This window comes from Fusarium oxysporum, chromosome VII (genome assembly GCF_013085055.1).
Source record: "Fusarium oxysporum Fo47 chromosome VII, complete sequence".
NCBI lineage: Eukaryota > Fungi > Ascomycota > Sordariomycetes > Hypocreales > Nectriaceae > Fusarium > Fusarium oxysporum.
In genome coordinates this window covers 2,490,840-2,595,466 of record NC_072846.1, presented here as the reverse complement: position 1 = coordinate 2,595,466, position 104,627 = coordinate 2,490,840, and the positions used below count along the sequence as shown (strand labels likewise).

Sequence of the window (104,627 nt, the reverse complement as noted above, 5' to 3'; positions counted from 1 at the left end):
TTTCCTTTTCATAGACTCAAAAGAGGCTGCTCGAGCGGCTTTGGAGCATATCGAAGACACCGATGAATCGGCTTTTGGCACTGATTTTTCTGAAAGGATCAAACCACAAAGGGCGCAAGGATGGCGGCGGCTTGGGCCTCTTGGAAAGGTGCACAGCATATCGATTCACATGCGCGAAAACGACTATCGATGGAATGAATTCAAGAAGCGCGCTGGAAGATCGCTGGGGCTCGACAACGATACACGGTGGAACTCATGGTTTCTCCTGCTGGACACCACTCTCAATCTTCAGAGCTATGTTGAGTGGTACCAGAAGAAGTATTACCAGGATTTGCGAGATGACTACATCACGCCTGATGAGTGGAGTGCTCTAGGGGAGACGCGCGCATTCCTTCAACCGTTCTGGAAGATCACTCAGCTTACAGAGGGTCGTTACGCCACTCTAGACCGTTCACTTTTTACAATGGATGTTCTTCACAAACATTATACACAAGCATTCCAGAAACACTCTGGCAACGCCACACTACGGAGCTGCGTTGCAGCTTCTTGGGCTGTATTCGATAAGTATTATCAGCTTACAGATGAGAGCCCTGCGTACGGTGCGGCAATAATACTTCATCCGTCACGACGTGTAGCCCATATAAAGAAGAACTGGCCAAAGTCCTGGCATAAACCAGTTCTTGACGGCGTGCGAAAGCATTGGAAAGACTACTACCACGAGCTCCCGCTCCCCACCACGACACCACAGCTGAGAGACGAAATACGGCGCCTTGATGAGTATGACCTACTCGCTCGGGAGCTTGACGTTGTTAGCCCATCTATGAGTGAGCTGGACGAATACGATGCTTTCACGACGCAACCGCCCATTGTCATTGACTGCTCTCCACTTTCTTGGTGGCTCAGAGAAGAACAACAACAGACATACCCTCGTCTCTCCCGAATGGCTGTTGATATCCTCTCGATACCAGCCATGTCTGCCGAGCCGGAGCGCGTCTTCTCCGGGGCGAGACGCACAATTTCATGGGACCGGGTGCCAATTAGGTAGTCGTACAATTGAAAGAGGCGAATGCATGAAGAGTTGGATCAAAAGCGGGATAACACAAGGTTATCCGGTAGATTTACTTGAAGCGGAAGGTATTGAGGACAACGTAGAGGGGTTAGATGATTCGGCTGGCTGGCAGAGCTCCAACCCAGATTCGGTTTAGTTGATAATGTAAATGACGTCATTTCTTAGTTTCCATATGTATGGATTAAGTTCCATATGGGTTGCATTCCATATTCCATATTCCATAAGGCGACGTATGGAGTATGGAGTATGGATAGAAAGCCTGCTCTGGGCTGTGGGCCCAGACACCCACGCAGTGTAGTCCTCAACAAATACGATGGCTCCGCCATTCCTTTCGATTTGGGTCTGCACTAGATCCGCATTGAAGAATAGAAACAATATCGGTGGCAAGGGCGATCCTTGCGGAAGTCCGGCTTGCGGTAGAGGCCTGCTCTCGGAACTTTGTCCATTAATCATGATGGTCGCGATTCGCTCGGAGCAAAATGCATCCTCCCAGCGTAAAATCACTTCAGGGATCCCTCTTGCTTTCATCCGCTGCAACAATCTCTCCTTACATACACCGTTATATGCGCCCTTCACATCGAAGCTGATGAGACTCACAACGTGACGTGAGTGCCATGTCGAGAAGATGTGCTCCTGTAGAAGTGCGAGTGCCTGCTCTGCCGACCGCTGCTTGCGCGCACCGAAATGATTGGTCGGAAGAAGTCCATGAGTCTCGACCGCATAGGAGATCCTCTCGGCAACAACCGACTCCAGCACCTTACCCAGCGTGGCGAGAAGCGAGATCGGTCTCCAGGCTTTCGCAATCATATAATCATCTTTGCCTGGCTTCTTGAGTGAGATAATTCGAGCATATCTCCACTATCTTGGTATAACGCCTTCTTTTAGTGATGTTTAAAAGATTTCGAGGACGTCGTGTTTGATCGATGGCCAGATCTGCTTCCGGACAATCGCTGGTAGTCCGTCTTCCCCTGGCGCCTTCCATGACTTTGTCGCCCATAGCTGACGCTCCACTTCCTCCAAAGTCAGGTCCGGCATCATTACAGGGGCTCTCCGATGCTGCAGCCCTTCGTCTTCGATGTTGTCTGGTAGTGGCGGGAAGAACTTGGCAAGAAGCTTTTCAGCTTGCTCTTGATGATTTGTCGTTTTTGTTCCATCCGCCCTACCGAGTTGGGGTACCTTCCCAAAAGCTGCATCGTCCCCAGACTTCATGTACTTGGCTGCTTTCCAGATATTGTCGTTATCCGCTAGAAACTCCTTCCAGTGGCTATTCTTGCGTTATAGGACGGCATCGTGGTACCGCTTTGCTGAAGCGTTTGCCGTGTTTTCGAGGACAGCAGAGCTCTGCCCGGCACGTCTTGCGGCTCGAGCACGGTTCCTCCAATACGTATAGACATGCCGCAGTTGTGTGGGGTCATTGGTCCACCATCGTTTCGCATATGGTGATGGTTTGGTTCTGGGTGTTAGAGCCTGTACCGCTTCCAGAACGGCCGTCATCAACCTATCCGTTTTCTGCTGCACTGTGTTTCCCCTCGGCTTATCCCTCAACGTGTCTACAATTTTCCCTTTGATCTCCTTCCAGGGGGTGTTCTTGAACAACAGTTTCTCTTCCTGTTTCGGTGCCGGGACCGAACTGTCGAATGTCGCCTTTATCGTGCGATGATCCGGCCCATGCTCCGTACCGTGTATTGCGCATCTGATGGTTGCGTCTGCAAGCTCTTCGGAGGCTAGAACCAAGTCGATGGTTGTTTCGTAATTTCTGCCCTGCCATGTCTTCGTGCCCCTGCGGAGGAGGCTCCTGAGCATAAAGTCGTTCATCAGGTCAATGATCGGATCGGCTTCGCCCTGTCTTGCCGGCGAAGTATCGTCCCCTCCCCACATCTGGCCGTGCCGGTTGAAGTCGCCGGTAATTACCACATCCACCGTTCTTCCTGACCTCCGCCTCACCTCCGTGATGGCCCTGCCAAGCTTACCGCACGTGTCCTGTAGAGCTTGGGCATCTCCCCCCGGTACGTATACAGACGCCGTGAAAACCAGACGATCTGGCAGTCGGATGACCGCTGCCGTCACATCTAGGGACTCTATTGGCACTTGCTCCGCTTCTACCTCTCTGATCACCCAAAGCATACTCCATATCACCCATCTACCTTCTCTCTCGGCCGTCGGTACCATTTTGACCCATCTGTGATGCCCCATCAGCGTGGTCAATAGTTTCCCCTGGACCCTTCGCGCGTGGGGTTCTTGGATGGCCAGCACGGTTGCATCTTGAATGTCTTTGTCGTTTATTAAGCTCTCATGTACCGGCCCTTGCTTCCCCACGTTCAGTTGCAACAGTCGACATACGCTATTCATGATGTGATGGATAGAGCTTCTGACAGCTTCTGCTGAACGTCCCATGAGGACCCCCACACGGGAAGCATCTCAGGATCGTTTCTGCGCATCTGCTATGGTGATGACCCTCTCGCGCACACCTGCGGCAAACTTGCGGTCGGTCGCACTGGTAGGCTTTATGGTTCGTGATCTGCTGGGAATTGTAGCACTGTTTTGGTCGGTCACGACGCTCAAACACTTTTGTGGTACCGAATTCCTCTCCAGCCACGAAAAACCCTTCGCTGATGAATCGCCTGGCTTCAGAACGTTTCTTAAGGTATACGACCATCGAGCCGTGCGCTTCGGGGACGTCTCTCCTGCTGAGCCATGCTATTTTCGCGACTTCGGTATCGTTCTCTCGACCTAAGGTCTGAGTTGCCTCTGCTCGAACTTCATTTCTCTCATCCAATACCGCAATACGACTAACGTTATCGACTCTGATGGGGTACAGGTCATCTCGCAGGATGCGGGCACCTAGCGCTAATTTCGCTTCCGTTACGCGTTTCACCACCTCGTGGTCGCTCTCGTTCCGACAGGTGATCCTAACACGATGGGTATTCTTTGGATCCTCGTCACCGCATGGCATCGCCACGTCGGATTATCTATCTCGAGGCGGACTTCATTCTCTACTGTCACTCGGATCGTCCCAGCCAAGGCCATAGCCTCATCTTCTATTCTCGAAGCGTTGATCGTGCAGTAGAGTACGTCTGCGGCGGTCGTAAGAGCGGGCACGGTTCTTGAATGGCTGTCGGTTAAGTGCGTGACAGTCATATGACGCCAGGGTACGACCGTTGGGGTTCTTCCGCTGCATTTGACACGATGGTCTCAATCTGCTCACGGACTCGTTGTAGTTTCTCAGCCATGTTTTTCTTAATCTTGACCATCTGCTTGCCCATCTCGTGCACTGTCAGTTCCTGTTTTGCAACGACTTCTGTGAGTTCCCTTGTCATCTCCATCTGTTCCTTCAGCGCTTCCTGCAACCGTTTGGTCTCTCTGCGAGACTCTACCAGGAAATCCAGCGCCTTCTGCAGCATTGCCCTTCCATTTCGCTACGTCCGCTGTCGTTTCCGCTACCGCTACTCCTTCGGGTTTCGGTCAGTCGGTCAATCTGTTCTTCGGTCGGTACACTTCGCATCGTCTGCCGGGTAAGCCCAGAACGCTTTGCTAGATGCCCGGCCCCAGTCCCGCTTCCTCTCCGGGTTTTTTGCTCTAAGAGCGAGGGTATAGACATTCCGTAACCAGAACGGGCGTCAACCAGACGGAGCGAGGAATGAAATGAGTTTTCAGGGCCTGCACGAGCCGGAGGTAGTGGTTGGTAAACGCATCAGCTCGATCTCAATATTAGCCCGAGTGCAAATTTCGCATCCCTGGACCCTACTTGATGCACCCTTCTATAGGAGTTTTAACGCAGCGCCCTCTTTCAATGCTTGTGCCCACACGTAGAGAATGTAAACGTATGCCCTCTCAATCTCCCCATGGCCTTGTCTCCGTTACATACTCCGCTCAGCTAGTATTGAGATTTGTTCGATCGACATCGATATCTTTTCGACGATATAAAGTAAATCGTACATAGCAACACTCTAAGGTCAGTAGAACTTGGTTGTCGGGAAACGCCTTGCATCCGACTTCCCAATTTCCCAACTGGCTTTTGCCTTGTACAGCCGCTCGATCCTCTCATCTAGAGCCTGGACTTGGACAGGGGGCGGTGACCCTACTAATCATGCATTGTGTAATGGCCACAGTCAAACTACTTTTGGCTGCTTTCAGTAAATTTAGATTGACAGCTCACTGGCGCTGAAGGTGCACCTCACTGTAAAATTTAGCTACCTCAATTTAACAGACCGTACTTTAGCTCTTGGAATAAGTTAATATCGTTAGCTCATATCCTCTTCTGACGATCCGGTGTTATCTCTATCTATAGACAGCTCGTTATATTCGCCAGACGTGGAATTATCAACGCTAACCGGCGGAAAGAACATAACAGGTGCTGGCAGTGGGACTGGCGTTAATCTCTTGATATGCCCCGACAGATACTTAATCTCGATAAATGGTGATTGCTCGGTTACCTTTGTTTCTGAGCCGCCAGGGATAGGATATGAGGTTAACGTCGCCGCCCTTTGATCAATCGTCTCTTCTATGCCTTCTTTGGGTCTCCTAATCTGAGGCTTAGAGGCCTGTGGGAGGATATCTTGTTTGGGCCGCTTTGTATCGACAACTACGATGAAGTGATCATCGGGGAGAACGCCGCCAAGTCCGCAGGCTTCTAAAGGCTGCTGTTGCGACACGTATTGCTGCTGATCGTCGTTCCAAATCAAATCCAGCTCGATGTCGCTGGCTTGTTCACAGTCATTGTTTATCAGACCCGAGTCTCTATGGTCACCCTCGTGCGTGGAAGAAGTCAGCTGACGTAGACCCTGGCCTCGATCTGTCAATGGCCTATAGCTGATGGAAGACCCAGATGTTGTTCGTCGATGCGGATGAACCGAGTCTAATGACTGCTGAGAATCTTTCCGGTTTTGGCTACTCAAGGGCGTGCGAATGGTTGGTGAAACATCAACTGGATCACCCGATAAATCAGTGCAGAAAGGTACATCGCTGTAGTATGTCATAGCACCTTCGCGGCGTTGCAATTTGCCAGCCGACCCTCCAGGGTAATTCAAGCCTAAGTCCGACTCGCCAGGATTATCGTCGTCCACAGCTATAGGCGAGTAAACCGACGCATCCTGTGAAGTGTTCGCATCTGATGATCCCTCCCGAACAAACAGTGGCTTGTAACGAAAACTTTCAACTCGAGCGTAAAATCGCGGGTCAAATGCAGACACATTCTTATTTAAGCCTCCGAATTGGGATTCATTGTTAATGAACGGGCTTGTGTTCTGATGCTCACATGTCTTTTCCGAACCATCGATATTATTGACCGGAGGACTTTTTGGCGAATCGTGGATAGCGATGTGGCTACTGTACTTGGTATCCTTAGATCCGCCTCGCCATCGGATTTTATGTCCGTCAGTAGATAGTTGAAACTTGGTGCTGATTTCTAGTACAGCGGAGCGAACGAAGTCAGGAGTCACGTTGATCAAGTGGAGCTGGGCCAAATTGTGTAGCAGGTTCAGAGACACCCAGCCTTCAGGGTCTAGGTGGATGTCCTGGATACTCTGCTGTCCAGGCAGTATGTCGGGAGACAGTAGGTTCAAATGTCGGATATAGTTCATATTCTCAGACGGAATCTGAGCACGATCAGGGTCCAGATCACAAGGTCGCGTTGCTTGCTGTTTTGGAAGAAGCTGGAATGGGGGAAACGGCTTGGTAGACGAGACCAAGCCTTTACCATTGCCTTCTGCCTCTATGGTGTCCTTTTCGGGATTAGAGGCCGATCCATGGTCACTTAAATGGCACTGATATTCCCAAGCGCGAGATTATTGTTCTAGAGGGAGGAATCTGGCTTCCCGGATAGGCTCAGTTTCATGAGTTGTTGGTTGGTAGGCAGATGAGCCCGCCACCTGTGTATCCGCTACAACGCGTGCCATGATGAAGCTGCCACCCGGGCGCAGAGGCGACAATTTTAAGACATCGGCACTGTTACTTCTGCCTGTGAAGAACTGTTCAAGGCGACGAACAACAAGACTCTTTCGCTCCTTGTCTGTCATGATTACATGCTGCGGGTATAGCCCGTCAGGAACATCTCGTAGATAATCCTCGACCTTGCCCTTTGATGATTTGGTTGAAGGCAGGATGGGGAGGTAAAACGGCGTTCTCGAAGACTCGCCACCGGCTGATATGGAGGCGTAGGCGGAGTCAGCCGGCCGGAGGCTGAAACCTGTAGAGGAGAGAGCAGGGCTGCGCTGAACTCTAGATTTGGAATATATGTGATCGCTATTGTGGGTGGATAACCTTTTCCTTTTTTGCGATGATGACCCCTTTGGAGACCCATCGTGATCCGCGGCAAGGTCTCTCAGTATGGTTTCGAGCTCTCTCTTTTTCTTTTGGGGCAGCCCATAAACCTTGATCTCAAACAGCTTGTCTTTATGGAGCAGGGCCGGACCTGGTTGCTTATAGCGCTTGAGCTCCTTCTTTAGTTGTTGAATCTCGAGCGTTAGGTCGTCGATGACGCTGCGGTAGTCATCAGAGCGACTGCTGTGCGCTGTGATAGGTCCAGGAGGGTCAACCTGATGCCGAGTGTGCAAGTGTAGCTTCTCTGTATCCAATAAATCAGATTCTTCTCGGGAGAAGGAGAGATTATCTACAGGTTCGCATTAGCCTCTTCTGGATTACTACAAGTTCCCTATAGGTAGTGCATACCATCTGCGGGATTGTTGTTGGTGGTCGCGTTGAGGCTTGAGTCATTATGCCATTCTGGTGGGTCGCTTAAGACCGTCTCACGACTGCCGTTGAAGGAATCGAGATGGAGAAAACAATCGGTTGGTTGTGGTGGGGTTCTCTCTGGATTGCTTTGATTTAAGGGCATCTTGGCCCCCGTAAGCAATGAAACGTGGAGCAAGACCCTAATAGGACTGCTCAATTGTCGATATCAAAAATTTCAAGTATGGGCTACATGAAAGGAAGACTTTGACGGTGCGACGATCGTGTAATCGGTCGGGAGACGTCTAGCAACAGTCGAGTGTCCTGTAGAGCAATAAGGTGGGGTTAGCAACATCGAAAAAATCCTCTTATAAATGAAACGCATAAGGATAGGAATCGAGCTGTCGCAAAGACATCGCAAATGGGATCATTGCATATGCAGTGGCGAGTCGAATGTGCCATGACAGCTATGGGGGAAAGCCCCAACAGCCATTGATATGCTTACCAAAACTAAATAAAGCTATAACCGGCGACAGCGAGTTGCATATAATTTCCAGATTATAAAAGTTGGCTTCATGTAGGGGTTGTAATAGTTGAGTCTTGTATGGTTCGTTGGTCTGACGAAATGTCTGGAACTATGCGGCCAGGAGATTGCAAAGTGAATCTGCTCTTCTGTGTGAAGGCTTGGCTGCTGAAAAGTGAATCACTTTTGGTGTAGTCGCCGGGAGGTGATCCAGCAAGAGATATGTTGGCGGCGATACGTTCTCAACAACCTGGCTTATTTAGCAGCCGATGAACTCAAATAGAAATTGGAAAATAGTGTCTTGCTGGATGCTTCCCTGCAACTTGCCAAGTCAATAGTCCGGCCCAGAAGCCGCTGAAGCTGTTGCAGTAGACAGTAAAAAGGTTGATATACCAGTGGTTGAACTCTGATAGTTGTATAGAAGCAATCAATCCTAAAAATGGTCGTGACCATGAGTCGGTGTATGGTAACCAGTGCCCTAAGGAACGTACGAGAACGGAAAGGATGTGAGATTGAGGGGACACCAGGACGAACATCGCCAGCAGAGCCAACGGGTACGTCACTTGTCACTTGTCAGCGTACTAGTGGAGGAAAAGTGGAGGACCCTAGTGACCCAAGAGCCCGGATCCCCGATGTGCCGCGGACCTATCATAGCGTTGAAGATACGTTCTGTACCTATCAAGTGCGCCGGAGCCCAACTCCGCCATCTTGAAGACTCCTCACGTAAAAGAGTGGAGTAGCTCATCTGATGAGACGTCCAAACCGTCGCTTGTCGTGTTGATATTTCCAGAGTACAAACCTGTATTTTAGTCGGTGGTAATTCTCGGTTGAGGCTGTCAACAAGCATTATCTTGTTTTTTCTCTTTTCACCTGATGCTTTGGGCTTCTGAAGGGTTTCGGGGACATATTGTAACCGAACATTTTTCTCAATAGATATTACCGAGCAATAACATAGTATTAATTGTTAATCTCAATGTTAGGGATAAGTTTTTAAACTATTTAAGGCTAATTCTTTATTACAGATCGAGATAAAAATAACCAGGCACTCCTTAACTGTTCTCATTCATCTACCGAGGTAATATCTGCAAGTCTTGCGCCTATATGATTAACTGCTTGACTCTCCTACTATGGAGTGCTGTCGCTTTCAACGACGCTGAAAAGTTGCGATAAACGGGATATATCCAAAAATGAGACGCATGCTCACTTGGCGCTTACAAGGCCCTACCTGCGAGCCCGCCTACGCGTTGGTTCCACAGTGCTTAATTTCTATGGCCGGCGGCGTCCTTGGGTTAGCCGCTGCGATAGTGAGCTTTCCTTCTTCAATGTTAACCATGATTTCCTGACAGCTCGAGGCAGCGCTGTGGGTGTCAAGCGAATGGTTCGCTCCGATTGGCTGGTTCCCATATCGTGTCCCTGGTTACTGGTGAAAACGGTTTCCAAAAGCAAGAACAATGTAAGTCATTTGGCTGTGTAGCGTACCAGCCAGTTGGTGGAGGTGTGGGGTAAGTCTGGAGAGCCTGGGGCTGGCTCAGCGTAGGGAGTGAGCAGCGTCAATATAGGTTAAATGGAAGTAGTTATTTGCTAGGATGTGGTTCTCCGTGTCCAGACGGCATTGCTCTAGTCCAAACACGGTTGTTTATGTGCAACATCCAAAGTGAGCTGGTGGAGAAACTTGACGCATAAAGATTGGGCCACCGAGTTGTATGAGACCTTAGCAACACAACAGAATTACCAGAAACGGGGTCCCTTTCCCTCTTTAGTTGTAAAGTACGGAACAATATTCATATATTTCCGACCCTTGTAGTCTACAAGCTCCTATTTTTGAATAGGTATGGCCCATGCTTCATACGCGGAGCCTGTCACAGGAGTAGTCTGATTGGTTATTTCCGAGTTACGCCGAGACTACGAAAATTGGTGCCCGTCTGTCTCATGCCATTGTCCACAGGCATCCCGGTTTGTAACGACGCGTTAGCTAGACAAAATGTGACATGCCCGTCGCCATTTCTACGGGTCTGATGTGCATTCTCGGTTCTCGACTTGAGACATCAATTTTTTAGAGTGCAGATCTCGTTGAAGCTAGTCTTAACCCCAGTTGGCCAAAATTGCGACAGATCGGCTAAGAACATGGAGGACATTACTTGTCTACCATTACCATGCAGGTGGCTTTATAAGTTTGGGAGAGAAGAGAAATACAATTTCACAAAGACAGAACAAAAAGAAATAGGATATTTAAGACCGCTGGCTCCGCCTGTTATCACTTTTAGTCGACTTTCTGCCTCTTCATACATAATGAATATGATACAATCATTAGCAAAAGAGCCCACAAAACCCAAGCGAAAGAGTAAGTTTCATCTTCTGTTTATTTGTTTTTCAGCCTGATGCTATGGATCTCAGATAGATTGTATTTACAGAAATCAAGCGAAGGGAAGCAGGATAGTTTATTATTATCATACTAATATAGCATTGGTTAGCAACCAGAAGGGTTTCTTCCCTTACTCCTGAACAGCTCGCTCGCAAGAGAGCCAACGATCGAGAGGCCCAGAGGGCGATACACATCCGCACAAGAGCATATAGAGCGACTAGAACGCGAGCTAGCGGAGCTGAAGAGCAACCAAAGCCGTGATCAGACCATCCAAGATTTATTACGCCGTAATACGGCTATAAAGATAGAATTGGTTCGACTCAAAGAGGTCATGGACGCGCCAAGGGCCTCGTTATCTTCCTATGAACCAGGCACAACTGCAGGACAACTTTTATTTCCTGACAAGTTCTCATCATCAACAATAACAGCAACAGTTTACGATGGCAACCTCAGAACTGGTAGCGATGCCATTCCTAGCACTCACAGAGCATCATTCTCGTTATCGACGAATGGACTGGTAGAAAAATGTGAGCTTGTCCATAGATCCGTATACATCTTGCGCCGGTCCTGGAATACATTAAACCGCCCATAAGCGATTCCGGGATTTCCGCTAGAAGCGCCAACATTCTGTAAGCTATCATTTCCACATGCTGATGTTCGAAGATGGTAAAATAAGACCCCTGGTCCCAAGTTGGGTTAAAGGTAGAATCAACGTAAGAGAGTAAGCCATCTAAAGCGTCTGTCAAAGAAAGATGGTGTGTTAATGTCACCAGATTTCAGCTCATCAAGGTTTGTGAGACAAGAGCAACGGCTCAACGTATGCGCTGAAGGGTGTCATTGCATATCAACACTCGAAAGAAAACTTACGCAAACGGTAAGGTGCCTCAGCGCCCAAGGACCGATGGTATCCGGATGAATTGAGATAATAGCGACTGCAGAACAACATTCTCTGATCAAGTATAACATCCCCAGCACGGCCCAAGCTTTTGAGGCCAAAACATCACCACTCCAAACAACTTACAGAATTTTACAAACACCACCAGCCTTGTGTATCAACTGCCTCCAATCATCATGAGCCTTCTGAACGCTTCCCGAGCTGCCATGAAAGCCATTTCTTTGCCTTCTGCCGCCTTCGTTCCTACCGCGGCCCGCAGCATGGCTACCGCAGCTACTCAGCCTCATCCTCAGGGCCTTGAAAAGGCCTCTGATGTTCCTCCTGGGCATCTTGCCACAACTGGAAAACTCCAGACCTTTATCTTGCCTGAGGAAGTCTCCGGCAGTGAAGAAGATAAGAAGCTTGGAAAAGCCATTGTCGATGCCTGGAAGAAAGATGGGATCTTGCAGATTGCCATGAAGCCAGAGCAGCAGGGCTTGTACAAGGCTGCTAACCTTGCCAGCAAGCGCTTTTTCAGCAAGCCGTATGCGCAGAAGGCTGCCTGTATTGACAGTCAGACTTACTCTGGATACATTGCCAGTGGTGAAGAGTTGACTGATGGTATTGCCGACTACAGTGAGATCTTCACTGTCACTAAGGATCTCGAACTTGATGAGCCTAGGGTGGTTGCAAAGTGGCCTTGCCACGGACGCTGCCCTTGGCCGGACTATGAGATGAAGAACCCCATGGAGCGCTACATGAATAGCCTTGGTGAAAGTGGCGAGATTCTCCTCAAACTCACTGAGCTGGGCCTCGGTGTGCCCGAGGGGTCTCTTACCGATTACACTAAAGATGGCTGGCATCACATGAGAATCCTTCGGTAAGTCCTGAATGACTGTCATGCATCTTGGCTCCATCACCCTCTGACGCAAGTTCTACAGCTTTCCGGCCATCAACAAGACCAATGAAAAGGGTAAGGAGGGTCGTGGAATTGGCTCTCACACTGATTACAGACTTCTGGTCCTTGCAGCGGCTGACGATGTGGGAGGTGAGTAACTGGAGAACAACGGAACTTTATCTACTGGTGGAATCTTGCTAACAACACGAAGCTTTGCTTGTTCGCCCTCCGCAACAAGGCGACAACTTTTCCAACTGGGAGAAGAGTGCAGCGGGCTTCAAAGAAGACGATGATGGATGGTTGTTTGTGCCTCCCGCAGAGAATGTGTTTACCGTCTTTCCAGGTAAGTCAACTTCATAAGCAAGATATCATGCGATGCTAATTCGTTGGTCTCTTACAGGTGACATGATACAGTATCTCACCAATTCGTTCCTTCCATCCACGCCCCACAAAGTTGGACTCAACATCCGGGAGAGGTTCGCCTTTGCTTACTTCCACGAACCGAGCTTCCAGGCTGTTATCAAACCCCTCCCTGGGTACAACGCTGGCCAGGAACCTAAAGAAGGAGTGCAATATGGCAAGCACTTTACTGATATGTTTGAGAAACTATCCTGAACGTATCACGACCCAAAGGCTGCTTGACGAGGGTCGCTATGATCTGTTGAAGCAGGAAAGTCTTCGTACTATGTCTCCTTAAAGGATTATAGGAGTTTCTATTGGTTCATGCATGTTACTCGCAATACTAGTCCATCTGGGAAAAAGCAGATTGCACAATTGAACCCCAATGTTTTAGCCCCATACTATTTGTGACGACGGCGAAGTTTATCTTGCAAAGCTATTCAGTCTCGAGACAAGGGAGCACTTCCGCAATATGATCCTGGTCTTGCGCTCCGAGGGGCTTTGTTATCGCGCCGGCTTCCACATGAATCCGAAAATCTGGGACAAGCCTTTCAGTAAAACGCCCCGGTCGACTACCGACCTGCGTACCACCTTAGTCTCCACGAACGCAAGGCTGGGGAGAGCCCGATTCGCATGTTCTGTGTAGCTTGATGTAGCTTGATTAATTTACTGACTAGGGGAGCTCTTGCGTAGCTCCGGATCAGGGAAGGGGGTAACCGGGGATCCGGGGATCCGGGTATCCGGATATGCGGGAATAGCAGGATGGGTCCTCAGTAAGTCAGCCAGTCATATCTCACTCCCCATTGACCAGCAAACAAGCGAGCGCTAGTAGCAACAAGGGTACTGCAAGAACATTACTCATCTAACGTACATGATAAGCAGAACTTATCGTGGGGTCGTTTTGCGGAGTAATTTCGGGAAATCGTATGTGATTACACAACTACCATCTGATAAGTGCCCGGCGCCGCGCACGTGAATATCTCGACGGTTAGGAGCCAAATCGATGCAATTCTAGGGCTGGAGGACTGCTATGCTCTGGCGGTCCGTTTGGTTCAAGAGCGACGCTGTATAGACGAGCGGGCGCTGAGATATTTGCGTGTGCAGCGGCTGGGGGGCCAGGCTTCACTGCAAGGACTACGACATAGCAATGCGCTGATCCTGCTGCTCCTTAATCTTCTCAAAAAAAAAAAAAAAAAAAAAAAAAAAAAAAAAAAAAAAAAAAAAAAAAAAAAAAAAAAAGAGATGAATAAAAAAATACGCCTTCTAGATAGATAGATAGATACGGACTAGTTACCGCTATAAATATATAAAGATACTACCTGACGGCCAGCTTACCGTCGACGAGGGGCGGTCCGCCTCCTCCCTAGCCGAGCCCAGCGCCCCCGATGGCCCTGGCCCCTAGTCGGCCTTGGTTCCGGGCCTGGGTCATCGGACACGGCCGGCCGACCTGCAATCCCTACCTCCCATTCCTTCCAGACATCCCGCACTGTAAAGACCTTGGCCAGGGCTGCAACGACGGGCACACCTGGTACTGGAGGCTCTGGAGCCGGAGCCGGAGCCGTATTGAAGTTCAAGGTAGGGGCTGTCGACGGCGCCGGCGCCGGCGCCAGCGACACTGCTGGCCCGGCTCCAAAGTGGCCGGTAAAGGTGACAGGGACCTTGCCTTGGAGGAGGGCATCGAGGCCGCCCTGAATTCCTTCTAGCCGGGCCTCTAGCCGGATGGCCAGCCGCTGGCTATTCTGTAAGACGGCCTCGCGTGTGCTCTCTAATACACCGCTAAGCTCTGGCAGCGCGCGTTGTACGAGCAGGCTTAACGGCTCCGTAGCCCCTACCGCGTCAGAGCGAACGGCGACGGCGAACTCATCCCATTCGGGCCCGTTAAAAGGGGCATAGGCAAAGAAGGGTAGCGACGGATAGCGAGGCTGCAATACAGCCAGGTCCTGTAACAGTACTATGCGCAGGCGCCGCATAAGCTTAAGGAAGCCGTCGGCGGCTAGGTCGTAGTCGTCGAGGCCACCTTCTGCCCAGCAATGCCGTCGCGCGCGAGCCTCAAAGCGAGGCTCCCACTCCTCGATCCACGGCCAGAGCTGCTTTTGTAAGACATACGGGGGCTCGTGGGCCGCACGCGCGAGGAAGTAGTCCCCGGGTGATGCCGAGAAGCCGGCGACAATACGCATGAACTGGCGCGGTAGATGCGTAAGATAGGCCTGGCAGAGCACGCTCTGGTTCCAGCGGCCGGCCTGCGAGATCTGGGCGAGCGACGTGCCGTGGGTCTCCGCGTCCTGGGCGCCTACCCTGCGCGGGAGGTGCGTCTTCTTTGACGCCATAAGGCCAGCAGCACCGAAGATACGCCAGGTCTCTTGTAGCTGCGTCGGGTACGAGAGCTCCTGCTCGCGGTCCGTCCGACAAGAACCTTGATCCGATACCAGTCCTGGCGGCGCCGGAAGGACGGGGACGGCTCGCCGGCGACGTGCCAGCGCCAGAAGAAGAGCTGTGCTAAGGCCCCTTGCGTACAGAACAAGGGGTCCTTGTGCCGGAGGGCACCCATGAACTCTTTCTTTGCCGTCTTGTTTAGCTTACCGTCTCGCAAAAGGGTAACGAGGCAGCCACAGGGGGTCGGGCCTTCTGAAGACGGATAGTCGAGTAGAGACAGGTCTGCAAGCTCCATCTTACGGCGGTTTTCCCCCCGTAAGAGGTAGTAGTGGCCGAATAGGAGGTCAACTCGCGTACGGAGGTTTTGCGGCATGTATGCGGCCCCGCTGAGAAGGAGATCCTGGACCCGGAGCCATTCGTCGGGTGAATAGCCGGCCTGGATCCCGTCAGTCCCGCGGTCTTTAAATGAGGCGCGGTCGTGCTTCCCCCGCTGCCGGCCGCGTTGCTCAAGGAAGCCTCGTACGGCGGCGCCCCGGGGGTTTTCCGTGTTTGCGTTGCCGTGGGCTACCTGGAGCCGCCAGAGCTCGATAACGGCCGCGATATAGGCGTCGATAGTGCCCCTCGTAAGCAGAGATCCTTCGGCTAGTCTGCTGCAGCCGGCGCAAGGGCCGTGGGTGGCACGTAGCCCTTGCGGTCGTCCGCAAGCAGCTCGGCGGCCTCGGCCAGGGGGATCTCTAGGGCTTCGGCTAGGCTTTCGGCCTCTGCCAGGGCCGCGGCCTCGAGCTGCTCCTGTTCAAGCTGCTGCCGTAACTGTACCGCCTTGCCTTTGCCCTTACCCTTACCCTTACCCCTACCCCGTGCCCGTGGCTTCTTCTGCGGCGGCGCTACGCGTCGTAAGAGGATATCCTCTTTGAGCCACGCCGCTAGCTTGTCCGGCGTTACGAGCTCGCCGTCGGGCCAGCTATAGAGTGAACCGTCTGCCGCAGGCCGGGGCGTACGGCACCAGGCCTATAGGTTTTCGTCTGTTAGCCGTCCATGGGGCTCCTGCGTAAAAAGAGGGAAGGGAAAGGGGGAAGAGAGGGGGGCGGCCGGGGAGGACGCGCCTTCCACTCCCGCTGCTTCGCAGCGTAACTCCGCGCCGTGTTCGCCGGCTGTTCGTCCTTCTTCGCCTGGAGGCACGCCCTCCGGGCGGCGCGGGCGCGCTCGTCTGCGGCCGTGTACGAGTCGTCTGCGGCCATCTCGGTCGATCGGGGCCTTTCTATGTGGTGTCGTATTTCCGTCCGGAGCGAGATAAGTTGCAGGGAACTTATCAAACGCACTTATCAGGCGTCGCGCACACGATTTCACGGGTCGCTTTTTGCGGGGATAAGTCGTCACGTGGTCTAAGCGAATTACGACGTAATTGCGGGCACCATCGATAAGCGAGTGTCTCAGACAAGCGAGTGTCTCACCTCACTTTACACCTAAAAAGCTGACTTTTCAAAGCTTATATAGAATTCAGGCTAAGTCTAAAAAAGCTAAAAGCTGTATAACTTACTTTTAACTATATAAAAAAGCTATATACTTTATAAAAGAATTATAGCTAAATTATTTATAGAGTTATTAAAGAAAATCTATTTATACTGTATTTTAGCAGGTTTTTTATATAATATAATATTAAAAAAAATCTAAAAAATAATATCTTAGTTTTAAAAGCTATACTACTTAAAACTATAGTTTTTACTATTTTCTATTATTTTATTTTAGCTAAAAAAGTGTTATAGGGTAAGCTGTTTTTAGGTAGCACAGTATAGTGAGACACTCGCTTGTCTGAGACACTCGCTTATCATGTACGTTATTACATAAACAAGGCATTATATAAAAGACCTTGAGTTATGCTTTTCCTCTTAATTTCTACATATTATACCTATATTAAACCTCAACCAGTAACTAAGCATAGTCTATAGCTATAGCTTCCTGGAGGTAAATAATTACTCTTCTTTCTTTAATACTAGCTCAATAAATCCTCTCTCTCTATCCCATGGTCCTCAGGGCATATGCAATAATACAAGCCGAGGAGTAACCGATAAGTCTGTCGAAAATGATGACCTAGTCAGTGAAGCTTTAAGGAACCAAAACTCAAAATAGCCTTCAATAAAAGGGTTACATCAAACATGCAGAATTGCCACAAGTGGAGAAAAGCGCAGTTACAAAAGGAAACACAGTCAAGCCACACTAAGTCCCCTCCAAGACGGCCGAACCTTGTACTAAACCGAAACGATCTAGGAAATGGTTCGGTCAAATAAAAGAGTCCCTTTTGTGGAAATTTATAAGAGCCACTCCTCCGGATAGCGGTACGACACAAAATGTATATACTCTCTGCGATGATTACAATATAGACAAAATACTACTTCGACACTATGAGAAAGAATAGGACAGCGGCATTTTCAGTTCAAATACGGACTGATTTGATTTCATTCTGGGTTCTCCTAACCTAAAGATAATGACCGTGATGTAAAAAAAGAGACCCTTAGTGTGTAACACGTTGACGAGGTTTGACGTCCATGGCTAGACAAACCTGGGATAACAAAGGAGTGCTTGGCCAGGGCTCTCCTGCCATCTTACGTCTGATGCCCTACCATTTCTTTTCCTTGCATTCCCCCTTGCTTTGATCAACACAGATCCAGTGGCACCACGGATGCTTGTTGCATTTATCCTCGTCGTCGGCTCTACCCCCCTTGGAACATTCTTTTCCCTGACCAGGCGCGTCATCTTTCTTCTTGCACTCATACTTGGGTTCCCAGTGGCAGCCATGTGTTTTGCCACAAGTGTCTCTCTCTTTGCAGCTTGAGCAGGACGTCTTGCCGCCCCGGGCTATGAGGTATTAGCTGCATACATAACTGATACTTGAGCGGGTAGATATACCGTTAAGATCAGGCTCAGGGAAGGCAGCGGCAATGCCAAGGAGGACGCATCCAACAGTTGCGAGGCTGAGCTTCATGGTGGCTAGGTGTGTTGCGGGTACGGGAAATTGTATTTGAGCAGAATATTGTGGTTGGCGATCAGGTAAATCTGAAGTTGGAACAGAAGATTGATGGTGCTGCCAGAAACCATGGAGGAAGAGAACGGGGATATTTATATTTGATGGTTATAGCCTGACCGGATCTCGCTCGCTCCCTGATCGGGCAATCGCCATGCCTCTGCATATGTGCATTGGCATGTGAGGTCAAAGCGGTACGATGGAGGGTGAGGCTAATAGTAGTTAACCATGGCTTGTAGCTTCTCGTATTCAGTTGTGTTCGTCTTGCCCTGGCATGGAAGCTTGAGATGTGCAGCAAATTACCTAACGTAGGTGGAGGTAAAAGGCGTTGCTATTGCCTAGTCTCTACGCCACTGACATATCTCTTTCGTTGTTTTTCTGCTGCATATATCTTTGTACTGCTCTTGCGTAGACAGTAGAAAGAGCTGGCCCACATGAGACAAATTAAACCTGAATATCACCGGCTGCTGTCTTGGGAAGCTCGCCACCTTCACGTGCGAATAAACAAGTAGCCTAACAGATTCCAGTTGGCGTCCTCCGCCCTATTCTACCTTAATCAAACTGTGACGCAGACCTTTAGAGAGTTTACCCTTGCCTTAGTCTACCTCTGCGAGTTCTGATGTAGATAGGGTTGAAAGGCTAAGGAAAGTACGAGGAACTTCGTATACCGGAAAGGCAATAAAAAACAAACTAAGCGGATGAAACAGCCGGCGATAGGTTTTTCGCCTTGTTACTGGACTCCCAGAAGTATTGCCAGTTTCCATTCTCGGGAATTCAATCCTAATTTAGCTTTCTTGTGCTATACTTTCCTTATTGGGTCTCGCTTTCAATAAATCGCCCTGGTTGTGGTCCTGTGGTATCTTCAGTCTGCTCAGGTTTCCGAGTTCATTGACCTCGGCCGATTGCAATAATCCCTGGCGCACGGTGCTTCTGCTCCGGGAGCTGGATGAGCAAAGGATGACGAACTTCAATTGCGAATGGCTTTGTGAGAGTCTAGGCTATACATATACTGGCGTTACTATTCTGCAGATCCAATGCAAACTGAAAATCTTGTTGGGTAATTGCGTATCCCTTGAGTTGTGTTGAGCCTCCCACCGGGTCACGGCAGGGGGTTACAGCCAATTAAAATGCATCAGTACAAAGGTACTTATTGCCCCCCCCTAATTTAGCCTATGATAAAAGTACCAGCAATCTCTCGAGTTACAAATCGCTACATCACACTGCTCACATCCCCAAATTGACTGACGCCTTCTTTTGTTATTGCTCACCGGCGCCAAAGGCCTCCTTGTACTTTTTGATCTTGACTGCCCTAATTGAAGTCCTTTACAAGCAAGGCAATCCGACTTTTTCCCTCTTCGGATGTGTTTATGTTGTGCCACGGGCGTAAATTCGTCTCCGGCTCGAAATGCCTGCCTTGGCCGGCTCTGTGGATGTAAGGCCTGAAAGACCGCGTTGTAGATGCTTTCCCTCCACTTCCTCTGACTCATATAACGGCTCCAAGCCGGCTGTCTGTGTAGCTGCAGGAGGAAGCTATTTATAAGGACTACATCCAATAAGAAGGTCCAAGCAATAGCCTGCCAAGCGCCTCGGCGGATAGGGTGATCATAGCCTAGATATGACCTCCTTTGGTCGCCTCGGTCAACATGATTCATTTCGTCGTTATAGGAAGCGGCAATGGTAGGGATAGATATAAGCTTGACCGGCTCGCCACTAAAAAAGCGTTGTATTGGCCGTGCCATTAGGGTCTTTGTTGACGGCCTCTTCCTCCAACGATCACATCTCTCTTCGCCAGTAAAGACAGTTGAAAGGAGCAATACGAGGGCATTATCCTTCCAAGCTATCTGATTGACCTAGGGAAGTAGAAGAAGATGAATTATTAGCCAAATTATAAGGAAGAATATTGAGTCTTCTTACTTGATTGTCGGCAGTTGGAATGACCTTGATCTCATTACATTGGAAACCTGACTTGCCAGCCTTGTCGGCCTTTTTAGCGTCTGCAAGACCTTTATAGATACCACAATTAGGCCGTGCTGTGCCGGTCGCGCCATGGCCATGCTAGCGAAGGGAGCGAAAGAGGTCTGGCGACGAAAATAGGTTATCCACAAAGACATGATATGTCAACTCCGGCAGCAGGTTGATGAGGGCAATAACAACGCTTTGAGTCGAGTTCAGCGCCATCATCTTATTCCCGGCTTCTGTGATGACGTGGATAACTTCCTTGATCTCGTCATCCTCATCAGCCTCGTATTATGTCCTCCGTCGGCTGCCTCGTCCCTTGCCTTTCCCTCTCCCTTTCTGCGATGCCGGCTTCTTCGCCGAAACACCAACTGGACCATATTTTGCCCCGGGCTGGTGCCAAATCCACCTCATAAAGAGGCCCAGCTGGGCAGCTATCCATACTTTGAGGACTGTGTCGATAGGCTTTATTGGGGACGTACGTAACTTGCTTATTCCTCCCGATATATCGGATCATGCCCTCATCCATGGTAAGTTTGAGCCTGGATCACAAAGCTTTGTTGTTGCAAGTTGAATATGCTGAGACCACCGCCGAACGCATTGGAAGACAATAGGAAAGTCATCATCGTCAGTGAATTTGGTGTGGTAAAAAAGCCGGAGGTGACGATGAAGGAGTTGGAATCGGTCATAAGTCATGAACTTTATTGTTGAATGTTCAGGTCGCTGGTCCTCTAGCTGAGGGGTCTTCCAATGGTCTTAGACCGTTGTTTCGCTGTGGACTCCTACATAAATAAAGATCCCAAGCCAGACATAAACCTCTGCGGCGGTAGTTGGCTTCCAGGGGCGAAGGCGTGATCTCTCTGTTATTTCGTGTTCTTGGCTATCAATAACGCCACTCTGAAGTAGGCTGTTAACCAAGTCATTGGTATATTTGACCTAGTTGCTGACTATTGAAACAGGCACGAAGTGTTAGAAAAATATCAGCGGGTTCTGGGGTAGCTCCTTAACGCGAAGCTCTCGTCGCGGCACCTCGAATGGTTGAAAATTGAAGCCTCGGTCCTCAGCAGTTGGGAAAGCTGGTCTCCGGGTGCTATCACCCTCATGCTCTTGATGGCTATTCTCTTCGTTGATGAAGCTACTATCATCATATGCGTTAAGCGCCTCCGCCGATATCTCTGTAGGTATTGATTGGGAAGTCATCAATTCATTCGAAATGATTTGTAGGGTAATAAAGGCGAAATTAATTAATGACGTATTACTATGTTCCCCTCATGTACCTCATGGCAAATGTGGGGATGTGGGGCTCGGTACGGCCGGGAGGCTCAACACAACTCAAGGGATACCTCCCTTATCCCTTTGAGTGCCACAGCCCTTAGGCGGGGTCACGACAGGGGTGTAAGACCAATTAAAATAACTGAAACTAACGGTACTTCTCCACACATACTAATTTGTATGATGGTAAAAGTCCCAGCAGTTTTGATTGTTACAAATAGCTACCTCACAGACTTTACAGCCATACAAGGTCTGTCTACCTGAGCCTCCTCGATGCCGACTTCGTGCATTGCCTGTTATTGGCTGCAAGAGGCTATTTTCAACCTTCCTTTTTTTTAAAGGGTCGGGGCTGCCCCTGCCTGAAGCCTTTGCAAGCAAGGCAATCTGAGAATATCCCCCTGTTGACATGATTGATATCTCTTTGCAGGTGATTTTGCCGTGATTGAGTATCGTTCAAGTCCTCCTCCTTCCCTGACCGAGATCTCTTTCTTGCGCCGCTTTCTTGGCCGAATTTGACGAATAGTGTGTCAGAAATGCACCTCTTCCAGCTCTCAAGGGTCTTGTAAGGCGGCCACTGGGGCTGTGAGGTCTTGAGCTGCAAAATGAAGCTATTCGCAAGTGCTACATCAAGAAGGAAGGACCAAAGGAGCGCCTGCCACGGGCCACGGCGAAATCGGTGCTCATAGCTTGTATAAGAGCGTATCTGCAGTGATGTAAATAGTGTGGCCGTAAATAAGACAATATCATATTCAATATCGTATTGGCTGCACGGTATAAAAATACCGTGCAGTGCAAGCAATACCGAAAACCGTGTAGTGCAGTGCAGGGACATTCAGATATCGTATAATATGATATTCATTCGGTGCAAATACAGTGCAATACGGGTAATACGAGACCTCTCGTTGTACGCATCAGCCTCGAGCTTCCCACCCTATTTGACGAGTACCATGTCACGGTCGGCTTCACGGTGAAGCTTCACAGTAACTGCTACCTGGGCTGCCGCGTGACTCAACGCTTGGGTTTTCGACACGTGTAACAGACAATATTACAGGTTTCCCTTCTTTCCTCTTCAGCTTAGTTGTTCGTAGTCAATCCACTGCATTTCCAGCGCTTCAGGCCTGTTGACTGTATCATACCGTTACATATCAGAACTATACCAACCCTAAGAATCGATGTTAACGATATATAAAATACTTAAAAAAATGAACCTGCAGAGTTTTATTATAATCGTTGCTTTTACTTCGTTCTTGTACGTAGGAAATACGAAACTTTAGTTCAGTAGTAATGCTGCCTACCTGTTTATACCCGTTAGCTCAACACAAGTGAGGTCCGGGAGAACGCCTTCTCAGGCGTTCTTATCATTTGGAAATAGTGTGCTGCTGTATGTTGGCCGTGAAAATTCTCTTCTTTGGTCGAGCAGGCTGTCTTAAACCTCAATCTTTACATAATTGGTTAGTTTTATACCGAGGTCATGTGGGTCTTTACACACCGTGCGATATGATACTACAATACGATATCGATCAAATACAGTGCAATACCGTATACCGTGCAGTGCAGCAAATTCTTAAACAATACAGTGCAGTGTGGAGTTGAAAAAATATCGTATACGGGATTTTGCACTATTTACTTCACTGGCTATCTATAACAACGAGATGAATGCCGTGGATCGAGGTGACCAAATGAGAGCTTATTGGGGCCTTGACCGTCGTGTGCGCCGAGGCGGCTGGCAAGCCCTGGCTTGGGACTTTCTCCTGGAAATTGCCCTTGTAAATAGCTTCATTTTGCAGCAGCGAGGGCAGCCGCAATGGAAGGCAGAGATTTCGCAAGGCAGTTGGCGGCAACGGCTTGTGAATGATCTTATGGAAGCGTATGCACCGAAGACGCAATCAAGAAAGAGATTTCGGACTGGAAACGAATTTACGCCTACATTACAGCACACTCGCGTTCGCAAAGGAAAATCTGAATGCCTTGCCTGTCAAGGCCTCCGGCTAGGTCAGCGTCGGTCTCGAAGATCAAGGGCAGTATTATTTGCGATTAGCAGTAACAGTCGAAGGGCGCCGCAGTCACGATAGGTGTCAAGAATGTAATGTAGCTTTATGTAGACTTGGCAATTGCTGAGACCTTTGGCACAACCAAAGTTAGGTGGGGATAAATGTACCTTTGATTTAATGCATTTTTATTGGCTAACCCCGCTGCTAGGTACGGAAGTGGAGGCTTACGACAGTCAAAGGGATACATTAGGTTACTTCAGTTTGTAACCGTTATGTAGTAGGCATAACTAAATGATTTTTCCGCTTAGATAAAAACGAAAATGCAGGGCGAACCGTGGTGTACTGTACATACTGCTGTGGCGAGTGGTGGATTTCTGCATCCAACGTCATCATTACGCAACAGTGTTATTTATCGGTGTTTTCGTTACATCCAGTCCATGTGGCTGACGAGCTGTCATGTCATGTGGCAAACGGTATTGGCCGCCAGAGAGTTGTTGTCGACAGATAAGCGTGTGGAATTTAGATTTAGAAGAAAGCAAGCCTGTTCTGACAAAACGCGGTGACAGGTCCTTTACGGAAGCCTTAAAGCGCCAGAGTATAATATTGTGTCATTGGCGGCTAACAGCCATAATTGAGGGTTATTTGCTCTATTCCCGCCTATTCAGGTATGAAGAGCTTAAATTGGTGTGCCAGGTAACACTACAATACAATACAATTTATTACGCCCGGCGGCTTATGTTGGCCTGGTAACATTAGAGTAGCTCCAAGAACACGCAACCAACAAGCCAATCCTGCATTATGACGCTTGAAAATCACAAGGAACACAGTGTAACTGCATCTACTACTCGTATAGATGGTTTCGTGCGCATTTGTAATCACATACTAAAATCATGATGGTCGCAATAATTTGGGTGGGTCAATGGTGAGAACAATGATTGGAAGAAACAATGAATGTCCCTAGATACAGATGTACTACAAAGAGAAGGCAATTGGTGGCCGCCAAGCTACAGGAGATGCAGGAAAGGCAAGTCTTGGAATACTCCACCGAACACAAACTGCATAAGCAGGCACTTCGCTCGTACCATGCACTTCCTACCGGAACACACCCGTCTTTCTCGAATCCTGTTCTCAACAGCGCCTTTAAGCCACGAGGGGCGCTCCGCGCTACAAGATCTCATCTCTCTTGGGAAAAGTCCCTGTCATCGCATATCAGAACATGCTACATCCAGTAGACGGCATCTGTGCAGTCCCTGGCTGTGGGCAGGACATGGAAAGGTAACAAATTCCTACCACTAGCGTATGACTGAAAATCTTGAAAACTTACACAATTTCCCTCTCATTCTAGTATTCCGCTTCGAAATCTGGCAAGAAGGAAGCATGCCTTTCATTGCTGGGAAGAACATCACAGCAAGCAAAGCCCCTTTGTCCAATTCTGTTCTATTTGCAATCGCTGGGTGAAGGGCGAATCGGAATGGACTATCCACTGCCAAGATCACATCGAAAACCAACAGTCGCCATTTCGATGTGATCTGATTATTTTGCGTAACGCAATTGCCTGTCCTGGCTATTGCCCTGTTCATCTAGGAAGCCATAAGTATCCCGCAAACCATAGCTTACAACAATTTTGGGACCAAAGCGGTTGGCAGCGACATGCTTCCGTTTGTGTTTCAGCGTTCACCAAATCTCAGCTTAACCACTCTCAGTTACAGTGTCCGCACCTGGATTGTCCGGTAGTATCAACGTCCCCTAAGGATCTGTGGCTACACTTAGCGGACATTCATAGCACTTCTGGGAAGCCCATAAAGAAGCACAAAACACTCGATGAAGACGGCCTAAGCGGTGACACGATGTCCCCGCCCTTCGAGCGACACTGTGCCCAATCCTCAATTGACAGACAGGTGAAGCCGGTATTCTACGGAAGTTGCAGTCACCTTACGTTTGTTAATTGGGTGTCATCTGAGAGTCTACCAAGAAGTGGCGGTCTCATGGGGGACGATTTTTCGTCTTTATCGGAACTTACCGAGAATGAGAAGATCGGGCATGAAAATGACGGGGGGTCTCGCTCAGATGTCCAATCCTCGCCGTCTTCAACCAGCTTTCCCTATATGCTCTCATCAATTCAAGGGAATGATAAAAGTCTACATCCTCACTTGCGGAGTAACCCGGCGATCAGTTCTGGTCAAGACAAAGAGGCAGGCCAACAACCACCTCAAGACATCACAGCCTTGTCAGGAACACATGATTTGGCTACATCATCTTCCACTGGGATTGAATCAGTTCCTCAAAGGGGCGGTACTTCATACCCTTCTCTGCTATCTCCTTATAGCATTGACGACATGGCCGACTCTAAGCATCTTAGTTCCAACGAGGCATCAGGCCTCCTGCAGCCTGCCTCGATTGTCAAAGCGGACACATCAAGAGCTCAACTTGACGAAAGCAATGACGATAACTTCGGCAATGCATACGAAGCAAGTAAAAGGCTTCAATTCATTCTGTCGACCTCAGAGAACTCAGATATCATCGATCCACAGCTTTACATTGACCAGAACTGCGAGGAAGATCTGAGGACTAAAGATGGATATGCGTCTTCATCGCGCCAGAACAGGGTCTCCGCTAGTGAGATGGGCCAACCTACAGCATTAGACCCCGATGGAGCTGTGTGGGAAGTGGATCGATTATTGGCTAAGTGCAAGCAAGGAAGGCGGATTCTGTATCTTGTGAAATGGAAAGGCTTTCCAGACGACGCAAATGCATGGGAGAAGAGAAAGGATATCAGCATTGATTTGGTCAGCCAGTTTGACAAAAGGTTTTCTGGCGATGGAGGAACTCATGAGGGGGGGTAGAGCTACTGAGTAAAAGGACGAGACGAAGGCAGGTCAAGTACCTGGTAAAATGGAAAGGCCGCTCAGAGGAAGAAAACTCTTGGGAAAAGGAGACAAAAATAAGTCGTCACAGAGTACAGGATTACAGGACTACAATAGGCTCTGCGGTTCTCTAGCTTAACCCCTGCCCTAACCCCAGTCATCGATGCATTGTAGCTGTCAGCGGCGTCAACTTGAAAGGTGGGGTAGGGTTGGGCACGCGTCGGGAGAAGTAAACAGGCTGCCAACGACGCGATCTATCGATGTGGGGGCGAAGAGGGGAAATATTAGGAAGCTACTTTCTCTTTGGGGGGTCTGGGAATGATGATGGGGGTAGCTCACTAATGGGTAGTATTGCGAAGACTCTGATTGGCCAGATCCACTCCCCAGGCATTGACCAGGTTCCGGGTAGGCTATAAAGGGCAGGTTAGATCCCCAATCTTATATCCTGTATCAAATATATCAAATGTTATTTCAAATCCGGTATTTTGCATTTGTTTGATTTGAAATAAGATTTTGGCACATTTGATTGATTTGTTTGGCAGTTTGTTTGATTGGATTGGATTTGTGGGCAGCGCTGCCGGAGCTTCGGCTTCTAGACGGACGAAGACATGGAGGTCTTGTCGGGGTGGGGCGGCGGTCGCCTGTTGTTGCCCCTGGCGATGAGGTGGATCTGTCCGTTGCTGTCCATGTTGTTGTTGTCGTTTGTTGTCGTTGTTGACGGTGAGCTAGACGGTCACGGCCGGTGGAAAGCGCGGTAGCGGCCGCGCTGCTGTATGTCGGCTTGGGAGTCGCCGGTCCAGCGCTGGATAGCTCTCGTTTCCAGGAGTCGAGGAAGCTGTCGGCAAAGTGTTGAGCAAAACGTCGATGCGGCTCGCTGGTGAATTGTTGAGCGGCTTCTTCAAATTTAGCGCAGAAGGCCTGAAAGACCTCTAGCTTTGCGTTATACTCTTCCACATGCTCACGTGCGAGCTCATTGGCTGACTCGATGATAGAAATTGGTTGCGTGCCAAAGATCGATGAGGGGCTGGCGTGTGCAGCTCCTTCCGTGGCTGCAGCAGCGGTGGCGGCGATAAGTGGTGAGGATGGTGTCTGGGCCATCCGCTCGGGAACGGGTGAAACACCAATGGTGCTGCTCACCGTCGCAGGGCTGTTCTGCAAAAGAGCTTCACGGGCACCTCGATTTAGATTAGCGGGCGTGTGGATCTCGCAACAGGCGGTATCCTCGAAGACGAAGCCATCGCCGTGGCTTGCGACTGCACAAAGCGCAGATTGAAAGGTTTTGTTGTGCAGTTGTTAAGGATTTGGGTGTAGACAAGGCCACTTTCTTAACAATAGGCGGATCCAGGAAGCCCCCCACCACCCCCCGCGACCGCGACCGCGGTTGCTACCGGGGCCTGTGCGCTGCTGAGGTATACCTGATCCAACTATTTGTTCACGTGACCATTTGACGCGTCAAGGCCTCAAGGGCCCGCATCGCGTCTCCGGTTGCGCACCGGCAACGTTGGCTATGCAATGACCTCATCTGTCCGACAATCTCGATTCAATTGACGGCCAGGTACCCTATCCCATATCCACATGCCATTCCAGGGGCCGTGCTTGTATGGTATCTAACGTCCATCAGTTTCCTCCCTCTCGCTGCTCTCGGTACTGCTCATGGGCCTCAGTACATGACGGTCACCACCGCCTCCAGTGGCCATGGCACAACCAACCCCCAGCCCCAGGATCCCCTCATTGTCTTTCGCCAAGGATGAAATCCATTTCTCACCACAAGCGCCCATCACGCCCGCGATTCCCTCCCCCCGCTCAAGCATGGCTGGCACCAAGAGGAAGCGACCGTATGGAGCCATCATGACACCGTCTCGTCCGCCGCCCGAGGCTATCATCGACATCTCATCCGACTCAGACTCAGACAGTGAGCCCACCCCCAAAGCGCAACGATCCCAGTTACCCGATCAGATTGAGCGTGATGACGATGGCTTCCTGTCAATCTCATCCTTCAGCGATGACGAGGAAGATGAGTCACCGTCTCAAGCAAAAACTCGCGTCCAAGGAATTTCGGCGACTCCCATGGACAAGCCGGATATCGAGCCGACGCTGTGCAAGGAGCAGCAAGATGTCGTCGACCTAATCCTGCGCGGCCGCAACGTGTTCTACACCGGCTCTGCCGGCTGCGGCAAATCCACCGTCCTCAAGGCCGTCGTCAAGAAGCTGGAAGACATGGGCAAGATCGTCAATATTGTTGCACCCACTGGAAGAGCCGCCCTGCAGGTCAACGGCATGTCGACGTGGTCGTACATGGGCTGGACACCCGATCACTTCAAGTACGACCTCAACAGGCTCATCAAGGAAGGCTTCCGCAAGCACATCAGGAAGCGCATCAAGGGCACGGACGTGCTCATCATTGACGAGATCAGCATGGTCGAGAACCACCACCTCGAGCGCATGGACCACTGCATCACGGCCGTTAGGTGCTGGAATGACTACGAGGACAGGATGGAGAGAGACCCGCCCCCGTTTGGAGGCCTGCAGTTGATCGTAACGGGCGACTTCTGCCAGCTACCGCCAGTGAAGCCGTTCCAGTTCTGCTACTTGTGCGGAGGAGAGATGCTCCCTAACGATGACGATACCCAGTTCAATTGCGACGAATGTCACGGCCCATTCGAAGAGACGGACAAATGGGCATTCAAAAGCATGGCCTGGAAGAAGGCCAAATTTGAGCACGTCCACCTCCGAGAGATCCATCGCCAGAAGGACCAGACCTTCATTCAAATGCTGCAGAAATGCCGACTTGGCATTCCCTTTTCACGAGACGAGACAAAGACCCTCATGGACCATCCCTGCAAGGTCGGCGGGGCAGCCCAACTGCTCTGCATGAAGCATGAGGTCAACAAGGTGAACCGGGAGAACTTTAACAAACTAAAGACGCCCACAGTCGACTACCAGGCGATAGACGAGTTCGAATGGAATCCAAAACACGAGCACCTATATCACTACAACAAGCGGAATTCGGACGGAACACTGGCCGCCTGCAGGGACCACCGGTTGCAACCAGAGGTCGTCCTGCGGGTGGGTATGCTGGTCGTGCTACAGGTCAACCTGAGCATCTCGGCAGGGCTGTGCAACGGGAGCCAGGGCATAATCTGCGGGTTTGAAGGCTACGATCCCAAAGTTTTGCCAAGGGCCAGACGCAAGGATGACATATCTCCGCCCTGGCAGATCATCAACGGGGAGCACGCGAAGCTCAGGGAAGTCCAGATCGCCAAGTTCAAGGCGACGAAATGGCCGGTGGTGAAATTTCAAAACGGCAAGACACGTACCATCTTTGCTAACTGCATGGTCAACTCATACGGCAGAGAGCCGTATTCTCTGCTTCACCGGACGCAGATTCCGCTTCTGCCGGGATGGGCTATCAGCGTTCACATGAGCCAGGGCATGACTCTGAACCGCGTCATCGTCAACTTATCTAGGGCTTTTGCCGAGGGTCAGGTCTACGTCGCCTTGTCGAGAGCTACGGGCCTTGAGGGCCTCAAGATTGATGGAGACGCGGAGGGGTTAGTGATAGGAAATGGAGGGAATGAAGATGTGCAGAAGTTTTTGTTGGAAAAGTTTGGCAAGGGACTGTTTGATTCTGCGTCATCCCAGCGCAGCCTAGATGCACCGTCACCGAGTAGTTGTTCAGTAGTTGAGCTAGATGACTGAGGCATTGGATGATGAAATGTATATTAAAACAAATAGAGTACATGTCTCTGGCCTTGTTAACCAGACGTCATGAAACCCTCTGAAATCTATCCTTTCTAAGTCCTTTCAACCCAAATCTGCGCAAAACCTTTGCGGACAGAACCAGTGCCCTATGCCCTATCCAAACTCCCAAGATCTAATTGCCAGTAACTCATGGTATCTTTTCACTTGCTGTAGTTGACTGGCTGCAAGTGCAAGGCAAAATGACAATATTTGATAGCATTACTTTGATCGTGTCTTAAGTCAGTCGACCATGTTCATGCTTAAGCGTCATCACACTCACGTGGAACTCCACCTAAGAACAACCTCATTCTCGATCTCTGTGATCCTAGAGCGACTCTGAACTAAGCTCGTGCTGACGAGTGGCGGTCGTTCCGGGCCCGTTGGAAGCTCATGTTGGCTACCCAGAAGGATAGAAACGCGATGAAGAGCGACGGAACGGTCGTGGCTAAAGCCACGATGACCTCCGGGACTGAGAAAGAGATATAGGCTGAAGAGAGTGGGATTTCGTCAATCGGTGTGCAGAGGGTTTTGGTGTGGAATGAAGAGGGAGGCAACAGATCAAGTAGGGGCGAAGACATGCTCATCTTGCACACGATGTTCGTACCGCGTCGTCATCTGGGTTTGGGCTCAAGCGTCGAAGCAATGAACGCGGAGTGCAAAGATTATGCGACATTGCGCTATTGGTCTTCCCTTTGTTGCCAGGGCTCCCAGGAACACTACCGAGGCCTGTCATTGCGGCGTTGCACCATTGGTCGCCAACCTTGGCTGTTATTGATGAGTTTACTCATCAATATGCTTCTGACGGCGAAGAAACAACCGCAATTAAGTACAAAGATGGGTCAGAAGGGTCTGGCAGCAAAGAAGCGGAAGAAAACTGACTCAAGCTGGCTTGGTTTTTCGTGTTGTGTAGGCGACAGTACCATCCACAACCCCTCTTTCGCCACCACCCCTCTTTCGCCAGGCAAAATAAAAAAGTTCCACCAAAACTGATCAACTTCACTTACACGAAAGTCAGCCTAAATATATAGCTACTCAAAAGAAATTACCTCTATTAATCATAAAAATGATTGGATGTGATGATTCTGACCTTATAAGGCTGTGCGGGGTACGTGATCTATGCATGCTGTGCTATGGAAATGCCGTTAGTTTGATCACCAAATTCCTCACCGCTCTTTGCCTTGTTTTTTGGTCTTTGTCTTTAACAACGACATAAAAATGCCTAGGCCAAGACTTCGATGGAAATACACAGAGGACGACATGGCAGAGGTCATATTGGATGTTACTGACAATGGCTTTTCACCCGCTCAAGCCGCTCATAGACGGGGAGTGCCCCGAAGGACTCTAATCGACAGACTTCACGGCCGCGGGGCCGTGAAAGAGCAAACCCACCCTCATCAACGCTTGTCCAAGAGCCAAGAGGATAGGCTGGCTCTCTGGATTCTCCGTCAGGAGTCCTTGGGCTATGCTCCGTCCCCAGGAAGAAGGCCTTCCTTAAAGGTTCCCAGTCCCGCACTTGGACTAGCTTTCTCGAAGCCGTGACTGCAACTGGCCGCCTTTTGAAACCGGGGATTATCTTTAAAGGCAAAGAACTTCAACAACAGTGGTTTATCGATGAGCTCAAGGAGGTGGCTGACTGGTATTATATCACGTCTGACAACGGCTGGACAGACAACCATATCGCAATCGAGTGGCTCAGAGAGGTCTATCTTCCCAAACACAGCCGGAAGATGAGTCCGATGCAAGGCTTATTATATTAGATGGTTATTGAAGCCATGTATCTGTGAGTATCTGCCTCTCCTGAACCTCCTGAACCGAAAGTGCTGCTGACCCTAAATCCAGGATGAATGGATGGCTACGCGCTTTTTGAATAACATCTATTGTTGTTACTTGCCAGCCCATTGCTCTCATGGCCTACAGACACTTGACAATGGCGTGTTCAATGCCTCCAAAGCTGCTTACCGCAAAGAACTCCAAAACCTAACAAGCATGACTGATTCTGTGCCGGTGGATAAGGTTAACTTCATTAAGGCTTATGCGAAAGCTAGGGAAGTGGGTATGATGAAGAAAAACATCCTTTCGGGCTGGAGAGTGACTGGAAACTGGCCGATTCCACGACGGAAAGCGCTTATGCATCCTGAGATTCAGCCAGACAAGAAGGAAACGACGCCTGCATCAGACGGCCATAGGGACGGGCAAGTCGACTCTGATCATACGCCAAAGACCAGCCGCCATATCAGGGATCTGGGGAAGAACAAGAGTCCTTCAACAAGAAGACGGTATTCTGTGGTATCAAAAGGATTTGAAGCGCAAGAGTTAAAGATCGCCTCCCTAAGCTCAAGAGTAGCCAGTTTAGAGGAGGAAGTCGGGCGGTTGAGCAGAGGCAAGAAGAGAAAGGCGATACCGAATCCCAACAGGAAGTTCATGACACTAGCCGAGGCCATAGTGGCTGGTGATGCTATTCCAGAGCCACATCAAGCAGCTGAAGAGACAGAGGCTGTTGAGGAAGTGATCGAGGTGGGAGGAGTGGAAGAGAATGAGGACTCAAATTCGAAGGCGGAAGAGTTACCTGTCGCACGCACGCGCGCAGGGCGAGCAGTTAAGAGACCAAAAGAATATTAAAATACATTCAATTTCGAACTGGAAAACAGCAATCAGCTTGTTATTCCTATTTTTGGTGACTCTTTGTGAGGGGGTTGAAAAATAGCAGTTTGTATGGGGAAACTGTTTTTTTGCTTGCCGGTAGGTGGGCACTGCATGGTACATCTTGGCAATTGTCAAGTCATTCTCCTTTCCTAGTGCCTTTGCCGCACCTGGCAGCACCTTGCCGGATAAATCCAGCACCGCAGTTCTATTTGCGCCATCGACCTTGACCGGGTACAACTAGTCTCGGAGGATTCTCGCACCCTTGGCTGTCAAGCAGCCAAGCGGCTACAGTACCCCCAAAAGCCCCGAAAAAGGCGACACAGGCAAGCCAACCTAGTCATGTTTATTCAAGATCCCATGCGGCGGCCCCCATGAGTCATACAGCAGAAGCTGCCGGAAGCTCTATCCATTACAACATGAATAGCATATTCCGACTGTTTCAACTGAATGTCAGAAAGCAAGGACCGGTACATGATAGTTTAATGAACGACAAGGACATTCAGGATGCAACCGTATTAGCCATCCAAGAACCCCAGGCACGGAGGATTCAGGGTAGGCTATTAACAATACCGATGGGGCACCACAAATGGGTCAAGATGGTACCTACGACAGAGAGGGAAGGTAGATGGGTGATTCGGAGTATATTATGGGTGAATAAGGATGTGGAAGCCGAGCAGGTGCCGATTGACTCTCCAGACGTGACGGCAGCGGCCGTTCGGCTGCCAGATCGTCTGGTCTTCACGGCGTCTGTCTACGTGCCGGGGGGAGACGGCCAAGCTCTACAGGACATATGCGCTAAGCTGCGTAGAGCTATTCAAGAGGTGAGACGGAGATTATGAAACGACTATCGACTTGGTCCTGGCCTCCGAAGAGCTCGCAGACGCAAACATCAAATGCGCGATACATGGCACAGAGCACGGATCAGATCATCGCACGATAGAGACGGTGTTCGACATTTCAGTCCCGGCGCCGAAACTGGAAGAAAGACTTCTGTTCAAGAACGCACCCTGGAAGGAGATCAATGGCAGGATCACAGACACGCTGGGGAGCAGGCCAGTGGGGAATACGGTGCAGCAGAAAACGGATAGATTGATGTCGGCCGTCTTGGATGCGGTCCAAGCATTAACGCCCAGAGCCAAACCGTCGCCATACGCAAAACGATGGTGGACCAATGACCTCACACAGCTGCGGCATGTATACACGTACTGGAGGAATCGAGCTCGAGCCGCAAGGCGTGCGGGACAGAACACTGCAAATCTCGAAGACACGGCAAAGGCTGCGGCGAAGCAATACCACGATGCTATCCGACAACGGAAGAACACGCACTGGAAGGAGTTTCTGGCAGACAATGACAACATCTGGAAAGCAGCCAAGTACATGAAGTCTGGGGATGAGGCAGCTTTTGGGAAGGTACTGCAGCTCGTCAAAGCAGACGGAGCAGCAACAACGAGCCATAAAGAGCAAGCCGAAGAACTACTGGCGAAGTTCTTCCCGCCATTGCCAGACAATATCGAAGATAAAGGACCGAAGCAACAGAGAAATCCAGTAACGATGCCGAACCTGACTCTAGAGGAAGTGGAACGTCAACTGTGGGCGACAAAGTCATGGAAGGTGCCAGGAGAAGATGGACTACCAGCGATCGTCTGGAAGCAGGTCTGGCCGTCAGTGAAACACGACGTCCTCGCCATTTTCCAAGCATCACTGGATGAAGGCGTGATACCAGACCAGTGGAGGCACGCTCGAATCATCCCACTCAAGAAGCCAGGGAAAGATGATTATACAGTCGCGAAAGCCTGGAGACCGATCTCGCTTCTCGCTACGCTGGGTAAAGTGTTAGAGTGGGTAGTTGCCGAGAGGATCTCCCACGCGGTAGAGACTCATGCACTTCTTCCGACCAACCATTTCGGTGCGCGGAAGCAGCGATCAGCAGAGCAAGCCCTCATACTCCTACAAGAACACATCTTCTCAGCTTGGCGCTCACGCCATGTTGTGAGTCTCATTAGTTTCGACGTTAAAGGGGCATACAGTGGCGTGTGCAAAGAGAGGTTGCTGCAGCGGATGAAGGCGAGAGGGATCCCCGAGGGTCTCTTGCGCTGGATTGATGCCTTTTGTTCAGAGCGAACTGCAACCATTGTAATTAATGTCCAAAGTTCCGAAAGCCGACCTCTACCACAAGCAGGACCCCCGCAGGGGTCGCCCTTGTCGCCGATACTGTTTCTGTTCTTCAACGCAGATCTAGTGCAGACTCAGATCGATAGGAATTGTGGTGCCATCGCCTTCGTCGACGACTACACGGCGTGGGTATCAGGACCGACAGCCCAGAGCAACCGGAGAGGGATACAAGCAATAATTGACAGAGCTCTTGACTGGGAGAGACGTAGCGGTGCGACGTTTGAGGCAGAAAAGACCGCGATCATACATTTCACCAGATGCACAGGCAGAATAGACTCGGAACCTTTCACCATCAAGGGCGAGAAAGTTGTCCCAACGGATCAGGTCAAGATTCTTGGGGTGGTCATGGACTCGCGCCTTCACTATAAGCAACATATCGCAAGGGCAGCAACAAAGGGCTTAGAAGCGGCGATGGAATTGAGACGATTGAAGGGAATGGCCCCCTCGACAACGAGAAAGCTTTTTACAGCTATGGTGGCTCCTGTGGTGGACTACGCCTCCAATGTCTGGATGCATGCGTGCAAGACGGCGTCGGCATATGCCGTTCATCGAGTTCAAAGGGTAGGGGCGCAGGCGATCATAGGGTCCTTCACAAGTGTGGCGACAGCAGTAGCTGAGGCGGAAGCTCACATAGCGACCATTTATGAACGGTTCTGGAGGCGAGCAAGCAAACTTTGGGTAGACATACACACCCTCCCACGGACAAATCCGGTGCGAAATCTCTTGCGAGGGATCAAAGCTTTCCGGAGATTCATATCTCCGCTTAGGCGCATCGCGGACGTATGCAGAGAGCTAGCGAGAGATACCATGGAGATCATCCAGCCGTTCGCCCTCGCCCCGTGGGAAGAACGCATGCAAGCCACGTTGGGCGGACAGGAAGGGGAAGGAGACGACAAGATCAAAGAGTTAGCCAAAGCAGGATGGGCAGTAAGAATAGCGACAAGCAGCTCGGCGAGAAACGATCTGGTCGGCATGGGAGGAACCGTTCGAATCCCCATATCCTTAGCGAGAGCCGGCAAGATCATCGAGACCTTCTCGGTCACGCTAGGGACGACGGAAGAACACAACCCGTACACCGCCGAACTAGCAGCCATCGCTCGTGGTCTCAAATATCTGCCAGAGATGAAGTATCGGGTTGTAGTGATTTTGACGAGTAACAGATCGGCGGCACAAGCTATAGGTAACCCTCGCCAGCAATCGGGCCAGGGACACATTCGGGAGATATACGATGCTATAGAAAAGCTCAAAGGAGACATGAATAGAGTTAGGCTCATCTGGCTACCATCTGACAGTGAGTTCAAAATCCAGAGGATAGCCAAGATGTCAGCCCGCCACGCAACAGAGCCGTACGTCACACCACGCATAGGAACAAGCAAAGCAAAGACGACAATTCTCAGTCGAACGAGAGCAGACTTGCGAAGGGAGAGGAAACTACCAGACGGAGTTGGCAGACATTCGAGAAAGGTCGACTCAGCTCTGCCTGGTAAACATACTCGGCTACTGTACGATCAGCTACCGTGGAAGGAAGCCAGCGTGCTGGCACAACTCAGAACCGGGATGGCACGACTGAACGGCTACCTGTATCAAATCGGAGCAGCAGTGACCGATGAATGCCCATGCGGGCAAGCAAAAGAAACAGTAGAGCACTTCCTCTTCCGATGTGTAAAATGGATGGCATAGCGCAAGGAGATGATGCTTCAATGTGTAGAGGAAAAGCGCGGCAACCTCTCCTTTCATTTGGGGGGGCAAAGCTGCATCAGACGGACAAAAGTGGACACCGAACATGGAAGCAGTACGAGCCACAATCCGTTTCGCGATCGCCACAGGTCGCCTGGAACAGAGATGACAACAACATCACTACTAACCTATCGACCATAAAATTATACCTACCGACAACCACTACCCTGGACAACCAGCAGTAGGCACCGCTTCAGCCGCCGAAGATAGGAAACTGAACACTTAGAGGAATTGGGCTTCAAGTTGACCTGCTATTACTAACAATTACGGGGATCAAGGAGACAAGCGATGGCCAGGCTGGAAAGGACAAGACAAGAACCACATGGGCTTGGCGAGATCAAGGCATCAACTAGCGAGATGTATGTATTTTTAACTCATAGAGCCCTCTGGGCAATGGCCTATCGGGCGTAATAGATTTGTGTGTGTGTGTGTGTGTGTGTGTGTAGGACTAGGCAATGGCTCGGACTCGCAAAACGAGGAGAGCCAGCCCCAGCAGAAAAGACAGCGAACACAACCTTCATCATCGAGCACAAACCCTCAACAGTGCGTATGTGGCATGTCTCACAAGTATGCTGACTGCTACTACCTAAATCCTTCGAAGGCACCAGAAGGATGGACACCAGCCATCCAAGTCCAATCGAAAGTCATCACTGCAGTCAAAGGGAGCAGGAGGCTTCGGACAAACATCGAAAAGAACTTCAGGAGAAACAAGATCAACCTACCTAAGTTCTGGCAGTCTGACAGTACAGAGAACCAACACAAGACTCCGACAGAAGACGAGACTTCAAACACTGCTGTCGCGTTACCACGCAAATCAAGAGCTGCATTTGTCACGTCAAAGTTCGCACTCAGCACAACCGCAAAAGACGAGTACGGCGACTGCTTTCGACTCGACAACTGCGCGGGTACGCATGTCTGCAATGACCTATATCGCTTCACTAAATACAAGCCTCTGGACAATGAAGTCATCGAGTTTGGCGACTCAGGCACATACATCACGGGTGTCGGCAATGTCACAGTCCATGTTGATACTCCATCGGGTCCAGGCTTAATCCAGATCGAGAATGTTGCCCATGTTCCCGGATTCCACTGGAACCTCATCAACACGCATTCCCTCGGACAACAAGGCCTCTATTTCAATACTAGGACCTGTTGGATGGAGTATTCGGATGGATCAAATGCCTTCAAGGCAACAAAGTATGGTGCTTTCCGAGTAGTCGAACCTTGCATGAAGGACGCTGTCTTCAAGGCAAAGTCGCACCAAGAGGCTGTGAAGTCATTTGCAATGGCGACCAAGTCGAGAACACCTCAAGTGGCAATAGCATCTATGGATATCTGGCACGCAAGGCTTGGCCATATCCGTAAGGAAGCTCTCGAACACGTGCCTCAAGTAGTCGAAGGAGTCGCACTTGGCACTCACGACTTTGAACGAAAATCTGAGCTTTGTCCCGAATGCCAACTCGGACAGGCGCACCAGCAAATCTCACGTATACCAACCTGGAGGGGAACCTACCCTTTCAAAAGGATACATCTCGACCTTGTCGATACGGAGGAAGCCTTCAACGCCGACTCCTGGGTCGCTCACTTTTATTGCGACCACTCGGTTTACCACGTGTCCTTCAATCTCCCGAACAAGGCTCAAGAGGAACTCCTGTCGGCTACGCAAGAGTTTCTCGCCATTACAAACGACAACTGGGGTTTCACTACGCGGTACATCCGATCAGATGGCGAGAAAGGTCTGGGTAAGAAATGGAAGCATTTCATTACAATGAAAGGAATCATCTTCAATCCATCTCCACCAGATACGCCAGATCAGAACGGTCCTGCCGAACGTTCTGGGGGGGTGATCATGACTGTCGCTCGCAAGCTTCGAATACAGGGAAATCTACCTCAGAAACTCTGGCCCTACATCGTTGCTCATGCTACCCGCCTCCTCAATCGCATCCCGGTTCAACGAAAACAATGGCGAACTCCGTTTGAGATAGTTCATGGCAGAAAGCCGAACCTCTCTCATCTTAAAATCATTGGCTCTCTCGCCTATGTATTGATCAAGAACAAGAAAGCTCGTCCGGCCAGGGCGAAACTACAAGAAAACGCGCTCACGGGATGGCTTGTCGGATTCGACGCAACTAATATCCACAAAGTTTGGATTCCACACCTCGATCGTGTTATTGTATCTCGTGATGTTCAAATTGACGAGAAAGTCATGTACGATCCACAGCTTGCCACAACTCGTCCTGAATCAGGACAGGCTCTCGCCATTACGGTCAACGAAGTTGATCTGGACGAAGAAGATGTTGAGCCATTGCCTATCACGGAGGATATAGCAACATCAGTTCCTGTTTCGATCCAAACAGAAGTAGAGCCACCTCCACTAGGGTTGCTTCTCACACCACAAAGCTCACCTGAACGAGCAACAGCAGGGGAAATACAGGTTGAACAGCCAGACGTGTTGCGGCCCCCGAATCAAGCAGCTCTCCATCAAGCATCATCGCATCCTCGGACAAATATGTCAGGAGAAGAGGCACCCAGAAAGGAAGGAACAACGGACGCCGAGGTGCTCCAGAACCTTCGGACAACTTCTGGGAGAAGCATCAAACTGTCTCTGAGAGGTCAGGATGCAATCAAAACACTCAAACCGCGCTCCACCCTACATCGAGTTCAGAAGCGAGCACGAAGACAGGCATACGCCCTACGACTGGAACGCGCGAAGCTGGGACATCAGATCGCCCACGCCTTCGCAGCTGCACCGTCAATCCGAATCCATCGGAGGGACCTGCTACCACCACCTGAATTCTGGCATCAACTAAAACGGCACCCTGAGAGAGAAGGCTTCAAACGAGCTGCAGGCGCCGAGATCAACTCACTCAAGGAGAAGAAATCCTTCCAACTAGTTGATTGTCCAGAAGGCAAACAGATACTGCCGCTCAAATGGGTCTTTACCTACAAACTAGATAATACAGGACATCTCATTCGTCACAAAGCCCGCATCTGTGTCAGAGGTGATCTTCAGCACCATTCTGGTGAAGATATCTACGCAGCAACCGGTGCTTATCGAAGCTTCCGGATTCTGATGGCTCTCGTCTGTGCGTTTGGGCTGATATGTCACCAAGTTGACTTCAAGAACGCCTTCGTCAACGCCGAAATGGACGAGGAGGTCTACACCACATGCCTACCGGGATATGGTCAATCAGGAAAGGTCTGGAGACTGCTCAAAGCGCTCTACGGTCTGCGTAAGTCACCAAAGCTCTGGTTCAATGAGCTTGCATCGTTTCTTAAAGATCTGGGGTTTCAACATTGCCCAGATGAACCCTGTATCCTCATTAATAATGAGACTCAACTCATTCTCTTTCTATACGTAGATGATCTTCTCATCATCGCGCAACCTGAATACCTTCAACAAGTCAACAATTTCAAAGCAGCAGTACACAGCAAATACGAGATCAAAGATTTGGGCGAAGCAATCTCCTTCCTCAACATCAGAATCGTCCGAGACGTCAATGCTAAGAAGCTTTGGATCTGCCAAGATGGATATATCAACAAACTCGGTGTCAAGTTCGGGATCGATCAGTCAATGAGAACGGCAACGCCTCTCACTTCATCCTATCATCCCCAATCTTTCGAAGGACAGGCCACTATACAACAGATCACAGAGATGCAAGAAAAGGTAGGATCGATTCTATACGCAGCAGTGGTATCAAGACCAGATATCTCTTATGCAGCTAGCCAGTTAAGCCAGCACGCAATGAACCCTTCACCTGAACACCTGCGGTATGCAAACCGAGTTCTCTCATATCTCCAGACCACACAGTACTATGCCATCGAGTTCTCGGGCTCTGTAGATAATGCTACAGCAGTAGAGACAGGCGATGATGAAGTACTACAGCAGTCAAGCGACGCATCGTTTGCGGATGATCCAGAGACTCGAAGATCCACCCAGGGCTATCTCACGAAGTTGTTTAGCGGGGCAATCATGTAGCAGTCTTCAAAACAGAAGACTGTAACCACGTCAACGACTGAAGCGGAACTGTTATCGCTGTCTCATACAGCGAGGGAGACAATAGCTCTATACCGACTGTTCGGTCAGATACAATTCGATCCAGAACACCAACCACGCATCCTCTGTGACAATCAACAAACAGTGGGACTGGTCCAGAAAGAGAGACCACAACTAACATCAAAGTTAAGACACGTCGACATCCACAATCTTTGGCTAAGACAGATCCATCGAGACGGCAAAATTACAGTTCAATGGGTTCCAACAACAGACATGCCTGCAGATGGCTTCACAAAACCTCTTTCAGCAGAAAAGCATTCTCACTTCGTGAAACAATTGAGTCTGGTTGATATCTCACTGCGGATTGATCCAGAACACGTTTCAGAGGAGGATATCGATCAGGATGATATGCAGATCTCATCTGATACAGACTGAAATCTGGGGGGGTGTGTCGCAGGCCGGGCATGGTCTCAATGATCCTCAGGAACAACAGCTCTTAGTAATCAAGCTGGGTGATTTAAAGTAAAACCTGTGGGATGGAATACCCCACACAGAAGATAGAACCAATCAACACATTTGCTGCTGCTCAACACATTTTACTTTAATCCTTTAAGCACGCTCAGTGCGACATGGGATCAGTCACGCAGTGCCCACCGTTCGAAGTGGATCTCTGATCCAGCCTGCCTCGGCTCGCTGGTGGGCCCCGGAATGACCATACCCGGAATGACTGTAGACACTGCCGACACCAGGTAGAGCGCAGGATTGATTACTATACATCCGGCGTCATGACACTATCGCTTACAGTGTTTAGTGATTATCCGCCTGGCCCTGAGTGCTTGGTCATCTCCCAGTGTCTATCCCTTGTTTACTCTGGCTTGAGCCGGCTAGATTAATAATAACGATGGTGCTTTTGACGGACCTTTACTGGACATCCATACCACCATTCAAACAAATCGTTTAGCGTTACGATTGACCTTAATCAAAGTGCAGGGCTTAGGGATATCTGGATGTGAAGGTTTAATATAAAAGGGTCGGGATATGAAGAGTACATTTTTACTCCTCATTATCTAGATTTCTTCATTATACACATACACATCACATCACTCATCATGGCTTCTTACCAAACAAAGTCTCGGGCGTTCAACCTCAAGGACAACTATGTCCAGATCATCAATGGCAAGAGTGCCCCAACCGAAAAGACCCATCGTGGCATAAACCCTGCCACTCTTGAGCAGAAGCTAGAGGTCCCCATCGCCACCCAGGAGAACGTCAACCAAGCAGTCGAGGCAGGCAAAATGGCTTTCAAGTCTTGGTCAAAGGTGCCATGGAACGAGCGCAAGAACAAATTGCTTGCGTTTGCAGATGCTTTCGGTGCTCAGATGAAGGAATTCGCAGACCTCCTCGTCTCTGAGCAGGGCAAGACTGTAAGACATTCTCATTGACACCCCAGACTTGATAAGGCGTGCTGACGACGGTAGATTGATCAAGCATTGTTTGAGACAGGTGGTGCTATCCACTGGATCAAGGGACAGGCTAACCTCGAACTACCTGAGGAAGCCATCGAAGACAGCGAGACCCGCAAAATCGTAACACGGTATACGCCTCTTGGTGTAGCCGCCGCCATTGTTCCTTGGAACTTTCCCCTCATGCTGGCAGCTGCAAAGATCGCCCCCGCAGTCCTCTCAGGAAACGTCATTATCTTGAAGCCCTCGTAAGACAACTCCGTCGCTAGGTGCGAGCATCGCTAACTGTTGAAAGCCCTTTTACTCCCTACTGTGGACTCAAGCTTGTTGAGTTGGCGCAGCAGTTCTTCCCTCCTGGTGTTGTGCAGTCGCTCAGTGGTGATGATAACCTAGGGCCTTGGATTACGAGCCACCCCGGCGTTGATAAGATTAGCTTTACTGGTTCAACACAAACTGGAAAGCTAGTTATGCAAAGTGCCAGTAAGACACTCAAGCGTGTGACACTCGAGCTGTAAGGGTTTCCATCCCCCATTGGAAGTCACAAGCTTATGTTCTATCAGCGGTGGTAACGATGCTGCGATCGTATTTCCCGATGTAGATATCGAGAAGGTGGCCCAGAAGGTATGTTCACCCTCGGATTTTCACAGTGAGCTATTCAATACTAACTGGCAGTAGGTCTCAACGCTTGCTTTCGCGAACTCGGGTCAGATCTGCGCCAGCATCAAGCGAGTCTACGTCCACGAGTCTATCTACGAAAAGTTCCGTGATGCTTTTGTCAAGCACGTGAAGACCTATAAGCTAGGCGATGGTTCAGTCAAGGGAATTACCCATGGTCCTATCCAAAACGAGATGCAGTACAATAGAGTCAAGACCTTCTTCGATGACATTGAGAAGGAGGGCTGGAAGGTCGCTACCGGAGGAAAGTTCGATTCTGCTCCTAAGAACGGATACTTTATCACACCTACTGTGATTGACAACCCTCCCGACAACTCACGAATCGTTGTCGAAGAACCCTTTGGTAGGCTTTCATCATGGAATTGAAGAAGTATAAGTGAAATAACAATATATCTAGGCCCCATCCTCCCGCTTCTCTCGTTCAAGGATGAAGAGGAAGTCATCCAGCGCGCCAATGACACGCCCATGGGCCTTGGCGGCTCAATTTGGTCGAGCAATCTCGAAACTGCTGAACGAGTGGCCAAGTCCCTTGAAGCCGGAACTGTCTGGCTTAACAACCACTTCGAGATTAGTCCAATGGCACCTTTTGCAGGACACAAGGAGTCCGGAATCGGGGCTGAGTGGGGTGTCCCTGGACTCAAGGGCTTTTGCAACCCTCAGACTATTGTCTTCCAGAAGGGTGCTATTTGAGTCAGAGGGACAATTCCAAAAAAAAAAGGGAATAAGGCACCTTTGATTGGATAGCGGTAAAGCGTCTTTTGTTTGAAATCCTTGGTATTGTGAAGGGAATCGAGGCACGTGGTTAGGCGTGACGAGGCCTTCTGGGTCAAAACATTCAGAGTATTTAATGTGATAACGTACATGATAAGCATGCGTCGCATCCAAGTATGCGTCGCACTTTTCCTAACCCTTTCACATGGAAATCACTAGAAAAACACGACAAACGCTGAATCAATTGAAACTAATCGCTTTGTTCTTCTTCAGATATTGCAACAACTATCTGACATGTTCTTGCGTTATGCCCGGTCCTGCCGCATCCTCCACAACGCCTTTCCTTCGTTTGCGCCGACCTTCCATGACCACCATTCCTTAACGATTCACCCTCTACCTGCCCATCAGCATTCATCTGATTAATTACCTGCCTTCCTTCCTCTACTGTCATTACCCCTCTTTTCTGTAGTCGGGTTCTTTTTGCCCTCCGCCGCCGGCTTAGTATCTCATTTGCCTGCCGAAGGTCTTGGTTCTCAGCCCTTAGTAAAGCATTCTCATGCATTATTGCCTTGGTTCCCTTAGCAAGAGACTTAAGAGCTCCTAGGATTGACTCTGGAGAGCTACTTTGGTGCCTCCTGATTCGTCTATCGAGGTATTCAGACTGAGATTGGGCCTCAAGCACCGTCTTTGGCGTCTTTGAGACCCAAGGTGTAGGGTGGCTAGCCTCCTCCTCAACCGGTGTTGGAGTCCGTAGCTGTACATCAAGCTTCGAGACCACACTTTCCGGGTCAAAAGGTACAAGCCCCGCTCCTCTAAAAGCCGCCTTGATATTTCTTTCTGTCGTAGTGGCCTGAAACGCGGCGTGAAAAGCCGGAAAGAACTCGGTCTTGGAAACGTGGGTTATCGAGCATCGGATCAGATGCTCAATTTCTCGACCATAAGCCTTCTTGAGCAGGCTAAAATACCCGACGTCAAGAGGCTGAAGCAGATGAGACGAATGAGGCGGCATGCAGAGTGTGATGATCTCCTTTTCTTTGCAATATCTCTCGAAATCGATAGAGTGGTGACTTTCGTGCCCATCGAGGATCAGAAGACGATAACGACCAGTTGATCGGTTGGCTGTACACCGGTCAAAGTGCTTGAGCCACTCGAGACCTATCTCGTTATCGGTCCAGCCATTTTGGGTCGTCGCAATGGCCCAATCGCCCGGGAGGTTGCTTTCTCGGTACCAGTTGGCAAGGTGATATTGACCTGCACCTATGATGAACGGCGGGATCGCCCAGCCTTCGGCATTGATCGCTTGAATGACGGTAATCCATTCCCGGTTTCCAGGCTGCACTGATTTCGGCCTTCCGCGCCTTTCTGTACCTGTGACGACCATTCCGCTTGCAATGAAGCCCATTATAAAGCCAGTCTCATCAAAGTTGTAGATATCGGCAAGGTCGATACCATATTTCGTGATTATATTCTCCACAAGCCTAAACCAGTTGCGAATAACGGTCGGATCTTCGCATTTGGCCCTCTGGTAGTCGTATCTACGAAAAAAACGCGTCTTGAGCTCTTTATGCCGCTTGACGAAGTTGGAAGTCCAGCGCTTGCCGACGGGTGACGCGTCGCGGTCGGCGAGCAATCGGTTGGCCATTTCTTCCACACCACGCAGTCGCGGGGGAAATCCTCGCGAATCTAGGTCGAGAATGAACTGAACTATGATTTTTTCCTCTAGATCAGAGAGTCGGCGTGACTTTGGAATCCAATCGCGTCGAGACTGAATGCCATTCTGCCGGCGACGTAGCCTATGCTCAGAGATCTTATAGAGCTTTGCAGCACGTCGGATGCTTAGCTTCGAATTATTTTGAAGAGCTTGAAGGGCAAGAAGAGTTCTAGCCTCAGTATTTGGGTCCGACATATTTCGTGGTTGAAGAATCAATTGGTCAAACGAAAAGTTAGGTGTAAGAGGGAAAAGTGCGACGCATACTTGGATGCGACGCATGCTTATCATGTACGTTAGCCGTTATCCAATATGAGTTTTGAGATACTTGTGTTTTGCGGAGCTTTGTCAAAAAGAAATTGAATGAGGTTGTCAGATCATGTATGATGGATGGACTGGTCCACGATTGAAAGGCATCTTTTTAGCAGTTTGATAGCTCTATAAAAATATGAAAAGGCTAACGTACGTGATACGCATGTGGATCAGACAAGCATGTGGATCAACAATCCCTCATACACATCACTTTCTATCTAATCAATTAATTCTCAACCACAAAACATGTCACAATCTAATAAAGAGTCACAAAGTATTCTTGCACTTCAGGCCTATCAGGAAGATCCTAAATTAGGTCTGCTACGCGCTGCAAAGGTCTATGAGGTCAACTACTCAACCCTCTATCGCCGGAATAGTGGCATGCAAGCTCGTTGCGATTACATCCCGAAATCACGGAAACTATCTGATCTGGAGGAACATATTATCCCTTTGACTGGCATAGCCCTTTTTCGTTGTACCCCGTCCCACAGCCCTCCCGTGACCACACAAGTACGGGCGGGGTACGAGAAGTTCAACAAGAGACGCATTTCCAAAACATGTCACGATGTAATATTTTAGGTAATGGGGCGTGATCGTTATAACAGTGATACTCCAGCTTGGCCGCAGTATAAAGATGTACAGGGGACTTGGAGCGGGGAAGCAACTCAACTCAGAACATACACACATCCAATGAGACACCCGGCAAAATCAGGGCTCGTAACAAATATAATAACGCATTAATCGCTTTAACTTATCCGTTGAGAAATATTGTTCGATTGTAGCTGTCCGAAAAGAATTCTTCCACATGGGCTGGCCTTACCTATATGTCAGAAAAATAAGCATACCTAGGTAGGGTATTTGTGATGACATATCTCACAACCATGTCCCGGAGATACTGTATCCGCATGCTAACAATAATGATTTTCTGTTGGAAGAAAAGCTAACTGCTTTGTGATTTGACATGACGGCCGAGAAATTCGATCTGCGCTTTGATGTTCTGCTTAAAATAATCCCCAACGTAGAGATCAAAATGTCCACATCCATCCAGGTAGAGCAGCTCTTTTGGTTCCCGAGCCTTGTCAAAGGCATCCATTTGGGATGCGGTTTTTACTAAGACGTCGTTGCTGGGAACAACAAATAAAAGTGGTGTTGGAGAGACTCTGTGAATCATAGACTGACCCTCAAAGCTGAGCATGTGTAGTTGGGTTTGCGAAGTGATGTAGTTCTCCCAGCGGCTGCCACAAGTCTTTTGGAGACTCATTATATCGTAGGCATCCTTTGTGGGAAACATGGCGTTTGTTTTGGCTGGATCAGCAGACTCTCGATCAGCAGCAACCAGCGGTACAGTCGGTGGCTCGGATCCGGAGGTGATCTGACGCCTGTCCTCCAGCAAAGTCGGAATGCGATCTTTGAACGCAAGTGATCTAGTCTCGCCTGAAACGGCTGGGCACTGAATAATAGCAGCTTTGATCCGCTTATCGATCGCTGCAGCGTAGATGACGTTCCCACCAGAGAAGCTGCTACCCCAGTACACTATCTTATCCTTATCAACACAAGGAATAGTGGCTGCGTAGTTGAATGCATCACAGTAGTCTGCTTGCTGTAACGGTGGGTTGGACCCCTGTCGAGGCAAGCCATCACTGTCTCCCCAATTACGGTTGTCATATAATAGTACCACGTATCCTGCGTCGTGAAAAGCCGACGCAAAATTCGGCAGCAGGAAGTGGCGGGTGCCACCAAGCTAGATGAACATCGTATATTAGCGATCCTATAACCTAAAATGCGATCTGGAGCGGAGGCTGTATAATACTAACACCGTGGGTCATGATAATACATGGCGAGGTCTCCTGTTGGGGGTATAGCCAGCCACGTAGTATGATACCATCGCAAGCTCGAAATTCGACGTCTTGTCGTGGGAGTCCCATGTTTGTAATCGCTTGTGGTACGTGTGTCGAGGCCGTGAATGAAGGAGAAAATAAGCCAGTTCGTTAAGTACAAACGACAGATACACTATCCTTCCTTGACCGTAGACTGCACCCACTCTCATATAGTCACTGAAAGTATGGAATGGCGGGGTGCGCGGCATTCACCAAAAGGCAAAAAGTTCCAAACTGCGTCTTTAGGTACGATGCAGTCTAAACCTTTCTCAGAAGTCCGAACGCTGGATCTGCCAAGTATGACGGATTAATAATCCATAAAGGTCTCATTGTATTTATTAACAACCCGCGCCGGCCTTATGTGTCAGCTTTCCCGACGGCCGCTACACTATGCTGTTCGGATGGGATCATGTTAGCTATCGCACATGATGCTCTTTGACCAAAAAGACCGCGTACTAGCTTCCCGTCGACCCTTGCCACCGGCTAGCACTTTGATTTGCGGATCTTCCCAAGCCTGTGCGGAATACTGGACAACGCTAACCTCCACCTCGGTTGTTCAGAGAGGATGAACTCGGCATTTGCGGGGCGAGTGTTGCAGACTCCAGTTATATCATGGGGGTGGGGTGGTATAATGACAAATCCACCTCGTCCATTCAATAACCTTGAGAGGCAGTACGATGACTTATCGCTGCGTTGCGGGCGCTTTACTTGACCTCGCTGATGTCACTGCATAGGCGACTTAGACGACTACTCGTGGGTTTGACTATAAAGGAACCCCACTCATAGAGTGGGCGGCAAAATTCTGGGACAAGGGCAAAATTCTGGGACAGCTGATGGGTTAGAAATAGGTGGGGAAATCAGGTTATCTCTGGCTTACACTTCTAATTTTATCGCAATCTATTCGAAATTTCTGCTGTGACTCAATTGAAAAGTATTGAAGCTGTCGCCAAAATTATTTTATCATGCGAGGCATATTTGCGGTGGTGTTGCGGCCGAAATTGTGAACCTTGACTGCGGGCCAGTCCAGCCCCGTTTCCTCGCCCCACGATGCCTTCAGCTCTGCCTCTGATCTGGCCGCCAACAGCACAAGGGATGTCGATCTATTATTATGTGTGCCTTTGGGGGTGTAATGTATTCATGATTCTGTGATAAGTGGAAGAAAAATTGGTCTCGAAGCTGGGTAAAGGATCAGGAAGAGGCGGCAACTCGGGCTCCTCGATATCCTGTGACAGATCAACAAAATCAGGGCCTTCTTCATCGATTTCTGAGTCATCAGAATCCCCAAAAGTGAGGCTATCACGAACAGGATCTCTCTGTGAGTTGCCGACCATAATCTCAACACCATCGCTCGAAGGAAGGGCAGGCATATCCTGAAGAGGACTTCGATAAAAGCCAGCAGCGCTGGCATCACGAAGTCGCTCGTGGAAGCGTTTCTGCTGTGCTGAACCGCTTGTATCATAAAAGAAGCCTTCTTGGGGAGTTGGTGAAGCTTCTCGCGATGGAGGAGGAATAACGAGAATCTCGTCAACTATATCTAATTGCTTCCACTTCTTCCAACGTGAAAAGCTGATATGAACAGGTTTCCCGTTGTTGTTTATATCATACTTGTAACTCTTCTCATATTCCTCTCGTAGGCGGTTATCTTCTTCTTTTTGTAATTGCTTTAAGCTGCGGCATTGGCGGCGAAGCTCCTCTTGTTGCTCGTTCTTCGTTGAAGCGTTGAGACTTTCTCGCACCTGCTTAACTGTAACGCTGTTAATATATAATCCTGATGGCATTACCTTCTTCCTCTTATTCCTCTTGTTGTTTACAGAGGCAATACGATCAAGTCGGGTCTTTATGTGCTCTTCTGCGAAGCTGTTCAGAACTACAGCCTCACATACGACATCTTCCAAAACGCCGAAGGAATGACGAGTAGGTGAACTGAAGCCATCGCGATAGTTGCGTTTGAGATGACGAGTAACTTCGCGAGCATCTTTAAAGCGCGCTTCTTTTGGAAGAAGTGACGGTAGAGCAGGATTTGTAACAGCGAGAAGAGACTTCTTCTTCTCCCTGACTTTGTGAATGACTGCCGACCCATTTACAGGGAAAATTCCGCTCTTCTCGAAGCCGTTCATGATGTTGTGAACTGAGAAGCCTTCTTTAATTATCTCGCTTAGCTTGCTGACGAAGTCGGAGCGCTTGAAATTGAGATAACCTTGGCGGATGTGATGCCGCAGACGTTTTTGGTGAGAATTTTTCAGCAGCTGAAATACTCCAACATCTAGAGGTTGTGTATGATGTGTTGAATGGGGAGGAAGAATGAAGATCTCGATATCGAAGCGAACACAATAATCCATGAGCTCCAAGGAGGTCTTGCCGGTAAAGCCGTCGATAACGAGGAATCGCCAAATCCGCTCCTTTTCAGGCCGCTCAAAATACGGCTGATGCCAAATGAAGTCAGGCATATCGATATCTCTCATATACTCATCACAGCCAAACCAGTCAGTAAAAGTGATGCCTCTAGACTGTGCCTTTGCTGTGCATTCGAAGGAATTGCGATTAAAATGACGGATCCAATCCATCGAGATCTCTGCGTTGGAAAAGCCGCTCTCAGAGCGAGCGAATCGAATACTTTCATCCAGAGCGTTAACATCCCAAGATTCCGTTGGCCAAGTCTTAAACACCATTAATGGAGGTATCATGACTAAAGATATGTCAGAATAAGGGCAGAAGTCCAGAGAATACTCACATCCAGCTGCATTTGCGCATCCAAGCATCGTGGTTGATTCTCTGTTGGTGAAAGAAACAACATCGTGTTTGGCGTTGAGCATCTTCTTCACGATAATTACCTCAAGCCTCTCGCGAAGGGCACCAATCCGTATGCCGCATTCATCGGCGTTGAACATCTGTGAGGCCTCGATATCTCGATTTCTAACAGCTACACCAAGGTCAGTATAGAATTGCTGAAGATCTTCAATATCTCCAGCTTCAAATCCTGCCCTTTCTCGGTCGAAAGCTCGAACTAACTTCTTCTTCTGCAGCTGCGGATTATTGCGAAGAAACCGCCTGTACCAGCCATCGCCGACAGGCCCTGCTGGAGGCGTTCGTGATGCCCTCAAATCATTTGCTGCCTCTTCAATAAGTAGCTGATTACAGGGAAAACCTGCTCTCTCGAGCCAAACGATATACGCGATCACGGCACGCTCCTCAGCCTCATCGAGATTCCTCGGCCGGCCGCGGCTGTTATCACTGAAGTCAGGTTTTCCGTACAGCTTCATTGACTTCAGATGACGACCAACAGCGCTCTTGGAGGCGCTGAATCTATCCGCAGCTTCTCTCACGGTGAGAGGTTTCCCTTCCTTAGTGTTGCGGTGGCGGCGTTGTGAGAGCAAAATCGCACGTGCAGCCGCAACGGCAGGGTTGGGTTGATAAAGATCAGTCATAGTGACGGTCTAGATGAAAAGTCAAATTGAGATACAAGATATGACCGAATGATACTTAGAAATGTCTTTCAAAAGTTGGGTTTTTGGTGGTGAAATCAAGCAAATTCGGACTGAGCGGGGTATTCGGCTGTCCCAGAATTTTGCCCTTGTCCCAGAATTTTGCCGCCCACTCTATGAGTGGGGTTCCTTTATAGTCAAACCCACGAGTAAGAACTTAAAAATATCACTCACAGTAGCGGGGCCGGAACTGGAGAAAGTGGAGATGCCGCGGCTTGAAGGTGGATCTCATCGGCTGGTCCACTTATTCCCCACAGGGCAGGAACTGTGGGTCTCTAGGAGAGACACTGACTAGCGACCATCGTGTCGCTCAGATGGTCGAGCCAGTTAGAACATGCACCCTAAAGGTACTTTAAGATTGGCCTTAAACCAAGCTCAACTTGAAGACTGTTGTAGCCGATCAATTATCTAGCTTGCTAGGTTGGCTCGCCTACGCCGAAGTCCCACATGAGGCAACAGATGGTAAACAGGTTTAATAATCAAAAGGCGAGTCATTACTCCTCTTTACTCTGGATGAGACGGAAAGGGCGGAAATACCTCGGATTCAAACCCCATGCCATCGGTGCAACTAACATAGCTGGAAGCCCAGGTGTTGCCAATATCCTAATAAAATCAAAAGCACCACCTCATACCTACAGAGCAATCCATTTTCTACGCATCTCGAGATCATTCAATCTTTATAACATCAAAGACCAGCATTCTGCACCTCAGTTCGCAATGGCTACCATGAAAGCAGTTGGCGTGGCCGAATACGGCCCTGTTGATAACTTCGAATCACGTGACGTTCCGCGACCAGGTAAACCGACTGGCCGTGATGTTCTGGTCAAGTGAGTTGTCCCTGGTAAAAGTCTCACCATCTGGGTCTAACCAGACCGTCAGAGTCCAGGCGTGTTCTGTCAATCCAATCGATGTCAAAATCCGGTCTGGAATCTATGACGATGCTCCAGGTAGAGTCAATCCTGAACTTCATACCCTCTGCCTTAGGTTGCATACTAACTGAGAGAAAGACTACTACAAGCATGCCCCAAAGGGCTTCCATATCATCGGATATGACGGTGCTGGAACTGTCTTAGAGGTTGGCCCTGAGTGCAAGTTCTTCAAGCCCGGTGACGAGATCTCGTATGTTGGTGCTTCAACGCGTCAAGGCAGCTATGCGGAGTACCAGCTAGTCAGCGAATTTCATTGTGCTTCCAAGCCCAAGTCTCTGGACTTTGTGCAGGCTGCAAGCTTTGGCTTGACCTTTGGAACGGCCTACCAGTCTTTGCACCACCGGCTGGAGATCAAGCCCAGCGAGAACGTGGGCATTCTGATCGTGAGTTGGACTTCTTCCCAATCACCCCGTGTGTCATCTTTCACCCTGACTGACATCTTACGCACCGATGTAGATCAATGGTGCTGGAGGAGTTGGAAGTGCTGCTATCCAGCTGGCGCGCAATGTCTTGAATCTACCCATAGTTGTTGCTACTGCGTCTCGGCCGGAAACAATGGACTTTTGCAAGAAGAACGGCGCCACACATGTTATCAACCACCGAAAAGATCTTGTGGAACAGATCAAAGATCTCAATTTGAGCGTTCCGATCAAGTATGTCCTTCTCCACTGTGTTATTAATTGCGACCACTGCTTACTTGGCTGAATAGGTATGCCTACGTCTTGGCGAACACCGAGCAGTATGTCGACGCTATTGCCAAGATCTGCGCGCCTTTCGGCAAAGCTTGCACCATTGTCCAGGCTGATGTCAGTCTCTACGGGACCGACTTCATGTCAAAGTCAATGACCTTCGCATGGGATTGGCTAGGTTCAGCTGCCTATCATCGTACGAATGTCGAAGGCTATCATGAAATGTTTGGTACCATAGCGCGTCTGATGGATGAAAAGAAGCTGGTTCCTACCCTGGGCAAGCGGTACAAATTGACGCTTGCTGGGCTGAAGGAAGCTCATAGACAGGTCGAGTCTAAAACTACAATAGGCAAGGTTGGCCTCGGGATCAACGAGCCCGGCGAAGGGGCTCCCTTTGCTTGAGGTGGAGACTAGGTCGAGCATGGACCCCATGCCTGGTTTAGTAACATTTAAGTCATTATTCGCCTAGTGCTTATGCTCGCTAAGACAATCATTGTGTCAGAGCTTTGGTTTATGGCTGTCTTCGTTTTATATTCCGTTCTTGATTATGATGCTATGCTCTGTTGCGGTGAAAGAGATCCATTGCTTCGCGGAAACTGAGCAAAGTTAAAGACAGTTATTGGATTACTCCTCGATATCAAATTATTTTCCACCCAAACACTCTCATTCATTCCTGCACCGGGATCTTCCTATGTCAATAAGCTTCTTCACCAACTCAATATGACACTTCATGGTCGGCTACAATTACGTCGAAACACGTGCAAAGCCTCATCTAGTAGAACCAAATGGCGCTCTGTTCAGTGCAGTAAAAGACTTTTTTTCGAACTGGTCCTTTTTTTCTCATGAGAGAGTGAACTTCTCCTGTGTTGATCAAGGTTGAAGCCAAGCGTCAAGCAAGGTGTAAACTTTGGCTTTGTAAACTCACGGCGGATGGACTACTCTATGTTTCAGCCTTGATTTGGGTTCCAAGCTCGCGAAAACGTGAAACGCGAAGAATACTTGACGAGTAATTGAAATGACCAGAGCAGACCAAGTTTAATAATCCGGAGAAGCCTTACCAATTCTCCCGAACGTGACAATACGTATGTACGGTACATGTATTTACCTAGCGTATATACAGGTGGAGCGGATTATGATCAGCCTCGGCATTACCGAAAGTCTCCATGAGATCGCTATGTATAAATACCTATGGGTTTAGCCATACAAGAACAACGGTAAAGTACATGTCTCTAGCATACGACTATTAAAGGAGCTCAAGTTTATAATCTTCCCTCAGTTCTTCAAATTCTTTACCATCCCAACCTAATCCGTACGCATACGCCTCGACCTGCACAATGCCTCGAGTTGTTAGCCAAGTCACCGGTGCGCAGTGGGAAAAGGATGGCCCACAGTCACCGACCCAAAAGTTCTTCAAGCAATACGTTAATGCCGTTGACTCCAGGGGCTACGATAGCGGCTCTGGGCTCAAGTTCTATTCCAAGGATGTTGTCTTCCACAACCAGAACGGCGCCGTCTACTACGGAGGAGATGAAATGTGGGCATGGATGAAGAAGCTTTTTGACGTGTTTGAACGTATTCATCACGATTGGATCCAGTTCCTGGAGGTTGAACGCGATGATGGGACCAGCCAGATCTACACTCAGAACATTCGAAACCTTTGGCTCCGCGGAAACAAAGGAGACAAGCCGACTGTTAGCATCCCCGTCACGATGATTGCTATTATTGGGGAGAGTGGAAGCGATGAGACTGCCGAGGGGATGCATTTCAAAGAGGTCTGGCTCTACTGGGACACGGCCCTTCTTCTGCCCTATCTCCCTAAGGAAGCTGTAGTCTTTAAGACGAAGAATGTCGTGCGCGCCAATGAAGACTAGTTTTATCTCCGGAGGTTCATAAGGTTGCAACGCGGTACTAAGAGAGGTCATAGCCAATTAAAATAAACTAAGCAGAGTACTTCTATATTTGTGCCGTTTATACGCCCATGTTTTGTTTGTTGCAAGTCCTTGCCTCGAGCGTCAGAGCTAAATATAATGAATGCCACCAGGGGTACACTATTCCACCACCTATTCCGTTTAGTTGGTGGGAGCTCCTCGAACATGCGGAAGCGGGTTGACCATTACGTGTCTTGCACTGACTCGTGGGGCTGACTTATTGTGGCTAAGGTGGGTTAGCTTCAAGATTGGCATCGGCTCCCGGGTGTGTTTTAATGACCAGAGCAGAGCTGGTTACTGTACTCTCGAACACAGTATGAGTGTCTACCGGTATCATGTTGGCTCACATTATGCCCCACATTGTTACTCATTACATTTATTCACCCACCTTAACTATGCTCTAGTCTTTTCTCTCGATCATCGATTACAGTACTGTCTGCAAAGGAGTTTTGAGATCACTTGACTATTCTTTCTGTCCATATGATGGGTATCTACCGTCAGCGTCTCAATCCGGGGTCTCCGTGGGTAGTAGAGGCTGATTCCATTCACGAAATCTTTGGATTCAATCCGCCGATGCATTTGTCGCGGGATATTGGCATGAAATCCTTGCGTTAAGCAAGATAGAAGCTTGGCGTAAAGCAGACCTACCCGATGTGCGTTGATGGTTTATTTCACCGCTCATCCGCCTGAAATCATTTGCGGAATATCGTCGACATATATATTAGTGGCCATTGAGACCCAGAGGGGGAAGTTAAATATGAAATTAACTCCAGGACACGGGCAAATTTCTGCATACTCCTTATATTTAGTTCGTTTTAATTGCCGCAGACTCAGGCCCATGCCAATAACTAACAACCTGTCTATCAATCATTAATTCCGTCCCGCGACTTTCTCTACAAAGTTTACAATGTCGTCTAAAAGACGGTCCGCATAATTAAGGACCAGCACTATGCGATACTGGTTAGTCATGTTCAATTAGGCGTTGAAAACTGCTAACTTACCATGTCCTCCTTCTTCATATATAGTCAGCTTCGCTCCAGGCACTGACTTCTGAACAAGTTCTGCGCTCACTTCGGCGGGCACTCCACCGTCGCCTCCCCCGTGAATAAGGAGAAAAGGTTTCTGAAAGATTTGCCCGAACCTCTTGATCTGCTCAGACAGGTCCTCGCAAGTATAGATTCGTAGGCAGCGTTCAAGGGCGATAGGATCATTCTCGAAGAAGATATTCTCGAAAAACGCAATCTGCTTCTCGGTGACCGAACCTGATGTTCCAACTCCAAAAGGCCCCCTGAAGCCGTTGGCGATAAAGTTAGGCCTATCTTGTCTTATGGCCATGAGAGTTGAATCCCATACGCTCTGTGGCGGAGCCTTGGGATTTTGGGGTGACTTTGTAGGGTACGGCAGGCACGTGCTTGCCCATATCATGCCCTAACACATTGATGAGACGTTGGCTTTATTAAGCTGGCCTGCCATATAACTCACCTGACAGTTTTCCTGTATATAGGAGCTGTTAAGATACGCCAAAAGCGCCTCACCCGTGCTCATGCTGGTAGCGACAAGGACAAAAGGCCCTGGCTGGATTCTCTCCAACAGACCCGACAAGTCTTGCCCCAGCTCTTTGTAGCCAATGGTAGCCGTGGAATCATGTCCAGCCCACTCGCTCTTACCAAAACCTCGCCTATCAGGGGCAATAACACGGTATCCGTGGGTCTCGCAAAGTGGCAGCAGGATCGGGTCGTACATGCGAGATGAGAGAGGCCATTGGTGAAGAAGGACCAGAGTTAGGCTCCTGGCTGCCTGAGGCAGTCCTGTTGCAAGCACGGGAGGTCTGCCTTCTGGTGCGTAGTCGCGATAAAACAATTCCGCGCCATCAACGGAGCTAGAGTATCGAGGCATGTTGGTTGCATAGGAGTCGAACAAAGACTTATGATACCGATGGAATGTACAGTGGAGATTCGTCGCACTCTGAAAACGATCACGATATGGATTCGTCAAATACAGCATGGATTTATAACGCATCAAACCAATTCTTTATTAGTAATCGGAGATTCAAGTGATCTTGATTGCTTCAACACAAGTCTGATTACTATTCAGCGTTACTTGTTCACTTATAAATTCCTCCGTGAGGGGTAAACTCAACGTTGTGGGACGCCGAGGTCCATGCCCTTCTAAAATTTAATTCTAGTGGGACGCCGAGGTCCATGCCCTTCTAAAACTTAATTGCTAGTGAGCGCCTTAGTTATAGCTGCATATTATTAAATAGCAGATGCAAGATTGAGGAAAGTCATACTGACATTAGTCATAAGTCTGGGTAAAAGTAGGATTAATAAGTACCTATTTACACACCATTCTAGGTACGAGCAAAGTCTAACTGGACGAATTACTCGTTCTCGTGCCAGTATGCCTAATGAAGGCCTTGAGCTCAGTAAGGAAGTCTTTTATCGGGTTGAGGTCGGGCGAGTAAAGTGATGGGTATAAGATCTCGTCGCCAGCGTCTTCACAAATCTGCTCAATCACAGACCATCTATCGAGGGTCGCATTAGCCATCACGAGGACCCAGTCTGGCGCCTGCTACTTACCGCAGTAATATAACAGATGCTCGATAAACCCTCCAATAGTGAAGTATATCTTTTCCCATAGAGGCCTGTAGGGCCAAGGATGGGAACCATTCAATTCAATCAACGGAGTGCTTCAGTTGCGTTGAGTTGACCTCGTCAATCATAATCCCAGTGGAGTTGAACATACTGAAGTACGTTGAGTGTCCAGATCCCACCGCGGGATCTGGTATCTTTGGTCACCATGGAAACAGTCGAGCTGAACTGGCGGTGTGCCTTTTGGAGCCCACCAGAGACGCCGCTCTCCCTACACGTCTATTGCACCCAGACTCGTCAATGTACTCTATCTGGTAGGGCCGATAGAATGATGGTATGACACTGGGTAAAGCTGTACAACAATACCTTTCCTCTACTGAAGTTGTACAACACTACCTCACAATATACAACTATTGTACAACAATACACATCTATGAAGCCATTACGTCCATCCGCGAAGGCACCGAAAAGGACGTCGACCTTGCTGTGGCCGCCGCCCGCCGGGCTTTCAAAACTGCTTGAAAACTTGTCACCCCACATGAACGCGGTATTCTTCTCAACAACCTTGCAGACATTGCCGAGAAAAACTCGGAGTTTCTTGCCGCAGTTGAGACGCTTGATAGCGGTAAAGCAATCAGCCTGGCCCGAGGTGATGTCGCCGCTGTTGTTAGTACGTTGCGATATTATGCTGGCTGGGCGGATAAGCTCGAGGGGAAGACCATTGATATCGATCCTGATATGCTGCATTATACTCGCCCAGAACCAGTGAGTTCCCCTGATCGCATTGGCACAGCAGATGATAATGATCTTTTTAGCTCGGAGTCTGTGAGCAAATTATTCCTTGGAATTTCCCTCTTATTATGTTTTCTTGGAAGATTGCGCCCGCCCTGGCCACTGGAAATACTAGGTATTGTTATGAAAACTGCCGAGCAGACGCCTCTCTCTGCTCTCGTCTTCACCCAGTTTAATGAGCAGGCTGGCTTCCCGGCTGGTGTTTTTAACCTCGTCTCGGGATTTGGTCGGGTCGTCGGAGCAGCTATTTCGTCTCATATGGGCATCGACAAGGTTGCTTTTACCGGCTCAACTGTTGTTGGCTGGTAGATAATGAAGGAAGCTGCTGCATCTAACCTCATGAAAGTAACTCTTGAGCTTGGCGGCAAGTCTCCTAACGTCATCTTTAATGACGCTGACATTGAGTCAGCCGTCACCTGGGCTAATATTGGTATTTATTACAACCAAGGCCAGACCTGCGCCGCTGGCTCGCGCATTCTTGTTCAGGAGGGGATTTACGATAAGTTCGTGGCTACGTTCAAGGAGCGTACGCTTCAAAACGAAGTCGGTGATCCCTTTGACGAACAAAGTTTTCAAGGCCCTCAGATCAGTCAGCTTCAGTATGACCGCATTATGGGTTATATCAAGTCTGGTAAGGAAGAAGGTGCAACTCTTGTGACTGGTGGAGGTCGCGTCGGTACCAAGGGCTTCTTTATCCTGCCGACTATCTTCACCGATGTCGGGCCAGATATGAAGATCATGCGGGAGGAGATTTTTGGACCTGTTTGCGCTATCGCAAAGTTCAAGGATGAGGCAGAAGCCATTCAACTAGCGAACGACACCAACTTTGCCTTAGCCTCAGCTGTTCATACTACCAACCTCGATACTGCTATCCGTGTCAGCAACGCGATCGAGGCTGGAACCGTTTGGATCAATTGCGTATGTATCCATATCCATCCAAGAAAACTATTTATGCGTACTGACAGTGAACAATAGTATAACAAAATGCATTTTGCACTTCCTGTCGGCGGCTTCAAAGAGTCTGGAATTGGTCAGGAGCTTGGAGAGGCAGCTTTGGCTAATTACACCCAGAATAAGAGTGTCGCAATTCAGCTACAGCCCAAGCGTCACTGAGGGCTAAGGAGCCTGGCCATATCACACCCAATTCCAAGGTGAGGCACTGGCAAGTCAGCGAACTTTATAGCTGATCGATGTGGAAGTGTTTGGAAATGATGGACGTTTTATAGGTGATTAATCTAGGAAAGTGAAAGACATCATGGGACACTATCTCATAGTGCTAAAAGATAACAAGTAGTATAGAATCATGATTGCTTACGTCTCTGGCTCGTCAGTCTGGTCATATGAGCACATGGCATTGATTTATTTACATCTTGAGGGATTAATCTTTTTAAGGAACGTTATCTATCTCGAGTCTGAATGCCACTTGGCTCAGAGATCCTATCATAAAGAGACTTTGATTTAGACTACTCAAAACACCATGAAGTATTTCCCCCAATTTCACCTAAGTTAGCACACGTTTGGTCATGACAGTGAAGACCTACCTTTTCGTCGGTCGAGGTCTGATACATTAGTCTTCACAAACGAATCAAAATCGCATCTAGGATCCAGTCAAGACCTTTTCACATAAGCCAGCGACACCGAAACTTGGTCTACTATTACTTCCCTTTTTTTCCTAGCTCATCGGTCTGGGTTGCCAGCTCCTGCCTGCAATATCAGCCATCGCACTGGTGCTCATCGAATACGGCACTCTGCCAATTACCGATTAATTCCGCTCTTGACCGCTAATTCATTTACTGATCTTTTGAGTGGTTTCAAACTAGATAAGTGTATGAAGTCATACATGTCATCTCGGTAGGTTAAATGCTCCCAACTGCCGTGATTCGGGGCATTTGTGTGCAGACTTAGCTTTCACACTAACATTCCGGCTATTGGCGGCGTAATTATAAATCTATCACTTCCAATCAATAACCCTGAGAGACAGTAAGTACAATGCCGTATCACTACGCTTTAGACATTTTGCATAAGCTCGCAGGCGTCGCTTAACGAATGACGATTCATGATGCCAGGGCTAAATATTACTCACAGGATTACGGAGTGGCAGGGGCGGGATCGAACAAGTGGAGATGCCGCGGCTCAGGGGTGGATCCCTTCGGCTGATCCACTTCTTCGGCCTCGAATAAAAAAAGTCGAGTGCCTGGGGAAGGCTTATCACTGGCGGAAGCGGGGACTACTAGGTGTGGTCCTATACACAGTATCGACTAAAGCTGATACCTACATTCTTACATTTTGCACCAGGTGATTAAGCTCGACAGTGGATCAGCCCTAGCGACCTCGGCTCATGCGGGCTCTCGCAACGGTCGGAGCTGATTACTATACTCTAATTTGTGCTGTAATCTATTACTCAACAATGTGCTGACAAATATTTGAAAGGTTTGAACACTCATCCATTAAATATATCTCGTTAAGGAGGTACAAGATGAATCAGTCTCCCCAACATCATATGTAACAAAGCAAACACAGAAAATCGCCTTTCTCAATTTATCCTGTTTCAATATGGGTTTACAGTACAAAGTCTTTTTCAGCAAACGCAATTCGGCCACTAGGACTGGCCCAGCGGGTCACGATCACCTCAAGTGGGTGCCTACTTCTTCCACCCTGATATACGGCGACCAAGATGGTATTTTAGTCGACGCCCAATTGACTACCCAAGCGTCAAATGAACTTTTGGACTGGGTAGTTGAGAGTGGCAAAAATATCACCCATGTCTATGTCACACATGCCCACGGCGACCACTTCTTTGGTAGCGCGCCCATTTTGGAGCGATTTCCCAAAGCAACCTTAGTCGCAACGCCTGAAGTCGTGGCCAGGATGAAACTAGAGACTGCACCAGAACGGATGACTGGGCTTTGGGAAAAGCTATTTCCGGGCCAAATTCCGCCAAATTTGAGGCTTGCGGAGCCTCTTCAGCAAGACCATCTTGAACTAGAAGGTGAAAGGTTGGAGGTGGTCAGGACGGGTCACACGGATACTGATGAAACGACAACTCTCTGGGTTCCTTCTCTCCAACTTGCGGTAACTGGCGATGCTGTATACGCAAACACTCACCCGTATCTGGGAGAGTCCGGAACAACTGTCAAACGAAAGGAGTGGATTAAGGCTTTGGATACCATCGCCGCACTCCAGCCTAAGCATGTCGTGGGTGGGCATAGTGATCCGAGCCGTCCATTTGGGCTCGAGGCAATTGGGGATACCAAGACATATTTGGAGGACTTCGAGAAACTGAGCGCTGAGGCGAAGACGGCCGAAGAGCTTTATGCCCGCATGATGGACATTTATCCTGACCGTCTCAATCCGGGGTCTCTATGGGCAGGTGCTGTTTTAGTTTATAAGTCATAGGATAGGATAAATCCAGTAGGCAAATGCGACTTAGGTCTTCAAGGCCGCCACCAATTTTTTGGCCAAGTTGAATTCTAATCTATACTTCGCTGGTCTAAAGAGCATTAAAAGCGAAGTTTTATTTTATTTGAATCAATATTGCTGTCGCGGCATGTCATGGTATGTTGCGATAGAATGACTCTCGATCAAGCGCTACATTTCCTATTATAGAGTAGTGCACTTCTTCAGTCGAGCGTTGCATTTCCTAACATAGCTAGCGCTAGCTTAGCGAAGTTCAGCCGTACTCAAGAATTATCAGCAGAAACGCATTGCGTTTCCTGTTTTTGACCAACACCGTCTAGCATATTCGCCCCATATTTTCCCCGATGGAAATGCATTGCGTTTCTCGTACCGCACTAATGAAATCGTAAAACCTAAAACACGAAACGCGTCGCCTTTCCGTCGGCTGACCCTTGTCGAGTTCCACAACTTGACTACTCCAGACCTAAACAACGTTCATTACCATCGTCTACTGAAACTCATGTGTTTATCATCTTCGTATAATATCTACTCCATCTCCGCCATTCTACCCTGTCTATTATATTATATATGCTTAGTCATAATGGCCCGCTCCTCTGTTCATGAACAACATTGCGATCCCACTTTACCCCTAGCAGGGTCTCACATGGCTAAAAAAAATTCCCGCTAAGCGAAGAGTCTTTACAGTCTTTTAGTTAGGGGAGTGTAAAAGCCGGCGCGGCCGTAAGCGTTTTTGCCGTGAAATGGATGCGACTGCTGAAGAGATCCTGGTCCAAGGTGGAGATTCCGTCGCCGCGACGTGTCGGTATTCGAGAACTACGAAGCCGACGGCAAAACTACAGGAAAAGCTGCAGGCGGCCGAGAAAAAGACGGATGCGACAAGGAATATATGGCCACAGCAGTCGCCTGGAGATGGGAGTGAAGGTGAGAACGGACCGGCCGACAGGGTTGGAGAATCACGGATGATGGGAGACGCGACGGGCAGCGACGCGTCGCTCATGCAGACCATGCTCCGAGGGATGCTCCAGGAGACGTCGACCCATCTGATGGGTGAGCAGAAGAAAATGCTTGAGAGACTCTGGGACGCGTTAATGGGCAATCAGCGAACGGCGACGCAGATGATGGGCGAACAGCTGGAGATGATCCGACAGCTCCAGCAGGAAACCCAGGCGGTCAAGACGCAGGCAGCCGAAGAGCTGAAGAAATCAGGTGAGCTTAGACGCCTGCATGAACAGTCTACCAGACAGCTGGGGGTAATGCGAGAGCAGATGAGCGAACAAATTAGAACCATGCGAGAACAGACTGCGAGAGACATGGGGCAATTGCGGGAGGAAGTGATGAAGGAACTTACAAAGGATACGTTAAAATGGAGGCCGTTTTACACGCAAAACTTCTCCGCAGTTCTAAAGCGTAAGTTGGTATACGCAAGCCGAAATTGACAATAGGCTATTTTCAAGTCATCTATGTGTCGGATGTCTTTGGTCGCCGATGGCTTGCTTGTTATGGAACCACTATTTGCTGGACCTGCTGCGTGGTTGTCGGTATTCTCGGAGTCGTACCCGAGACCAATGCAACCAACTACGTCTTTGTCCTCTTCGCCTGTATCTGGAGTGAGTCTTCTGACAATTTAGCAAAACTTGATATCATACTAACTTCACTACTTAGATATCGGTCTGGTTGCTAATGGAGCTACTGGTTGGGGTTTTATTGGTGAGATTTCTTCTCAGAGACTACGACCTTACACAGCTGGCTTCGCTGCTGCTGCCACCTGCGTTATTGGCATTGTTTTTGGTGTCCTGATTCCTTATATGATCAACGCCCATCAGTGGAACTGGGGTCTCAAGACCAGCTGGTTCTTCGCCGGTCTAGGAGCGCCATTTACCTTGGCCATGTGGTTCCTGATCCCTGAGACATCTGGGTATGTTTTACACACACTACTTCTTTCAAGGGTGAATCTGATACTGATATTACACTAGTCCAACTGCCGCCGAACTCGACGAGCTTTTCGAGCGAAAGATCAAGCCGTATAGGTTCCACAAGACCATTACTACCACTCAGCGCATTGTTCGGGTTAACAAGGGTGAATAAACATGAACGAGTGAACATAGTCAAAAGGAGACTGATGGAGAATGTTTGGCATTTCGGTTTGTCGCCACTCAGCTTCTTATCCAGAAGTCAGGCCATTTCCTTTCTTCTATCTAATGTGGGCGCCTCTGATGAACCAGCAAGCTTCCATTGTGGCAGGGTTGTACTCTGAGAAACATCGTTTTCGGGAATAAATGAGACGTTGCTTCGTCTGGTTAATTCCGTGTAATATTTATCCGTACGGTCTCGCGGAATGATTGTACCTTACTATCTTCCAGGCCTCTCAGCGGAAGACGGAATATAACACGCCGTCGGAATTACTGGCCAGTTTCCCCATCGAAGTTCTGCTTGTATGTGTCTGTTTTCTAGCTCCAGGCAGACCGAGTGTTATCTTTGTTTGCTTCATTAAAAAGACACCAGATATCTAACCAACGACTTACGGGAACTACCCTGTGACTTGCTGTGTACTATTTGTGACCGCATTTGGCTTCATATTTGGACTTCCTTAGGCTATGAAGAGAATTCAAGTATTCAACCTTGATAAAAAGGATAAGAGAGTATGCATCTCTTAATTCTTGAAGGATGCCAGCAACTGCCACGATCCTCTTTTGGAAACATCAACAAGACTTCGCCTATCCGTCTCCACTTTCTGTTCTTTCCACCACGTTCCAGTGACATGTTTGACTTTGCTCTTCTGAATCCTCAGTACGCATACATTCTTCTTCTTCTCTTTGCAGACAACTTTCTCAGAGAGCGGCCAAGTGGGAGCTATATCTACTCCATCGATCTAATACCCTAGGTGTGCGTAGTACTTGAGAAACTTTCCTTCTCCAACGAATTGAGCGTACCCGGCCAGATCATATTGATCTCACTGCTGCAGCCGGCCATTGCAAGAAGTCAGCATAGTCGTCTGTTATAAACATCTCTGATGCCCGAAGAATGTGTTCAGCCCAGCCATGCAGGAACCAGTCTCTTTTCAAGGTTTTTATCAGAGGGGCGTAATAGGCTAGTAGGAGCAATGCTATGGGGTCCTTTCTCTGTAGGCACTCTACAAATGAACCATCCATCAGGTAAATCCATATAAGGACTGCTTTGTGGTGCAAGGGTGCCTTGACAGATCCATCGTTATCACCAAATGTAACCTCGTAGATAGCAGTAAGCATCTGCAAGGAGTCTACATAGACACCATTGCTCGATGTTGCAGTTGACATTACCAAGTCGTGTAGTCTTGCAACAGGACCAGTCCAGTCAACTCTTACGAAGCCCCTGCAGACACAGGTCGGACGAGGGTCTTCAGGTGGTATGCCACTATTACTACCAAAAGGCTCCGTAAGTCCTGAGAACAGGACACTTTCGTCGTAAAGCTCTCGTATCAGTCGCGCACCACGTGCTAGTGGAAGCCATTTGTGGGACGATTTCCCCCCTGCAGAACATACAAAAAGATCATCAGGGCCGCTGGGTCCCGCGGCAAATGAACAGAAGCACACGAGTATGGTTGATACGTAAAGGCTGCCACAAGTCGATTTGTCAATAGCGGATAAGGCTTCATTTGCCTGGGTGAGACCGACAGAGAAGTGATGTCTAGCGAGGACGGTGTAGCGGGCTTTGCTGGGCTCTGTTTCGGACGCTAGAAATGCCAGGTGATATGCCGCAAGGGAGAGAGAGAGATGGAGCAGATAGGGGTACGAGATCGCGAGTAGCGTTGCATTGCGCGACCAGAACTTGACAATTGGGTGATTAAGGTCATCGGAGCCGCCAAGATTGGGCCCAGTGCAAGTGATGAACTGATGCAGCAACTCAGCCTGAGCGATGTTAAGTTCGGTATCTGAGGAAAGCAGTGCCTGGCTAGACTCCGGTTGAACGTGTGTCTCTGATGCAAGGCCTTGAGTGGTCCAGTTCTTACGCGGCCGACCTCGCTTACGTCTTGCTGAGGCGACGGGTGCGGCTCTGTGTCAACTTGAAGAACAACTGTTGGTGGCGATACGGATATGCTTTGCCGAAGATTCCGATAACGACAATCCAAGCGAAATCGGTCGCAATTTGTACACCTGGGCTGAGACTCGTCACACTGGAATGCCTGGTGGTGAGTATTGGTATACGCGGATGGACCAAGTGACCAACCTTGACCTTGCGCAGCTTGCAGTTGATGCAACCATTTCTTGACTTTTGGTGAGGCTTTTTCTTGAGCCGTTGATTTGGCAACATTGTGGGAACTGTGGCGATCAGTGTCGGTTCGCGACCCAGATGTGATGAATCTAATATGGAGCAACTGCAAACTGTCCAGTCGGTGAAAGGGAATATTTGTTGATTTTTCGCATCCTGGGATCAAGTTTGGTAGTTATAGCTCCCCTGTCAAGTTTCTTCGGCCTTAAAGTCCAGGCATATGCTTGGTAACTTTGGGAATGGTCAAAACTGAGGGGAGTATGATTATGAACGGTCCTGTCCAATCGGCGACTTCTCGTTCATGTACCTTCTTACCAAGTGGCTGCGCTATGCGGAGACTTAATCTTTCAGCTGGGAACACTAATACAAATCGAGCAAATCCATCAACGACTCCAAACTTCATTGTCCAGACGCGCGCTGCTTGGAGCCTTTGGATTGCAACTTCACTTTACTCAATCAAGAATTTCCAGAAATCTCATTCAAATCGGATGCCTGTGTTGGTATGCATTCTTGACACAAACTTTCAAGAGAAAAATTTTTTTGATACAGAGAGCAGCTATCTGTAAATAGAGTAGAGTGTAATAGCTGACTACTTATTACTTACTAATTAATTTCGTCACGGCATGGCTGAATGTCACAACTTTCCACCAACAGCTGGCCTCCAAGACTAACCGTCGCCCAGTTAAACACTGCAAATCGATACCCGACATACCCTAGAGCGTCATTACACACGGCGAAAGCTGGTCCAAGCAATAAGCCTAACACGCGCACCTTCCTTTGTCATCACACTTTCTTGGCATACAAATGTTAAGAAAGTGGCCCTGTCTACCCGTAAATCCTTAACAAGTGCACAACAAACATTCCAATCTGCGCTTTGCGCAGTCGCAAGCCGCGGCGATGGCTTCGTCTTCGACGATCCCGCCCGCTGCCTTGGATCCCTTCGATCTGGGGATCCACACTCCCATCAACCTGAACCGGGGAGCCCGCGCAGCCCTCTTACAGAACAGTCCGGTAGAAATCGGAAAAGAATGTAGCGAGATTTAACGTTGTGGGCCCTATGAGGCGTATCCTCCCGGGCGGAATAAATTCATTCATTCATTCATGTGCCAAAAGTCTCACAACAGTGGGTCCTCACCCCAACCCCATGATCTCAACACCACATATTTAATTGATCATTGCGTAATAATTAAAAGTCATAATAAGTCAATTTATATATCAAATGAGAGCCCTAGAGCTGGCTGGGCTATAGGCGTGTGGATGATATGAACTATATCTAGTTAGCGCACTGAGGATAGAAGAACCGGCCCAAGTTCTACATAGATGAGTCTACACAGCACAGACAGGAAACGGACCGATAGCACAATTAAGTAGTACAGAGTTTGCGGGGTAGAAATAAAGGGACTATGCAAACACGGGGCCCCGGCCCTGCAGGGCTTGAGAAGGTCCGGGGGCAGGACCTGGGTGGTTAGCGGGGTTGTTTCTATGATCATGCTCTCCGAACTCTACGAACTGAGTACGGCACATTCTCTAAAGCCTTGGCCCGTTGCTTGTAAAGGTTTCACTACCAGATGTTAAAAGTCTCTTCGTTCAGATGTCCTCAAGGAAGTAAGTAGACCTGGTCCCTGCCTCGGTCCAGATCTCTTATAGCTATGCAGTGTCCGATGACGTGACTCTGTTCGGCCAAACACAACCCAACTGTGGCTAATGATGCATGGGATCATATTATCGGGCCGTCTCAATCAGAACTGCCCGAGGCCTAGACCGGATTGAGTGTCTATGATAAATCGTGAAGAAAAAACTCTTGGCCCTCTCGGCCCCAAAATTACTATATATTGACGTATGAATCGTCTCGACACAGCTTCTCTACACACCAGCAGGTATCGAGGCTCGCCAATCTATCATCATGGGTGCCAAAAGCTTGTTTCTTTTTCTTTTAGGCCACCAATGCCTAACCAATGGCTTTGTTGGCCTGGATCCCAAGGGTCCTAAGAGTCAATACATCCCGAAAGTTCAAGGTACGGTTCCTCAACAACAACAAGGCTGCATCATTGATGTCTGCTAAGACTTCAATGAATTAGACTGGGACAAAGCTGCGGCTAAGGCTGCTGAGCTTGTATCTAAGCTCAATATCACTGAGAAGGCTGACACAGTTACGGGAAGCTTGTCAGATGGTTCAGGCACCGGCTGTGTGGGTAGAATCCGCCCGGTTGAGAGAGTGGGATTCCACGGATTATGCCTCCTGGATGGACCCAATGCAGTCAATCGGGCAGACCTTGTGAGCATCTTTCCATCTGGAATATCCGCAGCGGCGAGTTGGGATCGTCAGGCGCTCCTAGAGCGTGGTATTGCCCTGGCTGAAGAGTTCAAGGCCAAAGGAGGACACGTGATTCTTGGGTACATATTGATTTCCTTTGAGTCCCAGCCTACTCCTGATGAGCTTGGAAGCCTTCTTCTCATAACACGAGGTGCTGACACTGAAAAAGGCCCACTACTGGTCCCCTTGGACGTCACCCCCTTGGAGGTAGGAACTGGGAAGGGTTCTCTCCTGACCCGTTTCTATCTGGTGAAGCCATCAAATACACTGTCATGGGTCACCAGTCCGTTGGTGTTCAGACGTCGTCGAAGCATTTCGTGGCAAATGAGCAAGAAACGCAGAGGTCCGACACAGTTCAAGATGATGGCTCCATTGTCCAGGGTATCTCATCGAATATCGACGATCGCACTCTGCATGAGCTCTATCTGTGGCCATTTGCGGATGCTCTGAAAGCTGGAACAACCTCGATTATGTGCAGCTACAACCGCTTGAACGGTACGTATGCTTGCGAACACCCCCGACTGCTCAACGAGATTCTACGCAAAGAGCTCGGGTTCCGTGGCTATGTCGTTTCTGACTGGTTTGCAACCCATTCAACAAGCGTGGCTGCCAACGCTGGCCTCGACGTGGAGCAGCCCGGAGACTTGCCTCCGGGAGTCACCGTTTCACACGGCGGTGGCGGCTACTACGGATCTAGCCTGGTGGAGGCGGTGCAAGCTGGCAATATCACTGAGGAGCGTCTTGACGAGATGGTTACCAATCTCTTGACCCCATACTTCCTTCTCGGTCAAGACAGCGAGGACTATCCTACTGTGGATTCAAGCATGCGTTTCCTTCTCACCATCAGCAACTCCGGATGGACTTCAAAGTTTCTCCAAGGACTCGGTCCATCTATTACGGGTCGTGATGTCCGAGGCGACCATCACCAGTTGATTCGCAAGCATGGCGCTTCCGCATCTGTTCTTCTCAAGAACAAGAATGAGTTTCTTCCCCTCGAGCTCACGAAGACGAAAAATATTGGTATCTTTGGAAATGCTGCTATTGACCCTACCGAAGGCTTGTTTTATACTGAGACAAGCGATCCGTTATACGGACCCGAGTATGGCCCAATCACGGTTGGGGGTGGCGCAGGCTCTGGTCGAAACTCGTACCTGGTGTCTCCCCTTCAGGCAATCCGATCCCACGCCAGCAAGACAAAGGCCATTGTACAGCACCTTGCCTCGCATGACTTGATATCTAAGAACGATTTCCGGTCTATCTACCCTGTTCCGGACGTCTGCGTCGTTTTCCTCAAATCTTGGGCAGCCGAGACTCATGACAGACTATCATTCGAACTGGATTGGAACTCGACCGCCATCGTCAGGAACGTTGCTAACTTTTGCGGTGCCAATAAGACGGTTGTTGTCACGAACTCGGCTGGTGTCAACACCCTGCCTTGGGCCAATAATGACAATGTAACGGCAATTCTTGCTACACATTTCCCAGGCCAGGAGATTGGAAACTCTATCGTCGATGTCCTCTGGGGTCAGATTGAGCCGAGCGGAAGGCTACCTTACACTATCCCCAAAACCGAGGAAGACTATGGTTTCCCTGTTGTCAATATTACCGATGCCGAAGGTAACCCATCGCGAGACTCATCAAAGTGGCAAGCCGACTTTACCGAAAAGCAACTGATCGACTATCGGCACTTTGATGCGAAGGGTATCGAGCCTCTTTATGAGTTCGGATTTGGCTTGGGCTATACGACCTTTGAGCTGGATCGTCAGGTCAAGGCCTCCAAGTTTACGAAGAAGACCATTTCAGAGCTCCCCAATGCCCAGGCTAAGATTGAGCCTGGCGGCAACACTGATCTCTGGACAGAGCTGATCCGAGTTTCGACCAAGGTCAAGAACACTGGAGCCCGAAAGGGTAGTACCGTGGTGCAGCTATACCTCTCATTCCCCGAAGGCGTCGAGGATGCGCCAGTCAGAGTTCTCAGGGGATTTGAAAAGGTCGAGTTGGGCTCCAAGAAGTCCAAGAAGATCGAATTTGCACTTAAGCGACGCGATGTGAGCTACTGGGACGTTGGGGCGCAGCAGTGGAGGATCCCTAAGGGCGAGTTCAAGTTGTCTGTCGGGTTTAGTTCTCGAGACCTTGTCGCGGAGATAACGACCAATGTCCTCGGATAGTCTAACTATCCTCTGCAGTATATAGTATACCTCTCTACTACATAGATAACAGCTTAAGATGACAGTTTTGATGGCCGCTTAAATCCGTCACATTGTATCACTAAGCTGACACACGGGCTATATGACCCACAGAATGAACGAAGATCAAACTTAGATGAAACGGATCGTCAGGAGAACATCGCCACAGCTGACGCATACGACTATATTCAAGGAAGGATGAAACCAGACCAACTTCAGTCATTTACTGAGATGGAAATCAAGAGCTTCGATGCAGTCAAAATCCCCTGTTGAGTATGATAAAGTCTATAGGTGTATGCTGAAAGTGAAGTTGGCTATTGCAACCTCCATGCCTGTCATAATTGCACCAACAAAGACAAAGGATTACTTGGGGCGAAAAATTAGAAATTGTTGGTTTTTGTGAGCATCGAGGACTATTAGCTTGGGTTGAATTGTGCCGTCGGGGACAGTTTGTAAGGTTAATGCGCCAATGGAACAATCGGGATATGTTGAAGATTCAGCCATCGACTAACGTCGGTCCCCCCAAAACCGACCACTTTTTCGCAACACCTGTTGGAAGAATGGATGGTTCCCCCTCAACTTCAGGATCAAGGTTCAAGGTTAAAATTAAAGTTTGATGTCCTAAAACTCAAATTGTAGGACTGTCATCTAGGACTCTAGGACTCAAGTCCTAGAAGGAATCAGTCGAAGATATAAGGTCTTAAAGTTTTTGGTTACGTATGCGCATGGTCCGTTCCCCGACGAACAACACACAAGTGAGCCGCCTCAAGTAGCGGCGACGTGAGTTTATTGGTGCCTAACTGGATGTTGCTAGCGCTGTATATCTTAGCTATCCCCGTATATAGAACTTAACCGTGTCTTGTGGCGTAAGGTACATTAGTCTGTGCAGGGCTATTGATGCTGTCTCAGCTAGCTGACTTCTACTAACCCCCCGGCGAGGCTCGGCCCGCAGCCCATTGAGCCTGAATTGTGGCTATTCCGGAAGCATAATGGTTAGGTGAGTGATATTCATCACTACGTACACAAGAACAGTTCATATGCTTCTATTCTCTGTAAGTTAATCATGTACATAAGTTTGATTACTAAGAACGCCAATGTTGGTACATCTGATGAATGTCACTTATTTCTAAAACTCGGGAGATGAGACGGTAGGGTTCAAATGTTATCTCTTGATTTTTCAAGAGCACATATTGCCTATCACTGCGTAATTGGTAGAAAGAATTTGAAGCGGCTGGCTGAGGTAACTTTACATCTGCGGATGGAATCATTTTCGGCAAGCCAGGCCAGCCGAGGATACAAGGTACGTGTCCTTGTTGAAGATCTTCAGTCAGCCGTCAGAGGACGATCCTAACTCCTTCCTGCTACCATTACTCCATTTCGTCGTCATTTTCGATGATACTTCTCGCCTGTGCTTTTAATTCCATGTCACTGCGCGGCATGCAGCATGCTATTGATATTCACACAGTTGAAAGCCCGGAAGTTGGGGAGCGTAACCCCCAGACGAAGCTCGTAAGCGTACATGCGCACAAAGAGGTATCAATAGTCCGGAAGCATTACCTAATGCCGAAGTTTTAAATGTGTATAAATAGGGGCAGTGAACCCGGTAAGACTTGTCCCCAATCCATCAATTCTAACAAGCACTCAAGAACTTCCACATCACAGCCTTACTTGGAATCCTCATACTTGATTTTAAACCTCAAACCAAACCAAACCAAACCAGCACCATGTCTGACGAAAACCAGCTGTTCTGGAAGGCCTATGCCTCCACGGTCAAGAATATCATGAACAGCAGCCCGGTGGGCGATAACACTAGGGTCTACATCGCGGCCGCCAACACTGCCGGCATCTCCGGTGGTAAGGACATTCCGCCGGTGTGCACCAACTGGGGAATTTATCAGTATGCCGACTTCTTGCTGGATCCCACCAACCCCAACTGGGTCGCCAGCAAGGTCGCTCGCTACTCTGATGCCCTCAACATGACATTGCAGACCCTAGAGCCGGTTCGTATTTGCTCAATGTGAAGACAAATCGGTCGTGAGACGCAATTGCTGATATGATCTCATGCAGGGCGAGGGCGGTGATACATCTCCCGACGCATGGGACAGGTTGAACAAGGCCAAGGAGAGGTTGCAGATCTACAAGAAGGAAATGGACGAGGCCAAGAAGCAGGCCATGGAGGATTTCAAGGAAGATGATAACCCGGACAAGCCCCAATTTTTCGCTCAGTGGGCCCCTCTGAACGCCAACGCTTACCTGGTTGCAGTACAGAACTGGTACGTAAAGTCATATTTTGTTTACAATCCGACCAAGTTGTGGATGAGCTTAATGGAATTGGGGAAACCAGCACGGACAAGACAAACCATGTGATAACAAGAGGGAGATATTCACTGACTTTGAAACTGGTAGGGAGGGCGCTGCCAACGAAGTCCAGATGCGAACCAACGCCATTGGCGGTTCTGGTTCTGCTCTGCTGGCCGAAGCCATGAAACGGGCTGCCAACGGAACGAACACACTGACCGAATTGAAAGGGTATGTGTCGGTGTTGATTTCAAGTCTAAGAACGCAGATCTGACATAACGAAAACACTCGCAGATTCAATATGAAGGCTAGCATTCAGTCGGTCACCTACGATGCCAGTGGAAGGCCAATCATTCCTGACCCCCTCGTAACCCAATATGTACCCCAGTACTCCATCCAGGGCTATGCATCTCTACTCGACGGCTGGGTCGCCAACTCAAACCAGAAGCCGTCCGAGTTCGGGATCAACCTATCCACCGGCCAGAAATCTTCTTACAAAGATATTGGTTTCACTGAGGCACAGGGAAATGCGTCTTTCAGCCGATTTCCCGTGTTTGGCTTCTATACCAGTGGAGGCGGACGAGTCGAGCACTCGAACTTCGACATGAGCTCGAACGCCAAGGATGTGGATGTCAAGCTTAAGATCAAGCACTACAAGACAGTCCCCTTCGAGCCCGGTGCCTGGTAAGTGCGCTAAAGCCCACTACGTAGAAAACACTCCCGTATTCGCCCATCCATCAGGGCCTCCCACTCTCCTCCTCCAAGAGCCATCATCTAACGCGATGCGTAGGAACGTCGATGTCAACGGCCTCATAGCCAAGCTGGGGGCTAAGGCTCCGGCCATGTTCCAGAAGGTGCGCCCCACGCAGATGCTTATCGCTCAGGGCGTCAGCATGGAGATCACCTTCAGTGGCGATGCCAAGACGGCCTTTGACAAGGACTACAGGAAGACGGTTCAAGGTGGCGGCGGCGTTAGCATTTTCGGATTCCGCATTGGTGCCTCCGGCTCCTCCTCCGAGGAGAACGCGTCTCACGGTAACACTTGGGACGCCAGCTCCGGCGTCCTCACTATCAACGCCGAGAACTCTCGAGCGTCCGCTAATGTGCTGGCCGTCATGGGCGAGATTGTCAGCGCTTAGAGACATTCTTGAGTCCTGAAATACGAGAAATTCAATCAAGGCTTTTATGATTTTTTGGAATCGAAGTTGCAAGTTTAACCTGTTATGGTCTGAAAGTTGTCTGAAAGTCATAAAGTCTGCTTTTATAGTTTAACTCAAGTTATTTATTTACACCTAACATACATAAGAAGCTTGCGTGACAAACAAGCATGCGTGACAAGAGTTTCAGCCTTCAAAAATCGAAAACACTATAAAAACACAGCAAACCTCTGAATTAATTGAAACTAATCGCTGTGTTCTCCTTCAGACACTACAACAAATCTATGATGGTCGGAGGGGTCAGGGTTGACCTGTGCGTTCGAAAAGCACAAAAGAACAAATTTCGACGCAACACCTCCTAACCGTAACAATGCGCGACCTAAAAATGACACCATACTGGTAGTCAGCCTAGGGTGGACTAAGCAAGTAAATAAAACTACGGGAGGTGCGGCAAGCCTAAATATAATTCGCGGATATCTAAGAGGGAGTAATAATTTATCTAAATAATCCTAAGTAGTGTTTTAGAATTAGAGATATTATAGTTATGTAATTAATCTTGACTGAGATAGGGTGTTAGAAACTCCGCCGTTCGTTTATCTCCTCAGTTGTCATCTCCTCAGTTGTCATCTCCTCAGTTGTCATCTCCTCAGTTGTCATCTCCTCAGTGCCCACAAGCCTCAATCTGTTGAACAGGTGTTTGCCATGTGCAAGCAGGGGCCATCTAAGATTGCGCACGTAAACCGTAAAGCCTCCAAGGGGCAGAATTTGAACACAACACAACATGAATACACGAATCTGCATTAATGGACCGAATGCACGTAATGTTTGACAAGAATGTTCAATGAGGTCTACTAGACATTGTTGTCAGATAAATATGCGAAAAGTTTCCACTCCTATCTTTCCCCGTTGGCTCGAGCCAACGGGTATAGCTATATCTTTAGTTAGAAGAAAGCACTAGGGCAAGGTAGCTTAGATAGTGAATACTAACCCTATCCTAACCCTAAGCGGGGTTTTGCTTCTCGGCCACCCTGTTCTCCTCTTACCCAGAAAATAACAAAGGGGCAAGCTTCTCATTGAAGGTGTCAAAGTTTTCACGAGCCCTAAAATGGTCCGGGCTGGGCGAAGCATGGGGAAGATATGGAACCAGCTAAAGGTTGCCTACCCGGTGCATTCTCTTCACAACTAAGCCCTACTAGTGAAGACAGGGTTGAAGTTTACATGTGACCGATATCATGAGAGAGCGACCAAACTAGCAAGGGTTAAGTGCACAAGGGTTTCCCATTTAGGAAATGCTCCCAGCAGGCATCCAAACCATGACACGCTAGTGGCGATATTGTGATCGACGGTTTGGCAGCTATATACCTAGCGTGCAACGCTTGGCATGCCCCGCAGTTCTTATCGAGGCTCGCGCCTTGTTTCCCCTCTCCAGGGACGGATACCTGAGATGGCAACGCATAGCAAAGCCCATACCGTGGAGGCTGAGAAGGGAGAGAAACGGCTTGGTTGCGAGTCGTAACGGGGGAGAAAGAAAAGAAAAAAGCAGCGGCGTGAAAAAATGACGAGCTGAAGGTAAGGATAACCTCAACTTGAGCGAGCTACGGTACCGTTATCACGATCTCGCAAGCGGGAGCCGCTCCCGCTAACAATGGAAGCGTGGGCATGACACCAGAGCAGACGCCATACAATTATCACAACATGCGGCTTCTTGTTCGTTTGTGTACCAACATTGCCCCAATCTCCATAACAATCATTACCACTTCATCGTCATGAGCCCCCCCGGGGGTGTGGTTTCAAGCATTTCAGCAAGCCACGGCGCGCAGATCATAGACTCTTGGGTGCACCGTCGTTTCTGCATCCATCTCCCGCCTCGGCCCAGGGCGGAGTTGCATTACCCCAGAAGCCAGGATCAGGATCGCTGATCGTCTATCTTACCTTAGGGAGCTGCTAATCTGAGGAACACCCTCCAGGCTCTGGGCAATCTCCCGACGGCATGGTAAACTGCGGCAGCTGTCTCCAGCGAGTTCCACAAATAACTTCATCCCATCAATTGTCGAAAGGCTCCGCGAAGTAACTTGCCCCATGTTATAAAACTACATGCTGCAGGGTTCTTTGAGCAGCGATAGCGTGCCTATCAGTTATTATCTTATCGTTTGACGACGTGCAGGTCGAGCGAAAATCGGTGCTGAAAGAGGCATAACTAGCCTAATGGTGTGACTTTAATTGGATTAAATCCCTCTGGGAGTGACCGCGTTGGAGCCTTTCGATAATTGACGGGATAGTGGCATCTTTTTCCTTGTTAGAGAGACCGTGCAGAGACAGTGGCCTCTCCCGTCTTTGCCTAGTCCAAGTCAGTCCTGGTCTCCCCGCTCTCAGCTCCCAGCTTCCTTGTCCACTTTTCCACATCGGGAAGGCAGAGAAAGGAAAAGGCGTGAAAACGCCCTCCGTCCAAAGTTATGAGTCCTGATCCCAGGTTCGCGGTCCACGTCACGCAAGACTGCATGTTCCAAGCTTGTAGGGGATCTTCTTTCATCACACATGTGCCTGCTTTGTTGCCTTCTAGTCAATAGTAGGTCAAATTCCGCTTGGGTAGATGCACAAAATCCTAGCTCTCTGATCGGAGTTTTCCTAATGTCCCGACTGGAGGCACTCGACAGAGTTAGCGAGATGGCAAAGCATGTTAGCAGCTTGCCGACACGAGTTGAAGCATCCCATCCATTGTACGAATTCATGGCTTGGTTCAGCGCCCGCATTTTGATCCACTAAGCCTGCCCAGCCCCCTCTCCCCCGGTCGCCGTGCCTCCATTGGCTAACGCCCCGGACCAAAAACACAGATCGCACCTGCAATCAATTCCGACGAGCCCCCGATTGAGCGCCGAGTATCGCTAACACCCCCCTGTCCGCATCTGTTAGTGCTTACTGCCTGTCTCAGAACAAGCACTAGAAGCCATCTCGACTACATTGGGGTAAACCTAGAGGCCCCGACTGCATCTGTCCAAAGGAGTGTGGTGGGACCGATGAGGTAAACTCCAACCAGGAGCAATGCGCAGCTGCCGATGGGCCCCGGTTTCTGGTAGAGCATGTCGGTGTCAGATAAGAACCTGCAGTACCGTGCCAATTCCACCCACGTCAAGCAAAAATCCTCGCTTCACCCAGCACGGCGGTAGCAATTGACAGTTGCTCCTCCACAGGTTCCCTTGCCCACAATGACTGCTCAAAACTTGCTTCGCGAGTATCAGGGCCATATTGTGCCTCAGAGCTACAATGCCGGCTTCGTCGCCCTCAGCTTCGTTGTTAGCTTGGTTGGTGCTGGCTCGACGCTCGAACTCATCAACAGACGAACCGGCCTCCGGGGGCTCTACAATCAGTATGCTTCTCCCTCGGCCGTCTCAAACCTGACTATTATTATTAGACTTGATTGTTGACTGAAACAGTTTACTACTCATGAGCTCCGCCGTTACGATGGGTGGAGTGTCCATCTGGTGCATGGTATGTACTTGCTCGCCTTACACCGGATTCCTTACATACACTTACCAGGTCCTTCAACATGCAGCACTTCGTCGGTAACCGAGCCATCGATCTCGCCGACGGAGAACCAGATATGCAGGTGGCATACTCGAGCGGATTCACTGCCGTATCCTTCTTTGTCCCCATCCTGGTGCTTCTAGCTGCCTTCGTCGCCGTCGGTACTAACAACTCCGTGTCATGGTGGAGGCTGATCACCGGAGGAGTTCTCTGCGGCACTGCCGTCTGCGGAATGCATTATCTTGGTAATGCTTCCATTGATAACTATACATGCGTCTATCGACCAGCATACGTCGTCAGTTCCGCAATTATCGCCATTGTTGCCAGCAATGTGGCCCTGGCCATGTTCTTCGTCTTCAGAGCCATGTGGGCTAATTCATGGTGGAAGCGAGTCATTTCGGCCGTAGTGCTCGCCGGCGCTGTGTCTGGGATGCATTGGTGTGCTGCTGTAGGAACTCATTATCGACTTGTCAAGATCAAGCCAGAGGGCAATGAGCCGTCGAGAAGTGCCACTGTAGTTGTGGTCATCTGCTTGGTGAGATCATGGACTCCTGTCAGCATGTATGTAAACCCCGCGCGTCGCTAACCTGCAGCAGTCACTCAGTGCTTGTTTCATCATTGCCATCTCAGCCATCCTCAGAGCGAGAAACATGAGGCGATCTGCCCTCCGCGCCCAGCAGATCACTCTTGGAGCCGCCATCTTTGACAAGGCAGGGAGGATCCTCGTTGACCCGGATGGATGCGTTCCTAGCACAGTCGTGACTGACTCCTTCTTGGAAAAGGTGAGTGTCCACTACCTGCAGCTCCGATGACTGCAGACTGACCGAGGCAGAATACCAAGGAAGGTTTCAATATTGGCCACCCGCTTTTCCACTGGATGTTTCTAGCATCCAGGAACTGGGGCATGATCTCGAGTCTAGTCGGAGGCATGAGACAGCATGTATCGCAGCTGCCGCACTCACGCACGCATAAAGACAGACGACGTGGCATTCAACTCGTAAGCGACCACGGCGAGATGATTGAAAGTTACGACATGATCTTCCGGGAACTCTTTTGTCTCGCTGCGGCGGCGCTTGCTGACCAGCTTAGAAATGACATCACGTCAATCGGAGTGTTGTGGGACGAGATTTTGCCAACAGGTGCGAACGGCAGACGGCCGCGGGCTCAACAGCAAAAACCTGGCCAGGGGGGATTTGCGCCGGAGGCTATCGAGACCGGTGACGATAAACATGACAGCCTCAACATGGCGGAGAAGGGAATCAACATCCGACAGCAGGACTACGGGCGTGGATCGCTGATGTTCTTGATCAGTCGTGCCGATTCGGATCGCGACGCCGAACGATTTGTGTCAGCCGGCTATCGATTTGCCGAGCTGCACCAGGTCAGCGAAATCATCAGGTCGAGCATGCATGCCAAGAGCCACGAGTTCGAGACGAAACTACGGGATATGTCAACCTACACAAGCGAGCAGAACCATCTGCTCCCTGGCGTGCATCTAGGCTTCTTTGCAATTCGAGCCCGAGTCAGTTCGGGGTTCGAGGTCCTCGCACGAAAGGGTACCCGAAATCTGCTCCCATCCATGGCTCTTCCATTCAAGACGCTCGAGGATTGGCAGGCCCATTTCCTTATGCAGTTCACCAATATGTCGGTCTCCAGGATCCTCCAGAGCTTCAAAGACGACAATGCATCCCAGCGAACCAGTCGGGAGGCTGAGTTTGCGGGCCAGCTCTCAGATACTATCAAGGCTCTGCGAGAGTGGACGCAAGAAGCCCTTTTCGAAGACGCCGTTCTCACATCGAGTACAGTCCGCGTGCCTTGCCGAGGCGATGGAGGGCGGTCGGAAGCAACCATGATCGCGATGCGGCTGGTGATCCCCATCCATTCGGTGCTGAGCAGCCCCAACTGCGAGTTTGTTCCTCTTAGCTTCTTCAAGATGCGACAGGTGTTGCCACAGTTCAACCAAGATTTCACGCAAGGCGTTCATCTGGAATTCGGACATATTCCTAAGACGATAGATCGTCGCGAAGGATTCCAGGACAGCACTATTGGACTTTCATCCAAAATGTGGCCATTCGGACGATCCGATACCTTAGTAGGGGCGCGACGAAAAGCAAAATCCGTGTCCGCCGCACTCAGTGGCAGGCGGCTTCCATCACCTGACTCAGCACGATCAAGGTCAAGCTCAACCATCAATCTCTGCCCGCCTGGAAGCGTCAACCGGACGAGGTCGCTTGATTCGACAGATGATTCAGGGGCGTACCCGGCACGGGACGAGCTACCACAAGCAACGCCGTCATATGGTGGCATCATGGTGTTCCAGGAAATCACCATTGATGTAGAGGAAGGGAAGGAGACAGTAAGGGCGCAGAACAACGGTACCGAAACTTCGAATACGATCGTCCTGGAGAAGACAAACTCGAAGTCGTGGCCGGGAGCTGGCATCGAGTTGCAGACCATGGGCCATTTTGGAACCAATGTGCAGGCTGGAGCCCGAGTGTCTAAGGACATTGAGGCTCACAGAGGCACGTCAAGTCATGTTGCTTCGTTCATTGATGTCTTGTTTTCCGAGACAGTGGAGAGTCGCTGAGGGGGACCACGTGGTTAGACTGGGCTTGTAGGCCACTCTTCTCCCGCCGTCCCGCCTCCTACCTTCGGCGCAGATTGCACCTTCATGCTGCCACTTTTCCCTCGCGTCAGGTCGCGCGACGAACAATTAAACAAACTTTGAGGCAGCTCCCACTCCGGTATTCAGGAGTATGATGTGCTCCTTATTGGAAGCAGTGATACTGGTGCCTACATCGCTCTCCATGCTGCCACTCGCGGCCTCAAGGTTGCTGTTGTCGGGCGCAACGACTTCAGCAGCAGCACCAGACAGCACCCCATCTGAGCTCCTGGCTGCCCATAACCCTACCTTTGACAAGTGATATTCCAAGCCGTTATTTTGAATGATGATGCTTATCTCTTGGCGGTCAAGAATACGTATAAGAAAAGGGGAGGTGAGGAATTTGGATAATGATCGGCAGTGGGAGATGGCCAACAGGTGCCATAGGGGTAAGCCTGTGATCCAGATGGAGGGAGAGAATGGGGGCTTACGGCGCGTATACTTGGTTCTTCGCTTGTCCCGGTGTGGATGTTGAGAGGGAGACTCGAGTGACGAGCTGAGTCGACGGCTTGGCTGGTGACGCCTTGTTGCACAAGTTGAGACTGTGTGACTAACGTGGTCCGATCTGCTAGTGACTGGGATGTGGATACTATGTAAGGAGCTGTGCTCCTCTCGGATATACGTAACTTAGAACTAACAACAACACCATCAACCCCCGTTTTTGCTTTATAAAAGCCATCTTCTGCTTGGCATTGTCGACTACCATGTCGAAACCAGGAGAAGTGGCGAGGTTGGTCACATCAGCATCCGCGAGAGGCTAAAGCTGGTGGGAAGAATACGGCGGCATACAAAGCGTGATGATATTATTCCCGTCGCAATATCTCTCAAATTCGATCAGCGCTGCCCTCAAATCAAACAAATCAAATCCGGGGTCATATTTGAGATATTTCACAACCTTCAACGTTGGATTTGTTGTTTGAAATATTTATTCAAATATTTCAAATATTTCAAATCTCACCCTCTATGCTCTCCTGCTACTATGTCCCAATCTTCCACTAGACCTCGTCTCCCCTACTTGCTATCGCCCCCAGCTTCACCGCACCATGTCTGACCCAATTCTTCTGGCATTGCAACTTCTCCAATGTTTCCGTCGTCATCTCTGCGACGTCACCGTCAACTTGGCGAGGCTGAACGACCTCTCGCAATCAGTTGCCATCGCCGGTACCGCGAGTATATCGAGAGCTAACAGGCTGACCGTCGGAAATTGTCCCTGGTGAGCCATCCACCACTCAATTGGATCCTCAGTCTCTTGCGGCTCTAGCCGCAGATACCGCTCAAGCTCACTTCCCGTCACCGTAGTCTTTGCTGTCCTGCTCTTCACCCACTGCTTGAATATACTGTCTACCGGCGTTCTCTGCAGCACGCTAGGGGATGCCGTAGTCTCAATAATTGCCCCTCGCTGCTCGTCCACCGGCCGGTTGCAGCGGTACCAGCGGTCCAGGTAGTCAGATAGTCCAATTTTGGCGTCCCTCACCCACACAAGCTGCTCTTCTGACGCCCAATTCACCTCCAGATAGCTCATGCCTAGTGATGGGTTGAGAATGATGGATGCGGCAAACAACGGTGACTCTCCAAGTTTGGTATAGTATTCATTGAGTTTCTGCCAGGTGGTGATGATGGAGAGTCTCAGATAGCGTCGGTGATCCTTTTCCATGTCATCAACTGCCGATGATCCTGATGGCTTGCCTGATCCATCATCACATTGTCCCGAGCCACGACTTGGCAAGGAGTTTTGCACTGACTTTCGCGGGTGTATGTCCATCTCGCAATCCCTAAATCTAGCAGGAATCTGCCGATTTCGGTCTGGTCGCCCCCGGGCTAGCTCGACCTGCGAGTTGGTATTCTCTCCAGCTGCCTCGTCTGGAACAGCATGATAGAACAGCTTCCGATCCTCAAGGTGTTCCAGTAAGTATTCCATGCCTGTCATTACCTCCCAAAGCCGTCCATTACCTCCCTCGCTGCCCCAACCCTGCGTTCTCATAGTTTGCAGATAGAATGGTTCAAGAATATGTTTAATTTCTGTGAAAAGTCTCCAGTCATCCCCCTTCAACATGTCGGCCTCTGGTAACCATTTTTCCACCTCTGGATGGACCAAGAACGCCCTGATGTCTCCCTGCTTGACGAGCGCTCGAGAGATCATGAGATAAGTGGAGTTCCATCTCGTGTCGTTGTTCATGACGACCTCTAGCTCTGCCGTCGACTCACTCGCCAGGAGATATTCTTGTGCTTCGTCGTTCTCGCGTGAGATCCTCTTAAAGAGCTCACACCTCTGAGGGGAAGATCTGATGAACTTGACAACATTGTGGAGCTTTCCCACCGGCCCTTTCTTTCTCCAGTGTCGTAGGTCATCCTCGCGCCGGTCGAGAAGGTCAAAGACCTGCGATTCGGCCTCGAAAGCCTCGAAATCTTCGCCGTAGAGGAAAGCACGAGCGACCAGGTTCAAGATATGCCCCTAGCAGCGCATACGTCTGGCCCGAACGTCTGCCGGGCCCATCTCTGCGTCGAGATCTCCGTAGAAGTTCAGAAGACAGCTATCGTTCGAAGATGCGTTATCCGAGATCACTGTTCCAACTCGATCCTCTATCTTCCATTCGCGCACAACTTGCCCAAGCGTCACCGCGAGATTTTCCCCGCTGTGACATCCGAGTTGGCGACGGAGTGCCAGAAGGCGCGACTGGTGCTTGCCCTGGCGGTCAAGAAAATGAGCTGTGACTGCCATGACAGCGTGCCGGTTAGGTGGTGTCCACAGGTCGAACCCTATATGGATTCTAGTGAGGGCATCTGAGAGCTCCTGCCTGACCTCATCCTTCTTAGACCCGTACATGTTATCCAGCAAACGGCCCATCGATTACCGGCTCCATGGTATCTGGTCAGATAGGTGAGGGTCAAGTTGCCAGACGAGTTGCTGAAAGAATGTATCGCTAAAGAAAGAAAAAGGAACATTGGTGTTGATCAGAAGTCCCAGGCTCAGTTCTCGGATCATCTTGACTCTAGCACGCGGCACGGCGCTGTACTGCAAGCGCCGTCGCTTGGGCCGTTCAGATTCATCGGTTGACGGGTCCATATCAGCGCCTTGACTGCTCTCGAAGATCCTGTGGGACCTACGTTGATCAATGGTGCTCAAGCTCGCGACGTCTCATTTACATACTTGCGGAGGTGATCAGCTGCCGAACTCGTAGCAGCAGCGGCGAAGAACTCGGGCTGACCCTTCGCGTCACACAAACGACAGGCCGAGTAAGGACTCAAAGGACTATCGTTAGTGTCGATCTCAACAAGAAAAAATCCATGGCGCTTGATCCAGCTCTTCCGGCCCTTCGAGCCTTTCCGGGACAAGGACTCTTCTAAAACATATCGTTTGTTCCTCCATACTGCTCGCGGAAGATCTGCAACGGTAGGGTGGTCTGGTGAAGCTACCCGCGTCGTCAGCTCGAATTGACTTGCCAGATTTCTCGGTGGGCGGAGAAGAGCAAAGGCGGAGGGTGGAGAAGGAAACATGATGTCGTTGGATTCCATTGGGTTAGGCGTCGATCAGTAAGGAACGGCACGCGTCGAGGAGAGGTAAACAGACTGGCACCGACGCGGTTTGATGTTGTGGGGGGGCGAGAGACGTGAAAGTTAAGAAGCTACCTTCTCTTTAACCAATTTGAAGGCGCTGTTGGGGGTAGCACACTAATGGAAGATCTGAGTAATAACTCTGATTGGCCAGATTCGCTCACCAGACCCTGACGCCCAGCAGGTTCCGGGTAAGCTGCAAGGACGCGCCCGACAGCCTGGCAGATTCAAGCTTTCATCATATATCATGTATCAAATATATCAAATGCCATTTCAAATCCAGAGGTTTGGATTTGTTTGATTTGAAATAAGATTTTGGCATATTTGATTGATTTGTTTGGCAGTTTGTTTGATTGCATTTGATTTGTGGGCAGCGCTGCAGCTGTCCCCAGCTTCTCCACTTTTCCCTTTCTTGCCTGTATCTCCATCCCTTGAGTTGTGTTGAACCTCCCGCCAGGTCACAGCAGGGGGTTACAGCCAATTAAAATGCGTCAATCAAAAGATACCTATTGCCCCCCTATTTCAGCCTGTGATAGAAGTACCAGCAATCTCTCGTGTTACAAATCGCTACATCACACTGCTCACGTTCCCAATCTATTATGAGGTTCCACCGATGTACCTCCTAGAAGAAGGTGGGCATGTGGGGCCTGGTACGGCCGGGAGGTTCAACACAACTCAAGGGATATTTGCCTGCGAGCTCCTGTAGAGATCGTCCCTCCTTTAGCTTCCCGGCAGAGTGTAGAATATGTTCTGATATAGGGTGTGGCTAAAGCGATTCTCTGCGTTAGCATGTGAGCAGACATCGTAGTGGAGAATTTTCAAGTGGGGTTTCACTAATTGCAATATAACGGTTTGCCTGCGCTGGATTTACCATGTGAAAAATCGTGTCGGTGACATGACGCTGCAACTTGCGATGGTTATCAGTTAACACAGGTGACAGCAGAAAATGCACAAGCAGCTCAGTCAGATTTTGATATATCCGCGGAGCGATCTTGATTCGCCCTCCTATTACCCTCCGACTGAAGCCCCACAATTGATGATACCCAGTGTTTGCGGAGCTTCAAGAGCAATCGGCAAGGGCACGCACGGCTCTCTGATTATCAACTGACGCGTAGCAGACTTCTGACGCCCGCCATGACCCAAGGCAGGGTATATGATGTCAAGGAGATGGAGTGACAAGCGTGATGATGCCATTCCTGCGGGTGCTTCTGAGAATATCTACTACCAGTTGGCGTAGCGTTAACCAGTGAGACGTAGTTTCCCCAGATTCTCCGCATTGTGAGCGGGGGCCATGCAGATCCGCCGTTCAGGTCCGCCATGCAGATCCGGGGTTATCTGCTCTGCCTTACGGAAATGACGTTTCCACTCAGTCTCTCACCTGAGCCCCTATTCGGTATCTTCCGATGTAGCAATGTGTCTGGAAACCTCTGCAGTGTCACTGCAAAACACATTTGGTGGTCCCATAACGTCCAAGCACAAACACCTGCTTGCGGGTATAGTAAACCGCAATCAATCTCCCCCCTTTTGCAGCCTCGTTGGTATCGAGGCGCCCCGAGCACGGTGAGCATTTCTGCGCGCCAGTATCTAGGCCTGCCATGGCACCAAGAAACAGCCCATCCCTCCAGATCCAAAGGGCATGGGGGATGACTAATTGCCGGACTCTTAAACCCTCAATAGTTTGGCCCACAAGGCCGCATAAGTTATCTCCTGAAATACAAGGATTTCTGATCCCCTCCGGTTTCTAAGATGTGACGTTTTAATTCTGTGCTCTCATAGATAAAGCCCTATTTTCTGTTCACGGCCGGGTTATTCTATAAGCTTAATATCTGCTGATGCTGTGATGCTTGCTACGGTGTGGATAAGCCTTTGCGCACTGTCTTTAGTACTACATACTGGTCAGGCCCTTGCTTGTGAAAGCTGTTATATTTGATTTCCATATCCCCTTCTGCCCTCCCTTTCTCTGTCTATGTCTTTAGTCCTGCTTCTTTGGGTAGCCTCTCTTGAGTTCACTCTTCTTCCATATACAGGGTATCAGCCCTGGCCTTGAAAGACCTCTTATCACTACTTATTATTCTGACTGGCAATTACGATCCGAGGAGCTGGATTACTTTATATTATCATCGTATGGTCCTGTTCTGCATCGCTATGAGACCTTGCGTTCTCACCTAGATGATATTTTCGCCACCATAACTTGCCAATACTCCTACCGCCCAGTTTGATGACCATAGCTTCACCATTGTCTCGAAACATCAAGCCATGTCGGCCGATGCCGGGTCAAACAGGTGGCAACTGCCCTTTGAAGCAATTGATACCTCTTCGGTCACGGTGGGAGCGGGTCTCGGATCCTCCTACATCATATTACCGACGCAGCCTACTGAATTGGGGAATCTTGAAGGGAACGAAGCACTGCATAATATCCGGCCACCTGTTTTAGATGATAAGAAGTTGGACCTGCGGCCCTATAACCGAAGACAATCGCAAGCAGATAAGGTGCTTTCGGAGCCTAGTGTCTCTGGGCATGCTGTAGAGTTACCTAAGCCAAGGAAAAGGGGCCGAAAACCCAAGAAGCAGCCAAAAGGCCAGAAGGTAGCGCGTCAACAAGAGGGGCTTGGTGATGGCCTTCCCAAGCATTCTCGCCGGCGCCGAACCCTCGAACGCAACCGCATCATGGCGACTAAGTGTCGTATCCGCAAGCGCGATGAAGCCTCAGCGCTCGCCTGTCGCGAAGAAGCTATGAAGGACCAGAACCGCTATCTCACGGCGTGTTTCGACACTTTGACTGACGAAATTTACCACCTAAAGACCCAATTACTGCTGCACACAAATTGCAATTGCGTTCTCATCCAGAACTACATCGCGAATGAGGCGCAGAAGTGTGTAGATAGGCTAGTCGCTTGTTCTACTGCCTTTGATGTCTATGGCAGTTCGCTAAGCCCCTGCGAGAGAAGCCCAGGTGATGCTATCACCGCCAAAGAGTTGAATACTCAGAGTCTAAATGGGGGTGGTTTCCGGTCAACCCCGAGAACCTCTTTTCAGCAGGGATCTAGCGCCTCGGAGGTTACAGACGTCATGTCCAATATAATGGGTTTAGGACCACTTCAAACGGCCACTATGCCGCCTGATTCGATGGTCTTTGAACAGCCAGTTCCACCGTTATCTTTCACTAGATATGAACCAGGGCTATCCGACTACGAGGGACTGTGAGAACACCAAGCGGATGAGACTGCTTGGGACATGTACTGGTATTTTTGACGCTATCTCTGTCTCTTAGTATTAGAAACAAGCGATAATTACCCACATGAAGAGCTATTTATGATTTCTGGTTAACATGGAGTTGGTTTATAACCTCTCGTACCTATGAATATGGGGCTAGGTCGATGCCTTCCAGTAACCGCACGCCAGACAGTTGCAAATGGTAATGTAGAACAGAAGCTGATGGCAGCCAACCCGTGGAAAGATCCTGGAGAGGATAGACTGCCTGCGATGGTCCGGAAACAGCTCTGGCCGGTGGCCAAAGAACGACTCCACCTTTCTTCGGACCTCACTAGTACACAGGGAGTTGCCTGGTCAGCGGAATAATGTGACGATCACTTTTTAAAAATGCATAAAAGGTGGTCGTACTATCAAGACACGGAGACTGATATCACCGCTGTCGACGCTGTGCAAGATACTCGAAGGAGTCATTACAGGTAGGATTCCTTATATTGCGGGGACCTTCAGGCTCCTTCGCATGGACCACTTAAGAGCAAGCAAGCAAGAATTAGCCGAAGAGGACTGATGTGAATGATAGGATGCCAACCAATTTGAGAACTCGGCGCGTTACCGAAAGGCTATAATTAGCTGAACCATTCGGTGTAAGAAGCTGTGGGGCTCTAGGTATCAGGACCAAATCGTCTGAACCGTGAATAGCTTAATTAGCACACCGTGTCTTAGGCCTAGACCCCCCCTAGCGGGGAAATAAATTTCCACTCCATGCGTTGGTTCCCGCTTGAACACGGTTTTAATTCATGCAGGATACTGGGGTAATCCTCCTCCTCACATGTGACCAGTAACCTCACGCTGGACTCATTCGCGCTTTGGAGTGTGTCGACATACTAACCGAACAAGGTATAATACCGGAACATACTTCGCTAACCTGGTTCCAGCGCAGGCCACTAAGTTCCATAATCCTAAGGATACTATGCTATGCCAACAGATCTTACCTATTTGTCTGTTAGATGTCTGGTCAGCCGCTTGCGGCATTTGGCCACCGTTAAACGATAGCAAAGGGCGTGATTGCGTCAACCTGGCGGTTTATGTTTGCAAGGAATGGTCTGCGTAGCGATCTGCTGTTATTAATGGGGTCAACTACTACGATTAGAAGAGATTCTATTTCTCGAAGCTGGTCAATCAGTGGAAACAAATTGATTAGGATATGAAGATGAGCATTGGAACGTAGATGGGGAGGATTCAATCATATCAGATACATGTGTAGAACATAGTCTTTAAGTTAGAGAGATGGTGGAGATGTGACTGAAGAGGCGATTGTTGCACATTAACTCCTACGTCAGTGGCTAGATAGAGCAACTTCTGCTCCACAAAGCTTCGAGCTCTGTATTACAAAAATGTGCCAACCCTGCCGTCACTATCTGACTCCCCAACAACGCCAGACTTTCCGGCACTCTTCAATATGCCGTCAGGCCAAGAATGGTTGTATGATCCATGCCTCGGTTGCGGCACCCAGACAGAGGGAGAAACTTACTGCTCTGATTCCTGTCGGTTATCAGAATGCGAGAAGGCGTCGGCACTGACGCGCTGTTCAAGCTGGCCATCTATGCGGACCGCATCGTCCTCCTTGACATCGTCAGCCCAAAAAGCCAAGCCATCGACCAAAGTAGAGGAGGAATTAAAAGTTTACAATATGTCATTGAACCCGTCGAAGATGCGGAGAAGATTGCATTAAAAGCCGAAATACCTCCACTCCGTTCGCATACCGCCTCAAGGGCTAACAATAGGTGGTACATCTGACAATGGTGCCGCCATCAGCGCTCTCCGCGTGCCAACTCCATGACAGAGAAATTCGGAGTCGAGAAGCAGGACGTATTCACGCGAGGAACAACTTTCCTACGACAGCCCTGTGGCTTCGTCGACTTGGCTCTGATCTTCACTTGAAGGACATTGGCCGGAAAAAAGACTTCTTGAGGGACTTGATTGGTCTGGAATACGAAGTGGATCCGAACAATCCGGACGAGTCGGACGATGGTCAACTTGGGTTCATACATATCACATTCGATCGGATGGTCAACTACGCCAAAGCCGTCATTACACTCGATATTATTTCTTGGAATGCTCTATTTGAAGTTAACCGCAAAGAGTTTGACAAGGACAGGGGTATGCTAGGTAGGAGGTAGAATATATTGAGCTGTTTCGAGCCTAAATGTAGCCAAACCTGGCTTGGTAAATAAACCAAAGTGTGCCTATAAGTTCTTCCGCGTATAATACATAGAAAAAGGGTTAACGCGACAGTTGTGGCGTTTTGAAAAATCGGTAATTAGAGAGATGTCTTTTGATTTTCGGATAATAACCGGATTGATATCCACATCGATGAACATGAGGGTCTGGTAATCCTGCATTTGCAAAAGCCAGTTTCCCCAAGCCACTTATCCAAGCCTTTGATAACCCATAATGAGCTAGGGAGGCCATGATCATACTCCCTATGATAAAGGAAAATGCTTTTATCTTTCGGTCACAGACGTCGGTTCACTCCAAGACGAAGTCATTAGTAGACAGTTTCAATCTACAACCACGACAGCCGAGTTGTGGAAATAATCGAAGAAAAGCTTAATGCAGGAAGACTTAGAAGTACTTACTAGGGATAATCGTCTAAGGCTAACTTTAACTCAAGGAATACTAGAGGAAGAGAGGAATACTACTCAAATGCTCAAGGCAGAGATCAAAGATCTGCAGTGTAAGCATCATAGCGGCACAGGTAGGAAATCTCCGGCAAAAAGCTTCACTGAGGCGGAGAGTTGCTATAACTGACGTATCCAGGTTTACTGGATGAAATTTAGGCTAGCTCTAGCTGGTTTCGACTCTTTGTTAACCAAAGTAGTTTGTGGATAAATTATGCCTTGCTTATATTAGCCTACTGTCTGCAAGCTCCAAGAACTGAGATCCGATAGAGGCAGTTTGGGAGAATACCCAAGTTTAAATGCTATCATGACCTTGTCGCTTAGCCATTAGTCATAAATCACTAGCCCAGGAGATGGGGCATTCTAGAAACGGCCGGCAAGGTCTCACGGCAAAAACTCAGCAGCTTCACCTAGGCGTTGATAGCCTTCGCGCGGCTACTTCTTGACGTCTCAGGAGGTGGAGCTTCGTATACAAAAACTGCAATGGCCAAAGTTCGGTTTTCGAACCCTACAGTGACAGGGTATTAGCTAGAGATATCGATTTCGGCATCACTCAACGAGGATTTCTGATTACCATGTCGAAGCAACTCCCCATTAGAGACTACATAGTCAGCCGTTTGACCTACTTTTCTTGAAACTTCCAGGCTATCTACTACTGCTGCCTGAGCTATCTCTATACCTTCGTTGTCCAGAATATACCCTTTTACTATAACTAAACCACAACTCGTTCCTCACAACTTCAGCATATGCCATACCGTAATCGCTCAGCGGATGTACAAGGCGTGTTGCTGTAGTCTGAATGAGACTGTTGCCAATGAATTTGGGAGACGCCTGCATATCGCCATGCGCGTTTCTTATGATGTATCTCATGGTATTGAAGCGACTCATTGTATGAGTGAGATGGTGAAGCCTGAAAATTTATTGGAATCCGACGTGCGTCACTGATAAAGACGGATATCATAAAGCGTGAGATGGGTTCGATATTCCACCAAAGTCAGCAAAACCCAAAGGGTGAGGTCTCATTACTTCTTCCAGCCGACGCTCCAGATAACATGAGCAATGTCACGGGCGGTGTTAACCGTGTCGATAACACGTTCAAGAATGCCGTCCGTCGAAGATACTCCTCCCTCCTCGTAGAGCGTAAACATGCCAGAAGGAATCGTTCGCATACCCGCAAACACTTCACAAAGGCTTTCTGAAAAGAGAGACCGGGAAAGGCCGCTGTTGGCATCTTCAGCGGGCGATGACGGCCAGTCTGTGCCGGGGCTCAGCAGTAAATGATTGAGGCTGTCGTCATCATTTTCTTCACCAATGAATAACATTGGGGGCTTCTTGGCAAGTCTAACAATACCTTGCGACAAAGAGGGTATGATAGGGCTTCGAGAGGGCTTTCTAGCCGTCCCTCGTGGTTCTGGAGCGTCTTCCCGGTATTTGAGGGTAGTGGACGGAAGCATTGCAATCGTCTCTCCTTTAGCTGGCTTTGACTCAGAAGTCTTTCGTTGAAAGAGCAGTGACTTCCTTGTCTTCGTGCGCTTCACCATTATGTCATAGCCTGGGTCACTACCATCGCCGTAATGGCCGGTGTCCAGCTCGTCATTATCGTGATCGACGCCCTTAACTTTGACAACAATTTACTGTTCGACCCGTTCGTTGAAATGGGTGTGCTTTCGCTCACAGTTGCGGGATGTGACCTCAGAGGACTCTGTGGATGTATTGGCACTACTGCTTTCTTCGCCCAGTCGTCTTTGAGAAAAAGGTTGATAGGGATAGTCGGTTGTTGAACGGCTCGTATGAGGGCCCAAGATATCTCTGGTCTCCTCCACTTTGACAGCGGCTATAGCTTCCTTGAGTAGTGAAACTGTTGATAATGATCTGGAGCGTCTCTTCAGACATGCTCCGCTTCCTTAGGATTGGGTTCCTATCGAGATTCACATGTAAATAAGTTCTGGGTAATGGTACCTTAGAAAGCTCGGTTTGGACTGAATTAAGGGCATTTTGTACCGAGCACAGTGGAACATAAAGCTAGGTTATATCGCAATCGTTGCTTCTTGGAGAGTTAAGTATTTCATTCAAACATCACGTCAAATTCGAGGAATACAAGCCAATCGAGCGTCTCAGGGGAAATTGTTTTCATGTTGTTCTTGGTCTTAACCCGCGTTCTCCAAACAGCATTTTTTAATCGTATGCTGTTGGGTAACTCTCCACGTCGCATCGCAATATATCGCCACGAGGACCAGATATCCTCGTCCCTCCAATTGTGAGATAGGTAGTCAACCTGGTGTGAGGGCCTGTTAGAGGCAGCCATGTCATCGTTGGTATGTTCGCCATGACCTGGTGTACCAGACCTTGAGGGGTCGTCAGAGACTCCTGTACTTGCGTGATCCGCGGGGGAGATCGTGTAAAAGCCCATACTTCGAGAGCTTAAGGGTGTTTCTGGGCCATCATCGGAGTCAATTTCCGGGTGGACGTAGAGCTTTTCCTGCGCGAAAGAAGAAAACATCGCGTAGTCTTAGGCGAGTTTGTGAGGCCGAGAGCGATGCCGCAGTCCAAGGCACCGGAGAAATTGGTTGCAGGGGTGAACACGAAAGAGAGATCGGCGGAGTTGGCATGGATTGTAGAGGGAAGCAGCGCCTGTGTCAATATCGATATCGATATTCCATTGATTAGCCAGGTAGCGGAGAAGATGGTAGGCTTGATTGGCAATATGGTGGCAACGCGCCATTTCCGCGAGGCTGGTGATGTCCTGCTTGACAGCCTCAGAGACGTGAGGGTCGGTCCTCACTGCCGTGTCCAACTCGTTTATCAGCACTGTTGCGACCATGATGGCAAGGCGCATGATGGGTGGGGTCAGCACGAAGTATGGCATAAAGGACGGCGTCCGCTTCATCGCGTATAGTCGGGAATAGGATGTGAGAAAGCTTTGCATGGCATTTGCAACCTGTAAACAGACGTCTCGCGGCAACACCGTGGACCCAATAATACGTAATTTAATTAAGGGCCGGAAGAGCAGCAGGACCGCAAAGTGGTAATACATGCTACATTAATGAGTAATACAAAAGAACGTCTTAATAACCCTAAAATGACTAACCTGTTGGCACCACTATCCGCCGAGGGCGCTGAACAACAGCTCCTCGGCCATATCTCCTTCAGATCCTTTTCCTCACACGATAACACATCGGGCGGCCTTTCTACCGCGGCAGATAACGGCGAAACATTTCAAGTTAATTTCCCCAAGAAGGCAGGCTTGAAACCTTACTTTATACGGGCTACTAGCAGCCCGAAACCAGTCATCAAGCCATTACGCAGGCCAATATAGACTAATCAAGTCATCAACCTTCAGGGCTATTAGTAGCCTCAGAGGCTAGGAAAAGCTTTTAGAATAGATCCTTAGAAAAGTCACACATTACTTATTTGATAGCTTACGGTACATATGAGTTTCATTGAGCAAGATTTATCGTGACAGTATCAGGTGAGGTCTTGTCCATACTATCTATCAATTACAAGTTGTAATAGTCCAAACTACGTAGGATAATACCATGATCTATATACTAATATACACTAATCACGAATCGGTTTAATAGTTTGAAATAACCGTTTAGTTATAATTAGTTGTTTAATACATCGGTTGCTGCGATTTATATCCATACCCTATTATTTGTGCGCAAAGACACTAACATCTACATGCTCCTTCCCTAGATATTCTCGGGGCACACCACCCCGTGGAGAAGGCTCTCATTCTTTACCTCGCGATTCTTCCCATCTTGCCATGGCTTGTTAGCGCTCCCGTCAACATTGCTGGTGTTTGGCACGGGAGAAAATGAGCGATATATCCGTTCCCGACGCGGATGCTGAGTCCCAGCCCCGATTCTGCCTATATTAGAAGACTTATGGGCCAGCGAGAGCGCAAAGTCACCAGAATTGAAGTACTTTCTAGCTTGCAGTCGATATTCCGGTCAGCTGGATCAATACCAAACGATAAACGGAGCGGGCTATATACTGTTTGTGCATGCGCCCAACTGGTGGTGGAAAAGATCTTGGGTTGGTGTTTTTCCATATATCTCTTCGAAACGCTCTATCCTATTACCATTAAGCTGTCTGGCCTAAATTATTTCGAGTACAATGTCGAATGAATGTATTTACGCACCTTGGAATCTACCTCATCCTCGGATTTTATCTTGTAGGTTTCAGACTGATATCTGAAGCTGAAGGGTGGACTACAGCATGGAAAAGAAAGGGTTGATGGTTGATGTGATCAAAGTCGGACGTGTTTCTTAGAGCCTCGTGGGGCTTAAACACATTATTCTAGGGAGACAGCCCTATCCTATGTCACCCCTTAGTTCGGTTGTGACTTCGCATCATGTCTATCCTTACATCAGCGAAGACCTACAACTGGCCCTCCACAACTGTCGCAACCATGTTGGTTTGCCACGACTTCCGCTTCATTCCCATGGGGGTCAAGTGCGTAATTTTGCCACGATAGCTTTATCTTTCAGCGTCAATCATGAGAGTATGTTTACACACGCACTTCCAATCTTAAGGAATAGAGTTTAAGAGGTCGAGATTTGGCTATGAAGCGGATGAAGAGATAAGTAGGTTATGGAATCAAGCCGCTCCTCGCGTCGTTTCAAGACATTCAGGGATAGAAGAGAGAGACTCGAGCTACGCTGAATATGGTCCTGGGAGCCTACGAAACTCGGGCAACGCGGGTCAACATCGAGTGAGACACGGCAGAAGGCCAGCGCCCCCGATGCTAGCGGCGACGACACGGAGGCGGGTTTCGTCCATTCATTGTTTAGGACTATTGACAAGTCGAAGTAATAAGAGAGGTTCAGGTAATGATACAGTACCGTCATCTATGATATATTTCCTGTCTTTGCACGATCAGAGTGACCTTCATAACCTCTATGTCATGATACCTGACACCCATTTTCACTTGAAGGTTCCCCTCCTGTCAATGCCCCTTACACGTTTGATGAACACCTTCTCAACGGACCCGGTCACACTTTTGTCATCTCAGAGCTTCACCAGGGGCACGCAATGATGAGTCACAGATTGAGGTGACTGGCTACATGGCCGCGAGCGTGGAGAAGAAGACAAACAAGTGGCCCAAGGACGTGGACAACGACAAGGAGTATTCCGAGAACGACAAGCCGGTTCGGGATCTCAAGTTCAGGACCGTGAATTCTGCTATGACTGGGTCCGATATTGGATAAGAGCGTGCCGTTGTGGCGGGAGGACAGAACGGCCTCCGGCCTTTGAGTGATTTCAGGCAAGCAAAGCCATGGCTACATGAAAAGGCTTTGGCGTCGACATCTGTGGCGGAGGGCATTCTAACGGCCTAACACCGGCACCCTCAAAGTGGAGTGACAGGTGATTAAGATTTCTTGGGGTGTTTTTGGAACAAAGTTCACAAGTCCGCCGACCCTACCCTTGAGACTTCTTGATCCAGGCTCCGTCTAAGCAAAGGCCATTCTCATACCGGGCGCACATGAATACTACCCAGAGACGTCATTATAGGCGAATGAGGATGGTGCCGAGAGAAAGTCGATCCAATGGAGATGCGTAGGTGACAGGTTGGGAGTGTTGATGAGCGTCATTTCGGGAATGGAACTTGTTTCCATCGTCTTGTCCCTCAAGGTTAGTGAAGTGTAGGTGGGCTAAAATGACAAGAATCACGCCACAGATCTGCCAGATATAACGAATACCAACACCAATCTACCTCGATATTTCAGCTAAATTTATACAAGGCCCCTACTCTAAGACCAAAAACCACCCGTACCCGAAACACCAGTGCATCCACGCCCAAAAAATACCACCACCAACTAGACCACATACGCCGAGTTTGTCCCGAGGACGCTGGGAAGCAGGATCGGCGGCTGTCACGCGCCCGCTCGTCAACCTCACAGAGGCAGCGGCGCTCGGCGTAGGCAATATGCAATACAGCGACTAGTGCGACAAGCAGGCAGGTCGGCGACACGCTAGGCAGCGCCAGCACAGGCGTATAGACCAGAGAATCTGGTTCAACAACATGGATGTGGTGAAAGTGGGGCGAATGGAAGGGGCCCTAAGGCTGACCTGCAGGGGTGGAAGATGTTTTTTTCTTGAAATTGGGCGGTTGAGGTGAGGGAAACGTCCGCTTTATACTACTATATAAACGATCCAAATCAAGCAGCCATGTAATAGATTTATTGCACCTAAAATATGATCGCATCACATAATATGCCCAGCCATATTCAGCATGGTAGCCGTTATTCCTTCAGTTGCATCCGACGAGGCTAGCAACCACTCGCCGCCAGCCACGGACTTGGCAGTGGGACTCACCATCCTCGCCATCTACATCCTGGCACTAACATGTCATGTCATGTGCGTTTCCCGACTTCGTAATATCACTGGTAATATATACTAAGGTACATCAAGCTCTTGGCTTCTCACACCCAACGGGCATCCAACGCAGGATCCAGTGGCCTCGGATCATGAGACTTTATCCAACAACGACAGTTTTGAGCCGGTGATGTTAGATCAAATTGCCCCTGCACGAACTTACAGGCAGTGGACGGCCGAAATGAATGATGTGGTGAACACCTCATCCGGTTTCAATACCTGGTGAGCACACAGGTCTAATAATACGTCAATTCCATTTTCTGACTACTTCTCAGCGCAATTTGTTTGGGACCAATGGAGGACAAGGACATAATCCGTCATTTACAATGCTGTCACGTCTTTCACTCGAGTTGCTTTAGTCAATGGTTCTTTAGGCGCCACGATACATGTCCTATATGTAAATCACGGATCATGCCGCCCAGTTAAGCTCTAGAAGGACTGCCCAAGTCTTATACGCTTCGGCAATATCAATTGGAACACTCCCACAAACTTTGTTACGGCGTGGATTTGTAAGCTTTTGTGACTTTTCCAGCCCCTCTGTCCGGCGCTAATTCTGCACGTTGCCAAGTTTGCCTACATTTGTTTTGCAGTTGGCGATTAAAAACTATTTATCTTCGAGCGATAGAAGTAGGCGCTATTGATATAAAACCCTAACCCTAACCCTCTAATAGTCTGATATGTGCGACGCAGCAGCCCTAAGCTTTCTCAAATATAGAGACATAGGGCTTTTTGGAGAAGAAAGCCTTCTTGGCGGCATTGTGGAGAGAGAAGGAACTTATCCCGATCGGTAACCATGTTGCTCAAATGACCAGTTTAAAAGGTTATCATCATGATGACAGAATTGTTTCCCTAAGCGTTATTGTATTCGTGCGGCTTTGCTGTTAGCCAATGCATCATCATTCCCTTTTAATATACCACATCAAAAGGACATTCGAGCCACAACAGTCGTGATGTGTCGGGCATTGTTCAAGTCGTTGACGGTATTTCTCCATCCCTACCGCTGCTGATAGGCTAGGCTATGACATTCTAGGATGGATGTTGGCCGTAAAATCACCGTCATGGTGAAACAATTGCCTCGGGGTTACCGCATTTGGGATGTTCAACTGGAAGTGAGGAAGATTAGTGAGAGATTGAGTACACAGTAGGGCAAGCCGGGTTGCAGAGCATATTGATACCATGATGACCGGCTTAGGACCTAAATTAAAGTCAGTAGTACAATTTGCAAAAGTGCGAGCCGTTGGATAGCAATGTTTGCTTCTCGACGAGGCAAATGTATTTCTAACTTGGTGCACCAACAAACTATGGATCAGCAACCTCACCTCGGTATTTCTGCAACAATTAGAGCAATTTGAATGCCACATTGTTCCTTAAGACTTACCCAGTGCAGCTATTTGATGAGGCAATGAGCAGAATTCATGTTGCCCTAGAATACAAACGTTCTCTGCACCCTCAACCCCGCATCTCCAGACACAACGTCACCGATCGACAGCAGCCAACACGCCAATTGGCTCAGGCAGCCCCCCCGTTCCATAGCCCGGATCGACATACTGGGGGGGGGGGGGGGGGGGGGGGGGGGGCATCTGTTGTGCTGGCTAAAGAGAGACTAGGCTTACTCTTGCGCTTCTATTGAGACTACCATTGTATATTTATCGCAACGACCCATCGGAATCGTTTTAGTTGTACACCACGATGGCGGCATCATCAGCATCTCGCGAGTCCAAGCATGCGCCAAGGGACGCCTCGGGCTACCATATACAACCCCCCTTTCGACAGCCCCACCCTTTCGTCAAGCAAAAAAAAAATAGCACCACCAAAATTCGTCAACTTCACTTATACGAAATTTGGCCAGAATAAATAGCTACCTAAAAGAAGCTTCTTTTATTGATTATATAAATGAGTGGAGATAATTATTTTGACCTGTTGAGGATGTGTTGGGCACGCGATAGATCCAAGTCATGCTATTGAAATATTTTGAATATGGTCACTAACCTCCTCACCGCTCTTTCTCGTGATTTTTGATCTTTACCCTCGACAACAGCAGAAAAATGCCTAAATCACGACTTAAATGGGAATATACAGAGGACGATATGGCTGACGCCATATTGGACATTACCGATCATGGTTTTTCACCCCCTCAAGCGGCCCAGAGAAGAGGAGTGCCCCGAACGACCCTCATCGATAGACTTAACGGCCGTGGGGCCGCTGAAGACCAGATCCAGCCTCGCCGACGTTTGTCCAAGAGCCAAGAAGATAGGCTCGCTTTCTGGATACTCCGTCAGGAGTCTTTGGGCTATGCTCCGTCCCACAGTCAGATCCGCGCTTGCGTCATGGGCCTGCTGAGACAGCAGGGCGAACATCCCGACTTAGGACGTAACTGGGTGATCAAGTTTATCAATCGCCGCGCAGACCTAAAGACCAAGATGGGTAGACGTCAAGAAGCTAAAAGGTTCGACTCTTTCACACCTAGAGCGGTTCATTGGTACTTTGATATCCGGGATGGCCAGTATGGCTGGATCAAGCCTGAAAACACCGTCAACGTTGATGAAGGCGGTATTATGACTGGTTTCGGCAAGTATTCACCTCTATTACTTGTCGGTGCTTGCATTTTGACCGACTAATTCTCTTCATTCAGGCCTAGATAGCTTAGTTGTTGGAAGCGCGGACCCGAAGCGCAAGGCCTTCCTCAAGGGACCACAGACTCGGAATTGGACTTCATTCATCGAAGCTGTCACTGCTGACGGCCGCGCTTTAGTTCCTGGCATAATCTTCAAGGGGAAGGAACTGCAGAAACAATGGTTCCTTGACGAGTTCAAGCAGATAGCAGACTGGTATTACATAACTTCGCCCAACGGGTGGACTAATGACCACATAGGCATTGAATGGCTTGAAAGAGTTTATCTGCCCCAGACTACACCTGCCGACGAGTCAGACGCGAGACTGATCATCTTAGATGGTCACGGAAGCCATGCAACAGTATGTCCTCCATTTTCCCCATCTCACGATCAGTGCTGAGTGGTGGAAGGATGAATGGATGGCCACGTGTTTTTTAAACAATGTTTATTGCTGCTATCTACCAGCACACTGCTCTCATGGACTCCAACCACTAGACAATGGAGTCTTCAACGCGTTAAAGGCTGCATATCGAAGAGAGCTGGAAAGGTTCGCCTCGTTGACTGATTCCGCTCCGATGGACAAGGTCAATTTCATCAGGGCCTACGCCAAGGCTCGCCGAGTTGGAATGACTAAGAAGAACATACTGTCAGGCTGGAGGGTCACTGGCAACTGGCCGATTTCGCGTTCCAAAGCGCTGCGACACCCTGAAATCCAACGAGACAGGCCAAACAGCGACCCAAGAGTGACTCCTGAACCTAGGCCGTATCTTGGCTCGGACGATACTCCACAGACGAGCCGTCAAATTCGAGATCTTGGGCTGAACAAAACACCAAAGACGCGGAGACGGTACAACGTGATAGCCAAGGGCTTTGAGGCTCAACAACAGACAGTAGCGGCGCATACGCAGAGGATTGCCAGCCTAGAGGAAGAATTGGCTCGGCTGAAGAGAGGGAAGAAGAGGAAGGCGGTACCGAATCCTAACAGGCGTTTTATGACTCTCGGGGAGACTTTAGCTGTTGGAGAAGCCATACCTGAAGGGGAGACTCAAAACGAGTCTGTCGTGGTGGAATCTGTCTGTTCAGACGAGCGAGAGTCAGAATCAGAGGCTAGCTCGGTCATTGAAGTGAGAGAGGAAGCCGTACCTCAGCAACGAACCACGCGGTCAGGACGGCTTATTAAAAGACCTAAATTGTAATAGAGATAGTTGTTCGCTATTGTGAGATGAGATATTTTGCACATGTCCCTCATTTTGGCCGAGTTGTTTATAAGTGAAGTTGTCCATTTTTGGTGGTGCTATTTTTTTTTCGCTTGACGAAAGGGTGGGGCTGTCGAAAGGGGGGTTGTATATGGTATCTGTTTCTGTATCAAGACGAGGGTGGCGGTTACGACGATGGCCAGAGAACGTCAGTGCCCGCTGCGGTCCCTTGCAGACTGAACAGGGGGTCCCGAAATATGACTCTCCTTATCTCAACAGTCGCTATTATTTTCTTGGCCTCGATTATCTACCTCGGCCTTCCTCCCTACGCCTTCTCCGACTCCGACTCCGGCTCCGGGTCATGTCCGTGTCAGCCACCCCGAGTGCCTCAGTATTTCCAGACCTCACCGGAGCTATGGCCCGGCGCTACTGCCACTGGCAAGCCAGCCTTCATGGCTCAGACTCGTGTCTTTGAACCTACAGCTGCAGCCACCTTTGTACCGAATGATCCATTACAGACCTCCATCCCCATTGAGGGTATGACGGAAGGCAACAAAAGCATTTTCAAAATGATGGGCCATTTGAGTCCTTACTCCCCATCTCCCGGCTTCGGCGTGGATGAGTACCCTATTCCCGAGGGTGCCGAAATCGTTCAGATTCAGATGCTATCACGCCATGGCGCACGATACCCAAACCCTGACTCCGATGTGGCAGAGCTTGGTGGGCGCATTGCCAATGCCTCAGGCAAGTTTAATACTAAGGGACCACTGGGGTTTCTCATGGACTGGAAGTACGAACTTGGACAAGACATTCTAGTTCCCAAGGGGCGCCAAGAGCTTTTCGACTCTGGTGAGCAAACATGATCGAAGAGCCTTGATCTTTGCGCTAATTCTGTGCGGCAGGTGTTCTACATAGCTACATGTATGGCCGCCTGTACAACCCTCATAGCAAGCTTATTGTTAGAACTACGGTACGGCGCACTCTCAGCAGCTCATCTTAGTCCAAGCATTTTTTTAAAGCTGACAGTAGATAGACTCGAGATCGAATGCTGAAATCGGCCGAGAACTGGGTGGCCGGCTTTTTCGGTCTGGAATGGTAATGCTTATGATCGTGCAAGATGGAAGCACTTCAAGTATTGACTCTGATAGGACAAACAATGCCACTATCGAAGTAATTATAGAAGCTGTGGGCTTTAACAACTCACTTGCTGGAGACCTAAACTGCCCCAACACAGCCAAGGCCGATTACAAGTCGCCGGTGGAAGCTTGGGTCAAGATATATCTTCAAAATGGTATGCTTCTAGCTTTGATTCGACAAACAGGGACTGAGACTGATTTCATTTTTGCAGCGACCTCTCGGTTCAACAACATGACTGATGGATTCAAATGGACCCTGGCGGATGTTTATGCTGCCCAAAAGATGTGTCCATTAGAGACGGTTGCCTATGGGTTCAGTAGGTTCTGTGATCTATTTACTTACGGAGAATGGCAGAGCTTCAGCTACTCTATCGATCTCTCATTCTCTTCTGGCGCAGCGTTCCATAGTGCCACTGGCGTAAGTTATTTGCCCGCATACGTATGTGGTGCTAACTATGTTGTAGCGGGCCGTTGGCCTGGGCTACCAACAAGAGGTTATTGCACGCCTCAAGAATCACACACTAGGCTACTCTGGCTCTCAGATCAATACGACACTCGACGGCATGAAGGAGACCTTCCCCTTGAATCAGAGCCTTTACTTTGACTTCTCTCACGATAAGGACATCATATCCATCTTGACGGCATTTGGCTTCCGCCAGTTTGCAGAGAAGCTCCCCGCTGATAAATACCCTGGCGATCACGAATTTACCGTCTCACATATCACACCGTTCGGTGCTCGCCTAGATATCGAGATCATCAAGGCGCATAAACCTATCTCGCCTGCGAGAGACCGCTACCTTGAGGGCAATGACACCAAGTATATCCACTTCGTCCTCAACCAGAGAACTATCCCTCTGGGTAAGAGTTTCCCCGAGTGCGATGTTAACCGCAAAGATGGTTGGTGTGAACTAGATACGTTCCTCAAAGTGCAGGAAGAAATGGCAGATAAAGCCAAGTTCGATTACGCCTGCTTTGGGGACTATCCATCATTACCATATGGCAAGGTAACAGACGGTGCTCCTCCGTCCTACTATATATGCGATACAAATGTGGTATAAGAGAGATAAGTTGCTATAAAACGCTACGTAAGGCCGTGACAGTGCCACTGGGGATAATTTTCCTATACATGGAAACGGAGATAGCGTCTTGGAAGGATATCAAGGTCACAAAATGAGGGTTGAAGGGATTTTGTGTTGCAGCATATAGGCGGATAGTAGACACGCTTCACAAATACTATTAAGGTTTGAAAAATGACGGACAACCTGATTCCTAACCACCTAATCTACAGTACTAGACTGCGGGTATGTTATGTACGTCCTCAAAGTCTTGCACGTCGCTTGTCCAAAGCCAGGTACATTTACCAAGCATTAAAGAAGATCACGCACTTGCGGTGGATATGTTCTTGCGCTATAAATTGACGCACATTAGCTGAATGGTTGTATAAGTAACGTGCATGATAAGCGACTGTCGCAGACAAGCGAATGTCGCGCCGAGCCACACCCTCACGATTCCCTACCCTGCAAAATGAACCAAATCATCATCAATCGACTCAAATTTACTACGATGTAATTCTTAAGATACTGCTACTTCTATCTGGAAACTTCGTGCGTTATGTCCTGTCCTGCCGCAGACACCACATCGTCGTTGTTCTGACCCTGCCTTCTGCTTGAGACGCCCATTACTGCGACTTTCTTCTTGTAGTTGCACATCAACATCATTTTGGCCCTGCAGATCTTGACCTTGACGGAGCGTTAGGCTTCCTCCTTGCCTCAAACGTTTCTTCTTGACATGCCGACGCCGGCTAAGTGTCTCATTCTCTTCTCGAAGGATCTGCACCTCCGACTTCAAAAGGGCGATCTGATGCATAATTCCCCGTGCTCCTTTAGCAAACTGATCTACAGCATCTAATATAGAAGTTGGAGAGCTTCCTTGGTGTCTGGAGATTCGATTCTTAATAAAGTCTGATTGTGAAGTCGCCTCAATCGGATTGTTTGGCGTCTTCGATACCCAAGGTACCGGCAACTCATCGACCCCCAAAACTGGTGTCGGCGTCCGTAGCTTCACATCAAGCTTAGAAATCACGCTCTCCGGGTTCAAAGGCGCAAGGCCTGTCCCTCAGAAGCCTCCCCGGATGTTTTTCTCTGTCATAGATTCTCGGAATGCTGTGTAAAATGCGGAAAAGAAGTCCTCCTTGCTGATATGGCTTGTACCCGCCCTCATCTTCTTCTCGATTTGTCGACCGTATGCTTGCTTGAGCGGGCCAAAACATCCAACATCGAGAGGCTGAAGTAGAGAGGCTTCTTGATCTGGAAGAGCGCTATGATAATGAGATCGACTAAGCAAATCCAGAGTAAAGCAACTACTTAGAATGTGGACAAATGCACCGGATACAAGCGCCGATGATGGGCTTGGCACTGACCTGCCACTCACGCAGAGCGGCTTAAGGTTTTCGTCTTATTAAGATCGCAAGTTACACTGTTCATGGAGACTTATTGCCTGGCTCATAAGTTTTAGGAATAGTGGTTACTTTTATGGAATCTTTCTCTCGTCACGTAGCTTATATTGCATGTACTTCATTGTAGATGAGGTTTCATGATGTAAGTAGTCATATAGCTATGTTTATTGCTAAGGAAACTAACTATTTTAGTATCACACTGATTTAATTTCGCAACAAAAATCTGGATGCCTAGAGTTTATATACTTTCTAGTTACTTTTTCTCATTTTGGTAAGTCATAGGATTCCTACACCTCAAATTAACCGTCTTGTAAATACCTCGCTTTCCGTCTATTTCTTCAAGCTCGATCTCTGAGGGCGTCCTTTGAGATACCCCAGACTCAAGGATGCGCTCCTGTGAGCTTGTCTGGCCAATGTTATTTCTACCTCCGTGGATCTCAATTATTTGCTCATTTGGCGTTACAGGATACAACCCTTTATTGGTATTTGAGGTCAATTGTCTGGGGCCATTTCTAGATGTCTGACTTCGAGAGGAGGATGCATACGCCTGATCCGTAAGCACCAATCTGGACGCGAGCATGTCAATGCTACGAGATGAAAGTTAGCAAGCGTATGGCAAGAGTATCTATATGGCAGTGATGGGTTCAACTAACAGCATGACGAAAGGGAAGAGGCATTCCATGGTATAGGTGAATCGGTCTAGTTAGCTTGCTAAGTTGGTCGCGCTCTGCGCGGTAGTCTGGAAGGAGTATGTGATAGCCCTCATGACGCCAATGACGGCGAGCAGAGCCAGACGAACCTCAGCGCTTCGCATTAAATATTGAAAGAGGCCCGTCTCGATGGCTGCTTTTAGGGACGTGGTTTTTGCGGAGGCGAAGACGGTTAATAGGAAGTATGCGCTGACGCACTCCACCGTGGCGATCGAGACGAAGTAGCCGATATGAAGATTATCTATGACTTCCTGATATGAATCACCTCCGTCTAGAATAGATCTAACCCTAGTGATGGCGATCGTTATTCTGAGGGCTGAGATTATGACTATAATGGTCCAAAATAAACCGGCAAAGACGTGCCAGCAGTGGTTTTGTAGCACACGGCTCAAGATCACGTAGCTATAGAATGAGAGCCCCGCTTCTTGGACCTTTTGTATATAATCCAGCGTCAGCCAGAAATGGCCACATTCTGAATCTTTGTCCAGATCAAGAAGATACTTACCAACCAAAACAAGTCTGCAAATGCCGACGCTACCGCCTTGCTTTTGACAGGGTTCCCTTCGGCGTAGAATGCATAGTAGCACAGCCCGTTCGCCGTGGCCCCGGCGGCAGATGTTATTAGTGGAACGGCGGATATTTGTGAAAAGCTGGTGATGCTGCAAACGAGAAGCCCAAAGAGGACGTTTCCGATTCCAATGGTGCTCAGGATGGACCAACTGAGCTCAAAGTACACGGGACCGGATGAGCTCAACATGGCGGCGTGTGATGGAACCGGAGCAAGCCACACGGTAAAATTACGAGGCGGTTCAAGAACAAAGGACAAGATGGGAACATTAAGTAATGTATTTAAGTTAACGTAACGTGTTTTATAAGCGAGTGTCCCATATAAGCGAGTGTCACATTCTACTTTTCACTTTAAAATCCAATTTTTAAAAGCTTATAAAATGCTTGAATTAAATCTAAAATAGCTAAGATTGTAATAGCATATAACGTAGTTCACAAGCGAGTTGGCCAGCATACTGTGCAGCTAATAATAACTTACCCTATAGCATTCCAAAGCTTAAATAAATTAGCTAAAAATTAAATAAAAAGTGTTCCTAAAATAGTATAGTTAACTTTATTAGAAAGTATTTTTTAAACATTTTTAAGTATTTTAGATTATATAGAAAACCTTAAA

The 104,627-nt window shown here is 49.1% G+C and overlaps 27 protein-coding genes across 27 annotated transcripts; 19 read left to right on the top strand and 8 right to left on the bottom strand.

The window, feature by feature from the left end:
- Positions 1-5,310: 5,310 nt before the first annotated feature.
- FOBCDRAFT_296127 (frequency clock protein) lies at positions 5,311-7,901 on the bottom strand (the record flags this gene model as incomplete). Its single annotated transcript, XM_059611879.1, has 4 exons — positions 5,311-6,831; positions 6,937-7,246; positions 7,328-7,676; positions 7,736-7,901. The coding sequence occupies 4 exons, from the start codon at positions 7,899-7,901 to the stop codon at positions 5,311-5,313; spliced, it is 2,346 nt and encodes a 781-aa protein (XP_059465416.1).
- A 3,790-nt stretch (positions 7,902-11,691) lies between these two features.
- FOBCDRAFT_277050 (2-oxoglutarate-dependent ethylene/succinate-forming enzyme) lies at positions 11,692-13,007 on the top strand (the record flags this gene model as incomplete). Its single annotated transcript, XM_031183008.2, has 4 exons — positions 11,692-12,374; positions 12,436-12,542; positions 12,604-12,735; positions 12,793-13,007. The coding sequence occupies 4 exons, from the start codon at positions 11,692-11,694 to the stop codon at positions 13,005-13,007; spliced, it is 1,137 nt and encodes a 378-aa protein (XP_031038650.2).
- Positions 13,008-17,856: 4,849 nt separating this feature from the next.
- FOBCDRAFT_100389 (uncharacterized protein) lies at positions 17,857-18,144 on the bottom strand (the record flags this gene model as incomplete). Its single annotated transcript, XM_054705919.2, has 2 exons — positions 17,857-18,017; positions 18,069-18,144. Coding segments are annotated over 2 exons (237 nt in total), but the record flags the coding sequence as incomplete, so codon positions are not given.
- A 6,205-nt stretch (positions 18,145-24,349) lies between these two features.
- FOBCDRAFT_140634 (uncharacterized protein) lies at positions 24,350-26,245 on the top strand (the record flags this gene model as incomplete). Its single annotated transcript, XM_059608099.1, has 2 exons — positions 24,350-24,480; positions 24,748-26,245. The coding sequence occupies 2 exons, from the start codon at positions 24,350-24,352 to the stop codon at positions 26,243-26,245; spliced, it is 1,629 nt and encodes a 542-aa protein (XP_059465415.1).
- Positions 26,246-27,961: 1,716 nt separating this feature from the next.
- Positions 27,962-28,585, top strand: FOBCDRAFT_296123 (uncharacterized protein; the record flags this gene model as incomplete). The annotated part of the gene is made up of 1 exon (XM_054705916.2): positions 27,962-28,585. A coding segment is annotated over one exon (624 nt), but the record flags the coding sequence as incomplete, so codon positions are not given.
- Positions 28,586-41,665: 13,080 nt separating this feature from the next.
- FOBCDRAFT_296113 (aldehyde dehydrogenase domain-containing protein) lies at positions 41,666-43,384 on the top strand (the record flags this gene model as incomplete). The annotated part of the gene is made up of 6 exons (XM_054705914.1): positions 41,666-41,980; positions 42,035-42,267; positions 42,315-42,530; positions 42,580-42,640; positions 42,695-43,037; positions 43,092-43,384. The coding sequence occupies 6 exons, from the start codon at positions 41,666-41,668 to the stop codon at positions 43,382-43,384; spliced, it is 1,461 nt and encodes a 486-aa protein (XP_054561889.1).
- Positions 43,385-46,365: 2,981 nt separating this feature from the next.
- On the bottom strand, positions 46,366-47,350 carry FOBCDRAFT_204343 (alpha/beta superfamily hydrolase; the record flags this gene model as incomplete). The annotated part of the gene is made up of 2 exons (XM_054705913.2): positions 46,366-47,166; positions 47,240-47,350. 2 exons carry the CDS (start codon positions 47,348-47,350, stop codon positions 46,366-46,368), a joined length of 912 nt encoding a protein of 303 aa, XP_054561888.2.
- A 4,151-nt stretch (positions 47,351-51,501) lies between these two features.
- On the top strand, positions 51,502-52,804 carry FOBCDRAFT_204342 (chaperonin 10-like protein; the record flags this gene model as incomplete). Its single annotated transcript, XM_054705911.1, has 5 exons — positions 51,502-51,611; positions 51,664-51,731; positions 51,792-52,096; positions 52,170-52,366; positions 52,423-52,804. The coding sequence occupies 5 exons, from the start codon at positions 51,502-51,504 to the stop codon at positions 52,802-52,804; spliced, it is 1,062 nt and encodes a 353-aa protein (XP_054561886.1).
- A 932-nt stretch (positions 52,805-53,736) lies between these two features.
- FOBCDRAFT_139450 (uncharacterized protein) lies at positions 53,737-54,273 on the top strand (the record flags this gene model as incomplete). Its single annotated transcript, XM_054705910.1, has 1 exon — positions 53,737-54,273. The coding sequence occupies one exon, from the start codon at positions 53,737-53,739 to the stop codon at positions 54,271-54,273; it is 537 nt and encodes a 178-aa protein (XP_054561885.1).
- Positions 54,274-55,200: 927 nt separating this feature from the next.
- On the bottom strand, positions 55,201-56,226 carry FOBCDRAFT_140884 (Alpha/Beta hydrolase protein; the record flags this gene model as incomplete). The annotated part of the gene is made up of 3 exons (XM_059608113.1): positions 55,201-55,277; positions 55,332-55,716; positions 55,813-56,226. 3 exons carry the CDS (start codon positions 56,224-56,226, stop codon positions 55,201-55,203), a joined length of 876 nt encoding a protein of 291 aa, XP_059465414.1.
- Positions 56,227-57,129: 903 nt separating this feature from the next.
- FOBCDRAFT_204339 (Aldehyde/histidinol dehydrogenase) lies at positions 57,130-58,826 on the top strand (the record flags this gene model as incomplete). Its single annotated transcript, XM_059609116.1, has 6 exons — positions 57,130-57,235; positions 57,493-57,686; positions 57,737-57,746; positions 57,829-57,986; positions 58,023-58,631; positions 58,689-58,826. The coding sequence occupies 6 exons, from the start codon at positions 57,130-57,132 to the stop codon at positions 58,824-58,826; spliced, it is 1,215 nt and encodes a 404-aa protein (XP_059465413.1).
- Positions 58,827-60,266: 1,440 nt separating this feature from the next.
- FOBCDRAFT_138765 (beta-lactamase-like protein) lies at positions 60,267-61,109 on the top strand (the record flags this gene model as incomplete). Its single annotated transcript, XM_054705907.1, has 1 exon — positions 60,267-61,109. One exon carries the CDS (start codon positions 60,267-60,269, stop codon positions 61,107-61,109), a length of 843 nt encoding a protein of 280 aa, XP_054561882.1.
- A 980-nt stretch (positions 61,110-62,089) lies between these two features.
- FOBCDRAFT_140427 (uncharacterized protein) lies at positions 62,090-62,566 on the top strand (the record flags this gene model as incomplete). The annotated part of the gene is made up of 1 exon (XM_059608090.1): positions 62,090-62,566. The coding sequence occupies one exon, from the start codon at positions 62,090-62,092 to the stop codon at positions 62,564-62,566; it is 477 nt and encodes a 158-aa protein (XP_059467588.1).
- Positions 62,567-62,812: 246 nt separating this feature from the next.
- On the top strand, positions 62,813-63,215 carry FOBCDRAFT_138998 (uncharacterized protein; the record flags this gene model as incomplete). The annotated part of the gene is made up of 2 exons (XM_059608021.1): positions 62,813-63,045; positions 63,104-63,215. Coding segments are annotated over 2 exons (345 nt in total), but the record flags the coding sequence as incomplete, so codon positions are not given.
- Positions 63,216-64,069: 854 nt separating this feature from the next.
- FOBCDRAFT_277031 (uncharacterized protein) lies at positions 64,070-65,417 on the bottom strand (the record flags this gene model as incomplete). The annotated part of the gene is made up of 2 exons (XM_059611536.1): positions 64,070-65,057; positions 65,134-65,417. 2 exons carry the CDS (start codon positions 65,415-65,417, stop codon positions 64,070-64,072), a joined length of 1,272 nt encoding a protein of 423 aa, XP_059465412.1.
- Positions 65,418-67,278: 1,861 nt separating this feature from the next.
- Positions 67,279-69,857, top strand: FOBCDRAFT_241938 (glycosyl hydrolase family 3 N terminal domain-containing protein; the record flags this gene model as incomplete). The annotated part of the gene is made up of 3 exons (XM_054705904.1): positions 67,279-67,390; positions 67,454-67,769; positions 67,859-69,857. 3 exons carry the CDS (start codon positions 67,279-67,281, stop codon positions 69,855-69,857), a joined length of 2,427 nt encoding a protein of 808 aa, XP_054561879.1.
- Positions 69,858-71,656: 1,799 nt separating this feature from the next.
- FOBCDRAFT_241937 (uncharacterized protein) lies at positions 71,657-73,312 on the top strand (the record flags this gene model as incomplete). Its single annotated transcript, XM_054705903.2, has 5 exons — positions 71,657-71,875; positions 71,943-72,148; positions 72,282-72,404; positions 72,468-72,857; positions 72,964-73,312. The coding sequence occupies 5 exons, from the start codon at positions 71,657-71,659 to the stop codon at positions 73,310-73,312; spliced, it is 1,287 nt and encodes a 428-aa protein (XP_054561878.2).
- A 3,221-nt stretch (positions 73,313-76,533) lies between these two features.
- Positions 76,534-79,439, top strand: FOBCDRAFT_296100 (uncharacterized protein; the record flags this gene model as incomplete). Its single annotated transcript, XM_059611878.1, has 5 exons — positions 76,534-76,694; positions 76,762-76,816; positions 76,881-77,387; positions 77,449-77,634; positions 77,685-79,439. 5 exons carry the CDS (start codon positions 76,534-76,536, stop codon positions 79,437-79,439), a joined length of 2,664 nt encoding a protein of 887 aa, XP_059465411.1.
- Positions 79,440-85,284: 5,845 nt separating this feature from the next.
- Positions 85,285-86,270, top strand: FOBCDRAFT_241935 (uncharacterized protein; the record flags this gene model as incomplete). The annotated part of the gene is made up of 2 exons (XM_059610419.1): positions 85,285-85,339; positions 85,369-86,270. The coding sequence occupies 2 exons, from the start codon at positions 85,285-85,287 to the stop codon at positions 86,268-86,270; spliced, it is 957 nt and encodes a 318-aa protein (XP_059465410.1).
- A 1,400-nt stretch (positions 86,271-87,670) lies between these two features.
- On the top strand, positions 87,671-88,456 carry FOBCDRAFT_138744 (uncharacterized protein; the record flags this gene model as incomplete). The annotated part of the gene is made up of 2 exons (XM_059608006.1): positions 87,671-87,845; positions 88,092-88,456. The coding sequence occupies 2 exons, from the start codon at positions 87,671-87,673 to the stop codon at positions 88,454-88,456; spliced, it is 540 nt and encodes a 179-aa protein (XP_059465409.1).
- Positions 88,457-89,979: 1,523 nt separating this feature from the next.
- FOBCDRAFT_241933 (uncharacterized protein) lies at positions 89,980-91,991 on the bottom strand (the record flags this gene model as incomplete). Its single annotated transcript, XM_059610418.1, has 6 exons — positions 89,980-90,570; positions 90,601-90,779; positions 90,817-90,979; positions 91,056-91,465; positions 91,513-91,588; positions 91,740-91,991. The coding sequence occupies 6 exons, from the start codon at positions 91,989-91,991 to the stop codon at positions 89,980-89,982; spliced, it is 1,671 nt and encodes a 556-aa protein (XP_059465408.1).
- A 9-nt stretch (positions 91,992-92,000) lies between these two features.
- On the top strand, positions 92,001-92,273 carry FOBCDRAFT_140282 (uncharacterized protein; the record flags this gene model as incomplete). Its single annotated transcript, XM_059608084.1, has 1 exon — positions 92,001-92,273. The coding sequence occupies one exon, from the start codon at positions 92,001-92,003 to the stop codon at positions 92,271-92,273; it is 273 nt and encodes a 90-aa protein (XP_059467586.1).
- Positions 92,274-92,649: 376 nt separating this feature from the next.
- Positions 92,650-93,027, bottom strand: FOBCDRAFT_139088 (uncharacterized protein; the record flags this gene model as incomplete). The annotated part of the gene is made up of 2 exons (XM_059608027.1): positions 92,650-92,891; positions 92,955-93,027. Coding segments are annotated over 2 exons (315 nt in total), but the record flags the coding sequence as incomplete, so codon positions are not given.
- Positions 93,028-95,195: 2,168 nt separating this feature from the next.
- FOBCDRAFT_140793 (uncharacterized protein) lies at positions 95,196-95,564 on the top strand (the record flags this gene model as incomplete). The annotated part of the gene is made up of 2 exons (XM_054705895.1): positions 95,196-95,320; positions 95,375-95,564. The coding sequence occupies 2 exons, from the start codon at positions 95,196-95,198 to the stop codon at positions 95,562-95,564; spliced, it is 315 nt and encodes a 104-aa protein (XP_054561870.1).
- Positions 95,565-95,602: 38 nt separating this feature from the next.
- On the top strand, positions 95,603-95,764 carry FOBCDRAFT_139874 (uncharacterized protein; the record flags this gene model as incomplete). Its single annotated transcript, XM_059608064.1, has 1 exon — positions 95,603-95,764. A coding segment is annotated over one exon (162 nt), but the record flags the coding sequence as incomplete, so codon positions are not given.
- Positions 95,765-99,403: 3,639 nt separating this feature from the next.
- Positions 99,404-101,340, top strand: FOBCDRAFT_140299 (histidine phosphatase superfamily; the record flags this gene model as incomplete). Its single annotated transcript, XM_054705894.2, has 6 exons — positions 99,404-99,995; positions 100,049-100,116; positions 100,180-100,241; positions 100,295-100,437; positions 100,495-100,700; positions 100,747-101,340. The coding sequence occupies 6 exons, from the start codon at positions 99,404-99,406 to the stop codon at positions 101,338-101,340; spliced, it is 1,665 nt and encodes a 554-aa protein (XP_054561869.2).
- Positions 101,341-102,941: 1,601 nt separating this feature from the next.
- FOBCDRAFT_241926 (uncharacterized protein) lies at positions 102,942-104,204 on the bottom strand (the record flags this gene model as incomplete). Its single annotated transcript, XM_054705893.2, has 5 exons — positions 102,942-102,968; positions 103,111-103,324; positions 103,391-103,436; positions 103,533-103,878; positions 103,953-104,204. 5 exons carry the CDS (start codon positions 104,202-104,204, stop codon positions 102,942-102,944), a joined length of 885 nt encoding a protein of 294 aa, XP_054561868.2.
- Positions 104,205-104,627: the final 423 nt, after the last annotated feature.